Source organism: Quercus suber, unplaced genomic scaffold (genome assembly GCF_002906115.3).
Source record: "Quercus suber isolate HL8 unplaced genomic scaffold, Cork oak 2.0 scaffold_36, whole genome shotgun sequence".
NCBI classification, from domain to species: Eukaryota; Viridiplantae; Streptophyta; class Magnoliopsida; order Fagales; family Fagaceae; genus Quercus; species Quercus suber.
Genome location: NW_027069501.1, coordinates 1,304,009 through 1,440,258, shown reverse-complemented (window position 1 = coordinate 1,440,258; position 136,250 = coordinate 1,304,009). Strand labels below are relative to the sequence as shown.

At 34.3% G+C, this 136,250-nt stretch overlaps 11 protein-coding genes and 1 long non-coding RNA gene across 13 annotated transcripts; 5 read left to right on the top strand and 7 right to left on the bottom strand.

The window, feature by feature from the left end:
- Positions 1 to 13,904: 13,904 nt before the first annotated feature.
- LOC111991856 (uncharacterized protein At2g29880) lies at positions 13,905 to 23,261 on the top strand. 2 transcript variants are annotated; one of them, XM_065770806.1, is made up of 6 exons: positions 13,905 to 14,271; positions 14,389 to 14,490; positions 17,401 to 17,466; positions 20,768 to 21,314; positions 21,485 to 21,716; positions 22,281 to 23,261. In XM_065770806.1, exons 4-6 carry the CDS (start codon positions 20,781 to 20,783, stop codon positions 22,766 to 22,768), a joined length of 1,254 nt encoding a protein of 417 aa, XP_065626878.1. In that variant the 5' UTR covers positions 13,905 to 14,271; positions 14,389 to 14,490; positions 17,401 to 17,466; positions 20,768 to 20,780; the 3' UTR covers positions 22,769 to 23,261. The 2 variants fall into 2 exon arrangements, with proteins under 2 accessions (XP_065626878.1, XP_065626879.1); XM_065770807.1 differs by lacking the exons at positions 17,401 to 17,466; positions 20,768 to 21,314; positions 21,485 to 21,716; positions 22,281 to 23,261 and adding exons at positions 15,098 to 15,424; positions 16,149 to 17,075.
- A 1,719-nt stretch (positions 23,262 to 24,980) lies between these two features.
- LOC112029894 (uncharacterized) lies at positions 24,981 to 27,711 on the bottom strand. Its single transcript, XR_002884796.2, has 2 exons — positions 27,275 to 27,711; positions 24,981 to 25,570 (listed from the first exon to the last, which is right to left on the bottom strand). It is a non-coding gene; the product is annotated as an uncharacterized LOC112029894 (long non-coding RNA).
- Positions 27,712 to 37,016: 9,305 nt separating this feature from the next.
- On the bottom strand, positions 37,017 to 39,883 carry LOC112027442 (receptor-like protein 46). Its single transcript, XM_024060113.2, has one exon. It carries the CDS (start codon positions 39,746 to 39,748, stop codon positions 37,370 to 37,372), a length of 2,379 nt encoding a protein of 792 aa, XP_023915881.2. The 5' UTR covers positions 39,749 to 39,883; the 3' UTR covers positions 37,017 to 37,369.
- Positions 39,884 to 40,930: 1,047 nt separating this feature from the next.
- LOC136066478 (receptor-like protein 46) lies at positions 40,931 to 42,100 on the bottom strand. The gene has a single exon (XM_065770842.1). It carries the CDS (start codon positions 42,098 to 42,100, stop codon positions 40,931 to 40,933), a length of 1,170 nt encoding a protein of 389 aa, XP_065626914.1.
- Positions 42,101 to 43,926: 1,826 nt separating this feature from the next.
- On the bottom strand, positions 43,927 to 45,902 carry LOC136066477 (uncharacterized). The gene is made up of 4 exons (XM_065770841.1): positions 45,864 to 45,902; positions 45,424 to 45,550; positions 45,065 to 45,226; positions 43,927 to 44,150 (listed from the first exon to the last, which is right to left on the bottom strand). The coding sequence occupies exons 1-4, from the start codon at positions 45,900 to 45,902 to the stop codon at positions 43,927 to 43,929; spliced, it is 552 nt and encodes a 183-aa protein (XP_065626913.1).
- Positions 45,903 to 56,935: 11,033 nt separating this feature from the next.
- LOC111989607 (receptor-like protein 46) lies at positions 56,936 to 59,427 on the bottom strand. The gene is given in 3 exon segments (XM_065770840.1): positions 56,936 to 58,441; positions 58,444 to 59,166; positions 59,169 to 59,427. Coding segments are annotated over 3 exon segments (2,358 nt in total). The 3' UTR covers positions 56,936 to 57,065.
- Positions 59,428 to 61,860: 2,433 nt separating this feature from the next.
- Positions 61,861 to 69,707, bottom strand: LOC111989590 (uncharacterized). The gene is made up of 6 exons (XM_024021386.2): positions 69,540 to 69,707; positions 66,703 to 67,062; positions 66,108 to 66,602; positions 63,631 to 64,089; positions 62,947 to 63,444; positions 61,861 to 62,523 (listed from the first exon to the last, which is right to left on the bottom strand). Exons 2-6 carry the CDS (start codon positions 67,051 to 67,053, stop codon positions 61,960 to 61,962), a joined length of 2,367 nt encoding a protein of 788 aa, XP_023877154.1. The 5' UTR covers positions 67,054 to 67,062; positions 69,540 to 69,707; the 3' UTR covers positions 61,861 to 61,959.
- Positions 69,708 to 79,434: 9,727 nt separating this feature from the next.
- LOC111989579 (tubulin beta-4 chain) lies at positions 79,435 to 84,464 on the top strand. Its single transcript, XM_024021374.2, has 4 exons — positions 79,435 to 79,588; positions 80,448 to 80,848; positions 81,602 to 81,871; positions 83,551 to 84,464. Exons 2-4 carry the CDS (start codon positions 80,455 to 80,457, stop codon positions 84,228 to 84,230), a joined length of 1,344 nt encoding a protein of 447 aa, XP_023877142.1. The 5' UTR covers positions 79,435 to 79,588; positions 80,448 to 80,454; the 3' UTR covers positions 84,231 to 84,464.
- A 3,702-nt stretch (positions 84,465 to 88,166) lies between these two features.
- LOC111989569 (putative F-box/LRR-repeat protein 23) lies at positions 88,167 to 89,548 on the bottom strand. The gene has a single exon (XM_065770853.1). The coding sequence runs from the start codon at positions 88,899 to 88,901 to the stop codon at positions 88,392 to 88,394; it is 510 nt and encodes a 169-aa protein (XP_065626925.1). The 5' UTR covers positions 88,902 to 89,548; the 3' UTR covers positions 88,167 to 88,391.
- A 16,033-nt stretch (positions 89,549 to 105,581) lies between these two features.
- Positions 105,582 to 108,673, top strand: LOC136066461 (early nodulin-like protein 18). Its single transcript, XM_065770805.1, has 2 exons — positions 105,582 to 105,901; positions 107,922 to 108,673. Exons 1-2 carry the CDS (start codon positions 105,691 to 105,693, stop codon positions 108,416 to 108,418), a joined length of 708 nt encoding a protein of 235 aa, XP_065626877.1. The 5' UTR covers positions 105,582 to 105,690; the 3' UTR covers positions 108,419 to 108,673.
- Positions 108,674 to 110,728: 2,055 nt separating this feature from the next.
- LOC136066460 (early nodulin-like protein 18) lies at positions 110,729 to 113,821 on the top strand. The gene is made up of 2 exons (XM_065770803.1): positions 110,729 to 111,049; positions 113,070 to 113,821. Exons 1-2 carry the CDS (start codon positions 110,839 to 110,841, stop codon positions 113,564 to 113,566), a joined length of 708 nt encoding a protein of 235 aa, XP_065626875.1. The 5' UTR covers positions 110,729 to 110,838; the 3' UTR covers positions 113,567 to 113,821.
- A 1,080-nt stretch (positions 113,822 to 114,901) lies between these two features.
- On the top strand, positions 114,902 to 118,553 carry LOC111998544 (uncharacterized). The gene has a single exon (XM_024030635.2). It carries the CDS (start codon positions 115,229 to 115,231, stop codon positions 118,367 to 118,369), a length of 3,141 nt encoding a protein of 1,046 aa, XP_023886403.2. The 5' UTR covers positions 114,902 to 115,228; the 3' UTR covers positions 118,370 to 118,553.
- Positions 118,554 to 136,250: the final 17,697 nt, after the last annotated feature.

The following is a 136,250-nucleotide window of genomic DNA, read 5'->3' as shown; positions in this document are numbered from 1 at the left end:
TTTCTTTTTGTGAATAAATACAATATAGAAAAAAGTATCAATTTTACATATTTAACTCTCAAAATCACTCACATTATTCAAGTTAAAAATTATGTAAATCAGCAAAATTGCTACAATAATTATATAAATTTATGCCAACATTATTCACTTTGCATATAGTTTTTTATTTTTTTTACATATTTCAAGATTGAAGAAAGAGAATGAATGGTGGTTATTATATGTGAAGAAAGAAAAATAATTAAAAAGAAAAAGAAAAATTGAATATTTTAATGTAATGTAATGAAAAATAGATAATCTGATGTAGGGTGTTTTGAAAAATAATTATATAAAATAGAAAAAGTATATTTTTATAATAAAAAATAAAGAAACAAAAAACTGAACCTCAATCAAGGAAAATGGGTTTGGGAAGCAAAAATTGGTTGAGAATGTCAATTCTGAAGCTTGGCCAAAAAAAAAAAAAAATAAAAACAACAACGAAGTACACATAATCTTTAATATGACCTGGAAACCCATAACCCCCGTCAAGACCAAATTCTTTTCTTTTTTTTTTTCTTAAAAAACTCATTTTGTTAATGGACTAAAATTTATGCTACAAAAATTCATTTTGTTAATCTGAACACAATAAAAAGCAAACCCAGCAACACAATTTCATTGAATTTTTACTGAAAAATGGTTTTTTTTTTTTTAATTTATTTTCCAAGCCACAAGACTGAGTATGAGATTTGCAAAGCGTGCAATCTAAGCCACAATTAAAGCCAACACAAATACTAAGATGTGTCACTCTTAGTTTATATGAATAATTTGATTGCTCGAGAATTTATATATATTTTTTTAAATTCAATATAAATGTATAAAAGGATAGTTATATACTTGAAAAGTTATATATTGCTTCACTGCCCAACTAAAATAATAATAATTTTTTTTTTTTTGTGAAATCTCATACTCTAAAGTATTTGTGTTGGCTTTCATTGTGGTTCAGATTACACACTTTGCAAATCTCATACTCGGTCTTGTGGCTTGGAAAGTAAATAAATAAATAAAAACCATTTTTCAGTAAAAATTCAATGAAATTGTGTTGCTGGGTTTGCTGTTTATTGTGTTCATTAACAAAATGAATTTTCGTAACATAAATTTTAGTCCATTAACAAAATGAGTTTTTTAAGAAAAAAAGAATTTGGTCTTGATGGTGATTATGGGTTTTCCAAGTCATATTAAAGATTATGTGTACTTGGGTTTATTTTTCCAAGCTTCAGAATTGATATTCTCAACCAATTTTTGCTTCCCAAACCCATTTGCCTTGATTGATGTCCAGATTTTTGTTTCTTTCTTTTTTTAATATAAAAACGTACTTTTTCTATTTTATATACTCATTTTTCAAAACACCTCACATTAGATTATTTATTTTTCATTATATTATATTAAAATATATATATATATATATATTTTTTTTTTTTGTGGTTGAATAATTTCTCTTCTTTTGATTCGTTACATAAACTAGTTGCCAAGGACTTTGCGGAGATGTAAGCCAAATCATTATCCATAATAGTAATAAATTATGGATTTGATTGTCATATCACATGTGCAATCTCGAGAGCATGAAGGTTTTTTTTTTTTCAAGAAATATTTTACATAAAAAAAGTTAATTAAATTTTTGGCCAGTTTTTTTATATTTTTTAATGAAAATGATGTCAATACTTTCTTAAAGTAGTTTGTAGGGACTTCATTTGGATTGACCCTGAATATGAATGAGTTTTTAGCCCAATCCAGCCCAAACAATAAATTTATAGAGAGTAGGTTAAAGGTTTAGACGCTGGCCGTCGATCACCATGCATGAACTTTCTTTTATAAAAAATACTAAGAGTTTCTTTACAAATGGGGGGATGCTCCTCGGCCCGTGGCCGAGGAGACCCTTTTCTTCTCTCTTTTTTCCCCCCTGTTTTACTTTACTTGCTTTTCTTATATAGTTTTCATCTTCCTATCTCCTTCTTCCATCTGTTGATCATCTATTTGCCTTTCTTCTGGCCGTCCGTCCCATCAGAGGCCTTATCAGTACTCAAGTGGTTCACTCTGATCAACGTTATCCTGCCAAGGGGTTACCTCCCCATTAATGCAGCCAGGGGGGTTAGTTGAGTGCATTAAATGCGAGGGTGACAGCTTACTTTGGGGTGTTTATGTAACGAATCAAAAGAAGAGAAATTATTCAACCACAAAAAAAAAAAATATATATATATATATATATTTTAATATAATATAATGAAAAATAAATAATCTAATGTGAGGTGTTTTGAAAAATGAGTATATAAAATAGAAAAAGTACGTTTTTATATTAAAAAAAGAAAGAAACAAAAATCTGGACATCAATCAAGGCAAATGGGTTTGGGAAGCAAAAATTGGTTGAGAATATCAATTCTGAAGCTTGGAAAAATAAACCCAAGTACACATAATCTTTAATATGACTTGGAAAACCCATAATCACCATCAAGACCAAATTCTTTTTTTCTTAAAAAACTCATTTTGTTAATGGACTAAAATTTATGTTACGAAAATTCATTTTGTTAATGAACACAATAAACAGCAAACCCAGCAACACAATTTCATTGAATTTTTACTGAAAAATGGTTTTTATTTATTTATTTACTTTCCAAGCCACAAGACCGAGTATGAGATTTGCAAAGTGTGTAATCTGAACCACAATGAAAGCCAACACAAATACTTTAGAGTATGAGATTTCACAAAAAAAAAAAAATTATTATTATTATTTTAGTTGGGCAGTGAAGCAATATATAACTTTTCAAGTATATAACTATCCTTTTATACATTTATATTGAATTTAAAAATATATATATAAATTCTCGAGCAATCAAATTATTCATATAAACTAAGAGTGACACATCTTAGTATTTGTGTTGGCTTTAATTGTGGCTTAGATTGCACGCTTTGCAAATCTCATACTCAGTCTTGTGGCTTGGAAAATAAATTAAAAAAAAAAAAACCATTTTTCAGTAAAAATTCAATGAAATTGTGTTGCTGGGTTTGCTTTTTATTGTGTTCAGATTAACAAAATGAATTTTTGTAGCATAAATTTTAGTCCATTAACAAAATGAGTTTTTTAAGAAAAAAAAAAAGAAAAGAATTTGGTCTTGACGGGGGTTATGGGTTTCCAGGTCATATTAAAGATTATGTGTACTTCGTTGTTGTTTTTATTTTTTTTTTTTTTTGGCCAAGCTTCAGAATTGACATTCTCAACCAATTTTTGCTTCCCAAACCCATTTTCCTTGATTGAGGTTCAGTTTTTTGTTTCTTTATTTTTTATTATAAAAATATACTTTTTCTATTTTATATAATTATTTTTCAAAACACCCTACATCAGATTATCTATTTTTCATTACATTACATTAAAATATTCAATTTTTCTTTTTCTTTTTAATTATTTTTCTTTCTTCACATATAATAACCACCATTCATTCTCTTTCTTCAATCTTGAAATATGTAAAAAAAATAAAAAACTATATGCAAAGTGAATAATGTTGGCATAAATTTATATAATTATTGTAGCAATTTTGCTGATTTACATAATTTTTAACTTGAATAATGTGAGTGATTTTGAGAGTTAAATATGTAAAATTGATACTTTTTTCTATATTGTATTTATTCACAAAAAGAAATGAAAAGAAAAAAAAAAATCGTCCAACTTATTCTTCATTCAACGCCGGATTGAAGACAATAGATTCACTTTAGCGAGAATTTTTATTTTTTATTTTTCGAGTAATGTCAAAGCGAGAAATTATAGAGTAGGTGCTGGACTACAAGATCAGCAAGTTCAACGTTTGCTGTGGCCAGTAGAAAAAACGAGGCAGATCATAAGAGATTAAACAAACCTGCCATGTCACCAGGCTTACTCTAAGTCTGTTGCAGAGAACAAATTTAAATTCGCTGAACCTGATAGTGTTTTTGCCTCCGAAAACTTGCTCGGACTTGTTTAATGGTATAAATAGAAGTGTGCCCTCGAAATTCTAGACTGTTCCACTCCAAACTCTAAATTCTATACTGTTTAAGTTTCATAATTGGTTTGTTGGGTTTAAAGGGTTGCCTTGATTTGCAATTTGTATTAGCAATTTGTATTGGTTTATTGGGTTTAAAGGGTTGCTTTGATTAGAAAAATTTGTATTGCTCTCTATATGAATAGCTAGTTGGATGAGTTTCCTATAGATGGGCTTTATGCTTTTGGCAATTGTGTATTGGTCTGAATAGTTTTGAATTATCCAGATCAGTTGAACTAATTGGATCGTGCTCACAATCCCCCAACCTCTACAGAGAGTCAGAGACACATTAATTGGCAAGGTTCTCTACTCTCAGATTTATTCTTACTCATATGTTCGTGCATGGCTGAACACATCACATCATTTACATGTTTTGGGAGTACTTGACTAGGGCCAATGGTCTTTTAACCAAATCTTTTCTCACCCCCAAAAAATCAAAGCAAAAGGGTGGAAGGTGAGGTTACACATTTTTAATCTTTTATGTCCTATATTGTTAAGATATGGTTTGTGCTTGTGATAGTGCAGATAGCAGTAACTGTGTATCTTGTAATGTGTAGCTGCTGTAATAAAAAAATGTGCTGTTACTGTAATTGAGCATGTGCTTAATATGCTTAGAGATGAGGTAGTTAAGGGGTAGTTTAGAGACTGTTAGGCTGATATATATTGTAGATTCTGCCAGATGCTAGTGTAAAGCAGCACTGAATTGGAAAGTAATGAATAAGGTGACTTGTGTGTTCTGTTCTGCAACATTAATCACCAAGGGGTCTAATCTTATACATTTGTGTGTTTGTGTGACTTATACATTTGCATGTTGGCACGACTTTAATATAGGCCTTTTTAATGCCTTATCTCCTATGTTTTTGGATTGTAGTATAGGTTGGTCTTTTATGCATTCTATGTAAAGTTATCCACCAATTGCGAAGTATGCAAGAGTAAGTGAAAAAAAGAAAGAGTAGTGTGTAGCGTGTAGCGTGTAGAGCAAAGTGGTGTGAAATAAGAAAACAAGAGTGGTGCGTAGCAAAGTGTGTGTAATAAAATCAGTAAGACTTCTATTTTATTGAGAATTTGTTTGTGTGGGGTGAGACTTTTTACAAAGTATTTAATTAGATAATTTCTTTCTTAGTGTAAAATTTATTGTTTTGACTAAACTTTTGCAGCCAAGAAACTCAACAAAGGAGTAATGTCGTCTACGAGTGAAAATTTCAGCCTTTCAGAACCAATACCCAGAGTTGCTAATGACTGGTAAGTCCATTAACCAATACCGTACTAACAGGGTGTAATCAACTGTTAAGGAATTTCATTCAGCCAATAACAAACTATAAGGGGATTCCAATGCATCCAAAGTATAAGATGTTCACCAAAAGTTTTGGTCCAAAACTCTCTCTTCCATTTATGCAGCGAGGCCATCATGTTAGGTTAAGAATCATCAAAATTCAATGACATACTTTTTTGTTGCTGTCTTGTTCACAGTATTTCATTAACGCATCCAAATTAAACAGCATACATTATTCATATTTCATTTTCCATTTTTTGTGTTTGGTGTGATAAAAGCAAAGTGGGAAATGCAAAAGATACTATAAGTTTTTACATAAGTACTACAAATTGTCGTAGCAATGAATGAGATTGGTAGATTTCAATAACTTAATAAATGAATATCTAAATTACTTTTCTTTCTTATTTTTCTTTTTTGTTGGTGATCGATGACACATAAGTTTGTAAAATTTTATATAGTAAATTTTGTAATATCTCTATTACTCTTGTTAAGTCCACCATTAACACCACTTTTACTGCCAACCAATTAACGATTTATCATCCCAACAAGATATGAAATGAGTTGTGTCACTAGACTTATTCTTTGACCTAATTACTAGCACAGCAGTCTAATCTTTCTGTTCTTTTTTTTTTTTCCTTTGGATTTACCTATATTCTTCCCCACCCCACCCCTCTCCCTTTGTTTGTCCCCTGAAAGTCCATTACTTGAATAAAAAGTTGGGCATTTTTTGCTGGATTGATGTTAAATTTGATAGAGTTAGAGAAATAAACAACAGTGCATTCCTCCGCCAAACAACAGCTCATCTAACCTTGCAATTAAAAAGAAACGGCATCGTTTAAAGGAAAGCAAGGAAAGTTGAAATTAGACGCGTTGTAACAGAAATTACAGAATTGCCAAGAGTTACAAAAGTTTGTTAGAACTTTCTGCTAGGGCTTTTCCCACTTCTCAGGGAATTCAGTTATTTCCCTTTTACTTCTTCTTCACTGTAATGCTTTATGCATAGAGCTCTCACCTAGGAAGCATAAACACAAACACAAGTACGAGTACGGGTATGGGTATGGACACAGGTACAAGGCCGGCCCTAGACATTTTGGAGCCTAAGGTAAGAACTAAAATGAGGCTTTATATATTTTATTTTATTTATGTTTTAAATTCTTTTGAAGTTTATTATCAAGATTTGTTGTATTTGCAAAATTGAACGTCATTGTTATCTTGCAATTGTATCGTTTCATTATCTTCTAACTTTTTTTGGTAAATTTCTTGCTTATTTGTGACATTTACATGCCAAACCTACCTCGAATGAGTAGACTTGGAGCCTGGAACACCAAATTTCATCCGTTGTCCTTAATTGATTAATTAATTTGCAAGAAGAATACTTTCTCTCCCCCCTTCCTTGTGGCCTATTTTATTTTATTTTATTTTTTATTTTATTTTTAATAAAAAAACTATTTAGCAATATATATATATATAATGGAGGCCTGAAAGTATAGTACAAAAGAAAGACAAGAGGAAGAAGATGATGATATGGAAGGTAATCACTAATTACTCATAGGTTTTTTTTTTTTTTTTTTTTAATAAGAAGAGTTAATGTCTAAATCACTAATTACTAGGAGTAATAATGACACTACTATAATTGTTTTTTGACCCTTAGATCTAATAATAATCAGTGGTTCACAAAAGGTGTAACTCTTGTGAAGTTATACCAGGTGTAACTTGAATCCATCTCTCTCTCTCTCTCTCTCTCTCTCTCTCTCTCTCTCTCTATATATATATATATATAATAACCTAGATAATTTTTATGACAATTGCTATAGAGACCAATTAATTTTTCTCGAGATCATGAATATTAGGATGAGCTTATTTGTTTCAACTTATTTAGTTTTTAGCTTTTTTTGGTACTATTAATGAGTTTCATTGTACTTTTTGGTATTATTCATAGGTCTCATTGTATTATTTAGCTAACTGCTAACTTTTTTTTTTTTTTTTTTACACTTTTAGTAAAAAAGCTTTCAGTTTCAGCTAAATAAACTGTTCCCAAATAGACTTCTCTCTCTCTCTCTCTCTCTCTCTCTCTCTCTCTCTCTCTCTCTCTCTCTCTCTCTCTCTCTCTCTCTCTCTCTCTCTAAACCACTCATGCTTTGAAGGAGATTTTGAGATTATTGTTAAGGCTTTAAAGGATGGAAATATGTTGTCGTCTTCTTCTGGCAATTAACTAAGAGACATTTTGTCTTTTGCTAGCTCTCGAGGGGTTATTTTCTCTCTCATTTTATTAGTAAGGTAATGCTGTTGCTCATTCCTTAGCTCATAGAGCAAGACTTTCTTTTCCGCTTTTAGTTTGGATGGAGTCTGTTCCACCTAACTTAAAAAATGTTGTTGTTGCTAATTTACCAGCACCATAATAATACCATGAGGAACTTATTCTCAAAAAAAAAAAAAAAAGTTATATAAAAAGTAGTGCATACTATATATAACAAAAGTCAATATTATAATTTTCAGGATTAATATACTACTTGTAAAAAGAATAGATTACATTTTAAATTATTTTATGGTTGACAAATTAAATCATATAATTTTGCTAAGTTTAAATTAAATCATGAACTTTTAAAACTTATATCTATTTAGACTATACTAGACTTCTTGGACCCCCAGAAAATTAAAAATAATATTTCTGCTTAATTAGGCCGGGATCTACCTTATGCTTTGATTTCTTTAGGCTAGGCATGCAATGCCAAGCTCATTCTACCGTTATAGTAGCAGTGGTATGTACTATGTATAGCCTTTCAACATAAAAAAGGAAGAAAATTGAGGCCAGCACTTTTTGACAAAAGCGCACTGGCGTTAAAAAAAAAAAAAAAAAAAAAAAGTTCACAACTTTTTCCTTCAGATCGTTTGGAAAGTGCATTTATTTATTTATTTATTTTTTCCTTCTGTTTCAGAAAAATATGTGCAAACATTAGCAATACAGTGATGAGTGGGGAAATAGACAATTACAAGAGATGTGAATATGTGATACATTATTATTATTTTTTTAAGAAAAAAATTGGTAAAAAGGAGCTATCAGTGTAACTTTCTTACCTGAGCGTGACTATAATAGTATTCTATCCACTTCAATGCGAGACCTCTTACTCTTAGTCTATGTAAATATGTGATACATTACATGCATACTTGGGCAATCTATTAATGTTACATTACAAGAATAACGAAACCCACATATTCCAAATCTGCATGGAATCTCTGTTCGATGACATAAGGACTATATTTAGAGATGAGCTTTTGGAAATGGTTTTGCTTTGGAGTCTAAGAAAATTTGTTTTGCTTGTAATTGTAAATTAAACTTCGCTTGCTATTGGGATTTGTTTCATTGGAAAAAATAATAATTATTCATTATGGTTTTTTCCTTGGATTGTTTTTGGATTTTCTATTTTGTTACTATATTTCCATCTAAAACCTAATATATATTGTAAAATTGAGTGTAAATTTTGGCTTGTACGTCGACTGTTTGTGTTTTAGATATTTCTTCCTATTTATGAAAAATATGCAAAAATGACGTCAGCACAAACAAATATCATAGACAATTTAAGAGAGATATGATGTATTATGCATATGTGTGCAATCAATCTTACAAAACTAACAAAAGAAAAAAAAATGTATGGACTAATAACAAATCACATACTCTAAGTCTCTAACATTTGCATAAAATCTCTGATTGTGAGGTGTTAGAGATATATTAGCCCAATGTAATAAGTCTATTCCCAATCCTACTTTGTGTGCAAAAATGATGTTAGCACAAACAAATATCGTAGACAATTTAAGAGAGATATGATGTATTATGCATATGTGCGCAATCAATCTTACAAAACTAACAAAAGAAAAAAAAAATGTATGGACTAATAACAAATCACATACTCTAAGTCCTAACGTTTGCATAAAATTTTTATTAAGAGGTGTTAGAGAATATATTAACCTAATGTAATAAGCTCAAGCCCAACCCTATTTTGTGTGCAAGCTAAGTCTTCTACTTATACTAAAAGTCTATTAGTTTAGTCCATTAGTTTAGGGTTTAATCTATTATATATAGAGAAATGATATGTCAACAACATTTTTACAACAAATCTTAAGTGGTACTGTGGTAGGTTGTTACTGATTGTTATTATTAGGACAAAAAAGTAATTTTAGTGTTAGGTTCAAATTTGAACCAATATCAACTCACTACCCATGATTTGTTATGAAAATATTGTAAAATATTATGTACGTAGCACCTCTTATATATATATATATATATATCCTTGTTATTGTTAATTGTAATAAAGAATTTGTACTACACTCTCATATAATAAGATGTAGCCATTAGGAGTTTTCTCCATAAATGAGGTTATCAAAACCTTGTAATCCTTGTGTTTGTGTGTAATATATGTTAGACTGAATTATATAACTCTTGTAACGACCCCGCCCCAACTGTGTAGATATTGTCCGCTTTGGGACTCATGCCCCTCACGGTTTTGTTCTTCCCCAGGTTGCGCTGGGGAAAAGGCCTCTACACATTGAAGAGAGATCATTCCTTATAAACACATTTTCATGTGCTTCCCTAGGCGATGTGGGATTCCATGGATTGCAAGACCCCCTTTCGGGTCACTACAATCCACCCCCCTTACGAGCACACGCGTCCTCACGTGTGGGACCCACACTTCCGGCTAGGGCATGGCTCTGATACCATCTGTAACGACCCCGCCCCAACTGTGTAGATATTGTCCGCTTTGGGACTCATGCCCCTCACGGTTTTGTTCTTCCCCAGGTTGCGCTGGGGAAAAGGCCTCTACACATTGAAGAGAGATCATTCCTTATAAACACATTTTCATGTGCTTCCCAAGGCGATGTGGGATTCCATGGATTGCAAGACCCCCTTTCGGGTCACTACAACTCTCGTGTTGTTGTGTTTGTGTGCAATATATCTCTAACAAGCTAGAGCCTAGAGGTGTCCAGAGACCAGCGTGTTTGATTATATATGTATAAGGATTCTCGATTCCGTAGAGATGTAGCACTAGAGTTTGGGTTGGAAGATCTACAAATGGTGGTCCAGTCCATTAGCTTGGGAAATGGGTTTTATCCTTATGCATCAATAGAATTTTGTTTTTGTTGAGTAATTAAAGCTTTGTTTTTTACTAACAGAAAAAGAAAAGGAAAAACAACAACGAACAGCACAAGGTCGGCCTTTTTCATGAGACCGGTTAGATCTCCAAAAATCCAAGCTTCCCTACAATAAGCAGGTCCATTTACCTGAAGTATATTGCTCTCTTAAAAGTTAAAACCTAATTATCTCCTATTTCTCTATCTCGGCCTGTATCTCCTTCTGTAACGTTTGTAATTTACAATAATCACCAATATGTATGGAACTATATAAGACTAATCATTGTCAAAATAATTTGATTTGAGGGTATACTACAAATTTATATATAAATCATATATTCTACCCTAGGCTTCAAAACTCGAACCATACTAGTTAGTAAGTGTGTTTGAAACGTCAATGGGCCAATTTTTTCTCAAAAACTACCATTTTAGCCATTTTTGACAAAAACCAGCTTGGAATTGGACCATGATTGACAAATGCATAGTTTATTTTCATAAGCATAGCTAATAGAAAAGCCAGTGTGCTTTTTTTTTTTTTTCCCCGGTTATTGATAGACTTTAATAGGTCAAATTTGCATTGTGTTTGTTATCGATAGGAAGGGTTCTCAATTTCTTCTTTAATTATTAAGATGTCTATGTACTTGTTGAGTAAGTTAAGTGATCATAATCTTGCTTATAATACAATTACTCGGCGAGAAGTCAAAATTTTTTATCTAAGGGGCCAAATTTTCGTACTAATATATTAGTCAAAACAAATTATGACATGTGCAAAAACACTTACACATATATAAACTTAATATTTTAATATTAGAGTAGGTTATAATATATAAATATATTGTATACAAAATTATTAACTTTGACATCTATATTAATTTAAGAGAGAAATTTTTAGGAAAATTTATCATATTTTAAACTCCAATGAGTATATAAAAGTTGTCTAATTTGTTATTAGAAATGTATAAAAAATGAAATTGAGAAAACAAAAGCTACCTTGCATCTATAAGACTATAATTGTTTGACCAAGTAACAAATTCTACTTTTTTAAAGTGTATCACTAGACTAACTCAAATATTTTGGGGTCCAACTCCTATTTTAGTAGCTAAATCTTTTTAAGTTTTTAATAATTATACATAAAATAAAAGAAAATTTTAAAATTTTGGTGCCCCAGGCTACAACCCTAGGTTTGGTAAAAGGATTAAGCACTGTATATACCCTACATCGATATTAAATTAATTATTAATTGTAATACACATATTCTAATGGTAGAGATGTTGCGAATTTACGTTGTCCAAAACATGTTAATTTGAATTCTTCCTTCTATTTCTAATAAACAAAGAACAGTGATCTTTGCTACAATTCGAATTTACATTGTCCAAAACAGTGATCTTGTGTTTTTTGCCAAGGCAAATGCGGAGAATTGTAGCGCCATCAGGGAGGTTCTTGATACCTTTTGTAGTTGCTCTGGGCAAACAGTGAGTGATTCTAAGTCGAGGGTCTACTTCTCACCAAATATTGAACAGGATGATAGGGAGGCTTTTAGTGATATTCTCGGTTTCCACCAAACTGAGTGCTTGGGGAAGTACTTAGGTTTCCCGATCAAGCATCAAGGCAACAGTAATCAGGACTTTGGTTTTGTGTTGGATAGAGTGAAGACTAAGCTTGCGGGGTGGAAGGCTAACCTCCTATCTATGGCAGGGAGAGCAGTCTTGATTCAAGCTTCCTCTTCAGCTGTTCCAGCTTATATAATGCAAAGCAATCTGCTGCCTAGTAAGGTGTTGGAGGGTATTGATCGAGTGAATAGAGATTTCTTGTGGGGGTCGATCGAAGACAAGGGGAAAATGCACTGGGTGGGCTGGAAGAAGGTTACAAGACCTAAAGATGAAGGAGGGTTGGGGCTTCAAACGGCTAAAGGAAGAAACACAGCTCTCCTAGCAAAATTGAACTAGAGGTTTCACACTGAAGATAAGGCCCCATGGGCCAAAGTTCTTAGAATGAAGTACTGCAGCCCTCAGAGACTAAGTTCTAGAAATGCAAGCAAGCTCCCTAGCTCTAGAATTTGGAAGGGAATGTTGCGAGGTAAAGAAGTTTTTAAAAAGGGAATCAAGTGGCTTCCGGGTTTTGATAGTAATTTGGAGGTGTGGAATGATGACTGGACTAGTTTCGGCCCACTGAGGAGTATCATTCATGGGCCTTTATCTAAAGAGGCGGCAGTTTTGAAGATCAAGGATGTTGTGGATTTGACGGGCAGGTGGGATTGGCCTCTATTCCAAATGGACTTTCCAGAAGAGGTCCTAAGTGACATACAGGCTACTCCAGTTCCTTTTTCTGATAGATTTAAAGACAGGTTGGCCTGGAAACTCTCGGCCAAAGGGGAATTTGAGCTTAGGAGTGCGTATTTGCTTGCTGTGGACTATAAAGGGGAGGCTCCTTTTAATGGGCAGTGGATTTGGAAGTTAAAAATATTGCCCAAAATTCAACTGTTTGTTTGGAAGTGCATGCATTTAAGCCTTGGGGTGAATCAATGTTTGTGGGAAAGAGGGCTTCCAGTGGATGCCCGCTGTCCTCGGTGTCGTGGCGAGGCTGAATCAATCCTGCATATGCTACGTGACTGCCCTTTCAGCACCTCGGTGTGGACCAACTTAGGAGGCCGGGTAAGTAACTCAAATTTCTTCTCCTTAAGTCTTCGGGATTGGTTGTCCTCTAATGCCACTTCTAAGCTCTTCTATAACTCGGGTCCCCTGCCTTGGAACCTTGTGTTTTTGTTCTGTATCTGGCTGCTTTGGGAAAATAGGAATTCATGTGTGTTCAAACAAAATCAGCCTTGCCTAAACCTGAACAAATGTATTTTGGACCGGGCTACTGAGTTTTTCTGTTGTGCCTATAATGGTGTGGTGACCAAAATGAGGATCATGAAGAGCATTAGATGGGAGAAACCGGGGGCGGGTTGGGTCACTCTGAACACTGATGGTTCGGTGGCTAGCAATTCTGGTTCAGTAGGGGGAGGCGGGCTTGTTAGAGATGAAAATGGCGCTTGGGTTACCGGTTTTGCAAGAAAGATTGGGAACACCTCTTGTTATTTAGCGGAGTTATGGGCGCTTCGTGATGGGTTACAGCTGTGTTTACAAATCCAAGCTCATTCGGTGGTTATTGAGTTAGATGCAAAAACCATTGTGGAGGCTCTAAATTCTCCAATTTTCTCTAATTCCAGTGGAACTCCGTTAATGGATGAATGCTGGCATATGGCTACCCGGATCCCTCAGAGGAGAGTTAGACATACTTATAGGGAGGCTAAGAGCATGTTTGGTCACCCTTTTCAAAACACTGTGTTCAGTGTTTAAACACTGAACACTAGTGTCCAAATTTTAAAACTTGTGTTTGGCACGCACGTTCTGGAACAATTAGTTTGAAACGTATTGTTCAAAACACCCAACTTGAACACTATTTTTGAAATCACGTCCGAGCTGATTTTGAACAACAAAAATACATTTCAATGGCACTTTGGTAAATAAAATTGAACACACCTTGGGCCCCACCTGATCAGCTTTTCTTCACGTTTGTCTCCACCTTTACTCTCATCTCTTCAAAACCCCCTTCTGGTTACTCTACTCTCATCTCATAACTCCCCTCAACCTCCATCATAACTCCCTCACCGACCCAGCAGAGCTCGCCCTAATCTCACCGATCCAGCGCGATTCCTCACTGACCCTCGTCAACGCGTCTTGTACACACACCGCATCACCAACCGAGAGTCAATCACATTAATAACCCACCTCAGAGTACTACGAAGCTGCTGCTGGTTTTGCATTACTCGGACAGTCCGCTTCCTTTGGGCAGGTAAAGATTTTAAAATTTCAATTACTTCTTTCAGCTTTCTTTCACATCCCAACCATATTCAGATCAGTTCTCATTATGAAAGGTTTGGGCTTATTTATAATCCCACATATTCTTCAGATGGAAAGAGAGCTCTCATCCTCATCCAGCTTTGAGAGAGCCTGTGCGTCCTCCTCTGCATCCTCCTCTGCTTCGTCCTCTCCCCGTGTTGTTCCCTTACTGGTAGGTCTGTCTAATATGTGAATCAATTTGGTTGTTCAATATGTGAATCATTTTTGCTTGTTGTGTTATAATTTTGGGGGTTTTCCCGTGCATTTCCTCTTCATTTTGTGGGCTGTGTTGTTGCTGATTTGAACTTCAGATCAGTAGGATTGTGATTGTGTTTCATTTGACGAATCATTTTTGCTTGTTCTGTGATAATGTTGTACCTACCTCATGCATTTTCTCTTCATTTTGTGGCCCCCGTGTTGTTGTTGATGTGAACTTGAGATCAGTAGGTGTAACTAAGTTTCTTTTGACAAAATTATATATAGTGAATGTTTTTTGGTTGTTCTGTTTTAACTGTGTACCTAGGTCATGCATTTTCTCTTCATTTTGTGGCCTCTGTGTTCTTGCTAATGTGAACTTGAGATCAGTAGGTGTAAGTGTATGATAAACTGATGTGTATACAATGCATACCTATGTATTTTTTTTCTTTAGTTTTGTTCAATTTTCTCTTATATGCCTGCTGCTTTGGGTCTTTTAGTGAGTAGGAAGTTAATTTTTGTTCATACATATTATACAATTTCAAATGATAAGGGCCCAGTAAGTATACCAAACATTTATTTAGATGGAAGAGAGAATGACTGATGCTGAGGATACGAGGTTGTGGCCTGAGGCAGTCGAGAAACATTTCATTGATATCCTGTTAGAAGAGGATGCTAAGGGGAACATGCCCCAAGGGCAGTTCAAGACTGGAACTTGGACAATCATAATGACTGAGTTTAACCATCGCACGAACAAAAATTATAACAAGACACAACTGACACAAAAATATCAACGACTGAAAACTCGACACCGCACATTCTCCCAGCTCATTGCACGTACGGGAATGGGATGGGACCCCATTTCAAACACGGTGACAGCCAGTGAGGAAGCTTGGGCTGCTGCATTTGCGGTAAGTCCTTTAACATACTCCAAACAAAATTTCTTGCAATTATATATATGCATATGGTTGTAATTCAAATGATGCTGAAATCTACCTTCTGTGGCTGTGATGGACAATGGTTGATTTTGAGGTTAAAAATATGAATACGAAGAAAATAATATTTAATTGAAATAGTGATGTAGTGTTCAGGTTCATATATATCTTTGAAAACATAAATAGTTAGTGGAGGTTTTTTGGACGTGCTGTCTTTGTATTGCTGTGACTGAGTGTTATTCTGTTTAGATGATTCTTTTTATTATTGATTTGAAATATTCCAGACTTGTCAATGTTAGTTGAATTTTCTTAAAAAAAAAGATTGGTTACAAATATTTGTTGGATTTTCTTACAATTATGATCAAAGCTGTTGTGTTAAGATGATTCTGTTGGTTAGATGATTCTGTTTAGATGATTCTGTTGGTTACAAATATTGGTTACAACCATCTCACTTGTTGGAAGATATGTTGATTGAAAGATGCTGTTGTGTTAAGTAATGAATTCTAAAAATTATTAATACTATAGAAAACAAATTTGTGATTTCCGTATCAACTTAATAGGGTTATTATTACTGTTACTCTTTTTGTTTTTGTTATGTAAGAGTGGATGATTATTATAGGGTTATTATAATTACCTATCTAATTTGTATTGGGTTTTATATGAATACGTCCTCTAACCCAATATATATGGTTGTTAATAGGTCAATCACAAATTCAAAGAGTTCAAGAAAAAGGGGCTGAAACACTATGACCTGTTGGGGAGACTTTTCAATTCTAACACAGCCACTGGTTTCCTCCAAATGTCATCTGCCCAGCCAGCTCCCAATAGTGACGAAGAGAGAGAGCTGGATGCAGCCTTTCTATCATCGGGGGTGCATGTCAATGTGAACACTGAAAGTGTTGATGATGTGGAGGAGCTGCCCACACCAAGTGAAGCTCAAAGCCGGAGGGTTGCTGAAAAGCGGCCAGCTGACCTATCTAGTTCAAGTGGAAAAAGGAGGAAAGGGCACTCCCTTGAAGGCATGACTGAAGCTATTTGGGGGTTTACTGACATGAGGAACCGGGGGGGGAAAAGGTCCATTGACACTGTGGGGGGTGACACTGACTCTGTTACAGAAGCTATATCACTGCTCAACCAGTACACCGATGTGGATCATGTCACATATTGCAAGGTTGTGCAAGAGCTTCATAACTTCAAGAGTAGGGCAGCTTTTTTTGCTATGACAGTCGAAAGGAGAAGGGCTTGGATTGAGTTCATTGGGGGTGGATTGCAGTAGTTGTGGAGGTGGTTGAGACTGTGCATCTGTGAAAGACAAACTAGGAAGTTAATTAGTTTACTTATTTTGGTTTAATGTGAATTGGCCAAGTATGTATTATGTTAATAGTTTGGTCAATGTTTGCATGCATATTTTGGACAATGTTTGCATGTTACCTTCTAGCATTATTACTATATGGAGGCGTTGGACATCTATGCAAGTTATGTAAAAAATATGGGCTATTTGTTTCCTGTGGCCTTTATGCTGTGTAAATTGCAATTGTTTTGTTGTTTAGCAATTGCAATTGCTTTGTTGTAGCTTTGTGATATTTTGTCTGGTGACATATGTATATATATATATATTTTAGATAAATCAGGTGCTCTTTATGGAATTTTGGGCAATGTTTGCATGCTAGCTTCCTTTATTATTGTGTACAAGAGTAATGTAGTTTGTGTATGTGTTTTTTGAGTTCAATGTTGGTGCTAAACTGCTAATGTGATAAGTTTGTCATAGGAGTATACCTGAACTTAGCATAACCCTCTATGGTTTGTTTTAGAAGTTGGATTTCAGCTTATGGACTTGGATATGAGAGTTCTAAATCCAAATTCTTTATTTTCGTTACTTAAAAAGAGATGAATTTCGATGTAGCCCAAATCTAGTCAAAGTTGTTGATTTGAAAAAATTCTCTCTTCCACAGCTTGCTTCTTGTCCACCCTTCATCCAGCTGTAATAACGTTGAAGCTGAAACCACATTGGCATTAAGGTTTGCCTCTCTCAACTCTTCTCATTCTCTTAAACTTTGTATCTCTCCTTTTCTATAGTACTTTTATGTGAGTGTTTTTATTTTTCATGTGATTTTTATTTCCATCGTGATTTTGATAGAGTGGGGAAGAGTTGAGTTTTTTTAGCAAACTTTTAGCAAAAAATATTTCACGAAAAAGCTAAATAAGTTAGTCTTAAATAAATACAGTTGTTCAAATTACCTTAACTGGATTCAATCATTTCATAATTAAAAAATGTTACTAAAATTTATGGCTTCAACTTAGTAAAAACTACAAAGTGTCACCTCATAGTAGATAAGGAGAAAGCATGTTTAATTTTATTTTTTATTTTTCCGTTTTTTGTTTTTTTTTTTTTTTTTTTTTTTTTTTCCGTGGACAGTTGCTAGCTTCCTTGACAAATTTATGTTATCCTAGTTTTTCTTGACAATAAGATGCCACCTGGTGGTATGTATTTGTGTTAAGAGTATATGTTTCGTGAGATGGTAAGGCTAGAGGGATAAGGGATTCATCAAAGGGATGCAATTAGATGGATTTTTTTCAGACGGTTCTTTTGATGAATTTATTGCCATAGTCAATAAATTCTAATTTACAATTTTACATACCTTGAGAGAGAACAAAAATGGGGCTTAATGTCTTTGTCAGTGTGATGTCCCATATTGATTGAATTAGTAGAGAGTAGAGTGTATAGTGTGGATCTATGTTGGGTCTCACGTTGTAGTTTTTCTTCACCAAAAAAAAAAAAATTTATTTATTTTAGCATAGCATTTAACATTACATTTTATATCTGATCTCTTATTTTAACACAACATCCATTAAAATAACCTAAAATAACATCTACCGTCTATTAAAAAATAAAAGTAATAAAGATAGATTAAAGAATTAAATTATTTTTTTTTTCCTTGATTTTAAATCAAAATGGTTTGTTATTGTGGTTTTTTATTTTTTGAGTTTAAAAATGTTAGGATATTGTTGAGAGGATCATAATCAAACTTATTTTAGCTGAGGTTTAAAAAAATTTAGGATTAACATGTTCAAAATTTTATTTTAGGGTGGTCAAAATATATATATATATATATATATGTATATATATATATATATACAGTTTTTTTTTTTTTTTTTGGCCACCAAGTGGAGCTGTCCAAGTGTGTGTGAGTACGCGCAATAGACATTTCCCCAAAAAAAATTTGTAAAGAATCTCCCCTTCTTTACAACAATGTTCTTATTTATAGCCTTTTGCATGCGTTGATTTTATCATATTTACTAAATCAAGTGGAATATCATTGGATCACTTTGGTGGCACTAAGGGTTGAAGTTTTACTGCTAAAATTTACATAATACAAAGCTGAAATTGGTACGTGTTCACAGCAAAGTCCACCTAGCACATGCAATAAAATCCAGCTATCAATTGTCTAAATTTCCAACATCTAGTTACTTTTTCTAGAGAAACATATAACGAACACAAGTTAAATTATTAGACACCTAATTAGAGTATTCAACAAATATATATATATATATAGATATATATTAGACACCCAATTGATAGTCTTGTGGGTCCTGGGATTTCTCTTATGAGATTAAAATTCTAAAAAAATTTTAGAATAATTTTATCATGAAGTTTTTAAAATTTTATTCATTCATATTAAAATAAGGGGATTTGATTTTGACACTTCATCAAAATTTAAACAAATATCAACAATCACCATTTTTGTATTTATTTAATCCAATTCACTTATTTTAGAAATGGATGAATAAGAGTTTAGAGATTTCATAGTGAAGTTACTCCAAAAACTTTAGAAGATCTAGATGTTTATGTCAATGGGGTATTCTATTGCCCTTTTGCCGAAAACAGTGGACTTCTACAGGTTTTCGGGATAGTTTAAGGGTGTTTGTTTTAGTTTATTTTCTCTTTATTTATAGTTTTTGTTTTTTTTTTTTTTTTTTTTGAAGTTGAATTTTTTAACAAGTGTGAATTCACAATAAGTTTAGAGTTCTCACAAATTTTGGACAAAGGTTGACCACAAACTTAATTATATTTTTGTAGACTCAACCTACAACTCCACATAATAATTTTTTTATTAAATATAAATTTTCTTTATATATTTTGTTATACTTGTAAAATATCAAAAAAATAAAAAAAATCAATAAATTTATTATCAATTAAATATTTAAATTTTCAATTTTTATAGTCTAAAATAAACTTATTACTATGAGCGATAAAGTAACTGATTTTATTACTTATAAACTATTAAGCTCAATGTTTAGGCTCAATTCATGCTCAAGTCGTTCTATGAACTCTTTTAACTTTCCCCTAAGTTATTCTATATTAAAGATTTTTGAACCACATGTCTCTCTCACTAGTGGGAAATCCCACACCAATTCTTTCTCTTGTCAAAAAAAAAAAAACATAATCACACATCGTTGTAATCAGAAATACAATAATATACCATGTAGCATCCTACTCATGGTGTATGAGTTTCATAACTCTAGGAAACCCCCATATTATGAAGGAGATTTATATATACTGTACCATTTTTTTTATATCCTCCACGCTTGCAAGGTTTTCAACAAATCAAAAATTAATAGTTAATTCATCAATCAAATATTTAAATTTGAAGCCTTTGTAGTCTAAAGTTATTCATAATAGGTATGTTTGTGAATCAAATAATAAATAATATCTTATTAGCACAGAATTTCACATTCAAGTTAAGAACATAAAATACGTATGGCATAATGTAGTCAAAATATATAACTGTGTTTTTTTTTTTTTTTTTTAGTAAGAGTTATAATCCTTGGCTACAACCAAGTTTCTAGCCAAATTCTGTCATTCTTTTAATTTTTTTTTTCTTCTTCTTGTTTTTGTTTTTGTTTGTATTTGGGTGGTGTGGGTTTTGTTTGGATTTGTCTACGTGGGTTTGTATCTATTGTAAGGCTAGGACTTAGGAATGGCAATGTTGTTGAATTTTTTAATTTTTTAGGAGTTATAAATGAGGTTTAGTAAACTGTGTTGGTTCAGTTTTGTTACGGAATTGTTGAATTTTTTTATAATGTTAAAGCCATGCAGCCGTATATATACATGCAGCCATGCAGAAACCCCCATATACTCGCTTATATATACATGCAACGATATATACTAATTTATATATACGCATGTTTATATATATAGATACAATAATATAGATATATATATATGTATATACATATAGCAACATATATATATGTGTGTGTGTGTGTGTGTGTGTACTTCTTTATAGTGGCTGATGTGAACTCTTTGGCTGCCCACAGGTCTGATTCAGTTATGGCCAATACCGATTCAGATTGTGATTCAGTCAGGACTGATCCCGATTCAGATGAGTACGATAGTGAGGTAGAACTTGAGATTGCCACAGCATACGTTCAGCTATGTATAGAGTACGTACAAAAGTACTACATGAAGCGACCTATGTGCACTAGTATCCTGAGTGGAAGTTCATATGTGATTGAAGTACTAGAAGGAAATCCCCAAGTGTGTTACGACATATTCCGCATGGACAAGACCATTTTTAGGCACTTGTGTAATGAGTTGAAGCGGCTGCACTTATTAGAGGAAGACACTGGTATTGTTTCAGTTGAGGAGGCCGTTGGGACAGTGCTATTTATCGTCGGACACAACGCTGACTATCGCCTAACTGCCAACCGGTTCCAGCATTCTCTCGAGACTATTCAACGGCGGTTCCGGCGTGCCTTGCGTGCTATCCATGCTTTGGGATGTCTCATCATCCGACCTGACGCTGATGCAGCTGAGCTTCCTCATTCACTTCGAGGGAATGGGAAATATTACCCATGGTTTGAGGTATACTTTCATTTTACTTTTTTTGCTTCTTAAATAAATTATCACTTTGATTGATTAAAATCTGAAAAATCTATAATAGAGAATAGAAAGAATCCCCTATGCAGTGTGAAAGATAGTTGATTGCACATAAGTTGAATGTACCTAATTAGAGCTACCTAATTTTTTAACAGAAATGTGTGGGGGCCATCGATGGGACGCACGTAAGTGCTTCTGCCCCATCCAGTAGGACCACCGCATTCATAGATAGACGAAGTGACATCACCCAAAACGTGATGTGTGCATGCAACTTCGACATGCGGTTTACGTATGTGCATTGTGGATGGGAAGGGAGTGCGAATGATTCACGAGTCATGCAGGACGCCCTTGGACATGCCGAGTATGAGTTCCCTTGGCCGCCTAGAGGTAAAAATAAAAAATTTGAATTATCTTATACCATGAGAGCGACAGTCATACCATATATATCTAAAACAGTTTCTTCCATACTGTTTGTTTCCTTACACTAAATCTATTGAATTATCTTATGGGCTATTTGTTTCTTCTATTGAATGTTTCTTCTATTGAATTATCTTATGGGCTATTTGTTTCCTTACACTAAATCTATTGATTACTCATACTGCAAATGCAAACCCTTTTGAAATTTCTGACAGTGTATCTTTGTAATTAGGAATGGCATGACCATGCCAAAAACACTATAAAGTACAAATACATTTTACCATTTCAATTGTCATAGTTAGGCGACAGATTGATTGATCTAGATTCAATAATTCCAATTTTGATATAGTCATTTGTTCTTCTTGATTAAAGGGTCATCACTTTATATATAGCATTTTTCCATCTTAAGATTTGCATAGCCATCTCTTTATTTAGTGTTGGTCCTTTAGAAATCATGAAAACCGCTGTTGGGTTTGGAAGAAATTATGCATGCCTTCATACATACGAAGCTCCTCAGATTTTCTCTTATTGCAGGATCGTACTACCTCGTGGACTCGGGGTACGCAATCGGCAGTGCATTCCTCCCCCCACACAAGTCCACACGCTACCATGCCCAAGAGTTTCGGGGTGCGAACCGGCAACCTACTACCCCACAAGAGTTGTTCAATTATAGGCATTCGTCATTGCGGATGGTGATTGAACGATGCTTTGGAGTGTTGAAGGCGAGGTTCCCGATCCTGAATGAAATGCACTCCTTCTCTCTCTCTAGACAACGACTAATTGTGACCGCTTGCTGTGCACTCCACAACTTTATCCGCATGTATAACCGGGCGGATGAAATGTTCCATGTGTGGGAAGGATCATTTGTGCGTAACAGCGACGCAACCTTAGCGGGAGCTGCACGCGTAGGTAGTGGAGGCACTGAAGAAGCTTTTAATTCTCGGGCACAACGAGAGATGTCAGAGTATCGTGATGCGATAACAGCTGCTATGTGGGCAGATTACATAGGTAACCATGATTGAGCTTTTTGGGAATAGACTCTTAAAAATGTGGATGTTGCACTATTCAAACTCTATTTTAAGTTTGAACCTTGTTTTTGTTGAAGAATATGTTGTGACAAACTTAGATGTTGGTTATGGAGGCATTAGACAATGACATTATGCTATGTTTGCTGTTGTAGTTTATGTTACCAATGTTTGCTGTTGTAGTTCATGTTATTGGTATTTTGTTATTCAAAAAGTTAGGCTCCACTTGGAAGTTGGAGCACCCTCTTTTCTGAATTCACATGCCTCTGGGCTGTGCTTAGGACATTAATAATAGCAAAACAATTTCAAACCCCACAATTATTACCGTCGTTCATCAACACAGCCACACAAAATCCATTCAGAATCTGCCCAGCCATGGCTCATCACTAAGATTACAATAAATCTACAAAAGCTAATGTTCATAAATTTTTTTCCCAACTGCTTTTAAGTGATTGTCAATAAATTGATGTGAGAAGATTGTTAGAGTTATAAATTGATGTCAGAAGATTGTGATATTGTGAATTTATTCAAACTATCTTGTTGCTTGTAATGTCCTTGTTTTGGAGGAGCTATATATAGGCCAGATTCTATTTTTGTTTTGATTCATTCAAATGAATCAAATCAACAGTTTTTTTTTTTGGGTTTATTCTGGAACTACTTTAAGATTGAAGCACTGATATATATTTTGTTTCAAAATTCTAGGGGCCGGTAAGTAAATTATCTTTAAAATTTTAGAAAATTCCTTATTTTACAAAGGGCCACGTCATATTGATTTTCCAGCTACTAGAATTTAAAATTTAGTTGCAATAGTCTTAGTGAATGCAACCTTAATCATACCGAATAGTCTATAGCTTTTTTGGTTTTTTTCTTTTGGGACAAATATAGCTAAGAAGCTTTAAAAAATAAAAATAATGAGCTGAACGTAGAACTCAAGAGTGATCTATGTCTTAAATTAGACATGTAATTTAACATTACATTCGGAAAAAAACATTAATGCTGGCCGAATTTTTTTTTGGGGGTAGGGGAACAGTAACTTGTGAGTCTCAAATCATTATCCAATGCAAAACTAATGCTATAAAATAAGAAAGTTCCATAAGTGTAATATAATACAAGAATAGAATTTATTACATCAAATGAGATCACAGATACAAATGAGAGGAACATTTTTGAAATCACACAATAAAATAAAATCTAGATTACAATACCACCAAATAACGCAGCAACCACAAGTCACAACCAAAGAAATCCCCTCTTAACATATTCAACAATAATTAACTTAGCCTGAACCTCCCAAAAATAATGAAATAAAAAGCCCAACCCAGTTACCTCCTTTCTCACTCTCTCACAAAGTCATGAAAAAACTCTAAACACAAAATGACCCCAAGTCTTTAATTTAATTTTTTTTTTCTTTATAAAATATTAAAAGAGTATTGGAGAATTTGTCATTTGTAGTATGACTAACATAAAAGATTCATTTTAATATAATTTTTTTCGTGATAACAGATTAGAAAACCACCATCAATGCCACAAAGAACTTCTGGTTGTTGTTGTTGGTGTCTTTATTATTAAGTTTTACAGTAACTGTTCGAGACCCAAAAAAAAATATTATTTTCATAAGAGCTAGTGGCTTTGAGAGGTGGTAGTAGAAGTAATGTTAATCCAGTCAACAAATGCCTCAAAAGTAGGACTGTGAAAACAAGTTGGTCTAAGCTTTGCACATAATTTAGCAATGAGATTTCTCTTTTGAACATTCGTGTCTTTTATCAATGGGTTGTTTCATTTGGTGTGACCACTTTGGTCTTCTACTAATAATACCAGTGGAGTTGTCTTTTTCCAACATATTATTATTATCAATAGCGGATTGGGGAGTGGTGCTACTGTGTCAGTTTTCAGGCTTATGAAGCTTCTCGTGCTTCTCCATATAGTACGTAAGTTGCAACTTCTTGGAATTAAACTTTTGTGTCAAAGAAAAAGTTTTGCTCCAATTCGTTACTAAATATCAACTTCATTGCCTCCATTTCTCTAAAATGCTGTGTTAGGAAAAAAGAAAAGAAAAAGAATGCTTTTTTTTAGCTTGTACAGAGAGAGAACCAGTACAATTCCTCCTTGGAAATGGGTTCTCTTTTAGCAAAAGAGGAATGGTAGAAAAGCAGTGTAAAACAAAGGGCAATTGTGCTGGTACAGTTATGAATGTAGGCAAAAGAAAAGCTAGAGGAATGCGACAATAACATACTATTGTCAAACTACTATTAAGCCAATAACATACAGTTGTATTGTTCAAGAGTCCTTCCCATACATATACATAGCACTAGCAAAATGGAGGACTCAAGATCGTCCAAAAGTAGTACACACTACATCAAGTTCATGAGGAGTCAGTAATTTATAATAAGATAATATGGTTACAGGACATTATCGTAACAGTTTGATTTAGACCATTGTCATAGTTAGCAGTAGTACAAGAGTGGTGCATAACAAACACCATCCAATGAACATTATCTGGACCCTTCTTTTTGTCTGCTCTAAGGGGTGGACCTTGTCATGCATGACCCTCAATTCCTCTCGCAATACACATAACTCTTCTTGCAGTAGCTGGAAATCCTCCGCATATGACAATGGGGTCTTCAAGGAAATACACCATTGAAAAAACCCGCATTTTTCCTTTGGGCAGCATTGAAATAACCTGTACCGGTTATCATTTCGTTTATCCGAAATCCTCACGCTTGCTCTCAAGCCACAGAAACAGTTGCAATTTCGGAACCGAAGGCCATCGTCAATATCCTCATGCATTGTGTCCGACATCTGCGAGAAGAAGCCATAAACATACTCACTTACACATTACTGTTTTGATACAGCTATCATTTTGTGCAACAAAAACATAGCAACATATCCAAGTAGACCCTCATATGGCTATGCAATTTCCTATAACTGTTTTCTACTTTCGGTGCAAGAGCAATGCAAACTGTCAAATTTTTTTATTACAGAACCATGATTGACAGAACCAGAACAGACTATTATTACAGATTTATGGAGATATTTGCAGATCAAAATAATGTCACAATAATAACATCTATGAGTAATTAGTAAAGCATGGAAAAGGTTCAAATCATAAGTTTGTAAATTGCAGCTCACAATCCAATTGCATCCCATAAGGGGTTATTTATCAGACATAAGGTTAGGAAATCAGGACAAAACCAGCATACTCTAGATTCCTCCATATATATACACATTACATAGTTCTCTTAGTTATGCAAGTGGCAAAAAATATGCTGGTTCAAGTTAAATGGTTGCAGACTTCACAAAACACTGTATCTAGTGGTGTCCGAAATGGAATGTGTCTGTTGCCTTCCTGAGTCAGTGTGCATCATACAAGATTTAGCAAGAAAAAGTAATTTCTGTCTAGGTGGTAAAAAAGCTGGCAGTCAAAAATTAGTTCCTGTTTCTCAATTTACACAATTGCATCTAAGCTACTTTCATCTAAGCTGGTCAGGTTAGAATCTGAAAAAAAAATCATTACTGCATCGTCTTCAAATTACTGTCCTTAGCAAAATAATGTTCATTTTAATAGAAACTAAAAGGTTCAATAACTATGATGTACGACACATTATTAACTGGTAAGTTAGCATAACAATAGCAGAGTAGGAGCATTAGAAAGTTAAAAACATAATTCAAGGTTAAAATCAAATAATAATGCAGAAAATATAACATTGATCAATAATGTTGTTAGACCAATATTGAATTTTCCTCAATTAGAGAGAGAGAGACAAGAACCTTTCTGTTCATTTCTGTAATTGAGGAATTGGCCTCAACAGCACCACATTGTATCCATCATATCCAAATTGAATTCAACGAAATTCAGTCAAACCGACGACCGAAATCATCAAATTCACCTAGCTAAAATTCATGAATAATTAAACTAAACCCAATCAAGTAAAAGTAATAGTAAAAATTCACTAACGAGGTTCAGTCAAACCAACCACAAAATCATCAACTTCACCAAGCTTAAATTCATGAATATTTAACTAAACCCAATCAACTAAAAATAACAGTAAAAAATCACTAACGAAATTCAGTCAAACCGACCACAAAATCATGATATTCACAGAGCTTAAATTCATGAATAATTAAACTAACCCCAATCAACTAAAAAAAACAGTAAAATGAAGCTAATAATCGGCATTCTCGGCAACCACACAGAGTGTTAGGAAAAAGGACAAATCGAATGGGTAGTAAATCAAACATTGTTTCAACAGAAAAAGCTTTAGAGAATGTACCTAAAAGATTTCGAGAATGGAGGGCGTGTATGTTTGGATTGTAAATCAAATATTGTCTCAACAGATAACAAAGAACAGAGAAATTGGGGGTTTTCCCGATTGGTGAGCAAAAAAAAAAAAAAAAAAAAAACAAAACAACAAACTGAGAAATCTGTGTGGTTGCCGAGAAGGAACGGTTCGGTCTTTAGAGAAAAGCAAAGAATGACATGCAAGGTGAAAGTGAGATTCGTACCTGGATCTTGGAGTGATGGGTCGGCGACTCGGCGTGAACAGATGCTCGATTAGCTGCTGGGTCTTGGAGCGTTGACAGTGGAGACGAGATCTGAGGAATGTCAAGCCCAGCCGTGGATCTTCTTCGGCGTCGATGGAGATCAGGACTGCGTGGGTTTCTGCTCTCAGAGAGAGAACGGCTGAAGAAGGAAAGAGAGCTCTAACTTGTATTTGATGGACGTTCTCTCTCTTGATTAAAAAAATGATATTAAGTACTGTGGTCAGCTTTTTTTATCACTTAAAACACAACTACCAAACACATATTTTATATTTTTTGAGCACTGAAATATATTGTTTAAACTTTGATACCAAACACATTTTTTTTTTTATTTACACTGAAAATACGTTTTTCAACAACACTTTTTAAACTACAATTTTCACATTGTTTTAAACAACAATTTTTAAAAACTAGGACCAAACGGGCCCAAAGTCTCTCAGGTTGAAACCCGCGAGTGGGTGTTTTTTTTTTTTTTGGTTTCTTTTAATAATTCTGAGTGCTTCCAAGTTGCTAGGAAGTACCGGCTTTTACAGTTTACCGGTACTGCTCTCTCTGCTGGTTCTTACTTGTCGTGATGGCAAGTGAAGCTATGAAGGCATGAATATCACTCTTGATATCTCTCCCCATCATCATCATCATCTATATATTATTGGGTTGGATATATTTTTCCTGTCTTACTATCTATCGCACTGATTGTCAAACCTTTTAATTTCCATATTTCTGACTTGGAGGTATCTATGGCACTGATTTTCAAACTTTTTAATTTTCTTTTCTGTCTTTGGAGAACGGCAGCGTATTTTTGTATACTTCTTTCTTGTTTTTTATAGACGGTGCTTTGGTGCACCTATCAAATTGCACATCCATCGAATATAGTGACCTGGCGGTCCTGGCCGATCATATGCATATTGCAAACTCTTTTATAAAAAGGCCACAAGCCCGTTTACCAAAAAAAAAAAGAAAAAAATGGCCACAAGCCCCACTACGTTACAAACAAAAAAAATATAATTCAGATCCTGTCAGGTGCTTAGTGTAACAAGTTTCTGCGCCGAAACACTGCTTTCGTGCAAAAACAAGTTGGGCTTACTTTCGGTTCAAGTTTTCACCTTCAAAATAAGTGGTTGGAGTTTTGGTGCAAGTTTTTAAGCCCAAAACACCTAGGGGATTGCTTTTGTGCAATAACAAGTCGATCTTGTTTATCACCCCAAAAAAAAAAAAGTCAATCTTATTTTGCATAAAAATACCATATCTTTGAGCCAAACTTTTCACAAGAAAAAAGAGTTTGGAGTTTTGGAGCAAGTTCTTGAGCCCAAAACGCCTCTAGGATAGTTTTCTGTGCAAAAACACGCCACACTTATTTCTCACAAAAATACAATAGCTTAAGGTCAAGTTTTTTGTGCAGAATAAGAGGTCGGATTTGTGGTGACCCGAAAGGGGGTCTTGCAATCCATGGAATCCCACATCGCCTAGGGAAGCACATGAAAATGTGTTTATAAGGAATGATCTCCCTTCAATGTGTAAAGGCCTTTTCCCTAGCGCAATCTGGGGAAGAACAAAACCGTGAGGGGTATGGATCCCAAAGCGGACAATATCTACACAGTTGGGGCGGGGTCGTTACTGAAAATTCAAGTTTTGGGTTAGCTTTTGGTAAAACTGAAATTTTTTTTGTTGAAAATACTGTTAAAAAAAGCAAAAAAGTAGCTAAATAGTACAGTAAGACCTATAAATAGTATCAAAAGTGCAATTAAACTTACAAATAGTATGAAAAATAAGCTAAAAACTCTAATAAGTTTTAAGTTTCATTACTTCTCAAACACGTGTGAAAACAAACTAGCTTATTTCGTGGGAAAATTATTGTATTGGGTAATTGGGTATAAACTATTTATTTAAATAGGTAATAAATTGTTAAGTATAGAACTATATACCTGATACATTTTAAGATTTTATTCAAAACCTGCACAACTTAGACAATAATTTGGAAGTCTTCCACAGTACTGCCAAATAGATAAGTTGAGGTTTTTAATACCTCATGAAATCTATGAGTTATTTTGATTAAAACTCTTAACTAGCATTTTGTGGGTCACCCCGAAGGGTTTTCTTATGGAAAATGAAAAATTCGTAGCACCTAAAAAAACAATGTCTCTCCACTTTTTTTTTCTCTCAACTCTTTTCTTCTAACAAAAAAAAAAAAAAAAAAAAATTCATTTCTCTTCCCTTTCTCTCATTATCCTTTATGCGGTCTGCAGATGTATCCTTGCATTTTAATGAGGATCACGATGCGATGCAAAATTCTGGTGTCTAGAGGCTCAGAAAATACCCCTTTTTTTTTTCAATGCTGTATTTTGTATGTTGTGTTAAAGCTTTTTGGTTATATTTCATCTCTGTAGGTGAGGAACAAAGTCTCTGCATCTTTAGATATTTCTACCTTAGTTTTAAAGTATCACTTTGAATCGCATTATGATGATACCAATCCAAGAACAAATGCTTTAGGCCCCTCTCTACATCCAAAAATGACTTGCTCTTTTCCTAGAAAAATAGTGGAAGACCTTGACAAGAAAAATTGTTAGATAGTTTCAGAGTATGGTGATGCGGTGCTCCTCCCTCTTACATTTATAGGAGTACCAATTAATTATTCCCTCAACAGCACTAGGGGTCTCCGCAAAACAGAGCACATATGCCAGTGGTCTCGGCTAACAATCTTAGAGTCTTGACAGAACACACATGCCAGTAGCCCCGTGGCAATTTTTTAAAAGAAAAGAAAATTAAAATATTCAGAATACAGAGTGAATAGAGTTTTTAATGGAATTGTATTTGTGTGTTAATTTGTGTTTTGTTTTGTTTGAAATATATATATATATATATATGTATGTACGTATATGATGCTGTTTCATTGGAGGATCTAGGACTTTTTTAGTAATGTTGTTTGAACAACAGTTTTCGTTGTTTAAATAATACAATACGTATTTTCACAACACTTTTTTACCTACACATATTTTCACACCACTTAAACAATATTACTAGAAATCTTTTATCAAATGAGCTTAACGTTCTAAACAATAGCTTCTACACGGAATCCTAATGAATTTTTTCCGGGGAAGAAAAAAAAAGGATTTTTGACCAAGCCCAGCCCAAATGGGTTGCACATTTTTGGGCACAATACAGGCCACTCTGAATGTTTTGGGTCTCGCCAATTTGTATCTAGTCATTACAAATTTCTTAGTAAGGACTGTCACAGGCAAGCGTGGATGTGTGGGCTAAAGTTGCCGAAGCCCTGCTAAAAAAAAAAATTTAAATACAAATTATATCCTTAAAGTTTGAATTAATATTGATTTTGTCCTCTAAAATTTTAAAATTATGATCCACATCCCTAACGTTAAGCAATATTTAGATTTTCTTTTGTTAATCTCCATTATTAAGGTGGCAGTTAAATGTCACTTAAGTTTGTAATCTCCATAACTGATCAAATTATACATGACATGTTTATAAATTCACGTCACCTTTTTTTTTAGGGGAATGCACTCCACTAAATAGAAAATATCAAAATCTAACCCAAAAAAAAGAGAGAAGTAAAAAAATTAAAATATATATTATCTCTTCTCTTTCCTCTCATCAACATGATCCAGTCCCCTCTCTCTCCCTCTCTTCTCCAATTTGGTATCATATTTTTGAGTAAAAAGATAGAGCATGTGGTATCCTATTTCATTGTAATGACAAATACTAAGTCTAAATGGATAACACTTTATTTATTATTTACTAACGTGACAAACTGTGATTGGTATACAATAAAAATGATATCAGTAGTGGTCTAATGTAAAAGTAAAGTTACGTAAATCATAATCTATCACCTCAACAATTATGAAATTTGTTATGTTTGTAGCATTGTTAAATAAATAAATAAATAAAAAAAAAAACATCAATGTAAAGCAACCAATCAAAGGTTCTGCTAACATGGTTCAAGAGAGCAAAAGATATCATTCAAAAACTGATTTATTTATTTATTTTATATTTTTTAAGTGGGGAGAGAAGATTTGAATCATGAACGTCTTCATCAAACACTAAGAATACACTTAAAGGATCATTGATCACTCTAAAACTTATTTGTGTTTCTACGGTGATGTATGAACAGATATTAACAATAACAAAATCTTTAAATCAATCACCTAAGAAAAAATATACCTTAAAAAGTAAAGTCTACGACTCTTATGAGCCACAAGCAATAATTTTTTCCCTCTTTTTTTTTATTTATTTTAATTTTATAATTTGATAGTTACAACAATGGGAGAGGGGAGGGGGGGGGGGTGTGTTTTGAACCTTCGGCATCTCATTGAAAATATAAGAAAGTGACAATTGAGTTATAAAACTCTTGGGCATTAACAATGTTCCTCTCTTTTCCACAAATTTCAGAAAATTATAGAATGAGATTCTTATTGTCTGAAGACATTATTAAGGCATAGTTCTCATTATTCAAATTACTACATAATTTCTAAGCTTTTTTTTTTTTTGATAACCATAATCTCTAAACTTTGAATATTCATAACTGTAGATTTCAATTAGTTCAATTGATAAATTCTCTTGTGATCAAATAAGAAACTTTAGATTGAATCTTACACCAAAAAAGAATCCATTAATATCTTGGACAAATAATAAAGGCAAATCATCATGGAGCATATATGATATAAGTTTAAAAATTATTAGTTAAGATTAAAAAACTAAAGTTGAGACGACTGATGACAGGTTATGATTTAATCTTGTTCAGTTATGCACAACTAAATAAGATTATATTCCATTAATTTAATCTTGGACTGAAGTTGTGGTGTTTGTATTATATAGAAATGTGCATAACTGAATGAGATTAAATTACGCCCAGTCATTATATGAATAGTCAAGTACAAAAAAAATAATACAAACACCACAGCTTCAGTCCAAATATAAATATCAAATTCCAAGCAAAAAAAAGAAAAAAAAGAAGCAAGTTATGAAACTGGGATTTTTAATCCACAGTCCAAGATCCCGCTCACTAAGCTCCGGTGTCATTTTACTCATTCTAAAATCATGGCTGTACAAACACATGGAGTGCCTAAGAATTTTACCATGGAGTGTATAAATTACATAGAGATGAGTGTGGAAACTAGCAGTAATATTGTGGAGAATAAACCTCCAATTAGACTAGTACCCCAAATATATGTCAAAAGCCAAAACAATCTATAGATGCCTTTAGCTGTATCTCTTTCTCTCCTGCTCGTAGATTAGGCAATTTTGTAGCTCATAACTAGGGCTGTCCAGACCCGACCCAGACCCGCCGGCTCGACGAACCCACCCGATTTTCACCGGATTTCAGCCCGAACCGACCCTTCCGTCGGTCGGTGATGGGTTTTCACGCCTTCCACCCGACGCTGGAGGGTCGAGTGGCGGGTTTTCTTCTCCAAAACCCAAGCCACCCAACCCGACCGATGTAATATACAAAGCCATGAACTCCGGCAAGATCAAGCTCAGATTCGAGGAGATCTCAACCTTATTTGGTGAGATCCGGCGAGATTTGAGGAGATCCAAGTGGATTTCAGCGAGATCTGGACCATACTTGGTGAAATCCAGCGAGATTCAAGGAGATCCAAACTAATTTCCAGCAAGATTCGAGGAGATCCAAGCTAATTTCGGTGAGATCTCGGCCATATTTGGTGAGATCCGGTGAGATTCGAGCTTATTTCGGCGATTTTCAGAGCAAATGTACTGAGTTTTTGAAAATTCCGGCAACTCTTTTGAAGATTTTGGCGACATTTGCAGAATCCGGCAAACCGACCGACCCGACCGAACACTACCCGAATCCGAAACCGACTAGACCGATTGACGCCGGCGGTCGGATTCGGGTCCCTCCGCCTTCCACCCGACAGCGGCGGGTTGGGTCCGGGCTGGGTTGAAAACCAACCCGGCCTGACTCGTAGACAGCCCTACTCATAACTTAGCTAAATATGTGAGACATGTAATATATGTCAAAAGCCAAAACAATCTATAGATGCCTTTAGCTGTATCTCTTTCTCTCCTGCTCGTAGATTAGGCAATTTTGTAGCTCATAACTTAGCTAAATATGTGAGACATGTTATTGGTTTTACAATGTGAATGGAGGATGTTCCTCCACACCTTCATCATGTTCTTATCGCTGATTATGGTTGAGTTTTTTTTTTTTTTTTTTTTTTTTTTAAAAAAAAAAAAAAAAGAAAAAAAAAGAAAAGAAAAAAAACTCATTGATTTAACCTATAGATAACATCACAAATCTTATTTATCGATGATTTAACCTTGAGTCGTGCTGTTGCCTCCCCATTCTTAATGCGCTTTTCAAAACATTTAACTAAGCAATTTGCCAAATGAAGTCTTGAATCTTTGCATTTTTTGAGGCAAGTGTTTAGGCACTCTTTACCAATCTTATATGTTTCAATTTCTTCTTTAGTTCTAAGATGTTAACGATTTTTAGACAAGCAATTGAAAAAACTCTTAGTAATACACTCATGAAATTTGACACTATTAGGTTTAAACCATTTACAACCTTCAAGTTTAACATCAAGGCAATTGAATAATGGGCGACGAGCAGCATCATCAAGTTGAGAGGGATAAGGAAAGTTGATGGGAAGCGAAAGATGGAGAGTGGGAGACATATAAGGTCATTAGTTTTTACTTTGAATAGTATGAGGATAGCCAACTCCATTATTGCTATCATAAGTTTTCTAATATATTCTCTAGTCATCGAAATTCTCTATAGATTTATTTATTTATTTATTATTATTATTGGTCGCCGGTAAATAGTTTGACACCATTGAAATGAATATAATTTAGTTTTTATATTGCTTGCCCTTTTAAAAATTAATTAAAATTAGAGTAGTTTAAGAATCAAGATTTTGGAAATATTAAAATTTCAAGTACCTAACTTTTTGGTTCAAAGCAATGTCTTTTGGCTAAAGATGATGAGACTTTTTATGTCATTAATAAGTAATTTTAGCTCAGATATACTCATATACATGTAAGTATTATGATTTAAGTTAACTTAACAATGATATATGGAATAAATTATTTGAAATATATTACATCAAAGTCACATTATACTAGATTGGAATAGCCATTGTAAGTTTTTCAAAATAAATTATTTTAAAAGGTAATAAACGTGTTGTAGGGGCGAGGTTTACAGCCCAAGCCCAAAATGCATGGGGTTGTGGGTTGGTGGGCCCAATACAATAAATTTATAGAGAGTGAGTTGAAGGATTAGGCCCTAATGAACCTAACAACGGCTAGGATGAGTTTGAAAAAACTACCATGCAAGAGTAAAACGCGTAAGGTGAGGTAGAGGTCTCGTTCGAGGAGGCAAATATTCTTGCAGATCAATGAAGTTAATTGCAAGTGCAACTATGGTTGCTACAGTATTCTTCTCCTCCCTTTTTCATCCCCCACTCATGGAGAGTCTTTCTTGTTATATAGATCCCTCCTGGTGATCTTACCCCTCCACTTGTCAATCATCCAGGTCACCACTTGTCAATCATCCAGGTCACCACTTAAGTGTCCGTCCCATTAGATACTCCTTATGGTTTTTTATGAGTCACAGTGGCCAAGGAAACACTGTTCAGAGGTCTTCTCCACATAAATGCGGTCAGAAAAGTTGCTGCAGTGCATTTAATGCGGGGGCATTAGCCTTTCCCTCGACATTTCCAGGTTCCCTTCCTTCTCATGTGTTTATAAGGCATGCTCTTGATACTGGAGTTTCTATGGAAGTCATTCTTGTAGACGGAACACGTATATGAGCTGTATTTGCTATAGCCGATGAGTAATTTCTCCTTGGACTGCCATTCACTCCCATACTCGTGGGGCCCATGAACTGGAAGCCCTCAAAAACTATTCGTCTCTTCTCGGACATACCGAAGCCCTCGGCTAAGGCCCAATATACGATTTTTGGGCCCTTATCTCTACACGTATCATGATCGAGAGTGCAAGTCATCATACTATTCTTTCTTTCTTTTTCTTTTTCTTTTTCTGTGAATATTTATTTTTCAAGGCATTATTGTAAAAGGGAACTCTTAGACCCAAAAAGTGAAATATATCTCTCTCTCTCTCTCTTAAAAGCCACCCTCTCAAATTTTTTTAATTTCTTAAAAGCTATGAAGAGAAATTTAAACCGAAATTTAGTGATATCAAAAAAAGAAAATGTGAAAAAGAAAGGAGGTGAAGACAATTGTTTGTAGTTACTAGTTACCTCCTCTAACATACTAACCTTATTTATTTATCTGGCTACTGATTACAAAATCAAAACTTTAAAATGGTAAAAGAACATAAAATAAAAGCACGTGACATCAACACCTTCCTGCAGGAACAGACCAAACAGACCAAAGCTGAGGAGGCTAAAATTCTTGAAACAGATAATAATGCTAGTACCACACATTTTACACACTTTGTCACAACTATCATATGTGGTAGACTGTGAATGGTGGAGAAAAAAACGACGAGTCCATGAAATAATGATAGAAAACTAATCGCAATATCTCATATAAGATAGTTGCAACAAAGTGTATATAAAAATATATGGTAGTAGCATTATTAACGTAGCTAAGGCCATTTTAGAGGGTAATTCACTAACAGTTATTAAAAGCCCTTAAGAACCCCTATTGTTTTATTGACTGGGAAATTAAGCTTCACTGTCTCAGACACATGATCCATATTCCATACTATCCTTGGCGGTGAAAAAATCCACCGATCAGCTAATTGTGTATTTGTGCTGCACATAATCTTGCTTATTGGGCTTTTCTAATCTTTTCGGCCCCATTGATGTAAGCTCTCTCAAGGCCCATTTTTCTCTTATTGTGGCTTGCAAGCAATTTATGTTCCTTTGCTCAGGGAAAGAAAATGTGGCCAGTGGATTAATCTCAAATCAACGACATATTTATATCAAACTAATACAAAGAGGGAAAAACATAGGAAATGTTGCATCTCTCTTTTATAATAGTAAAAGGAACAATCATTATGGTGAAAATTAAAATAAAAAAAATTGATATTTTAGATTAGTCATTTATCACATGGTTTTGAGTCTTTTACTGCTAGTATTTAACACAAAATTTATTTGTTAAAAAATTAAAAATCTGTTTACTTGTTCTTGCTTAGTAGCATTGTTACCATCAACAAATCATACAGAGCATACCAAAACCATCATCGTTGCTAAACACATTCTCATTCAGTAAACCTTTGAGGTTTGCAATGGGCTATGCCACCTTAACCAATTGAGGGAAGTCGCATCTGTGATGTGAAACATAAAAACATAACTGCAGAATTACCAACCAACAGTTCCAAACAACTTGGTGGAACATTACAACATCATCTAAAGGTCTTGCAATTTCAACTTAAGCCCATTGTTCAAATGTAATCTTGAAGATGAAATGCCAGTATGTATTCCAATAACAAAAGCTATAAAAGGAACTAGTACCTCATTCTCCAATTTTGTATAAGCTATAATGAAGACAATAGTTTCTTGTAAACATTTGTAAAATGACTACAGTTTTTTATATCTTTTGGCTAAAGAAAAAAGAAAAAAGGAATCGTACAATGAGTGCGAACAATTTGCAAGGATTTTATATCTGATTTCTTTTCAGACTATGACTTGGTTGTAATTTTATATCTTATATATTCCTTTTCATTTGCTCTCTCACCTTACTCTACAAATTTAATGACAAATATTTTTTGGGATGAAAAAGCAAGATTTTATTCAGCACCAATAATCCTACATTAACAAGCAACCACACAACTTGCAACGAGGTGCAAACAAACAAACAAAACCTCTGCTTAACAAAAAATAGAACAACACTAAGACAATAAGAAATATGCCTCACTATCTACTATACTACACCAGAAACAATAATCTGTAATAATTGTAAAGGGATTCCCCACAAACAACATGACACCCTGTTCTAAACGGTGTTCTTAACCTTAGTTTTAGTTGCCAGTCTACCTCTTACATTTGAATTGAAAACCTTTCTAAAGCTAGGATTTTATTATTTGACCATGGACTGCATGCATAACTTGTAAGACACTTGAAATTTATACCTTTTGCCTTCTTTGTTGACTACGGTGATTTGAAGGTTTTATAGGTACACAATACTCAGTTAGATATAGGATTGCCACTGTTACAAAGAAGGCAACCGCATATCCAATCACCATTCCTTCCCATGAGAACCATGTTTCTTTTCTCTCAACCTCTATTGGTTTTGTTGATGATGAGTCTTCTGGACATAACACTTGAATTTGCATTCCACACAATCCACTATTGTTGGCATAAAAGTTAGGATTATTCATTGTATCCATCTGGCTACCAATTGGAATCTTACCCGTGAGCTTGTTGTTACTCACATCCAAAATAGTCAGTTGCAGCAACATTGCTAGTGATTGTGGAATTGAACCTGATAGATTGTTACGTGACAAGTCCAAACCCTCCAGATTTTTTAAATCACCAATACTTGCTGGTATTCTCCCATAAAAATTGTTAAGTGAGACATTGAGAAGTTTCAGAGCCTTCAGCCTTCCTAATGAAGTTGGAATTTTACCAGAAAGTTGGTTCATTGACAAGTCTAACAAAGAGTAGTTCTTGAGGTTGTCAAATGATAGACCTTGTTTTGACTTCTTCCAGGTCACTATCATATCATTAATCTTGGTGCCAATGGTGTAATAATTTGTTCCAAAACCATTAAAATACGAAAATCCATCAGGTGTTTCAATCATACCAGCAAGATTTCCAAACTCTTTTGGGATTTCTCCAACAAGAAGGTTGCTTGAGAGATCAAGAATTTGGAGGCTGGTAAGATTGGAAATACAAATAGGGATTGAACCTTGGAGAGAGTTGTTTCGCAAAATTAGAATATGAAGGGTGGAGATTTGGCAGATAAAGTCAGGCAATTCACCTTTGATTTTGTTGTCATGGATGTCTAGGTATTCAAGCTTGCTCATATTAGTCAAGTTTCTAGACAATCTACCTGAAAACTTATTTTTTCCCAAAGCTAGAATTATAGTTTCTTGGGAAAAATTGGTTGGAATTTCACCTGAGAATTCATTTGAAGAAAAATCAATGATTTGGAGTTGTGCGTTGGAACTAAAATCTGGTAAAGTATTGCCAGAAAATTTGTTGTTTGACAGGTCGAACAAATAGAGGCCATAAATCTTGGAGATGGATTCAGGTACCTTGCCTGAAAAATTATTTCTAGCCAACGTGAGAATCCCAAGTGTAGTGGCATTACCAATGTTGTTTGGAAGTTCTCCATAAAAGTTGTTTCGGGACAAGGAAAGAGCATATAACTTTTGAGAGTTGAAGAGGCGAGGTGGGAGAGGACCTGTAAGATTGTTATCTGACAAAATTATAGTTCCAACCTCCATTTCAGCAAGCCATTGTGGGAACATTCCTTCTAGCTGGTTCTCACTCAAGTCCAGAATTTCAAGTGTCTTTTGTGTAGAAATCCAACCTGGAATTTCTCCTGTAAGACCGCAAGACCTCATAGACAACTCAGATAGCGTAAACTTTGGCACCATCTTTGCATTGTTATTCCAAGTGAGATTGTTTCCTCCAAGAAGAAGGCTCTTCAAGCCCTTGATAATGAACAGCCTGGATGGAATATCTCCAACGAGCAAGTTGCTTTCCAAATGAAGTTTTTCCAATTTCGTCAAATTCTGTATGGTTGTTGGGATTGTACCCGTGAGCTTGTTGCAATTCAAGTCCAAATTGGTCATGTTGGCTAGATTGCCAATATCAACAGGAATTTCCATTGACAATGAATTGTAACTCAAATCCATTGTTTTCAATTCCTTTAAATTCAGAATTGAAGATGGAATTTCCCCAAATAATTTGTTGCTGCGAAGAATCAAATGCTGCAACTTTGTCATATTCCCTATCTCCTTAGGGATATTTCCCTGAAATGAATTTAAACTTATATCAAGATATTGAAGATGCTTCAAGTGAACAAGCTGAGAAGGAATGGAGCCATTGAAGTCATTATTCCACAAATCAAGATGAACCAATTCTGTCAGATTGGCAAAGCCATCACCTGGCAATTCTCCTTGTATTTGATTCCAGGACATGACAAGGTGCGTCAAGCTTCTAATGCGAAAGAGCGGTGTCAAGATGGTGGAAGACAGCACTATGGGCTCCTTCGACCAGATGAGGTCCTCCAGATATAAAGAACCCACATTCCTTGAATCAAAGCGAGAACTACAATTGACCATGTCCCAGTGGCAACAATCTAAGCTGGAATTCCATGATTCTAACAAAGCAAGAGGGCTTTTTGGTGAAAAAGAAGTAGTAGCATTGATGAGAGAGGCTTTAAATTGAAGAAGGGCTTGTTTTTGATGTTCAGGACAAGAGAGAGAAGGGGTAAACAAGATGAGAAGTCCAAGTAGTAGTAGTAGTAGTAGTAGTAGGCTGAGTTTTGCCATTGTTGAGTGTTTCTTTCTTCTTTGTTGGGAGGAGTGGGCTGTTGTGGGATAAATATAATAGAGGTTCAGTTGGTGCACTGCTGAGTACTGATCACGGCCATGGTCTTGAAGTTTCTTAGAACGAGGTGGGAAAGGATACAGACTTGAACGCACTTTAACATGTTAAGGGAGAAACGTGATTCACAGAAGCATATGATCATGCAGCGCCTGCATGAAACAGAAGCCAGCTTATTGAGCTTATTCTTGATGTGACTCATGTCTCCTATTTCAAACAAAATTGAAAGTCTTGGATGAGGCGGCAAGTTTACAGCTAGCATACATAGCAAGCACCTTGTCCTTGTCTTGAAAATTTTGCAAGAGAGACTACCGCTGCCAGCAAGCCAGACAGAAAAAACAGACGGAAACAAGGGTGGAAAACTATGTGGGGTTTTTCTCTGAGTTGGACCATTATTGTTCTTTGTTGGATGGTTATGAAAAGTTGGGGAGGAGAATGATTAAAAGAGGTTTTGTTCACATGCAGTACCACCAATCACAATGTACACAAAGTCTCAAGTCATTGAGTACATAAGAGTAGTTTTTGTAAAGGGCGGTACTGTTTCTTTCACTAAGTGTGTTGATAAAAATTGATTGTTGCTGAAAACACTGTAGTAAAATAATTTTTAAATGTGTGAATAGTATTGTGGGACCCACTTTTAATATTAAATATTACGTGAACAGTGCGTAAACAGTGCACGCACAGTAAATTTTGTCCCCCAAAGTCAACAAGTGCGGCAAAAAAAAAAAAAAAAGAAAAAAAAAAAAAGGAGAAAACGCGAAGCTGAAAACGCGCCGTGACTAACCTCTCTATCCAAACCCATACATAAAGTGTGAAAGAGTTTCTCCCCCTTTTGGAAAATCTATGGGAATGGTAAGACCTCTTTGGCTAGCCGGAGAAATGAAGATTATTGAAACATTATTCTCATTTTATTTATTTATTTATTTTTAATTTGCTGACGTCTCTTTTATTGACCAACTTCTTTTCAAAACGTTAAAACCCAGGTCTGAATCGTCTGATCGGTTCCTTGTTCTTGTTTTATAGTTGAGAAACAGTAACAACTAGCTGCAACTAAATATGATAGATGCAATATTAGATATGACATGTCATATAGCGGCATGAACTCAGATAAGCTTGTATAGCGCATATCATGCATTATCAAGTTTTACTCTGTTGGTCAGTCCTGATCTTAACTTTTGAGAGTTGAAGAGGCGAGGTGGGAGAGGACCTGTAAGATTGTTATCTGACAAAATTATAGTTCCAACCTCCATTTCAGCAAGCCATTGTGGGAACATTCCTTCTAGCTGGTTCTCACTCAAGTCCAGAATTTCAAGTGTCTTTTGTGTAGAAATCCAACCTGGAATTTCTCCTGTAAGACCGCAAGACCTCATAGACAACTCAGATAGCGTAAACTTTGGCACCATCTTTGCATTGTTATTCCAAGTGAGATTATTTCCTCCAAGAAGAAGGCTCTTCAAGCCCTTGATAATGAACAGCCTGGATGGAATATCTCCAACGAGCAAGTTGCTTTCCAAATGAAGTTTTTCCAATTTCGTCAAATTCTGTATGGTTGTTGGGATTGTACCCGTGAGCTTGTTGCAATTCAAGTCCAAATTGGTCATGTTGGCTAGATTGCCAATATCAACAGGAATTTCCATTGACAATGAATTGTAACTCAAATCCATTGTTTTCAATTCCTTTAAATTCAGAATTGAAGATGGAATTTCCCCAAATAATTTGTTGCTGCGAAGAATCAAATGCTGCAACTTTGTCATATTCCCTATCTCCTTAGGGATTTTTCCCTGAAATGAATTAAAACTTATATCAAGATATTGAAGATGCTTCAAGTGAAAAAGCTGAGAAGGAATGGAGCCATTGAAGTCATTATTCCACAAATCAAGATGAACCAATTCTGTCAGATTGGCAAAGCCGTCACCTGGTAATTCTCCTTGTATTTGATTCCAGGACATGACAAGGTGCGTCAAGCTTCTAATGCGAAAGAGCGGTGTCAAGATTGTGGAAGACAGCACTATTGGCTCCTTCGACCAGATGAGGTCCTCCAGATATAAAGAACCCACATTCCTTGAATCAAAGCGAGAACTACAATTGACCATGTCCCAGTGGCAACAATCTAAGCTGGAATTCCATGATTCTAACAAAGCAAGAGGGCTTTTTGGTGAAAAAGAAGTAGTAGCATTGATGAGAGAGGCTTTAAATTGAAGAAGGGCTTGTTTTTGATGTTCAGGACAAGAGAGAGAAGGGGTAAACAAGATGAGAAGTCCAAGTACTAGTAGTAGTAGTAGGCTGAGTTTTGCCATTGTTGAGTGTTTCTTTCTTCTTTGTTGGGAGGAGTGGGCTGTTGTGGGATAAATATAATAGAGGTTCAGTTGGTGCACTGCTGAGTACTGATCACGGCCATGGTCTTGAAGTTTCTTAGAACGAGGTGGGAAAGGATACAGACTTGAACGCACTTTAACATGTTAAGGGAGAAACGTGATTCACAGAAGCATATGATCATGCAGCGCCTGCATGAAACAAAAGCCAGCTTATTGAGCTTATTCTTGATGTGACTCATGTCTCCTATTTCAAACAAAATTGAAAGTCTTGGATGAGGCGGCAAGTTTACAGCTAGCATACATAGCAAGCACCTTGTCCTTGTCTTGAAAATTTTGCAAGAGAGACTACCGCTGCCAGCAAGCCAGACAGAAAAAACAGACAGAAAAAAGGGTGGAAAAATATGTGGGGTTTTTCTCTGAGTTGGACCATTATGTTCTTTGTTGGATGGTTATGAAAAGTTGGGGAGGAGAATGATTAAAAGAGGTTTTGTTCACATGCAGTACCACCAATCACAATGTACACAAAGTCTTAAGTCATTGAGTACGTAAGAGTAGTTTTTGGAAAGGGCGGTACTGTTTCTTTCACTCAGTGTGTTCTACTAATATAAAGTGTGAAAGAGTTTCTACCCCTTTTGGAAAATCTATGGGAATGGTAAGACCTCTTCGGCTAGCCGGAGAAATGAAGATTATTGAAACATTATTCTCATTTTATTTATTTATTTATTTTTAATTTGCTGACGTCTCTTTTATTGACCAACTTCTTTTCAAAACGTTAAAACCCAGGTCTGAATCGTCTGATCGGTTCCTTGTTCTTGTTTTATAGTTGAGAAACAGTAACAACTAGCTGCAACTAAATATGATAGATGCAATATTAGATATGACATGTCATATAGCGGCATGAACTCAGATAAGCTTGTATAGCGCATATCATGCATTATCAAGTTTTACTCTGTTGGTCAGTCCTGATCTGTAGAATATAATGTCAGCATTCTAAGCTTGAACATGCTCTAAGTTTCTTGCAATGCAGGTCACTCTAAGTTGAGAATTGGAATCCGAGAACTATCCTTCTGGTAATCTTACTTTATTAAATATCATTCACATTATTACATATTTTAAAAATTTAACCATTGAATTACATGTTCTTTATGTTCTTAATATACTTATCAAATTTTGTGCAAATTAAATATTATTTACTATATAATCTATAAATTTGCATTTTATACATAATTTTAAATTACAAAAACTTGCAATTTTAACAATTTATTGATAATATAATTATTGATATTTAATTTTATACAAATTCTGCAAGTATGAAGAATATAAAAAGAAAATGTAATTCAACGGTGGATTTATCAAAATTTATCTTCAATAAAAAAAATATTGAGTAAGGTTTGTAGTCTTAGACAACAACTAATTTTGTAACTAAATATTGTCCAAAAGTATATAAGAAATTAACCCTACGCTATGGCTCATTTCAGGCTCATTGAAATGAGTCCAATAGGTGTACATCACAAACTGATATAAACCTGTTTTATAAGCACCAAATTGTCCCTATTTTGTGCTGCACGCACAAACGCTGCATGCTTTGTTAGAAAGACCTGGTTTTGGCTTCAGACTAATCTAGAAAACCCCCAAGATCTGAAAGAATGGGCTATAAATGAATTCATATCCAGTCCCAGCAACCAAAAATCCAATTGGCAAGCCAACAAAGGTAGAGAAAAATCTACGATAGGAAAAATGAATATTTTATTCATGTTTAACCCATTCGCAAAATGAGAACTATATAGCGACAAAATTAACAAGGCATTCTAATTACCCTGACCACGCAAACGTTTTAATAACCACTTTTTTCTTATCCTCTCATTCAACTTCATGAACGTCATTGCCCTCCTCTCATCAAAAGAAAGATATTCATATGCCTCAATAATAAGATCGTCATCAAAGCCAGGTATTGTTTGTACCATTTCAAACAGTTCATCCAAGCACACGGTCTTATTATTTTCCGTCAATGCATCGGCTATTCTACCAATATCTGCAGACATGGCACTCATCATTTTTAACATAACATCACTTGAACGTCTCCTCTTCAACAGCCATTTGGAATGGGATAATGAAGAATAGTGGCGGCTCCAAGAATTTTTTTCAAGCCGGTCATGAAAAAACTTAAATTAAACAAAATCTAATAAAAAGATAAATTCATATATTGACAACAACAAAAAAAAAAAAAAAAAAAAAAAAAAAAAAAAAAAAAAATTTTTTTTTTTTTTTTTTAAATTTTGAAATCATTGCATGATAATCTCATTATCAATGCTGCAAGTTACATCTTTTTCAAAATTTTAGTTAAATAAAATTTTTCTTGGATTTTTCTTTTTATTTGTAAGGGCTCAATACATTGTTAAGAGGAACAAAGTTTGACTACAAACTTAGTTGTAGCTTAAAATTACAACTTTCACTAAATAAATTAACAGGACTACATATTTTGAAAATCTAATAATTGAATTGTATGTTCTTTATGTTCTTAAAACATATGTCAAATTTCATATGAATCGGATGTTATTTACTATTTGATCCATAAACTTATTTTTTACATATAATTTTATACTACAAAGACTCAAAATTTAAATATTTGATTGATGACATAAGTTATTGATCTTCTTGAAGTTTTGCAAGCATGGAGGATATAAGAAAAAAAAATGTAATCTAATTGTGAATTTGTCAAAATTCATATCCATTATAAAAAATATTGAGTGGAGTTGTAGCCTTAGTCTACAATCAAGTTAATTTGTTACTAAACTCTGTCTAAAGTTTAATTATATTGAGTTAAAAAAAATTTAGGGTGGTCACACATTTTTTTAAGGGTAAAAAAATTATAAAATTTTTAAGTTTTATATATAATAATAATTTTTTTTCCAGGTCAGGGTGGTCGTGTGATCACCTAGCTCTAACGTGGAGCCACCAGTGATGAAGAAGGCCTAGCCCTTGTCTGATGAGATGGACCTTGCATGCCATCACTAGTATCTCCATGTGACATTTCTTCGTTAGCAAACATATGTACCGGAGTTTCAACGTGCTCTTTGGGTCTGTTTGGATACCGCTTATTATTGAAAACTAAAACACAGTAGTAAAATAATTTTTAAATGTGTGAATAGTTCTGTGAAAACCTATTTTAAAGTTTTTTTTTGCTGGAAAAAGTATTTACGGGTCCTGTAAATAGTGCACGAGACTCACTGTTTTTTAGCAAAACGCAAGAACACACGTTTTCCGTGCGTTCCAAAAGCACACTTCATCGTTGAAAGTAGAATTGCCTTCAAGTCTAAGTGTGGCAGCAGCTTCAAACCAATTTCCATCTGGGGCCTCATTGCCAACTATTATTCGCAAGTCATCATAATTTTCAATAGACTTGGCTCGCAATTGCCTTGCATCCGGATACCTCTGAAATTTGTACACGTTAATTAAGTAATGCATGACAAAATACGAATCTGAAAAGACCAAGAACGTCTTAACGCAACTGGAGAAAATCATTCTCTAGAGGTGCAAAATCATTCTCTCTAGAGGTGCACTCAGCACTCCATAATCACAAATAGGTTTCAGTTTTTCTTTTACTTAAAAAAAAAAAAAAATCAGAAAAAAGAAAAAGGGAGAAACAGAATTTTTGGAATTTAAAAACAACGGGCAAAATAGGCTCATCCAACAACACTCAAGTCTGATCATTTACAAAGATGAGTTTACATCCAAACGTTTTTACCGGTGGAGTCCAAGAGACTAAAAGTGAATTTATCGTCATATTTAGAAGTTGCACATTGAATTGCAATGGTGGATGTAGGGAATTAACATGAAATTCCCAAACCTGTGAGAAACAAAATAGAGAAAAACACATGCCAAAGAAAAAATAATTACACGCACAAGACATTATTTACGTGGTTCGGCAATTTGCCTACGTCCACGGAGTTGCAGGAATTTCACTATTATCAGGAAAAAATACAAAATGCGGCAGTACAAATTTTTTTTTTTTTTTTGGTCTAAAAAACTACAACAAGAAGCCTTAATCACCCAAACAACGGTTTCTACATCTTATGCACAGGATTCACAATGAGCTACAAAACGGGCCAAATTTCTATATCCTAATTAAAAAATTTCTGCTAAAAGAGCTTTAAGGGGGATCCTTCAAATTGAAAATAACTTTAAGGCAAAAGCTGAAATTTGGAGTTTTTAGAAAAGGTTCTACAATTCACTATTTTTCATTATTTATAAATTCATAATTTTATAATATTATTCACTGTAATTTGCCAAACATTCAAAATGCTAAAGATCTTTTCAGTTAAAACTATATCGCGAAAGCTCTCCTTCCTACAGCAAAGTGAGCTCATTGTAAGCATGTTTCTTCCTTTCACCATAGTGCTTCATATTTTATCAATAAAAAATTAATAAGTAATGAATTTTTTGTTCCTTATAAATAAAAAATTATATATTTTTTATTTTATTTTTATTAAGATTTTCATCTACTCATATTATGAGCCAATTTGCTAGTGATAGGATATAGTGTGGATTAAAATTGTCCAATTATGACATTTAGAAACAATTGAGAAAAATAGATTTTTCCCACCATTAAAAAATTTCAACTTGTAGCATCCTATTTAATGTTATCTTTTTAATCCCAAATCAATCTATCTCATTTGAAGTATGCAAAGTATAATTATGATTTCTCTTTTTGAATATAGTACTTATCTCAATACATTAATAAAAATACATTGAATCAAAACATACCAATATGAAGATGTTTCTCAAAAAAACAATGTAGGGACTCCGTTTTAGAAAAGTTCCCCAACAATACATTTTTAGAGAGTGGATCGAAGGTTTAGGCCTTAACAGACTAGCAACGGAATACAATTCACTTCCTTTTCTTTGAAGGGGAGTGAGCCCAGTTTACAACTAATGTTAGCTCCTCGGACTCGTCCGAGGAGATCCCCCTCCCTGAAACTAACCTCCCCCCCTTTTCTTCTATGGCATCCTCTTTCTTATATCCTTCTGTTGATCATCCATTGGCCTCCGCTCTGACCCTCCGTTCCATCAGAGGTCTTATTCGTACTCAAGTGGCTCACCATGACCAATGTTGCCCTGCCAAGGAGTTACATCCCCATTAATGCGGCTAGGGGGGTTAGGTGAGCGCATTCAATGCAGAGGTGAAAGCTTGCCTGAGGCTTGCTCCTTTGCTGTGCTCTCATCGCCGACGCGTGGCACTGGGGTCTCTCCTCCTCGGATATTCAAGGAGTCCTCTGGCGGGGTGGCGCTCGTGTTCCCCCGAGGTCTCGGATGCCCGAGGACGGGCCTTCCTCGGATATGATCCTCGGGAGTCGGTCTTCACGCTTTCATCCTCGGACCACTCTCGTATCCTCGGCGTGGGCCCCTTGGGCCTGGCTCGGAGTGGGCCGAGGCTACCCAATATTCTGTCCCCACAAACAAAATGTCATATTAATTATCACTTTACAAAATCTCATATCAAGCACCGCTTAACAATGATTAATTTGTTTTGTAAAAAAAAAACAATGATTAATTTGATCAGTTAGGAAAATAATTTTTTGTTTATAATCTATTAAGATTATTTCTCTGCAGAAACTACAAATTTTTCCACCCAAAAAGATTATAAAATGAACAATTATTAGCAAAATATCACAAATAATAATAATAATAATAATAATAATAATTTTGAGGACCTGAGGACCGAGGAAGGTTACAATGAGTTGTGACTATTATTATAAAACTATTTTAAGCCCGAGGAGGGGATTCACCCGAGGATAGGAGGAGAAGGGACAAAATACTTCCTGGAAGGCCGAATGGAGAGGATGGTGTTCAAAGAGAGAGTCAAGGTAGGTGAAAGAAGTTTCCAGCGAAAGCTCACCTACTACCTCCGCATTAAATAACTAGCAACAACTTTATCAGTTGCATTGATAAGGAAGTGACCTGAACAGTAGAATTCACAGCTAAGCAGCTCCTTCTACCACCTTCAACAGAAGTTTAAAGGGACAAGTGTCCTAAGGAGAGTCTGGGGGATTGTAGATGGAGGGCTAGGACGCAATAAGTTTAGGAGTATATATATAAAGAAAGAGGACTTCCAGATGAAGGGATCCCAGAAAAAATCAGAAAGAAAGAGACGATAATAAGAATAGTGATATATATATATATATATATAGAGAGAGAGAGAGAGAGAGAGAGAGAGAGAGAGAGAGAGAGAGAGAGAGAGAGAGAGAGAGAAGTGTACATCCTTGTGCAAGAACAACGTCCTTTGGCGATATTGTAAAGAACCATTTATATACTTAATCTTTGGCTTTTGTTCATTCCTTCTCTGTTTGATTCCTCAGGCTAAGCCCAACTTGTTTTACCCCACTCTCTTTACAAATATCTATTGGTTTGGGCCTAACTAGATAGCACAAATTTCACTATTCTAAGTAAGTTTGGGCCGCCAGATTTTTGTGTCCTTACAATTTGTGCCGTCTGTGGGAAACAAGGTTTTGTTGTGGGTTTTGTTTTTGATTAGCCATGGCCAACCTCGAACAGAATAGGTAAGAATTTGTTGGTTCATAGAGGGAAAATCAGTTTGTTAATCTAAAGCGAAGGTGAGATAGACATCATACGCCAAGTGTTATGGTAGAGTTGTACCATATGGAGCGTACTGAGAGGAGTCACTCAAGGACAAGGAGCCATGTTTCGCACGAGCAGGAAATGTAAAAATTGAAACTTAAGATAGATCACTTGCACATGAAACTGCGGCGAAGGGAGCATGGTAGAAGAAGTCCATTACCCCCATCAAGTGATGGATCAGAGGAAAGTAAGGATCTCTTATATCGCCATAGGTCTAGAATCCCATCCAGTGAGTCCTTCTCAGCATCTTCACACCAGGATAAATTGAAAAATGCCAAGTTCAAGCGTGGGCAAGGATCATCTCACCATAGCATGGGGAATGATGCAATGAGTAAGGCACTTTGTCAAATCTCAAAGTCACCATTCGTTAGGAGAATCAACAAGGCCAGGCTTCCTCGCAGGTTTTCACAACCAACATTCACCATCTACAATGGAAAGTCTGACCTTGTAAAGCATATGAGCCATTTCAATCAGAAGATGGCAATCCATTTTGGCAATGAAGCCCTTATGTGCAAGGTATTCCCCTCCAGCCTCAGGCCTGTGGCTATGCAGTAGTTTGATGCTTTGGAAGAGAGGTCAATAAGGTTCTTTGAGGAGTTGACAAGGGCATTTAGTGCTAGATTTGTGACGTGTAGTAGGGTCCCTAAGCCTTTGGACTCTCAATTGTTTATGGCAATGAGGAGGGGAGACCTTCAAGATCTATTTGGACAGATATTGGGAAACGTACAATGAAATAGATGGGGATTTCGAGGACATGGCAGTGAAAACTTTTAAGGTAGGGCTTCCGACAGAGCATGAGCTGAGAAAGTCACTAATAATGAAGCCTGCCCTTAGTAAGCGCTAGCTTATGGATCGCATTGATAAGTACAAACGAGTAGAGGAAGATCAGACTCAAGGAAAGGGCAAGGCGAAGGCTTTTCTTGAAAAGAGAGATTCTTGGGGAGGAGGATATCATAGTAACCGACCGAGGAGAGATTTCCTCAACCAGACATCGTTTGGGGGTGCTCAGGTGGTTAGTTTGTTATCTAAAGAGCCTATCTATCAAATACTANGTGAGAGAGAGAGAGAGAGAGAGAGAGAGAGAGAGAGAGAGAGAGAGAGAGAGAGAGAGAGAGAGAGAAGAGAGAGAATAGTGTACTATCCTTTGCAAGAACAACGTCCTTTGGCGATATTGTAAAGAACCATTTATATACTTAATCTTTGGCTTTTGTTCATTCCTTCTCTGTTTATCCTCGGCTAAGCCCAACTTGTTTTACCCCACTCTCTTTACAAATATCTATTGTTTGGGCCTAACTGATAGCACAAATTTCACTATTCTAAGTAGTTTGGGCCGCCAGATTTTTGTGTCCTTACAATTTGTGCCGTCTGTGGGAAACAAGGTTTTGTTGTGGGTTTTGTTTTTGATTAGCCATGGCCAACCTCGAACAGAATAGGTAAGAATTTGTTGGTTCATAGAGGGAAAATCAGTTTGTTAATCTAAAGCGAAGGTGAGATAGACATCATACGCCAAGTGTTATGGTAGAGTTGTACCATATGGAGCGTACTGAGAGGAGTCACTCAAGGACAAGGAGCCATGTTTCGCACGAGCAGGAAATGTAAAAATTGAAACTTAAGATAGATCACTTGCACATGAAACTGCGGCGAAGGGAGCATGGTAGAAGAAGTCCATTACCCCCATCAAGTGATGGATCAGAGGAAAGTAAGGATCTCTTATATCGCCATAGGTCTAGAATCCCATCCAGTGAGTCCTTCTCAGCATCTTCACACCAGGATAAATTGAAAAATGCCAAGTTCAAGCGTGGGCAAGGATCATCTCACCATAGCATGGGGAATGATGCAATGAGTAAGGCACTTTGTCAAATCTCAAAGTCACCATTCGTTAGGAGAATCAACAAGGCCAGGCTTCCTCGCAGGTTTTCACAACCAACATTCACCATCTACAATGGAAAGTCTGACCTTGTAAAGCATATGAGCCATTTCAATCAGAAGATGGCAATCCATTTTGGCAATGAAGCCCTTATGTGCAAGGTATTCCCTCCAGCCTCAGGCCTGTGGCTATGCAGTAGTTTGATGCTTTGGAAGAGAGGTCAATAAGGTTCTTTGAGGAGTTGACAAGGGCATTTAGTGCTAGATTTGTGACGTGTAGTAGGGTCCCTAAGCCTTTGGACTCTCAATTGTTTATGGCAATGAGGAGGGGAGACCTTCAAGATCTATTTGGACAGATATTGGGAAACGTACAATGAAATAGATGGGGATTTCGAGGACATGGCAGTGAAAACTTTTAAGGTAGGGCTTCCGACAGAGCATGAGCTGAGAAAGTCACTAATAATGAAGCCTGCCCTTAGTAAGCGCTAGCTTATGGATCGCATTGATAAGTACAAACGAGTAGAGGAAGATCAGAATCAAGGAAAGGGCAAGGCGAAGGCTTTTCTTGAAAAGAGAGATTCTTGGGGAGGAGGATATCATAGTAACCGACCGAGGAGAGATTTCCTCAACCAGACATCGTTTGGGGGTGCTCAGGTGGTTAGTTTGTTATCTAAAGAGCCTATCTATCAAATACTAGAAAAGATAAGAAATGAACCATATTTCAAATGGCATAATAAAATGGGTAGGGACCTATCCAAGAGAAACTAGAGCCTTTACTACCATTATCATTAGGAAAAAGGAGACACAACTGAAGATTGCAGGACTTTATGCAATCATTTGGGTCAATTGGTGAAGGCAGGGAAGTTGAGGCAGTTCTTGCACCAACTTGTTGGTTAGTTTAGGTAGCCCGAAACTGGGTATCAAAGGGATGGAGCTCCTTGGCCAGCCCTAGGCACAATTAATGTCATTTTTGCTAAGCCCAGGGGTGATGCTGGAACCTACTCGGGGGTTATGTTTGTGGTTTCGGGTCCCGACTTAGAAGACAGGAGCCAGGCTTGCAAAAAGGCCAAAATGTTGGCTATGCCCACTTTAGGTTTTTCAGAAGAAGATAAGGAGGGGACATTCTAGCCACATGATGATGCCTTGGTGGTAACCATTTGGATCGAGGGGTATGATGTAAGAAGGGTCTTAGTAGACCAGGAAAGTTGAGCGGAGATTATGTACCTAGATTTGTATAAAGGGTTAAATCTCAAGCCTGAGGACTTGCAGAAGTATGATTCACCACTGGTGGCCTTTGATGGGAGATTGGTAATTCCCTGCGAGATGATAAGGTTACCTGTACAAGCTGGGGACGAGGAGTTGCAAGTTAACTTCATTGTAGTCGAAGCTTATTCCCCTTACACAGCCATCTTGGCCAAACCATGGCTTTATGCTATGGGAGCAGTTTCATCAACCTTACATTTGAAAGTTAAGTACCCCACACAGGGAAAATAGAGGAATTAGTAGGAACTCAAGTAATGGCTAGGCACTGTCTGATAGCAACCATTACACGGTAATCTGCAGATCAATCAGTGGCGAAAGAAAAGCGAATCCCATAGCAATCAAAGGGTCCCGAAGTAAGACTTGGGACCAAGTCACAAAGGGTGCTGTTCAAGAAATTGGAAAAGGTTTTAATTGGTCGAGATGAGGAGAGATACTTTCAAGTGGGGTCTCAGTTGCCACCCTTAGAGAAATCAGCGTTGATGAAGTTTCTGGAAGATAATATGGATGTGTTTACCTGGAGCACTTGTGACATGCCCGGGATTAATCCAGAGTTTATATGTCACCGGCTGAATATGAATTTAGATGCAGTTCCACGAAAGCAACCACCTCGGCGCTCATCAAAAGAACATGTTGAGGCAGTGAGAATTGAGGTTAATAAACTTAAGCAAGCAGGGGCAATCAAGGAAATCTTTTATCCTGAATGGCTGGCTAATATTGTGGTGGTGAAAAAGAAAAACGGGAAATGGCATGTGTGCGTAGATTTCAAGGATCTAAATAAAGTTTGCCCAAAGGATCCCTTCCCCATTCCTCGAATTGTCCAATTGGTGGATGCAACATGTGGACACCCTAGGATGAGCTTCTTAGATGCTTTCCAAGGGTATCATCAAATACCTTTAACATTACCCAATTAAGAAAAGACTGCCTTTAGAGCTCCTACTGGCAATTACCATTATCAGGTGATACCCTTTAGCCTCAAAAATGCAAGATCCACATATCAAAGAATGGTGACACAAATGTTCGAATCACAAATTGGGAGAAATATGGAGGCATATATCAATGACATGGTGATAAAGAGCAAACAAGTTAAAGAGCATTTGGTAGACTTAGGGGAGGTATTTTTAGTATTGCAGGAACAAATACTGCATTTAAATGCATCAAAATGTTCTTTTGAGGTCAGCATAGGAAAGTTCCTAGGCTACATGATCACGCACCAAGGAATTAAAGTCAATTCTGACCAGATTAAAGTCATTAATAATTTACATCCTCCTCGGAATCCCAATGAAGTATAGAAGTTAACAGGGTTGGCAACAGCTCTGAACAGATTTATCTCCCAGTTGACAGATAGGTGTCATCTATTTTTTCAACTTCTTCACAAGTGGAAGGACTTTCAATGGACCGAGGAGCGTGTATTGGCTTTTGAGGAGCTTAAACAGTATTTGTCATGCCCTCCTGTCCTCTCTAGGCCCGAGAAGGAAGAAATATTATATGCATACTTAGCAGTCACGGATTACGCAGTTAGTCTGGTTCTGGTTAGAAATAAGAGTAGAGTACAAAGACTCGTCTACTATGTTAGTAAATCCTTACACGATACTGAGACACATTATTTACCCTTGGAAAAGGTGGTGTTGGCCATTGTTCACACCATGAGGAACTTCCACATTATTTTCAAGCACATACCGTGGTGGTGCTTACCCAGCTCCCCTTACAAGCTTTCCTACAAAAATCAGACCATACGGGCAAGATTACTAAATGGGGGACCATGCTAGATGCCTATGATGTCAAATACATTCCTCTTACTGCTATAAAGGGACAAGTTTTGGTAGATTTTGTGGTGGAGTTTAAAAAAAGCATGGCCAATGATAGGAAAGGAATACTAAAGGCTATGACGGTCTCGGTTTCTGTTGTTGCCACCTGGAGGTTTACACGAACGAAGCAGCTAACCGAAAAGGACCAAGAGTAGGAATCATGTTGTTAACCCCAGAGAAGCTGGTGATGGAGAAATCCCACGAACAATGAAGCTGAGTATGAAGCTTTATTGGCTAGGATGAAATGGTTAAAAAGTTAGAAGGAGAAATTGTGTAAGTGTATTCAGACTTTCAGTTGGTTGTTGGGCAAGTCAGTGGTGAGTTTGAAGCTAGGGATGAATGCATGCAAGGGTATCTTGCTAAGGTTAGACAGGCTCAGTCCTGTTTCAAGAGCTTCACTTTAAGGTAAATCCCGAGGGGACATAATTCTCATGCAGATTCCTTGGCTATGCTAGCAACTTCTTTAGGATCAAATCTGCCATGGGTCGTCATTGTTGAAGGTATGGTCCATCCCAGCTTTATAAAAAGCCATTGGTCGGAGTGCATAGTATCCAGGTTGGACCAAGTTGGATGGACCCCCAGGTAATTTTCTTAAAGCAAAGACCGTTACCTAAGGATAAGGGCAAGGCAGAAAAGATACATAGGAAGCCCCATGTCACTGGTTGTCTGAAGAGCAAAAGTTGTATAAACGCTCTTACTCGGGGTTATATCTATGTGTGTACATCTCAAGGCAGTGGAGCCCATGTTAGAGGAATTGTACAAAGGGATTTGTGGGAGGTCTTTGGCCCACAGAGTCGTTACCAAGGGGTATTGGTGGCCGAGCATGCAGAAAACTTCTCAAGATTATGTTAAGAAGTGCGACTAGTGTCAGAGGACGCCCAAATATTCATCAACCAAGAGGGGTTCTAAACCCACTTTCTAGTCCTTGGCCGTTTTCTCAATGGGGCTTGGACATAGTGGGTCTATTTCCTCGAGCCACAGGAAATTGGAGATGGCTTCTCGTCAAGACAGACTATTTCACTAAGTGAGTAGAGGCTGAACCTCTGTCCAACATCAGGGGCATGGATGCTAAGAGATTTATATAGAGAAATATCATTATCATGTTTGGAGTTCTGAACACATTGATCTTAGACAATGAGCTTCATTTTGATAGTAAGGCCTTTCGAAGATACTATGGAGAGTTGGGGATTAGAATAGATATTCTAATCCTGCCTGTCCACAAGGGAACGGGCAGGCTAAGGTTGCAAATAAAGCCATAGTGCCTGGACTGAAGAAAGGTTAGATAACGCAAAAGGAAGGTGGGTGGATGAGTAAAAAAAAAAAAAAAAAAAAAAAAAAAAAAACTTAGTAAAGTCTCATAGTTTAACACTTAAATGGATCACTATAAAAAATAAAAAATTCAAATTCTAACTTGCAAAACAACTAATTATTGACCTAAATCAAATAAAAAAATGGGATAAAGAAAAAAATTGTGATCGGGAATTGGAATACCAAAATACCTAAATATGCATAAAAGTCGATACAAATTTTCCTAAAAGAGAAACAAATGTGAAGTGGCAATTAAATCAACAATAACAAAAAGAACCATTAGTAGGAGAAAAAAAAAAGTGGCTAAAAAAAAAAATCATCAAAAGAGAAAAAATAGAAGAGAGAGAGGGAGAGAGAGAGAGTATTGAACTTTTTGCTGTGAATAACTTGGAAGGAATATGAGAGAAATGTGGAAATGAAGTAAAAAGAAATGTATAAGAAAATCAAGTTGGAAGAGGAAGAGGAAGGGTGGGAGTGGATTAACAGTTAAAAAAATGGTAGAATTTATGAAGATATAAAGGAGAAAACTAAAAAATCTATAAAGGAAATCAAATGAAAAATTTAAGAAGCCAATGATTGGAGAAAATGAAAAATTGAACAAAAAGACAATGGTTGAAGAAGATGAAAGGTTGAACAAAGTAAAAATTGCAAAAATTAAAAAAGGCTGCTAATGTCGTGGCACAAAAAAAAGCTTTGTAAAATTTATTTTAAAGCTTCCATTATTATATAATAGTATAGATAGATATGTATAGACATTTTTTTTTTTTTTGTTTTAAATTCTTCATTGATTTTATTGCTTAGTTATAAAACATCTAAATTCAAGTAGATAAATGTGTAAAGACAAAATTATATATAAAATTAAAACCGTCCAAGATGAATGTGTGAAGTTAGTCTATTTATATATTTAATATCTTCTCAAAAAAATATTTATATATTTAATATTGTCAACAAAATTTTGGAATAAAATTTAAATAAGAAAAATAATGATTATGTAGGCAATGACGTGGCGGATAAGGTGACGCAATATGAGTATAACAATAATAAATGCTACGATTTAGCTTTTAAATATATATAAATATAGATTAGCAAAATGAACAATAATTATGGTGAAAATTAAAAATAATGATGATATTTTAGATTAGCCATTTATCGCATGGTTTTGAGTCTTTTACTGCTAGCATTTAATACAAAATTTATTTGTTAAAAAATTAAAAATATGTTTACTTGTTCTTGTTTAGTAGCATTGTTACCATCAACAAATCATACGGAACATACCAAAACCTTCATCGTTGTTAAACCTTTGAGGTTTGCAATGGGCTATGCCACCTTAACCAATTGAGGGAAGTCAGCATCTGTGATGTCAAACATAAAAACATAACTGCAGAATTACCAACCAACAGTTCCAAACAACTTGGTGGAAGTGGAACATTACAACATCATCTGAAGGTCTTGCAATTTCAACTTAAGCCCATTGTTCAAATGTAATCTTGAAGATGAATTGCCAGTATGTACTCCAATAACAAAAGCAATAAGGAACTAGTACCTCAATCTCCAATTTTGTATAAGCTATGATGAAGAGAACAGTTTCTTGTAAACATTTGTAAAATGACTACAATTTTTATATCTTTTGGCTAAAGAAAAAAAAAAACAAAAGAGTAAAAAGGAATCGTACAATGAGGGCGAACAATTTGCGAGAATTTTATATCTGATATCTTTTCAGACTAAGACTTGGTTGTTGTTATATCTTATATATTTCTTTTCATTTGCCCTCTCACCTTATTCTACAAATTTAATGACAAATATTTTTTTGGATGAAAAAGCAAGATTTTATTCAGCATCAATAATCCTACATTAACAAGCAACCACACAACTTTCAACGAGGTGCAAACAAACAAACAAAACCTCTGCTTAACAAAAATAGAACAACATGACACCCTGTTCTAAACGATGTTCTTAACCTTAGTTTTAGCTTCTAGTCTGCCTCTTACATTTGAATTGAAAACCTTTATAAAGCTAGGATTTTATTATTTGACCATGGACTGCTGCATAACTTGTAAGACACTTGAAATTTATACATTTTGCCTTCTTTTGTTGACTACATGATTTGAAGGTTTTACAGGTATAGAATACTCAGTTAGATATAGGATTGCCACTATTACAAAGAAGGCAACCGCATATCCAATCACCATTCCTTCCCATGAGAACCATGTTTCTTTTCTCTCAACCTCTGGTGGATTTGTTGATGATGAGTCTTCTGGACATAACACTTGAATTTGCATTCCACACAATCCACTATTGTTGGCATAAAAGTTTGGATCATTCATTGTATCCATCTGGCTACCAATTGGAATCTTACCCATGAGCTTGTTGTTACTCACATCCAAAATAGTCAGTTGTAGCAACATTGCTAGTGATTGTGGAATTGAACCTGATAGATTGTTATGTGATAAGTCCAAACCCTCCAGATTTTTTAAATCACCAAGACTTGCTGGTATTCTCCCATAAAAATTGTTAAGTGAGACATTGAGAATCTTTAGAGCCTTCAGCCTTCCTAATGAAGTTGGAATTTTACCAGAAAGTTGGTTCATTGACAAGTCTAACAAAGAGTAGTTCTTGTGGTTGTGAAATGATAGACCTTGTTTTGACTTCTTCCAATTCACTATCATATCATTAATCTTGGTGTCAAAACCTTTAAAATATGCTCCAAGACCAATAAAATACGAAAATACAAATCCATCAGGTGTTTCAATCATACTGGCAAGATTTCCAAACCGTGTAGGGATTTCTCCAACAAGATGGTTGCTTGAGAGATCACGAATTTGGAGCCTGGTAAGATTGGAAATACAAATAGGGATTGAACCTTGGAGAGAGTTGTTTCTTAAAATTAGACTATGAAGGGTGGAGATTTGGCAGATAAAGTCAGGCAATTCACCTTTGATTTTGTTGTCATGGATGTCTAGGTGTTCAAGCTTGCTCATATTAGTCAAGTTTCTAGACAATCTACCAGAAAACTTATTTTTTCCCAAAGCTAGGATTATAGTTTCTTGGGAAAAATTGGTTGGAATTTCACCTGAGAATTCATTTGAAGAAAAATCAATGATTTGGAGTTGTACGTTGGAACTAAAATCTGGTAAAGTGCTGCCAGAAAATTTGTTGTTTAACAAGTCCAATAAATAGAGGCCATAAATCTTGGAGATGGATTCAGGAACCTTCCCTGAAAAACTATTTCTAGCCAAAGTAAGAATCCCAAGAGTAGTGGCATTAACAATGTTGTTTGGAAGTTCTCCATAGAAGTTGTTTCGGGACAAGGAAAGAGCATATAACTTTGGAGAGTTGAAGAGGTGAGGTGGGAGAGAACCTGTAAGATTGTTATCTGACAAAATTATAGCTCCATCCTCCATTTCAGCAAGCCAGTGTGGGAACAATCCTTCTAGCTGGTTCTCCCTAAGTCCAGAATTTCAAGTGTCTTTTGTGTAGAAATCCAACTTGGAATTTCTCCTGTAAGACCACAAGACCTCATAGACAACTCAGATAGCGTAAACTTTGGCTCTATCTCTGCATTGTTATTCCAAGTGAGATTATTTCCTCCAAGAAGAAGGCTCTTCAAGCCCTTGATATTGAACAGCTTGGATGGAATATCTCCAATGAGTGAGTTGCTTTCCAAATGAAGTATTTCCAATTTCGTCAAATTCTGTATGGTTGATGGGATTGTACCCGTGAGCTCGTTGCAATTCAAGTTCAAATTGGTCATGTTGGCTAGATTGCTAATATCAACAGGAATTTCCATAGACAATGAATTGTAACTCAAATTCATTGTTTTCAATTCCTTTAAATTCAGAATTGAAGATGGAATTTCCCCAAATAATTTGTTCTTGCGAAGAAACAAATGCTGCAACTTTGTCATATTCCCTATCTCCTTAGGGATATTTCCCTGAAATGAATTTAAACTTATATCAAAATATTGAAGATGCTTCAAGTGAAAAAGCTGAGAAGGAATGGAGCCATTGAAGCCATTATTGCACAAATCAAGATGAACCAATTCTGTCAGATTGGCAAAGCCATCACCTGGCAATTCTCCTTGTATTTGATTCCGGGACATGACAAGGTGCATCAAGCTTCTAATGCGAAAGAGCAGTGTTAAGATGGTGGAAGACAACACTATGGGCTCTTCGACAAGATGAGGTCCTCTAGATATAGAGCAACCACATTCCTTGAATGAAAGCGAGAACTACAATTGACCATGTCCCAGTGGCAACAATCTAAGCTGGAATTCCATGAGTCTAACAAAACAGGAGGGCTTTTTGGTGAAAAAGTAGTAGCATTGATGAGAGAGGCTTTAAATTGAAGAAGGGCTTGTTTTTGATGTTCAGGACAAGAGAGAGAAGGGGTGAACAAGATGAGAAGTCCAAGTAGTAGGCTGAGTTTTGCCATTGTTGAGTGTTTCTTTCTTCTTCGTTGGGAGGAGTGGGCGGTTGTGGGATATATATATATATATATTAATGGAGGTTCAGTTGGTGCGCAACTGATTACTGATGACGCCCATGGTCTTGGAAGTTTCTTAGAACGAGGTGGGAAAGAATACATTTGAACGCACTTTAACATGTTGAGGGAGAGACGTGATTCACAGAAGCATATGATCATGCAGCGCCTCCATGAAACAAAAGCTAGCTTATTGAGCTTGTCCTTGATGTGACTCATGCCTCCTATTTCAAAGAGAGACTTGGTAAGCCATTGAGTAGTTTTTGGAAAGGGCGGTACTGTTTCTTTCACACACTGTGTTTTATTAATATAAAGTGTGAAAGAGTTTCTCCCCCTTTTGGAAAATCTATGGGAAAGGTAAGACCTCTTCGGCTAGCAGGAGAAATGAATAATGAAACACTATTCTTTTTTTTTTTTTTTTAAATTTCCTGACGTCTATTTTTTTGACTAACTTTTCTTCAAAACGTTAAAACCCAGGTCTGAATCGTCTGATCGGTTCCTTGTACCACATCTGCCGCCTTTTTTCCTCCTTTCTTCTTCTCCCCCACTCTACAGCTTCAGCAGAAAGGGTATTAAGAGACACGTGTTACAAGTTGAGTGGTGGTACATGATGTGGTACAGGAAATTTGAGACACAGGATGCGCGTTCATGTACAAGCCTTGTTTTATAGTTGAGAAATAGTAACAACTACCTGTAACTAACTCCAGTAAACTAGGAGATAGATACACAAGTGGACGACTTGTAGTTTAACCGAGAAGATAGATGCAATATTAAATACAACATGTCATATAGCAGCAAGAACTCAGATAAGTTGTATACGACATTATCAAGTTTTACTCTGTTGATCAGTCTTGATCTGTAGAATATAGTGTCAGCATTATAAGCTTCAACATGCTCTAAGTTTCATGCCATGCAGGTCACTCTAAGTTGGGCATTGGAATCGAAGAACTATCCTTCTGGTAATCTTCTGATATATGCATTTATAAGTTACTATTTTGGGTAGAAAGGCCCATGTAACGAAAATAAGTGCTACGAGCGATTGCCTACTAAGATATTGTTAAAAAAAAAGAGGGGGGGGGGGGGGGGGGGGGGGGTGGGGGGGGGGGGAGAGGGGAAAGGGAAACAGAACAAAATAGTGCAAACAGAACAAAATAGTGCAGAAGTATAGAACAAAGTTTAAATACAAAATTAGTTGTAGATTAAGACTTCAACCTTACTCAATATCATTCACATTATTATATATTTTGAAAATTTAACTATTGAATTACATATTCTTTATGTTCTTAATACACATATCAAATTTTATGCCAATTGGATATTATCTACTAAATGATCTATAAGTTTACATTTTATGCATAATTTTAAACTACAAAAACTTGCAATTTAAACAATTTATTGATGACATAATTATTGATCTTTAATTTATAGAAATTTTGCAAGCATGAAAGATATAAGAAGAAGATGTAATCTAACAGTGGATTCATCAAAATTTATCTCCAATAAAAAGATATTGAGTAAGGTTTATCAAAATTTAACCATTGAATTACATGTTCTTTATGTTCTTAATACACATATCAAATTTTGTGCCAATTGTATATTATCTACTATATGATCTATAAGTTTACATTTTATGCATAATTTTAAACTACAAAAACTTGCAATTTAAACAATTTATTGATGACATAATTATTGATCTTTAATTTATAAAAATTTTGCAAGCATGAAAGATATAAGAAGAAGATGTAATCTAATAATGGATTTATCAAAATTCATCTCCAATAAAAAGATATTGAGTAAGGTTTATCAAAATTTAACCATTGAATTATATGTTCTTTATGTTCTTAATACACATATCAAATTTTGTGCCAATTGGATATTATCTATTATATGATCTATAAGTTTACATTTTATGCATAATTTTAAACTACAAAAACTTGCAATTTAAACAATTTATTGATGACATAATTATTGATCTTTAATTTATAGAAATTTTGCAAGTATGAAAGATATAAGAAGAAGATGTAATCTAACAGTAGATTCATCAAAATTCATCTCCAATAAAAAGATATTGAGTAAGATTTATAACCTTAGGTTACAACCAATTTTGTAACTAAACTTTGATTAAAAGTATATAAAAAATTAACCCTAGGCTGTGGCTCATCGAAATGAGTCCAATAGGTGCACATCACAAACTGATATAAACCTGTTTTATAAGAACCAAATTGTCCCTAAGCTGTGCTGCACACACAAAAGTTGCATGCTTTGTTAGAAAGACCTGGTTTTAGCTTCAGACTAATCTAGAAAACCCCCAAGATCTGAAAGAATGGGCTATAAATCAATTCATATCCAGTCCCAGCAACCAAAAATCCAATAGGCAAGCCAACAAAAGTGGAGAAAATCTACGATAGGTAAAATGAATATTTTACTCATGTTCAACCCATTCACAAAATGAGAACCATATATCGACAAAATTAACAATGCATTCTAATTACACTGACCACGCAAACGTTTTAATAACCACTTTTTTCTTAACCTCTCATTCAACTTCATGAACATAATTGCCCTCCTCTCATCAAAAGAAAGATATTCACATGCCTCAATAATAAGATCATCATCAAAGCCAGGTATTGTTTGTACCATTTCAAACAGTTCATCCAAGCACACGGTCTTATTATTTTCCGTCAATGCATCGGCTATTCTACCAATATCTGCAGCCATGGCACTCATCATTTTTAACATAACATCACTTGAACGTCTCCTCTTCAACAGCCGTTTGGAATGAGATGATGAAGAAGGCCTAGCCCTTGTCTGCTGAGATGAACCTTGCATGCCATCACTAGTATCTTCATGTGACATTTCTTCATTAGCAAACATCTGTACCGGGGTTTCAACATGCTCTTCGTCGTTGAAAGTAGAATTGCCTTGAAGTCTAAGTGTGGCACCAGCTTCAAACCAATGTCCATCTGGTGCCTCATTGCCAACTATTATTCGCAAGTCATCATAATTTTCAATAGACCTGGCTTGCAATTGCCTTGCATCCGGATACCTCTGAAATTTGTACACATTAATTAAGTATTGCATGACAAAATACGAATCTGAAAAGATTAAAGAATGTCTTAACGCAACTGGAGAAAATCATTCTCTAAAGGTGCACTCAGCACTCCATAATCACAATTAGGTTTCAGTTTTTCTTTTACTTGAAAAAAAATCAGAAAAAAGAAGAAGGGAGAAACATAATTTTTGGAATTTAAAAACAACAGGCAAAATAGGCTTATCCAACAATACTCAAGTCTGATCATTTACAAAGATGAGTTTACATCCAAACATTTTTACCGGTGGAGTCCAAGAGACTGAAAAGTTAACTTATCATCATATTTAGAAGTTGCACATTGAATGCAATGGTGGAACTACATAAATGATTGAAAAAATTGCATCCAAAACACTGAATCTTTGAAGGAACAAAAAATGTACCTTGATGTATTCATTCCAATCAGAGTCAGTTGCAACAACCATCTTATATCTCTCATCCCACTTAAACCCACCTTGGGAGAGGAGTTCCTTAACAAGTCCATACTGTTTCTTCCATGTCTTCAACCGGTTTCTTATGTTTTCTTTTGTCAAGTCCAACCCAAACTTCTCATTGAGAACTGTAACAGCAGCCATATAAGCTACAGGCTTAAAATTTTTATCAAGCTTATTTCCCAACATCACTTGCTGAACTAGCAACTGTGTTAAGCATCGATCCATCTCATCTGTCCAAGATATGTACTTTCCTTTATCTTTTGCATTGTCAACCTCATTATAGTACGTTTCCTCAGCAACTACGGCTTCATTCTCAGCAATTAAATCCAAATTATTCTCAGCTATATTTACTGAGCTTTCAGGTGGATCATTGCAACCAATAATAACACACAACTCCTCATAGTTGTTAATGACTCGTCCTTGAACAGTCCTAGCATCAGGGTTTATCTGTATAAAAACAGTTAAAAATCAAAATCATCCCCCTGTACACATTATGATGAAAAGATCCACATGCAACTTTGTATATGAAATGCTTCTTTTCAATAAGATTCATTAAAAAAGTGCAATAAAGGGTGCAGCCCTAACTTTATATATGAAGTATATTATAACAAATTTGTCAAGCATGTTAGGTACCTTGACATATTCATTCCAAGCTGAGTCGTTTGCAATTACCATCTTCCGTCTCTCATCCCATTCAAAGTCCCTCTGATCCAGGAGTTCTTGCAAAATATCAAACTGTTTCTTCCATGTTTTGAGACGGTTCCTAACATGATCCTTTGTCAAGTCAAGATGAAATCGTTCCTTTATAGCCAATACAGCCGCTTCATATGCGGCAGGTTTGAATTTATTATCTAATCTATTTTTATTTCCAAGTATCACTTGCTCGACAAGAACTTTGCCAAGGCAGCGATCCATTTCAAATGTCCACCTCACGTTCTTCCCTAGATCTTTTGCCTTTCCACCGCATCGAACAGGGGAGACATCAATAACATCAACAGGCTCTGCAGCCTCATGAGAATCACCAAAGATAATGAACAACTGATCATAGTTTTGAATAAATCGATTGCGGAAAATCCTGGCATCAGGGTGAGTCTGTAGAGTACATAGAAGACTTAGCAATATGACATGGTCATAGTTAAGTATTACTACAACAGGAGGAAGGACCGAATTTGAATACCAACATAATACATAATTGACATTCATTTTGAGAAAACAGAGATAATTTTTTATAACTAAATTTACATCTGAAAAAGGGAGTTACCACTTTAGCATAATAGAAATCAACTTCAAACTTGGATTTCAAGAACTTGAGGCTTTTATATGTCCTGTCAATTGAGTATGTTTCTGAATTGACTAAATGGTTTTTGTCATTGTCTGATTGGTTTATCTCCTTCCCATTTTGTAATAGGATATCATAGTGGCACAATGGCAATTTTATTCTACAAGCAATCAAATTATATGACCTCCTAGATAAACTCTGATTAAATCAGCAAATTCTGTAATGGATGTCAACTAGGTTATGACAGATGACTGTTTCAGATATAAGATTTTACCTTTTCTTTTTTGTTCTTTTGGCTGTTCAGATGATAGGATATTTTTAATAGAGTTTTGGATTAATGATGCCCTTTCTTTTGTTGTCGGTAATTGCACACGCACTATTGGGTCTTTGAACCCACGACCTTATCCTACACCTTGCTCTTACAACAGAGATACCATCTGAAACAGTCATCTGTTCAGATAATAGAATATTTTCAGAGACTTTTGGATTGATCATACACTTTTTTTTTTTTTGGTAATTAAACACGCATAGGTACGTCTTTAACCCACAACCTTATCTTGCATCTTGCTCTTACACGGGAAGGACTAAAGGAGGTACTGTATGAGCTAGAGCTCTATGGCATTAATGGCACACAAATTAGAAATTGAGTTGCAAGGAAATAGGATTATACACTTTATTGGTTATTAGAATGATTTGTACGATAAATTTGAAGTGAGAATGTGATGGGATACTTCAAATTTTTTTTTTCCTCATCGTGGCTTCACATCCTTTATATCTCTTGATCTTCAAAAAGAAACTAAATGCAAGCCAAATTTTCTGTCTGTGTGTGTGTTGGGGGGGTTGGGTTGGGGTGGTTTAATATTCAGTTTAGTACCACACCAGTTTCAATTGCTACATTTTGATCCCCCAAAGTTTGAATTAAAATAAAAGGTTAGGGTTCTGTCCAATGACACATTAACGATTTAATTTTAATCCAAAATTTAGGGGGTCAAAATGTGGCAAATCGAAAATGTTGTAGTACTATGTGATATGATCAAACCAAAGGGGGTAATTTGTAAATGGAAATTTGACCACAAAATAAAAAATTATTAATTTGGAAGAAACCCTAACGATTTCATTTAGGGGGTCAAATGTAGTAGTTGAAAGTTTGTGAACTAAATTATTATAGGACCAACAAGGGGTAAATTGTAATTTTCCCTTTTTGTGGGATTAAAAATGAAGTATTTCCCACATGAATGAGTTTCTTGACATTGCGTCTAACACACTACCAGAGAATTGCTTTAAGATCTGTGAGGCTCATGGTGAAATTGCCAAGCATTTGGAAATTTCTGCTGAAAGAGCTTTAAGGGGGTCCTTCAAACTGAAAATAACTTTAAGGCAAAAGCCGAAATTTGGAGATTTTAGAAAAGTTTCTACAATTCACTATTTTTCATTATTTATAAATTCATAATTTTATAACACTATTCACTGTAATTTGCCAAACATTCAAAACGCTAAAGAGCCTTTCAATTAAAACTATATAGCAAAAGCTCTACTTCCTACAGCAAAGTGTGCTCATAGTATGCATGTTTCTCCCTTTCACCATAGTGCTTCATATGTTATTGGCTTTCTTTTAATTCTTTTTGGTTTTTGCCTTTAAGAAGAACAAATAATTTGAAACAGTTCATTTGCTACACACAACTATTTGATACAATATAATTATTATTCAAAAAGATATTACATACGCAAATAAGTGTTACCAAAAAATGAGATTTGAAAATTTCAATGTATGAATTCTTGAAAGGTCCCACAAATATCACACCTAAAAGTGTTTGTTCAAAATGAGACATACCTTGACATAGTCATCCCATACTGAATCACTTGCAATGATCATCTTCTGCATTGCATCCCATTTGAAACCATTATGAGAAAGCAGTTCCTTCAAGATCAAATACTGCTTCCTCCAAGTTCTTAGGCGATTTCTAATGTGTTCTTTTGTCAAATCAGGCCCAAATCTTTCATTTAAAGCCAAAACAGCAGCATCGTATGCTTCCCGCTGTAGAATTTTATCTATTTTATGCCCCTTATTCACCTGTTCCACAAGAATCTTACCAAGGCAACGATCCATTTCTTCTGTCCACCTTAAATTTTTTGTATGCCTGTCATCACTCTGAATCTCAGACACAATGCCTGCATCCGCACCCTCCCTACCGACTGTCAAGTCCACATTAATTTCAGTATCACTATCAGAAACGCTTTCCATTGCTTGATCATTGCCAATAATAATACACAATTCATCATAATTTTCAATGAACTTTGCACGGAACTGCTTGGCATCAGGATGTGCCTGCAGGTAAAATAAGACTATGAAATAAGTACAATCAATTAGAATTTAGTATTACCCTGATCAAGTGCATAATTATAGCATCATAGTGCATGAATCCAACCTTGCTGTAGTCATTCCATACAGAATTATCTGCAATAACCATCTTTCGTGTCTCATTCCACTTAAATCCTTCATGAGCAAGGAGCTCCTTTAAGATCCCAAATTGCTTCCTCCATGTTTTTAGCCGATTTCTAATATGTTCTTTTGTCAAATCAAGGCCAAAATTTTCATTTAAGGTTGTAAGTGCTGCTCTGTATGCTGCAGGCTTCAAAGTGCTGTCTATCTTGTTTCCCTTTTTCACTTCCTCAACAAGAATCTCAGCAAGGCAACGGTCCATCTCACTTGTCCATGCCATGTATTTTACCTTGTCCTTAGCATTGTAACTACGAGTCTCATATACTTTATGATACATTCCTTGTTCCTGAAAATTTTCAACCATAGAGTAAAAACCATGTTGACATGTTCTGTTTATTACATTTAAAAGACAAAAAATCCTAGGCTGCCGATAAATTCATTCTCATTGATTCTGATTGAACATTGCCTAATATCATATGGTAGGAACACCAATTTGTCACACCAGTGGCAGAATGGGCCATTGAAAGGAATTATATGCAATGCATTTTTTTCCCTATTTGCTACATTTTCTGGTTTGGGGGGGATAGTCAAAGGCAAAAGGTGACCTTAAGGCACCAGGCCTTGCAAAAAGGCGCTAGCCCGATTAAAGCAAGAAGCCAAATTCTAAATATAGTTAGTATACATATAGAACTTAATCATACGTATCTAATATAATGAAATGTTATAATCAAGTGTTTCTGACATGTTGGCACAACAAAATTAGGTCTATTAATTGATTTCAAAATAGGCTTAAGCCACTTAACACGGTTCAGGCTCTATAAATTAATTCAAACAATAAGTTTTACAACAAGCTTTATAAATTAATTAAAGGTTTTACAACAACCATCTGTAAATTAATAATCTAACAATATGTTTTACTATAAACTTAAAAATAAATTAAAACACACACACAATCTAAGCTGGCGCTCTTTCCTTGCTTGCCTAGGCTCTAAAGGCAAGTGCCTCGGTAAAGGCACCTTGCCTTGCCCAGGTGCCTAGGAGATCGCTTGGCTCGTCTTTGACTTCCATGAGGGGAATAGACCTACCACGGTACAGACCAAAAGTAATCTTTGGCTGGAAGCATTTCTAGTCAGCACAACACAACTAAAGATATTTCCCAACCTCCTCAACATCCCTTCCCTTTAATTTCTAGTAATTAAAATCTCAGCTAAAAAACAAGACACAACTCTTACCTTGAATCAACGTATATCTCAGCCAAAAATATAGAAATTAATTAAAACTATAAAATAAATAAATAAAACAAAACAAAACCATGAAGTATATGAGACAAGAAATAATAAATTATGCCTCCATAGGAATTAAAAGTAACCATCTTTAATGTTAACTAGTATTATGCATGTGCAAAGCACGCTTAATGAAGAATTATATGTAATTTAAAGAAAATATTTCAATGATATAATTAAGATTGAATAATAAAATAGATAGTAAAAACCAAATATTATAATAGATTAATAAATACTCAAAAAATAAATAATGAAACTCCATTTAAATTGCCATACAACTTGTAGTACTTACATTAAACCACGCAGGACAAGCTTGAAGTATAAGATACAACTCACTTACAGGTGCACAATTGACCCCGTGACACATTAATGCAGTCTTTGTTTATTGGGAAGGATACGCCATTTGGTCAAAAATCTATTGGCATATTATAAGACTAAACATTACACCAAAAGGAGACAATAAGTTCAAAATTAAAGAGATGAAACTCAACTACTCAGATTCATGATGTTAAGCCTATTTAGGCTCAGATAGAGCTAAAACGTTTTGTTCAAGATATATCATTAACACTTACTAAACAGAGCCTCTTTTAATGACCTAGCCATCTCTAAACCCTTGAACATCAAACTCCATTCAAGAATCCTTCAAGAACTTATCGAGAACCCTATGCATCAAATTGGCATCAGAACCCTCTATAATTTCAGTCCTACATCACTATATACAAACGATCATCTACTCAAACACGCTTTAAACCACTAGCTAAGAATTTCCTTTCCTCCTCAAAGTGAACACCTTCCGAGAAGCTCTTTATATTTGTGTAAGAAACCATAGGTAGCCAGGTTCCATATCATCAACACAACATAATAAAATTACAAATGTATGAGCCCCCCAAAAAAGAGAAACCTCAATCCAACTCCAAGACGAAAGTGCTCAACAATCTCAATATAATTCCTATGTTCCGGCTTTGCTGTTGCTATCGCATACAATGTAATTGCTCGCAACAACAGATTAGTTAGGGTCGGTCACATGTATTCTTTTCTGCAACCACACAATATGTACATTGCTCTTTACCTATTAAATTCAAACTATTTGAATTTATAAATTCATTAACATACACTTAAAAATAAATATAAAACATATATATAATTAAAAAAAGAACTTCATTGTCATGGCTAACAAGCAAACATATACAGTTCAAAAAAAAATGTAGTAAATGAGTGATATAATGAAGAATTATAAGCTCATGTTTTTAGTAAACTTTTATAATCACCATTTAGGAAAAGCCACAATGGTAACAAACATAAACGGTCCAAACTCCAAACCCTATATATTGTTAAGCTCATTGTAAATAATTTATATATAGAGAGAGATTCACACAGAGCCTGAAGGCTTAGCACACCAGTTTTTAGGGAATGATCGCTTAACAAACCGAAAAAAGAAAATAATAATAATAATAATATTAATAATAATAACGTATTGAATCAAATAGAAGTGGAAATTGGAAAACGGAGATTGGAGAGGAAAATGGAGGATAGTGATTACCTGAGAATGCGGTGGAGAAAGAGGACGGAACAGTAGTAAGTCTTCTTCTCCGCCTCCGTTCTCTTCTTTGTTTCACAGTTAACCTTCTCATGCCAAAACTCCTATTCCTCTAAATATCCTATGGCTATGTAATTTTTTTTTATGGTTTTTTTTTAAAATTTTATTTTTGGGTGTTCTACGTTTTTTTTTTTTTTTTTGAGAATGATCATTTATTACATTTTGTGCACTTGCGATTCACAGGGCTTGATACATTTAGGGCTTAGGCAAAAATTAACTTAAGACTTTTCATATATTTAAATATGATTTTTTTAATAAAAATTAATATTATTTAAATTCTATTATCTTATTTTAGATGTAAAATTATTAATTAACCTTGTAAAAAAAAATTTTCTTTAGAAAATCTAGACACAAAAATATTGACAAAACTTTGCACAGTTGTTGATGTGGCAAATTGGTAATGGTAAGTAAAAATATGATGTTAATAATATATCTAAATGAAAACTAGTAAAAGTTTGCCAACTCAATTGTTGTGAAATTCTTTGTATATTGCTTTTTTTTTTTCTTTTTTTGTGAAAAGTGTTATATTCACAATATGTTCACAACAAATCCTAAATATTAAGTTGTTATTAATTCTAATTTAAACCCACTACTAGAATTACTTTTTTTTCCTCACAAAAAACAGCCAGTAACAACCTTCCATTTAGAATTTGTTGTAAAAATGTTGTGGACGTAGCATTTTTCTCTCTTTTTTCTTTTTTTATTTGATAAAAAATGTTAATTTATTTATTGGCTAATATTTTTGGGCTTAATAAATAAGTTTATAATATAAAAAATTATTGTATTGGCCAAAAATTGGGGGCCTTAGGTGACCGCCTCACTTGCTTTCATACTAGAGCCGGCCCTGGCGATTCACGTGTGTGTATAATACAAAGTAATGGTTTTATGACAATGATACGATGCAAACACGTGCCTAAGATTATACACATGGCACAATATTATCGAGTGTAACAATGGACTTTGAGTTGGGGATGACGATGGTAGTGGTGCAGCCACACACGGTAACCATAAAGGTTAAGGTTTTTTTTTTTTTTAAATTTAATTCTTCTTTCATTTTTTTTTTTTTATTACTAGGATAGTGACTAAGAATTGATTCAATAAATTATAACACATCATACAATATTATTGGGTAAGAAGACCACTAGGTAGATGTTACTATGTTGACTGAATAATTTCCTTCCCGTGTTAGACACTTAATCTCACGTGATTTAATGGATTAACTTCCATTAGTGTCTTTAGCAACTAGGGCCATTAGGCTATTGTTTACTAAATAACATTGATGTTACCATGTTGACTGAATAATTTCTTTCTCGTGTTAGACACTTAATCCTGCATGATTAAGGCTCCGCTTGGGAGTTCATAAGGGAATGGAATGAGATGATCATAAAGGAATGGAATGGAATGGAATATATTTAAACAAGGGAAAGGAATGGAAAAGAATGGAATGGAATGAAATTAAGTAACCTTGATTGGATGTTTTAAAATAAAGAAATAGAAAGGAATGAAAATGAATGGAATGTAAGTAATCCTGTTTGAGAGCAACATTGAGGCTCCGCTTGGGAGTTCATAAGGGAATGGAATGGAAGAGAATGAGATAATCATAAGGGAATAAAAATGAATGGAATGGAATGTATTTAAGTAAGGGAAAGGAATGGAAAAGAATGGAATGGAATTGAATTAAGTAACCTTATTTGGATGTTTTAAAATAAAGAAATGGAAAGGAATGAAAATGAATGGAATGTAAGTAATCCTGTTTGGGAGCAACATGGAGAGAATGGAATGGAATCATTTTATGACAATATTACTATTAAACCCCCGTTTTAAAATAAAGAGTTGAATATATAGGGGTATTTTAGGAGTTTTAGTAAAAAAATTATTAAATCTAATTTCATTCCCTCCCATTCCTCCCAATTTTTAGAGGAATGAAAATTTGAAGTTTTAAGGGAATAGAAAGGAATAGGTGTTCCCTCCTACTCATTCCATTCCCTCCCACTTAAACTTCCAAACAAGGGAATTGACTTTCCATTCCCTCCATTAAAACTCCCAAACAAGAGAAGAGAAGAATATTCTAAAATTATTCTTTTTATTCCTTTCTATTCCATTCCATTCCCTCCTTCCAAGCAGAGCCTGAGAGAATGGAATGGAATTATTTTATGATAATATTACTATTAGATCCCTATTTTAAAATAAAGAGTTGAATATACAGGGGTATTTTGTGAGTTTTAGTAAAAAAATCATTAAATATAATTCAATTCCCTCTCATTCCTCCCAATTTCGGGAGGAATGAAAATTTGAGGTTTGAAAGGAATAGAGAGGAATGAGTGTTCCCTCCTATCCATTCCATTTCCTCCCACTTAAACTCCCAAACAAGGGAATGAACTTTCCATTCCCTCTATTAAAACTCCCAAAGAAGAGAAGGGAAGAATATTATAAAATTATTCTTCTTATTCCTTTCCATTCCATTCCATTCCATTCCCTCCTTCCAAGCAGAGCCTAAATGGATTAACTTCCATTAGTGTCTTTAGCGATTAGGGCCATTAGGCTATTGTTTAATTAAGGAGTTCTTTAGAGTGGATTCATATCCTATCATATAATTATTGCATCAAATAAAAGAACATTCAAGAAAACTTTATTTCAATGGATTCCAATTATCCCTCCAATATAACTATCAAATTGTCCACCCAAAAAAAAAACACACACACACACAAATAAAGTATCTTTTCTCTCGAAGAAGAGATATAGAAACATAAGAGGAAACTTTTTTTATTATTATATTCAAATATGAAATTAAATAGCAAATTGAATCAAATATGGAAAGTCAATCAGATAGTGAAATCAAATCAAATCATATATGGAAAATATCCAAATAGTGAAAGCAAATCAAATCAAGTAAGGTGTGTTTATTTATCTGAGATAGAAATTATATCCTAACATAATCTAAATGTATATGTATAAAACTTCTTTTTGGAAACTTGAATCTTAACCCTTGTTTCTCCTACCTCGTAAGAACTATACTTGTAAAGTGACCATCACGCCAAGAGTAGCATGATGGTCATTTCACACTAAATTAACAATGAATCCAAGAAATTAATACATCATAGTAGGATAGCAAACAAATCCCCTAAAACCATAAAAAAAGTTGTCCTTTTGTGCATCATGGAAGAAGGGTTTTAGGTGTGTATTCGAATGCTGTGATAACTACAATCTTACACGGTATATCTACAGTCAGAGATTAAACTATGGATGTGTCCCCAAAAAAATTAAAATTAACATCAACTTAAAAATAAATAAAAACAAACAAATAACCCTTCAAATAACACAGATATTAGTTAAAATATCAAAATGCAAATCTTATATGATATGTCTACATGGTGCATGAGATTATTTCATGGGTGACTCCAAATGATAATGATTTTTCATGTTTGATTACTCATTTATTCGCATGCCTGTACTTTAACCTTTTGATAAAATATTCACTATTTCACGTGAGGAATGCACATGAATACTCTCATTAATATTTGACCTAAATGCGCATGGCAGGCATTACTTTCAGAATTATAAGAAAAAAACTGTATCAAGTATCAACTATCAAATATGCCGTTCCCTTCCCAAGTTCTCATTTTATTGGTTGAATTCAAGACATGTCTTTTGATAATTGATAGATCAATAGTTGTTTTTCTTTTGTAGAGAGAGAGAATCTAATATGAATTTTTTTTTTTTAAAAAAAAAGAAAAGAAAAGAAAAAAAACACTAATAGCTTCTTCTTCTTCTTTCTTTCTTTTTTTTAATTTTTTTTTTTTAAGAAAGAAATAAAACATTAATACCACTAAAGTTCATTGGTGGAGTAGTAAGAGCTCGAATTCCTCACCATAAGCATTTGGACTCGAGTCTTACCTATAGGTAGGGCAGGCATGTTTAAATCAAGGGTTTAAAACACTCTTGTGTTTGGCTCACGTGTGGGATGCCCACACAACATTGTAGGAGATGCCATCTCTTTCCTTCAACTTTTTTTTTAATTAAAAAAAGAAAAAGAATAAAGCATTAGTTAATTCAACGTACGAAATGAATATTTGTTACATCTGAATTGTCAAAAGCTAATACAAAAGCAAGTTCCGAAGATGGAATAAAATGGGTTACAAAGGATTCAGCTTGATGTCCTCCTTTCTCCAGATTGTCATTGACAATTGCTACTCTAAACTTGTGCTCTCTACTGTAGTCATGAAAGGCTTTGATCCATCACAATATCCTGAGTCAATTTGTTACAAGTATTAGTAATAGTGTTTACCACTTCTCTAAACTTGTGCTCTACATTCTTTTCTTTTTTTCTTTTCTTTTTTTCTTGAAGTTTGAAGAATTTAGGAGATAAACCGTGGAACTAAATCTATAACAAGGACACAGATACAAGTAATTTTTAAAAAATTATAATATAATATGACAGATAGGATATTGTTATGACGTGTATGACATAGAGACGATATTAGTATGACACTCTAAATGAAGTATTTGTGTATCCTAGATGTTACTACAACAAAAGACCACTTGCAAATTCAAAAAAAAAAAAAAAAATCTGAAAGTGTGCTAAAGTATATACTTGTATACTTTGAAAATGTAAAATTTTAAAAAGCTGTTCATTAAAACTAAAAAGCAAAAAACTAGTCTATAAGCAAGTCCCAAACACACCCGACTAATTACCCGATAATAGATATGTCTGATACAGATATAATATATAATTCATAAAATTGTGTCTCTGGGTTTAGTTTCTAATCCTAGGATCCGAAAGAGGAACCCTGTCTCCAGACCACACAGAAAGTATACTTTTTAAGCAAAATTAAATGGCAGTCACATGTTCAGATCTATAAATACGATATAACTATGAGATTTTTCCATGCTCAGTGTCTCACAGCATGTGAGCAAGACCTATTGCAAGTTTGCAACATGTTTTTGGGACAGAAAGCGTTCATTAGAGTATAATTTGGGACCACATATATGATACATATTAGTATACGAGGATGAGATCTTGATTGATATGATGGACCAAAAAAAAAAAAGACTGTTCTAGCCTACAGGGGCAAGCAGGTTTTAGTGTGAAAGAAAATAAAAATCTAATTTTTTTTTTTGACAATATAGTAGTTGATAGATAGTTATTAAACTCAATTAGCAATGCATGCATGTATTGGATGAAAAAACATTATGATATTGTTTTTGATGGACAAATTGAAAAACATTATGAAATGATTACTAATTGTATTAGTGATGTTACTAGTGAAGCTTTCCTTTTACTAATTATCCACAAGGGGGGGAAATATTTTATTGAAAATCATAGCTCAATCCTCCCTACATTTGCGATAAGTTGTTTCCTCTTGCCAAGTGGTATTTTTTTTTTTAATAACTAATTTGAATACTATGATGTAAAAATTTGGGTGGAAACAATGTGACTTTGAGTGTAAAATGCATTGGTTAAGTTGGAAGAAGCTATGCATGGAAAAGAAAATTGGAGTGATGTGTATATGTGATTTGCATCTCCTTAACCTTGCTCTCTTTGCAAAGTAAGGCTTGAAATCGCTAATTTACTAGGGTCTTTGTTGTTTTGGGTTCTCGAATCAAAGTAATTCCCAATAAATTCCTAAATGCAAAATTGCCGCTAATGCTTCATGTGTGTGGAGCATCGAGGCAATGAACGTCCTATAACGTGGATTTAGATGCAAGGTGAAAAATGGAAGACAAATCTATATTTGGGGGGATAGATCTAGATGGGCTACCTAATCCCAACAATTTTTAAGTAATTTCTCCACGAAACTATCTCTATCAAAATGTTTTGGTCTGTGACATGATAGACACAATGGAATGGAAAGAAGATTTGATTGAAGGATAGAATTTGCCTATGTGCTTCATATCTATGCTAGAGGCATGTTATAGGATTAAGGTTCAATTTTTACCATACTAAAAAAGAGTAAACACCATAGACTATATTAGCACTCTCTCTCTCTCACTCTCTCTCTCATTTTCTTTCTTTCTTTTCACTGCCATTTATATATTTTAATGAACAAAAATGGGTAAGAGGTAGAGGGCGATCTGAGTTGGTGTTTTTCATTTAACACATGACCATAATAACATCTTATACGTTGGGCTCGAGCCTACGAGAGCAGGAGGTCCGAACAAATCATAACTGTGCAACCAACCCCATCAAAGACGTTAATGTGCATAAGTCCAGAGTATGAAATTATTTCGCAGTTGCCTTTTTTTTTTTTGTTTTTTTTTTTCTACCATATGTAGACATAGGACAGATACATATTAATAAGCTGGGGGCACAATTAAGTTGCCCAAAATCTAAGCTAAAGAAAAATGAAAGTCACGGATAGAATAAAGTAGAAGATGGTCTTAATTGGTTAGCAAAAAAAAAAAAAAAAAAGATGGTCTTAATTGAACTTTTAGGTAGTAGATACTAGTGCAGTGTGGTGAGAGAGATGAGATAGACTTATAAGAGTGGTTGGCCGGCCACATGGGCGCATCGATTTCTCATGTGACCATTCCAGCGAACCTCTTTCTACCTTTTCTGTCCTTTTTTTTTATTTATTTATTTCTATTTCTTTGGACACACCAAACACGACAAAATAAAAAAATATCTCTTCTTTGATTTTTTTCTTCTTGAATTACTAATCAATAAATTGTCAAGAAGAAGACACTCTCACTCACATTCATGTCATCCTAATATTTAGTATAACAAAATTACTAGATTGCCCTGATGTCTAATAATAGTTTTTCTTCGTTGAAATTACCAGTATGCCCCTTAAAAGTGACAATGGGGTCCCAAGGAATTTACTCAAGGAATTTGTGAATGACCCTTGGGTTAGTGTACTATTTGGTACGTCCACCTTTGTAATGGGCCTTTGGGGCTGTTATTTGGTGTCAAAAGTGAAAAAAGAGGTTAGTATCATTGGATTATTATGAGAGAAAAATTGAACTGCTTTTTAAGTCGGGGGGACATGAATAACTTTTTTATTATTTGTTGATAATTAGTCTTGTTTTTTTTTTTTTTTTGTTGAAAAACGATTGAGGATGTGAAGTCCATTCAAAGAATATTAAGAGTATGAAGAGCATTAGGCCAAAAAAAAAACAATAAAGATAAGACCTCCACGTTCTTTCATATAAAAATGCAACATGTGATTCAAAAAGAGACTTATAGCACCCTAGAAGTTCAAAATTTCAAATAATATGACAAGTATTTGGGGGCTATCATTATTGATAGAATTATTTTTTTAAAACCAAATATTCTTCAAACTAAAGGAAGGGTATAGAAGAAAATACCAGAATGAAGGGAAAAATTACTGACCATACAAGTGATACTTGATTTATACAATGAATCATTTTAAGCTTTCTAAGTACTTTGTGTGTTAGAGCTCATTTCCCTTTCCCTTGTGTGTGTGTGTTTGTTTCTCAAAAAAAAAAGGTACTTTGTGTGAGAAGCTAAACTCAAAGTCAATGGTAATTAAATTACTGTGTGGGTAGAAAATTAATGAGAACAAGTTAATTATATTAAATGGAAAAATTATGTGAAACTAAATCAAATGGGGCATGGGTTTTCAAAACCAAAAGCCTTCAACTAAGTTTTGTTAGCTAAGCAAGGATGACAACCAATGTTCAATAGAATCAATCAATCAATACCCATTCATTATTCCATAAAATTTTTAAGGTAAAGTATTTCCCGTTTATTAATTTTAGGAAGGCCCCTCTAAGTAAAGTCACAATGCCTCTTCTGTGTGGAAAAGCATTTTGAGAGTTAAAAAAAAAGAAAAAGAAAAAATAAAAAGAATCAACAAAAAACTTGATGAAGAGTGAGAAATGGCAATAATGTATGAATACTAAATTAATTACTATTATTGGTGTAAAAATTCTTTTAGTTCACAAATCCTAATGTTTCCAACATAGATATACAAAGTTCAAATGCCCCTCCCGATTATTATAAGTTATAACTATTGAATCATCCCAAAACTAATATCATTTGTGATTCATTCCATGTAAGTCACAATGCATCTTTTTTCTAATGTTTGAAAGAAAAAAAAAATGAAACTAACTAATGTCAACGCACACGACCTATCTATCTTATGACAAATCAAATATCATTTCAACTTATTTCTGAAGAAAAACATCAAACTTCTAAGAAATTCTTGATCTTTTAAAAAAATTAATATTTTACACAACAAAAACATTAACAATCTTTTTATTTTTATATATTCCCAAATGACAATTTTTTTTTTTTTGATACAAGATAGAAATTAAATAACTAAATTTTGAATAGCATCTGATTATACTAGTAGCACCTACATTGTAATGATTTCATATTTCTCTTTTGTCTAACAAGATTTAGTGCCTTTTACTTATTTTTCAAAATCTAGAAAATGGGCTATTTGAGAGAGCTGCACCTAAAAGAAAGAAAAAAATAAATGCGCAAGACTTATGTTTAATACTCATGTGCAATAAATTTGATAAGATGCTAAGTGCTAATACACAACATGTATTAAACACATATTAGTATCCTATTAAGTCTAGTGCATACTACATATGAATACTCGACCTAAGTTGTGTAAATTTTAAGGGACCGGTTAATATATGCACTTAAGGCATCCGTTAGTAAGCTGTAAAACACAAGTTTTAAATTGCATAATCGCTAACTAGCCTCATCACACGCACTCCACACCTACGACGAGGTTTTTTTTTTTTTTTTTTTAATTTAATGTCATAATTTTTTAATTTGAATTTGTCTATTGTTAGTGAGGTTATACGGGAATGAATTTTTAAGAAGCTAAACTTTAGGATTTTGAAAAAAAGTAAACTGCTAGTTTTAGTATGCCAATTTTTAGGAAAAAAAGGTTTTTGGATAATTTTTTGTTTTAAAATTTTATTGAATTACAATTTTAACCATTTTTTTTAGGAATAAAGATTATCTAATTAGTTTAGGAGTATTTTAGACTTTTTTTTTTTTTTTTAAGAAACAAACACACACACACGCAAGGGAGAGGGAAAGAAATTCTAATACAAAGACACACCACAACTCCACTCACAAGTAATGGTAACTTTTAGAGAAGGGTGTGACAAGTTACTAAACATTTTGAATTTTCTTAATGCCTCCTAATTAATATATAGAGGTAGGAATAATGCTGAGTACACACCCTTATCAATTACAACTTACCACGTGGTGAGTTGTAGTACAAAGCTGTGTCAAATTAGTATCCTAATGTTATTGACAGAAATAGAGATAAACATAGTCTCTCTTAAAATTAAAAAAAAAAAAAAATCTAATTGGGACATATAGTGTGCGTCTGGAACGCACATTTTTCGTGCGTTCCTACGTTTTGTTGAAAAACAATGGATTTCGTGTACTATTCACAGAACTCGCAAGAACTTTTTTCAATTAAAAAGACTTTAAAACTAGATCCCATAATACTATTTACATATTTAAAAATTATTTTGTTACAATATTTTCAATTTTTAAATTTTAACGATAACGATATTCAAACATTCCTATTTATTGCAAGCCACGCTGCACGCGGCACGCCTACAACACAAGCGTTTCAACCTTTCCATCACAGCCAACGCCAAGGACAATCTAGTCAATAATCACAAGGCCATTTTCGTCTACAAAATATTATTTTAAAAAATATGAAAAAGACAAATAGAGACCCCTCTTTTTTTCTGAACGTTAACAACTCAATCCACACCGTCCAATCTAATCCATCAACGGCATCGAACGGTCCAACAAAGCAAAAACGCGAGGGAAATAACGCTGTCCGTCCGATCTTCAAATCCTCACCCTTTCGCTTCCTATATAATTCCACATTTCCAAAGCCCGCTTTCTTACACTCAAATCACACACTCTCTCACTCTCTCTTTCTCACTCTACACCCTCCGATCGAGTCACGCTCCGCCGCTGGTTGCCGGAGCCTCGTCAGAATCCTCACATTTCTCACTTCCGATCTCCGGATCTCCGCTCTTCGGTAAGTTTCTCGGCTATACATTTCTTCTCTGCTTGGTTGCTCAGAAACCTTGGGAGAGTGAAGTAAAAAACTCTAGAAGACTAGCGCATTTTTTTGAATCAATGCTTTGTAATGTGTTTTGTTATTTTTATTTTGCTTTCCTTCATTTTCTGGGCAACCAAACGGTCTCGATCTACTAGTCTTTTTGCTTAATCCTCAAATTTTATGTTTCTATGTTTGTTTTCGGTATTTAATTTCGATTTGAACTTTAAATTTTCTTACTTAAATCTGTTTGGCTCCTGCGAAAATGGTGGAGAATGAGAGCAATTGAGAGATTTTAAGAATTTGACACTATTATTCTATTTACCATTATTTTCTCAGGAGCCAAACAGATTTAAGTAAGAAAATTTACTTAAAAGAAGTTCAAATCGAAATTAAATACCAAAAACAAACATAGAAACATAAAATTCGAGGATTAAGCAAAAAGACCAGTACATCGAGACCGTTTGGTTGCCCAGAAAATGAAGGAAAACAAAATAAAGATAACAAAACACATTACAAAGCATTGATTCAAAAAAAGGCGCTAGTCTTCTAGTGTCTTTTACGCAATTGAGTCTATTGAGAGATTTTAAGAATTTGATACTATTATTCTATTTACCAGCATTTTCTCATCAACCAAACAGAGCATTAGGTTTTTCACTGACATTGCTACTTGATTCTGTGCTTATGTTTTTCAGAATTGAGAATTTTTTTTTTTTTAAAGGTTTTGAGACTATTATTTTATTTACCTTCATTTTCTCATCAACCAAACAGTGCATAAGGTTTTTCACTAAATATTACTGACACTGCTACTTGATGTGTTATTACTCGGTTTTTACAGAGAGAAAATGAGAGAAATCCTTCACGTTCAGGGTGGACAATGTGGAAACCAGATCGGATCAAAGTTCTGGGAAGTGGTTTGCGATGAGCACGGCATCGACCCTACCGGCCGTTACACTGGGAACTCTGAACTGCAATTGGAGCGCGTCAATGTGTATTACAATGAGGCCTCTTGTGGGCGGTACGTCCCTCGTGCCGTGCTCATGGATCTCGAGCCAGGTACCATGGACAGTGTGAGGACTGGTCCCTATGGCCAGATCTTCAGGCCTGATAACTTCGTTTTTGGGCAGTCTGGTGCCGGAAACAACTGGGCCAAAGGGCATTACACTGAGGGAGCGGAGCTCATTGACTCGGTTCTTGATGTTGTGAGAAAGGAAGCTGAGAATTGTGACTGTCTTCAGGGTATAATTTCTTCTTGTTTTTGATTGTTTTTCCTTTGTGTTCTTTTATGTTTTATTCTTTTTGTTGTTAATGGTTTAGGAATTCATGGAGTTGGAATTTGGATATTGATATTATGCTACTTTTGCCTATTGAACTCTTGGAATTATAATTTATTGGATATTGAATCAATTCAATTAACTTAGGGCCTGTTTGGATTGAGGGATGAGGGAGGGGGAGTGGAGGAGAGTAGAGTAGAATTGACTGAAAATAGACTAATTTTGGGCCAATTATGCTCTACTCTACTCTACTCTACTCCCCTTCTCTCCCCCTCAATCCAAACGGTTTTGACATCAAAGATCTCACTCTACTCCCCCCTCAATCAAAACTAATTTTGGGCCATTAGTTTTGGACAGCAAAGGTTTTCTAGATTCTATTTTGTTTCCTATATGTCTCTTAGAGTCTTTGTTCGAGTGAGATCTTTGTTATCAGTCTTATGTCTTTATGTATTTTTATTGTAAGTCATAAGATTTCTTGAATGAACAGTGAATAATAGATCTTTTTACCTGAACAGTTTATTATATTTTTGTTATCTAAACTTATACTGCTTTTCTTTCTTAATGGAATAACATTTAGATACTTAGGAAGAGCACTTTCATCTTATTTTTATAGCTTATATTAAATCTTCTCTGCCAACACAACTAAAAAGAAAGGAAAATGATGTATAGTTTGTCATTGTAATGAAATTGATTCATATATGGGTTTTGCTTGCTTCAGGCTTCCAAGTATGCCACTCTCTTGGTGGAGGTACTGGTTCTGGGATGGGCACTTTGCTTATTTCGAAGATCAGGGAAGAGTACCCTGACCGGATGATGCTTACTTTCTCTGTGTTCCCATCACCAAAGGTCTCAGACACAGTTGTTGAGCCCTACAATGCCACCCTTTCTGTTCATCAGCTTGTTGAGAATGCAGATGAGTGCATGGTATTGGATAATGAGGCCTTGTATGATATTTGTTTCAGGACTCTGAAGTTAACTACCCCAAGCTGTAAGTAGATTATTTTCAACGGCAACAAAGTAGAAGCTAGGATATCAATTCAGTTTTCTAGAAAGGCATTCTACTGGCCTTATTTCAAAGATATTAGTATAATGCTGTTTCTTATGCAAGGTTGTCTTGACTGTCACATGTGAACTAGTTGAATTTTAACAAGTGTCATGCTTGTTTAGGACCGTGTTGAACAAGTTAAATAGTTTGTCTACCATTGTTCATTTATTTTTTTTGGAATTATTTTGTAATCTATATTCAATTGCATATGCTTATAATTACTGCCTCTCTCCATCTGGCTTCCCAAAATATTTGTTCAGTTTTAAAAATTAATGGTCATTATTTATTGACTTCTCAGTATGCCCTTATCCTTTAGTATCTTGATTCTAAAGAAAAAAAGCCCCTATCCTTTATTTTAGTCAATTAAATTTTTTTTTTCAAAGTTTATAAGGGCATTTTTTTAAACCTACACATTTTTCTTAGAGAGACACTTCAAATGATGTTCCCTTAAAATATTTGATTTTCTAAAGGGGACTAACAAGGTATACGATTATGTATTTTAACAAAAGTGGAAACGTTAGAACACTAGTAAGAATCTGAGATGTTAGTTTTTTGTTTGTAAAACATTTTAACCTTATTGGACTGGTTCTCAGTGTGGAGAAACCACATTTTTCTTCAATTTTGGATTTACTTGATTTATGTAATTTTTGTATTTGGTATTTACACCCCTGTATACTCCTTGTGTACTTGGGTGTCTCTTTTTTAATATCAATAAATCTTTATTACTTATCAAAAAAAAAAAAAAAAAAAACATGATCTGATTTCAATGTACTGCTACTGGGTTGCTGTGTCATTTTGTTTGCACTTGAAGGCTTGAATCCAATGTGCCTGGGGGTGGGGGGGCTTACACTATGGTTTGGTTGTGTTCTTAGTGTTGTCTATTATTGTGGCTAGTAGTGGACAGCTGTTGTCCTGATGAATTTCTTTATCATTCATTGATTTCACCTTCTTGGTGGGTCAGTGCATTAAGTATGCTGTGGGGTCAGATGTTCGCCCACCTTATAGTGATTATAATGAAATATGTTTGATAGCAACTGTTAGGTCCAGTTGATGCCTGAAATGAAGCCATCCCAATTAATTTAGTATGATGGCATGTGTTGAGTTTGACTTCTGAGCTGAGTGATTTTGAATGTGGGGTCCTCATTGGATCTTGCATGATATTTGGCCAAGTAGTTATGGGGAAACATACATTTATTTGGCAACTACATGTTTAGAACTTAATTCCTATATGTAATGTGATGAATGTAACATATCAAATATCAATGCAACAACTTGTTTATGATTCTTGATTTGGAAAATCTCAATAATTTTAAGTTAGCCTTTGCCATAACTTTCCCTGATACGGGATCCGCCATATAATGGGCCTTTCTAATTAACTTTTTTTTTTTTTAATGAAATTTTCTTGTGACTTTTTGGTTGGTCATGATTCCTTTGATGGAGGTTTAAATTCCCCCCCATAAGAGTATAATCCTCAAAACTATTTGATAGTATTGATAAAAGATATGTGAAGTGAATGTTTTGAGATATTTTTATATAGTGTGAATAGGGTTGGTATTTTAAAAAGTGCTATCCTTATCTTCCAAGGTATATGCTGATCAACTCTGATTTATTTCCTCTGGCAGTTGGTGATCTGAACCATCTGATCTCTGCAACCATGAGTGGTGTTACTTGCTGCCTCAGGTTCCCGGGCCAGCTTAACTCTGACCTCCGGAAGCTTGCAGTGAATCTTATTCCGTTCCCCCGTCTGCACTTCTTTATGGTTGGATTTGCTCCTCTTACCTCACGTGGTTCTCAACAGTACCGTGCTCTAACTGTCCCAGAGCTTACCCAGCAAATGTGGGATTCAAAGAACATGATGTGCGCTGCAGACCCACGCCACGGTCGCTACCTCACAGCTTCAGCCATGTTCAGGGGCAAGATGAGTACTAAAGAAGTCGATGAACAGATGATCAATGTGCAGAATAAGAATTCTTCTTACTTTGTTGAGTGGATCCCGAACAACGTGAAATCTAGTGTCTGTGATATTCCTCCCAGGGGCCTCTCTATGGCATCGACCTTTATTGGGAACTCAACCTCCATCCAGGAGATGTTTAGGCGGGTGAGCGAGCAGTTCACAGCTATGTTCAGGAGAAAGGCTTTCTTGCACTGGTACACTGGGGAAGGCATGGATGAAATGGAGTTCACTGAGGCAGAAAGCAACATGAATGATCTGGTATCCGAGTACCAGCAGTACCAAGATGCCACTGCAGATGAGGAACTTGATTATGAGGATGAGGAGGAAGCTGAGCAGGAGGAGATGTAAGGTGTGCAAGAGAGCAACGATATGGGCCTAAAAATATCTACAAGCAATTAATCATGAGATAATTTTCTTGTGTTTTTTTCTATGGATGAAGTGGGAACTCTTAGGAGAGTTGGGAAAATGCCTATTTTTCCTTGTTTAAAATCGTGAAATATCTGTAGTTGGGGAGTTAGAAAGTTGTGTATGTTTGAATTCTAACTTTGCTTCTATCCATTTCTATCATGAAGTTTAGTATTATATCCTATATCTGAAGCTTTTCTGTGCCTCACACATGGTAGGTTCTACTCGATCATGAGCTCTTTCTCGTCAATTTTGTTTCTTGTTTTGGAGCAGGCCTTAAACTTTTGAGGTGTGTGCATGGAATGGAGGCCCATACTCAAAGTGGGGGCTATAGGGGATAAAACGAGTTTCTAGGAGAGCTCAACTTTCTTTTGAGTGCTTGTCAAAGCTTAATTTTAATGTAGACATGTTAAATTAAGGGTTGTTTTTTTTTTTTTGGTTGGGAAAATAATATTATTTAATTAATAATTATTAAAAATAGTTTTCTATAAGACTTATTTTGGAGAATAGCCTTTTTCTTTTGTCATGAATGAAAAATCTTTATTAACAAAGAAGAGCGACAAAAAATACAACTAGCTGCCAGCTTCATCCCACACAACAAAGGCAAAATTAGGGGGACAGCAGCCAATGTCAAAACAACCAAAAAAATTACAAGACAATGACCGCTTTGCTAGAGAATGGGCTGCCATATTGGCTAATCTAGGAACCCGAGAGACAAAAACATTAGAAAGAGCATAAAGCAGGACCTGCATCTCCATAACTTTGGACCTAATTCTCCATGGGGAAGTTTGACTTGGATTAATAAGAGCATCACAACAGATCTTGAAGTCAGTCTCATTATAAATACCCTCAACTTCCAACTTGGCTGCCAACAACAAAGCCCATTTCATAGCCTCAGCTTCAGCTTGGAGGGGGAAGGTGGTATTCACCTTTTGAGAGCAAGCAAAGACCAACCTCCCTCTCCAATCTCTTGCCACTACAGCAATAGCAAAAAATTTTAGTCCAATTGCAGCATCCACATTAATTTTAATTGAGAATCGCCTAGGAGGTGACCATGCATGAAGCAACTCCGTTGGTTTCACAAAAACCATCTCAGCAAATCTAGAATTTTTGAATTTAGCAAGGAGTCTCCCAATTCTAGAAGATAAAAGTCATCAATGCTTAGGGGGAGATTTTCAAAATGAACTTGATTCCTCAACTTCCAAATTCCATTATAAAAAATAGCTCCAAACAACAAAAATTCATTTCTCTGTTCAAGATTCAAACTACCCAAGAAAGGGTGGGGAGAAAAGAAATTGAATGAGCTCTAAGGTTGAAGAAAACCCAAGAGTATCAGACCTCACTCCCCACTGACTATTGAACCAAAGAGCCTTTGCCATCGAGCATAGAGCAAAAAGATGGATTAAGGACTCAACTTCTGCCTTACCAAGGGGACATAGCTTATCTCCAATATCAAAAAATCTAGCCAAATTGGTGTTAGTAGGCAGACAATTAGCTACAATTTTCCAAATTAGTATTTTGGAGAATAGCCTTTACGTAAAAGGTCAAGGTTTTCAAATCCGGACCGGACCATACGGTCCAACCCGGTTAACTGTGAATCTCTACCTATTGCGGTTCTTTTAATTTAAAGAACCTCTTAATGCGAAAAAAGCATGAAACCGTTTGAACCGCGATCAGACTATACGGTTCTCTGAATCGTAACTGATTTTTATGGTTTACATGATTCTATTTTTTTCATATCTGGAACCAAATAATTTCTAAAGAAAAAAAAAAAAAAAAAGAAGAAGGAGAAGAGGAACAAAAAGACAATGAAGCAGGGGTGGCGCCATGAAGCAGTAGCTTCTTCTTCTTTCTTCTTTTCTTTCTTTCTGTTCGTCCGTCTCCACTACTCTACAATAACTAGTCTCCTCTCCGAGTCTCTATTTTTGCTAAACGCTGCTATGTAACTTTTGTTATATGTGGTTTCTCTTTCTTTGTTTTGAATTTCTTTTTGAAGTTTCCTAAGCCTCCACGTGACTACTGACTAGCACTTGCATTGGAAATGTTGAAGACTTTGAATTTTTGAATAAAAAATGAGCTGAATGTTTCAGTCATGACTTCTCTTTCAGTTTTGAGTAACCTTGAGCCCAACGTGATGTGTAACTAGTCTTCTTTCTGAGTCTCTATTTTTACTGAACACTGTTACGTAACTTTTGTTATATGTGGTTTCTTTTTCTTTGTTTCTCTTTCTTTTTGAAGTTTCTTAAGCCTCCACGTGACTACTGACTGGCATTTGCATTGGAAATGTTGAAGACTTTGAATTTTTGAATAAAAAATGAGTTGAATGTTTCAGTCATGACTTCTCTTTCAGCTTTGAGTAACCTTGAGCCTAACGTGATGTGACGTGACGTAATATACGTGTATTGCCAATTTGCCACAAGCCACAAGTTCTTATATTATAATAATAATTATATTATTATTATTATTATTATCAAGGTTTTACTAAATAACATATAAATAAATAAATACTATATCTATATTTGCTTAAGATTTGATATTTTATTTATTTATTTGTAAAAATTATGATATGAAAAATATTTTTGAATTTTGAATTTTTATTTTAATTTGACTATTTTAATTAATTTTTCAATTTTTATTAATTTAATATTTTTATATATATTTAAAATAATTATTAATTAATTATGATGTCATTATGGTTCAACTCTGGTTCAACCTCAGTTCGACCTTAAAAATCTTGAACCTCTCTCTTTTACGGTTCAATGAATGGTTTGGGTTTCAAAACCTTGTAAAAGGTTAGAGTAAATTAGATGAAAACTATTGGGAACTATTAGTATGATTAGTATATACTATATACATTTTCATTGACATGGCACTATTAAAACTTAAAAAAAAAAAAAAAAGAGTTTCTTCTCCCATCTTTTCATATTCCCTTTCTCTATTTCATTTCTTCATCCTTTCTTATGTATTTTTTTCCTTCTCCAATCGCCTATCAAAGGGAACCAAACTCACCACACCAACACAAAGCAAAATAGTGTTGACAAATCACAAACCGCCATAAATACTTCAATCAACTCTTTAACCACCAACCTTAAAGTACAAAACACAACACGGCTCTCCCAAGCCAATTTGGTCTCCCTCCTCCATCTTCAGCCAATTCATCACTGTCGTCAGTAAAAAGCACTAGAGTGTGCCAATGCTAGTTTGGGTTGGGCACCGGACTGGCTATTAATGGGTTTGGCAATTGCATCACAGGCTAAAAAACCAATGCAGAGTTTTTAAATTCCTTTGATTAGTGATACTATGCTTCTGATATTTCGGTAAAAATAGATACAATTATATCTATATGTGTGTGTACATCAAGCATCATGAACAACTGATACCATATAGATACAAACAAATTACTGGTTATGTGACTTCCATGGCTTTCATGTAGATCTTATTAGCTATAAAAGGTATTGACAAAATGGAAATCATGCAGTTATTATTTCTTTGGAAGTCCGTTGGTGGTTTAGGAATTGAACACTCCCTTGCCTGTTCCAAGAAAATATGTAGCTCTTAGTAGTTAAATCCAGACTTTTTTCACTTAATAAGTTTGGTCAACTTCATATTCCAGTTCTATAATGGTTCTTTTATTTATTTACTTATTTTTTAATAATACAACAGGCAAGGGAGTATTACATATCATCATTAATAACCAATGCAAAAGCTTTTCTCCAAACAGTATGAATTCAAGAAAGCAATATTTTTCAAATAATAATTCGGACATGGTAAGATGAAAAATAATCCATCAATCACAAGTATGATATAACTAACACAAAAAGATAATATAAAATAAGTAATCTGATGAAATGCTTAACAAAACTGAGCACATCAACCAAGTTGAGCTTCAAATTTATATCTTCATTTATTTCCTTCAGTTCTTAGAGACAAAACAGAGAATTACTCTTGCAAAAAGGTAAAAGAAATTTCTAAGTCAAAGGAAAATGAAAGAAGAGCAGGAAGCATTTACTTTGAGTTTTAGGAATGGCATTACTTCCTTAGAGGGAGTGAAGAAGGTTTATTGGGGGGCCTATTGTTATGTCAAGATTACCACAAAACCATGAGCTAATCCTCATCAGAGGAAGATTCTACATCAGCATTGGCTCCATCACTGTCACTTCCTGAGGAGGCCTCGTTGTCAAACTCATCATGCCAGGGGCTCTTAAACTCTTGAAGCCGGTAGCATCTATCCTCAAGATCACCATCCAACTTCATGCTCCAACACCCTCGAATGTCAAGATGCGTAAGGGCCGTGCACTTAGCAAGAATGGCCTCAAGGCCAACGTCGCCAAAGTGGCCATAACAAAGCTCAAGATGCTGAAGTCCTGGCATTGTGTCAGCTATGATCATTGCCTCGCTATTGTCAGGCTTGATGCCTGTCCCATTCACATTGTAACTAGGCAACACCTCCGGTAGGGGCATATTTCTCCTCAAGTGAACCAAGGTCTTGCAGTTCTTTCCAAAAGATTCAATCCCTCGGCATGTTATCTTCAAACAGTAGCTGATGTCAAGGACTGCCATGTTTTCAAATGAAATTGCATGCCTCTCTACCATTTTGTCAGTGACATCACTCATAGGAATCAGCAATACCCTAAGGAATCTGCCACTACAGAAAAGAAAAACAGTTATACCAATCTTCTTCCTTTTTAATGAATGATATACTTTTATTGCAAAAAATTGATAAACAATCAGTCCAGAAAACAGGCTGCAATAACATTAACAAGCCCAAAAACTTAACTACTACCCAAGAATAGACATAGCCACTCTCCATTAGAACAGATTATTCTCTTTCCTAATAGATTAGAAACATTCTTGAAGCCTCCAATCCGAGCTTAAACATAATATTTGATCTCCTTCAACAGCCTTTCACAGTTTCAACTTGGCTATTATATTTATAAACCCTTGGAACACCTTTGCAGCCAAATGTGGTACACAGCAGAAGCAAAAAGTAAGCTTGCATACAATTAATCACTCTTAAGGCTCTAACCCTTAAGCCCTTGATGAACACTCCAAAGCATAAGATCAGGCAATGAAAAGAACTGCCTATTATAACAAGGACCACAGAGAGGACCCTTCTGCCAAATTCTCCCAGTGAAGAAGCATTCAAAGAATAAATGGTCTATACCCTGCTAATCAACTTTTACAGTACACACATATATCTCCTCCTAGCTAGCCTCTCACGAGTACAGAATCTGTCCTTAATTGCTACCCATAGCTTTTAAAGTACTTTTTATTTTATATATATATATATATATTTTAGAAAACAGTAATAATATATATATATATATATATCATGTTCCAAGTATACTGATAATTTCTGAGACCGTTTGGCTAGAATGCATTGATTTTTTTTTTTTTTTTCATTTTCCATTAAAAGAAATGATACTATGATTTTTACAATTAAAATTTTAGGATAGGTTATATTTTTTCATCCATAAAAAAAGTAAAATATTTTTTATAGTTAATTATTATTATTATTATATTACATTGTATTTTTATTTTTTTGAGAATGTACATTGTATATGTTAAAGCATATAAAAGCAATATTTATTAATTAATGTATTTGAATTAATTTATTTTAGGCGTAAATACACTTTTGGTCCTTACATTTTGGGCTGATTCTCGATTTGGTCCCTAAATTGATTTTGCTCCTAGGTCAGTCCCTGATTTTAGAAAATCGATTCTATTTTGGTTCCTGCCGTCAACCCAGTAACAGAAAAATCTGACGTGGCAGACGGAGTGCACAGTTGGCGTGTTATATGCTGACGTGGCTAATAAATTAATAATAAAAAAGCCACGTCAGCATCTGATTTTTTTTTTTTTAAAATTATCAATTTTAACAAAATTAAAAAAAAAAAAACATAAAAATACATAGATTCATATTTGAAAATGAATACACAAAGATATAAACCCAAGTCACAAGAACTCAAGAAAACAAAAAATATCTGGGCATTTAACATCTTTCCCAGAGAAATTTTTTTCAAACAAAACACTGTTAAATTCACATCTAAAAAGACAATGCCTAAGATTTTCATCACAACATTTTCTTTCCACCCAAAACCAAATTTTTTTATGAAACAAACATACACACACAAACCCAGTCCATTCAGCTCACAATAACAACAAACCCAACCAACCTCATAAATGTTCCTTGAACAATCATCAACATTTTCCCCAGAAAATCAAGATTTTCTTTCAAACCAAACACTAAAATAACTCACATTTAACAAACAAACATAAACACAAACCCAGCCACCACTTCCATCGATCAAACCCATAAATTTTCACCCAAACCCAAAAATTCAAACCCAAACCCAGTAATTTTCTTATGAAACAAACGTAAACTCAAAACCAATGAACGACCAACCCCCACGGAAACACAGAAAAATCCAACCACCACCTCCACTGATCAAACAATCAAACCCACCACCACACCACTTATCAAACAATCAAGAGAGAGAGTCGGGTTTAGAGAGAGAGAAAGTTAGAGATTAAGAGAAAAACTACCCATCACTAGCGATTGAAGTCGAACCCATTAAACTCGCTGGAAGACTTGTCCGATCCCAAATGAGTTGCCTCACTTCGACTCGGTCTCCAAGCCCGTTGGCTTCAACGTTGTTTATGAGCCCAGGAAGGAGAGTGTCAATGCTGGTCCACTGCTACTCCTTCATCTCCTCATCGTGGGATGACTCCACCACCACCAGTAAGAGAGGAAAAGAGAGTGGGTGAGTTAGAGAGAGAGAGATCTGAACTTGAGAGAGAGAGAGAGCTTGAGAGAGTTATGAATCATTTGAGTCTAGATTTTGTTTTGGGTTTGTGAAGGGTTTTCAATTTTTTTTTTTTAACTTTAATTTTGTCTAAAAATTGATATATTTAAAATTTTGTGATGTGTTTGTTTGCCAAGAGAGTTCAAGAATATTTGAGAAAGTTGCTATAAATTTTTTTCTCAATCTTTAAAACGGAAAAATAAATTTTTTTTTTGTTTTTTTTTTTTTGAATTAAATTAACATTGAAAAATAAAAATTATTTTTATTTTTTTTAATTTTGTTAAAATTGATAATTTTTTTTAAAAAAATCAGATGCTGACGTGGCATGCTGATGTGGCTTTTTTTTAATTATTTTATTAGCCACGTCAGCATATAACACGCCAGCCGTGCACTCCGTCTGCCACGCCAGATTTTTCTGTTACTAGGTTGACGGCAGGAACCAAAATAGAATCAATTTTCTAAAATCAGGGACTGACCTAGGAGCAAAATCAATTTAGGGACCAAATCGAGAATCAGTCCAAAATGTAAGAACCAAAAGTGTATTTACGCCTTTATTTTATACATTTCATGTTTTCTAAAACTATTATTATACGTTAATATGTAATCTTTAATTTATTCAACACAAAATTATTTAAAATATTCAAAGTATTAATTATAATTAATTTAAAGGATAACTACATAACTTAGTGAAAAACAAAAATTCTCTTAAATTGTATAAAATTAACTTGATCAAATTTTTAAATGTACATAAAAATTATATATATATATATATATATATGTATATGTATATATATATATATATAAGTATATGTATATATGTATATACACACACTCAATCATGTAATAGACACGTTTTAAGTATAATTGATATGTGTGGGTATAAATTATAGATATATTTTGCTTGACCCTACTATTGTTGGCTTCGCCACTAATCTAGTATATGTGGGACAGGGAATTAAACTCATTTGAGAGAATAGTGAGGTGCTCAAATCTCAAAGGGCTCTATGTACTCTAGTTAGAAAAAAAAAAAAAAAAAAATGAAGGCGGGAGAGGGTCAATCATCCATAAAAAACACCTACCTCTTAATATACTTCGGGTCCTTTTATGTTGGGTTGGGTGTCTTTACAATCCTCAGATTTATTGTCCCTCTTCCTTTTTCTTTTCTTTTTGACTCTTATCTCCTCTTGTGTAAAGCTTTCTAGGTTTTGCTTATTTGATCAAATTTCCTTATTCCCTCTTTAAACTCTTTTTCCCCCTTTTTCAAACACCTTTTTGGATTGTTGAGAACCATTTGAGTTAAAAAGATGATTAAGATTTATTTTGTCTAATGGTATTCAAGTTAATTATTCACAAAACCTACCTTTATTACATCTTTATGAAGTCTTTTAGGTCATTGCTCAGAAAGCCAAGGGTTTCTTTGTTCTTTTACCTTTCTTAGTTTCTTCCTTTTTCTCTCGCATCAAAAGCTTTCAGTGTTATGTCCTATTTTGTTTAAGAAATCCTTTCTCACACAGAAAAGGTTAAGTTACAAACCCGATTGGAGGAGAGGTGACATCCACCCTTTTTTTCTTTTTCTTTTTCTTTTATTTTTATTTTTTTATACAAGATAGAAATTTTACTTTAGCCAATTTAAATATATATGTGTGTGAAGCTCCCTCTTAGAGACTTGAACCTTGGCCCTTACCCTCCACACCCTATAAGCACTTATACTTATAGAGTGACCATCGCACTAAGAGTGTGCAGTGGTGACATCCACATAAATCAAACAAGTGTCTTGTCATATGAATCTCACATGATGACCTTAAGTCATTTAATGGACCCATTATGGTATGTTATGAGAGGCTTGGTTGAGTGGGTTTTAGCTAGATATGTGTGGTGGTTGATTATTTGACTGGCAATTGGTGGCTAATTAGGTAAGGGAGTAATCGGATTTTGTGTGGGTCATTCTAGTCATGGGTCAAATTGGATGTAGTAGATGTCTTTGAAAAATGATATTCATTCAGTAATGTGGTGACACTATGGAGGTGAAGGGAGTGGGGATAGGGAATGGCAAAGAAAGACAAGGGATCAGGAGTGCCAATGGAGTGAGAGAAAGCAGTCGAGGGTTGAGAGAGAGAGAGAGAGAGAGAGGGAAGGGAGAGTAACGAATTAAGTTTTGAATGGGTTCGTTAAATGACTTAAGAAGGTTGGGTGAGATGGCATGTACTCCAACTTGGTTAATTTGTAATTAAACTTTGTTCTTGTTACCATTTCAATTTTTTTTTTTTTTCTGTGCATATTAATGTATGAATGTATGTGCAACAAGTTTTTGCCTATTGAGAGGTGAGACTTGCCCCTACTAGTTAATGTTGTTTTTGCGGCTAGAAAGAAAAGAGCCGGATAGGCGGAAAACCAAAGAAATCATAATGTGTTTTTTGAGAAAAAACACATTATGATTTCTTTGGTTGAATTTGTTCGTTTCGGCGATAATATTTTCTAAAAAAATGAGTTATTTTCTAAAAAGTATTTTCAATAAAACTATCTCATTTTCCAATATTTGGTAGCAACCTTAAATGAGTTGGAAAAACAATCTCGTAACTTCCTTTATTTAAGTTGTTGTGAGATAGAGTCATTTTCCAAAAAAATTAGTGGAAAACAATCTTTAAAAATAAGCCACTCTTTTCTTATTTACCAAAGATAATTTTTCTTTTACTCATTTTTTTTACACTATCAAATACTGGAAAATATGGAAAACTGTCTTTACACAAGATTTTCTATTGAAACAAAGTTAATTGATTTTGAAAGATTTTAGGACTCAGTTACATTAGTGGGCTCAAGACAATTCACATATCATAATGTTGTAATTATTACTAAATTGGACAAAATTGGGATACAAACCAATTTGTAGCAAAATACTACAACTCCATTAAATATATTTTTATTATATGTAAATTTTGACAAATTCAAATTTGAATTACATTTTCTTTTTATATTCTCTATCATTACAAAATTTTATCAATAGTTATGTCATCAATCAAATGTTGAAAGTTTAACTTTTTATAGTTTTATTATGTATAAAAAAAGTTTATAGATCAAGTAATAAATAAAATTTGATTTGCGCTAATTTGGACTTGCATGCTAAGAATATAAAGAACATGCATACAATCTAACAATTTGATTTTCAAATTATGTAGCCTATGTTAATCTTTTTAGTGGGAGTTGTAATCATTGATTATAACCAAGTTTCTAATGAAACTTTCTCATGAAATACTTTATTCACAATTGTGATGCCTAAGTGTTAGTGTTTAATGAATATCACATTCAACACATGTTGATTTCTTTGGTTGACTAAAATCAATGAATATTAATCGTCCTTGAATTTATTCTTATCATAGGATTCTCCTAATAAGTTAACCTTAGTTCCAATATACATTATATTTTAGGTTCATTGTAAAATAACAATTCAAAAAAAAAAATAGATATATATATATATATAGCTACTAAGAGTTTTTTTTTTTTTTTTTTTTTTTTAAGACATAAATCACAAGGCCGAATTATGTAAATCCTTGCCCTTCTCTCTCAAAATCCTTTTATCTTTATATATATATATATATATAAATACACACACACACACATACGCACACAATAAGCACAATTAATAAAATCAACTAAAAATTTTACACTTTTTTTGAGGATTCATTATCCACTTAATCTTGATTGTTAAAATAAATTGTTGTTGTTGTTGTTATATATATATATATATGCACAATTAAGGTTAGGTTTAAGACATTAAATTTTTGTTTATTGTTTTCTTAAAAAATATTTAATTGTCTAATTATTTATCTTTCAATCTTGGCCTCAGTGTTCGGATGATTATGCGATAATTTCAAAAGAAAAAAACCTAATAAAAGTCCTGATGAAGATATGTATATAGGGTTGGGTTGGGGCCTGGAGCCTAGAGCAAGTAATACCTCGTGGATTAAATTCTGGAATGATTGTATTCTAGTGCTAATGATTGTTGTTTATCTATCACAGGAAAAAGGAAGCTAACGATTGAAAAACATGGCCAAAGACTTTGTTTGGGGAAAAAAAGATACTATCATTGAAGTTACACAAGCCAGGGAGCCTAACTGGGACCCCCCAAGTGTTGCATCTACAGGGTCCCCCAAAGACTTCGTAATGTAAATAAAAATGCCTACACTCCAAAGTTAATTTCAATAGGCCCTGTTCATTCCAACAATGGCGAACTAAAGGACATGCAAATGTGGAAAGAAAGTTATATAAAGGCGTTCTTTTCTCGGATTAGCAAACCCCAGAAGGAGTTTGCATGCATCATTGAAAAAAAATGAAGATGAGATCCGCCGTTGTTATGCAGTAGAGATTTCTCTACCCGAAAAGAAAGATTTCGTGAGAATGATTCTATTGGATTCCATCTTTATCATTGAGTTCTTCTTGAGGAATGACGATAAAAAAGATAGAAAGGATTATATTTTAAGTAAACAATTCCTAAAGGATTTGTTGGGTTACACGTGTGCGTGAAGTCCCACATTGAATAAAGATAAAAAAGAATGAGTGGTTAATATAACATAATTGAGCACATACCCATTGGGCTTAGGCCTTTTAGGTTAAAGTGTATTTCTATATGTTATATTAATTACTCAAGGAAGCTCCCCAAGATGTTTATCTCCCCAACAAGTGGTATCAGAGCCAGTGAGAAAAGCAAGAGAGAGAGAGTCCCCAAATAGTATTGATGGCTTCAGATTCAAATTTTGTGCAGGCGGCAATCCCACGTTTTGATGGTCACTATGACCATTGGAGTATGCTAATGGAGAATTTCCTACGGTCCAAAGAGTATTGGCCGATTGTTGAATCTGGAATTCAAGCACCAGCACCAAATACAGTCTTGACAGATGCTCAGAAAACAGAGTTGGAAGGGAGAAAGCTCAAAGATTTGAAGGCAAAAAATTATCTTTTCCAAGCAATTGATCGTCACATCTTGGAAACAATTCTTAGCAAAGAAACTTCCAAAGATATTTGGGATTCCATGCAGAAGAAATATGAAGGCTCTGCTAGAGTGAAGCGTGCACAGCTTCAAGCTTTGAGAAGAGATTTTGAGACTCTACAAATGAAGGATGGAGAATCCATCACCAGCTATTGTGCTAGGACTATGGAGATTAGCAACAAAATGCGCTTTCATGGTGAGAAGATGGAAGATGTCACCGTTGTTGAGAAGATATTGCGTTCTCTGACACCAAAGTTTGATTATGTTGTGTGTTCCATTGAAGAATCGAAAGACATAGATGCATTTTCTCTTGATGAACTGCAGAGTTCCTTGCTGGTCCATGAACAGAAGATGAACCGAAGTTCAACTTCAGAGGAGCAAGCTCTAAAGGCTTCTATCTCTACTCATTTCTCAAACTCTAGAGGAAGGGGTAGAGGTAGAGGAAGGGGAGATCGAGGCAATAGAGATGGTAGCAGGCATTTCAAAGCCGATGATGGACAATTTCAGGGCAAAGGCAGAGGACGAGATCAACATTATGACAAATCCAAGGTAGAGTGCTTTAGATGTCATAAATTTGGTCATTATCGTTCTGAATGTTATACTAGGCTGCCTAAAGACAAAGAAAAGGAACCACAATCGAATTTTGCTGAAAAGAAGGAAGTGGAAACTTTGTTAGTGGCTGTTCAAGCTAATCAAGAACCTGAATCTGATGTTTGGTATGTGGACACGGGCTGCAGTAACCACATGTGTGGAAGTAAGTCTTCTTTTTCTTATTTAAATGAATGCTTTCATTCTATAGTACGTTTTGGTGATTGTTCTACTGTGAAGGTGATGGGAAAGGGTGATATAGAGATAAGAACCAAGAATGGTTTTGTAGAAACAATTTCTAATGTCTTTTACATTCCTGACTTGAAAAGCAATTTGTTAAGTGCTGGTCAATTGCAAGAAAAGGGTTATATAATCACTATTCAAAAGGGTGTTTGTGAGATTTATGATCCTACTAGAGAAGCCATTGCTGTTGTGCAAATGAGTACAAACAGGTTGTTTCCATTGAAGATTACAAGTGTGCAATCTTGTTTGGTAGCTGAAGTAAAAGATTCTTCTTGGTTGTGGCATTTTCGTTATGGCCACTTGATCTTTGGTGGATTAAAGACCCTCCAACAGAAAAATATGGTGGCAGGTCTTCCTCAGATTAGTATTCCTTCCCAAGTTTGTGAGGAATGTGTTGTTGGCAAACAACATCGTTCTCAATTTCCCAAAAGGAAGTCATGGCGAGCAAAAGTAGCTTTGGAGCTAATTCATTCCAATATATGCGGCCCAATAACACCATGTTCTAATGGAGGTAAAAGATACTTAATTACCTTCATTGATGATTATACTCGAAAAACTTGGGTTTATTTTTTACAGGCAAAATCAGAAGCTTTTTGTGCGTTTAAAAGCTTCAAGGCTTGTGTGGAAAATGAAACTGGAAACACCATTAAGACCCTCCGAACAGATCGTGGTGGAGGATATTGCTCAACCGAATTTGAAGTTTTTTGTGAAGATCATGGCATTCGAAGAGAGCTGACAGCTGCTTATACACCACAACAAAATGGTGTATCAGAGAGGAAAAACAGAACCATCCTTAATATGGTGAGAAGCTTGTTGACAAGAGGGAGAATTCCAAAATCCTTTTGGCCTGAAGCTGTAAATTGGAGTATTCACATTTTGAATAGAAGTCCAACATTTGCTGTTCAAAATATGACACTAGAGGAAGCATGGAGCGGAAGGAAACCTGCTGTAGATCATTTTCGGATTTTTGGGTGTATTGCCTATGCCCATATTCCAGATGAGAAGAGGAGGAAGCTAGATAACAAGGGAGAAAAATGCATTTTTCTTGGTGTTAGTGATAAGTCAAAAGCTTATAAACTATACAATCCTAGCACCATGAAAATTGTCATCAGCCGTGATGTCGTGTTTGATGAAGAAGGCACTTGGTTATGGAATCAAACTGGTGTTAAAGAAAGTATTCCAGCAGATTTTGATGATGAAGAGAAAGGGCAGCAGCCTATGGAGAATGAGCAAAAAGAGGAAGCCACTCAAAATGTTCCAATAGCTGATTAAAGCCCACTTGCAGCTGAATCACAAAGGCCTCAACGTGTTCGAAAAAGACCAGCATGGATGTATGATTATGATGTAACTGGAATTGATCAATCTGAAGATCCACTCATTCACTTTGCTCTGTTTTCAGATTGTGATCCTACCAATTTTGAAGCGGCTGTCACAGAACCAAAATGGAGAAAGGCTATGGATGTTGAAATTACAGCCATTGAAAGAAATGATACTTGGGAGTTGACTGATCTTCCAAAAGGGCAGAAAACAATTGGTGTAAAGTGGGTTTACAAGACAAAACTAAAGGAGAATGGTGAGGTTGACAAGCACAAGGCACGTTTGGTAGCTAAGGGCTACAAGCAGGAGTTTGGTGTTGATTATAAAGAAGTTTTTGCTCCGGTTGCAAGGCATGATACAATCAGATTGGTGATTGCTATGGCAGCTCAAAACTCATGGCCTATCTTCCAGTTGGATGTGAAATCAGCATTCCTCCATGGAGATTTGAAAGAAGAGGTATTTATCGATCAACCTCCTGGTTATGTAAAACTTGACAATGAGCATAAAGTGTATAAGTTAAAGAAAGCTCTATATGGATTTAAACAAGCTCCACGGGCTTGGTATAATCGTATAGAGACTTATTTTTTGAAGGAAGGATTTCAAAAATGTCCTTATGAATATGCACTTTTATAAAAATTGAAGATGGAGGAAAGATGCTCATTGTTTGCTTATATGTAGATGATCTAATCTATACTGGAAATAATACAGCCATGTTTGAAAGCTTTAAGAAATCTATGATGGTTGAATTTGAAATGTCTGATCTTGGTATGTTGCATTACTTCCTTGGCATTGAAGTAGTACAATCAGCTAATGGGATCTTTATTTCACAAAAGAAGTATGTGCAAGATGTTTTGGACAGGTTTCAGATGAAGGATTGCAATCCTGTAAGCACTCTAACTGAGTTTGGCTTGAAGCTAAACAAAGATCATGAAGGGAAGAAGGTGGACAGTACACTTTACAAGCAAATTGTTGGCAGTTTAATGTATTTAACTGCAACAAGGCCAGACATAATGTATTCTGTGAGTTTAATAAGTAGATATATGGAGAATCCAACAGAAATGCACTTGTTAGCTGCCAAGAGAATCCTTCGTTACTTGCAAGGAACTAGAGATTTTGGGCTGTTCTACAAGAAGGCTGAAAAGTTAGAATTGTTTAGGTTTACTGACAGTGATTATGCAGGAGATCAAGATGATAGAAGGAGTACTTCGGGCTATGTTTTTATGTTGGGCACAGGGGCTGTATCGTGGTCCTCTAAGAAGCAACCAATTGTCTCCTTGTCAACTACAGAAGCTGAATTTATTGCTGCAACAGCTTGTGCTTGTCAAGCTATCTGGTTGAGAAGAATTCTTGAAGAGCTACAGTTCAAGCAAGTTGAAGCTACTACAATTTTTTTGTGACAACAACTCAGCAATCAAACTCTCTAAGAATCCTGTACTACACGGAAGAAGCAAACACATTGATGTGAAATATTATTTCTTAAGAGACCTCAGCAATGATGGAACAATCAAAGTGGTTTATTGTCGAAGTGAAGAGCAGATTGCAGATATACAGACCAAGCCTCTCAAGTTGGCTGCATTTGTGAAGTTACGTGGTCTACTTGGAGTGTGTTCACATGCTGCTGCAAAGGAAGACTTTGTAGAGGGTTGATTTTTATTTTAAACTGATTTCTGCAGATTTCAGTTGAAGGGAGAGTGTTAAGATTTAAATGTTTTATTTTATAATATTTACTGGAAATATCTTTAGATATTTGGTAGTTTGACCAAGTCTTAATTTAGATATTTTGTTATTTGATCTCAGCCAGATTTCATGCTGAGAAAGTGCCTCACGTTGCTATCCTAGTTTGTAGGAGTTGTGGATAGTGCTTTCCTATTTTATAGAAGTTATGGTTAATGCTAGATAAAGCATTCTGATGTATTGCCTATTTATAGGCCCTTTTCCTTATCAATAAAATTCATTGAGCTTTACCATTCAACACGTCTCTTTTGTTTTTTTTGTTAACTTTGTATCAGTTTGTTTTTTGTTAACTCTGTATCAGTGGTATCAGAGCCCATGGTGGTGTGCGGCGAAGGTGGTGAGGTGTTCATGGTCCCTACCTAGCAGGGACAGAGAAAGCCTTAATGGCCCACACACAAAAATCCTGGAGAAAAGAAAAGCCCAACAAAGGAATATTGCAAATGGTGCTAAACAATGATGAGGTGCGAGGTTCCCATGGACATGAACGTACGGGGTTCCCATGGATGTGCGTGCGGGGTTGACACGTGGTTCCCATGGATGGCGTACGAGAGACCCATGGATGACGCCCTGATGAAGTGAAAAGCCCATTAGGCAAGGGGGAGCAAGTAGGACTTATTCATGACCCACAGAGAAGTCTTGAAGCCCACGGAGTGGCAGAGACTCACACGTGAGGGGGAGATTGTGGGTTACATGTGTGAGTGAAGTCCCACATTGAATAAAGATAAAAAAGAATGAGTGGTTAATATAACATAATTGAGCACATACCCATTGGGCTTAGGCCTTTTGGGTTAAAATGTGTTTCTATATGTTATATTAATTACTCAAGGAAGCTCCCCAAGGTGTTTATCTCCCCAACAAGGATGGCATAATGCAAGACTTGATATTACTTGAGAATCAGCTTCCATTTTTTATTCTCAACCGCTTATATGATCAAAGTGGGATTACAGGCTTTCATAAATGCTTTCTTACGCATGCCTGTAATTACTTTTTTGATAGCAAGAAATTGCCAGATGACAAGGAATTATCCACTGATGAGATGAAAGGCATAAAACATTTCACTGATTTGTACAGACATTTCTACCATCCAACCAAACATGGAATTAGAGATCAAAATACTGATCAGCAACCACATAGTGCAACAAAGCTGGACAACGCAGGACTGATATTCCAGAAGTGGGAACCTAATGATCAGAAGCAGAAGAAATATTCATTAGATAATGAGAGTAAATATTGCTTGTTGTTTAAAAAAAGGGTATAAAAGATTGAGCTGATGCGTTTTGTTCGATTTTCTGGCAATGGGATTGGGGACAAGTTGTGGGGTTCCCCATTTTCTTAGAAACTTTGGTGTCGTTTGCGTTTCCTTCGCTTCAAAATTGGAATGGCTAGAATGTCAAATCGGGTTTGGGTTATAAAACAAGTAGACTGTAAATTTTTCATTTTGGGCCTGGCATGTTTGATTTAGTTTTTTGTTTGGCCCTTTACGGTCATTTTGAAACAAATATCTTTTTTTTTAGATATTTTGAAACAAATATCTAAATAACAAGAAGTACTTTTTGATTTTCGGCCCATGTCACAAAAATTTCCCCCACATAGCCGAAATGAAAATTTTGAAATGTAGAAGACTAATATGAAAATGAATCAAATATAGAGCATAAAATAAAATTTTAAAAATTTAGGGTGTCAAAATGAAAACGATCCTAAATTTCAAGGGCAAAAAATGTACTTTAGTTTACAAATTAAATAGTAAATTACAAAAATAAGCTAAAAAGTAAAATAAATTGACAAAAATAATCCATACCACGCACGCTATATGTTTGAAGGATAAGTGATATATATCTATCGATACTATGCCATCAATTTGACCCACTCACATATGAGGATTATTTGGTGTAAGAGTATTTACCCATGTTCACTTACACTATTTGTGTTTGCAGGGTTATGACTATACGTGGGAGTGAATAAATTGTATGAGATCGCCACTATTATTAAACAGTTGTTTAGTCTTTAGACATGATTATTAAATAAGTTGTGTTCATCTTGATCCTTGTAGTTAAATTACACCCAACACATCCACATCAGTATGTGCAAAAAAAATTTCATTTTGCACATCTAAAACTTACTTTTTCTATTTTACACACTTATTTTTACAAAACACCCACATCAGTTTGTCTATTATACATTTATTCAAATAAAATATTCATTTTTTAACACTATGAACAGTAACCGTGAGAGGAGAGAGAAAGGAAAAGAGAGTGAGGTGAAGAGAGGAGAGAAAAAAAAATAATTAAAAAAATTATTTACACAATGAACAGTAACCATGTATATATACACGGTTACTGTTCATTTGCAAGACCATTGTGCATATTTAGACATTTTTATAAAGACTGATGTGGGGGGTTTTGGGGTTAAAATGTGCAAAATTGAGCACTTTTTGTATTTTAGAAGACTATCCATGAGCTGGTGTGGTTGCTCTAATATTATTTGAACACTGTGCTACCAATATATACCAACATTTGTATCCATGTGTGCTTTTTTCTCCCCAAAAAAAAAAAAAAAAAAAAATCCATGTACTAGCTCAAGATCGATGCCTTTATCTCTACATGTAACACGGTAACAGTAACCCTCTCCCTTCTTCAACTAAATTACCAATGAATATAAAGGGCGCATTGACTCTTAACACTTCCTCTTCAAATTCTCACTAGAAGTACACAAAATGAGACTTTTTTTTTTTCATGGTCTGTCCTTAGAGTATATGACAAAAGCCAAACGAAATAATTGACAAAATGCATGTTGGTAAGAAAAGAAAAATGACAAATTTTAGCTATAAAATGTTATAATCTTATTTAATATTTTTTTTTATTGGAGATGAAATTTGATAAATCTACTATTAAATTACATCTTCTCTTCTTATATCCTCCATACTTGCAAAATGCCTAGAAAATTAAAGATTAATAGCTATGTCATCAATAAATTATTTAAATTGCAAGTTTTTGTTACATAAAATATAAGTTTATAGATCATATATATGGTATATAATATCCGATTGATAAAAAATTTGACATATGTATTAAGAACGTAACAAACATGCAATTTAACGGTTAAATTTTCAAAATATGTAGTAATATTTATTTTATTGAGTAAAATTGTAGCCTTAATCTATAACTAATTTTATAACTAAACTTTGTTCACAAAAAATGATAAGCTATGCACATTTTTCTTTTAATTAATTATTATTACTTAATTAAATATGAATTTCTATCACGTGGTTTTACTAATTTGTCTTAATTATTGTGATTATAATAAATGTTAATAGTCAATAAAGATTTGGCAAATGTTTGTGTGCTGGTCTTCGTTCCAACTTGACATGGAAGTCTTCGTTCCAACTTGGGAATTGTGGTGGTCTAAAATTGACAATCAATTATAGAAAAACATATCATACTTTTTTTTTTCTTCTCTCTCATGAAGTCACATGGTTTAGTTTCGTATGGTTGGATAAGTGATAATAAGATGCAATGCCATCTTTTTCTCAAAAAAAAAGAAAAAAAAAAAAAAAGATGCAATGCCATCAATAAAGGGAATTTACATATTCAAAACAAAACAAATAGTTATTCCCCATGTTAAATTTTCATACACTATGTCATGCATTTATTTATATTTGGTTATGATCCTCTTTTATTTCAATATACTTTTAATTGAGGGAAATTTCCTTATACATTATGTCATGTATTTTTATTGTTACAATAAGTTTATAACATGTCTTGCCAGTCATAAAAATAAGAGATCCTGGTTTGAACAAGAAAGAAGGGATCTTATTTTTGTTTGACAAAAAGAAATGTTGAAAGATTGGACACCTTCCAATATCCGTTGTAGTTGCTTTAGCTATTACTATTTTTAATTGATTATAAATAAAAATGGAGAATCTCTCTCTCTCTTTTTAATTTGTTTTTAGGGGAGAGAGAATCTCTATTAAGATATGAACTAAACTCAACCAAAAGAAAGTAATTTCTAATGGAACACTTTGTAAGCTTATGAGGTCTATATTGTGTAATTTGTTTGTCATATTTACGAGATCTAAGAAGGAACAAAAAAACAAAAAGAAAAATAAGGGCTCCTCTGCCACGAGTCACATGCATTCTTAGGGTTTTTTTGTTTTTTGTTTAGAATAACATGCATTATTAGGTTGTAAAAGCAATCATCCAGCTATCATGAACCGACATAAAACCTTGCGTGTCACTTTTTTCTACGTTAATGTACTATATGGTCTAATATGAAAAGGAGAGGTAAGGATAAGATATATATATATTGGCTACGTTTATTTCTGTTCGGGGATAGTATTAATTATGAAGTTCAGATTGTTTGGCTCTGAAGAAATTGAATTCCGTGATGGTGGAAACTGGAAATCACATGCGAGAAATCTTATTTGGGTTATGATAAGAATTTAAGTGAATGGTCAAGAGTGTCAAATCCTTTATTTATTTATAGAGATCACTGATCAACAATCAACATGACTCCTCGTGAGTCATGACTCATGAAGAGTTATAACTTATAAGTAGCTCTTTTGAAGAGGGCTAAAATGGGCATTTGCCCATTTCGTCCAAAAGATGTAGTAAAATGTCTCTATTCTGAAACTATCTAGTAAAATGTTCTTATTTTGAAACTTGATTTTTAGAAGATCAAGTTATTTGGAAAAATTCACATGAATGTACTCGAGTTCCATAATTTTTTTTTTTTTTTTTAAGTATGATTGTCTATAACTCGATTTTCTATAAGTCAAGTTTCAATGTAAAACTCGATTTTTAGAAAATTGAGTTACAAAACAATGATATTTTGCTAGATAATTTCAGAACAAGGGTTTTTTGTTACATCTTTTGGGCAAAATTAACAAAAGCTCATTTTTGCCTTTGAAGAGTTGTTCTTCTTCTAATCAATGCAACAATTCTTGTTGGGTTGCATATTGTTTCGCAATTTTGACTTTCTACATGGAAATTGTTGCAAACTATTCTAATTGTCACAAACTCTTTTTTAAGAAATAAACACACACAAAAGAGAGGAAAATATGTTCTAACGTAAAGACATACTACAAACTCTTCTAAAAAATCATGGTAATTGTCACAAACTTGATTAAACTATAACAGGTGATAAACTAAAATCAACATGAAAACATTGATACCAATTAGGCCATAAGCTAACTCTTAGCTACGATTCCTCATAGACTGACAATAGGCATTAACATAGGCCATTCATCATCACTTCAAACCACATCCTTCCTAATATACTATACATTACCAATAGTGTAATATGGATGTTTTAACAGTCCACTATCATTCAAGTAATCAACATCAATTACCATTCTTATAATATTTTTTAAACTATTTTTATAACGGTTGACATAATTTGTTATAATTAGAATAACATCATTTTCACATAAACTCACAATCGACATTACTTTTATCATACACCAACTAAACAATCCTACAAGTAGCCATTGAAAACAATTGCAAGAAATATTGTATCCCTAACCTATAGTATAACCAGTAAACATTCCTTCTCTTTAACCACTTTAAATTATTGGTACTAACCCAAAAGAGAGACTAATTTGGTAATTTCATAGAAAAGCAGGAATAAATATCATGTACGTTATAAGAGCTTTACACTCTGTCGGCAATACACTCCCAAACCTCTTTACTCTTCACCACAAGCTCTTGCAACCACCAGTTCACAAAACCCAAGAAGAATGGAACAGACAAGGTACTGTTTAGGCCTTCTATTCTTCATTCTCTCTTGTTTTGTTCTCCTTTCTTTTTCAGGCTCTGTTGTTGTTGTTGAAGCTTACAAGAACTACACAGTGGGTGATTCATTGGGTTGGTATGACACCCTTGAGAAGCCCAATGTCAATTACCAGAAATGGGTTGCTGGCAAGAACTTCAGCTTGGGAGATTTCCTCAGTAAGCACCCAAAACCATTGCTTTTACAAATGCTAGCTACATGTTAAACTCTGCTTCTAGTTCTTATCCTTTTTTATCTTTGGAGCCTAAAAAGGCTTGTGGTTGGTTACTCTTAGTCATATGTCATATACTTACTGCCTTTTCATTGAGTTTGATCTTCCAATCATGCCTGAAACTTGGGGAGTTTTAAGTGAATTTACATTAAGTATTAGTATTATTAGTAATCCATTGGATCTATAACTTTGTAGGCTTAATAATTATCTAAATTGATGATGGACAATTTATTTTCTGGTCCAAAAATACAATCTTTGTCTAAAATTTTAATAACTAAATAATACTGAACTTTAAAATATTCAATTGTTTGATCTGATTTTCCAAGTTATTATACTGCTTTTGAATATTAGTAACTATTTTAATCAAATTCCCATATTTTTATTATTTTTAATTTTTTGTCCTTCCGCTCCTAGGCCCTGTAAGCATGTCATAGGTTCTATTTTCCTTGAATTCTTTCATTCAACTGACTTTTCCCTTCTTTTCTTCTTGAGTTGGGAAAAGAAATCTTGATTATCACTTTTTTCTCTTTTCTAGGACGATAAACTTAACAAGACACAAAATTTTTTACAACAGCGAATATAACATATTATTATTATTATTTTGAGGAATATAACATATCATTATTAGTACATAATAAAAATAGCACAGTGATAAATCTATACTTTAATCATAGGTTACTTTAGTAAGTTCTTATTCTATCGGAAAGAGATTATATGCAATCCTAGATCCGATTGAACATCTATGTACACCCAATCAATGTTTAGTGGGCACATGGTGTTGCTTTTCCCACTTGTGTCATAGAAGTTAGTGGAAAAGCTAAAAGCCAAAGAAAAGAAGCATTAAAGAAAGAAAGAATAAGAAACAGGTGCATGGAATTTCACACGAAACTCAGCTGCACTACACGTGTTACGCATAAAACTCAGCTGTAGTAGTACCTCTCTTTCTTTGAAATAAATTTAAAAAAAAAAAATCAATAATTCAAGAGATATATATTTACTACGTTACTTTTTCTTGTTACTAAAATATTGTTAATTGAGTTTCAAAAAAAAAAATATTGTTAATTGAAACTTTCTTTTCTTGTTTATAATAGTAAGTGCATGTAGCTTTATTGCAGTTTTTGGTGCTATTTATAGAATTATAGTGTACTATTTCAATTCATTTTTACTTTTATCTATAATATTTTCAGTAAAAAGTTTTTAATTTCAACAAAATAAATGAATTCAAAGGGATTCTAAATTTATTTCTTAAACTTACAAATTCATGTATATTTATGCACACTGCATTCAAATAACTGAAATCATAATTTCAGCTCACATTTTCAAATTAAAAATGGTAATTTCAAATCATAATTTTAGTTGTTACAATGCAGTGTGCAACAAGAATTAGCCATAATTAAATCCTATAAAATTCCACTTTTAGATGATTATGATTATCAAAGTTGTTACAAATGCATAAGGAATTGTCTTAACATAAAGTCATGTTTCCAGCTTGGTAGATAACGATTGGTTTGTCAGATATATATTCTTGTCCTCTGCAGCAAGCAATTATAAAAACATTGCAGTATGACACATGTTCACGTTACTTTTTTTTTGGGATGAACTGCATGTTCACGTTACGAAATAATAGCCTGAATTGCATTTTTATCAACTCTTACCTAATTCTATACTTTGTCACACCAACTATGATGAGAATATTTGCAAATGTCAAGCTATTTTTTTTAAGGTATCCATTTGAATGATACAAAGTTTTTTTGGGAGGTAATTGATTAAAAGATTAGGTGTAAAAAAGAGTAAAGTCTAAAGCTCATCATTCTATATTGTATATTCATTATGATTCAATTTATATTTATTTATTCACTCCAAAAACTGAATTAAACTTTAAACCTCTAAATGTATGTTTCCTTGCACCTTGGAATTTCACATTTCATATGTGCTTAACTCATGTATGTTCATTTATCTTAATGCAGTTTTCAACACTGATACCAATCATTCAGTAATCCAAACATATAATCTCACCACCTACAAACTTTGTGACTACGAAGATGCTCAAGAAAATGATACCATCCAATGGTCAACCTCAGATCCATCTGCCACAACCCTAAATTCAGTGACAGTGCCAGTTCCATTGGTCAAAGAAGGGATGACATATTTCTTTTCAAGTGATTATGATGGTGAACAATGTAAGAATGGCCAGCACTTCAAAGTTAATGTAACACATGGCCAAGGGTTGCCAAAGGGTTTGTCAAACAAGCCTTCAGAAGAATCCCCAGGACCAATCAGTCCTAATTCTGGTGATGAACAGTCTGCACCAGATACCATTGTTCCTTCCAATTTCAACAACCCCCATGAGGAAAGTGCAGATAAAGAGGCATCTGGGTCAGCTTCATTATCAATGTATTGGAAGCTAAAAGACAGGACAATGATTGTGATTTTGGTTTTCTTAGGGCTTGTTTGTTTGTTATGATAAGTTTATTTTTTATTTTTTATTTTTAATGGTCATTCTTTATTTATTTATTTTTCAAAGCTATTGTAAACCTCTTTGTGTGTTTCGCCTTTAGGGATTACATTTGCTACTGAGGTGTGTTTTTCTGTTTGGTTTGCTAATAGAATATTATATTTAATGTTGTATTGTAGAGAAAATAACTTGATAAAATTTGATACCTATATTATACAGAAATGAGTATAAAAGAAATTTCAACCAGTTGGTTGAAGGTTCCCATTATTGAGACATTTACAAATTTCAACCAGTTGGTTGGAGGTTCCCATCATTGAAGTTATTGTTTTATTGAATCAATTATGTTGGTCTAATGAAGTTCATTATTTTGGTAGATGGAAAATACAAATGACAGGTTGGATCCCAGATATATTTATTGGAGATTTGTGACCAACTCTACCAAAATTAACTAGTAATCTTGTTTGGATTGGGTTAAATTAACACTAAATCCATACTACATTCATCACTCAATAATTTTTCTTAGATGTGTTCTTTAACAAATGTATATTTGGTTTACATTATTTTCTTGTACGATACCTTATGTGCATGCAAAATATCAAGATGATCGGGCATTAATAACTATCATATGTATGAGATGTCTAAATATTAAGTTTTTCTAACTTTAAAATCATATTAAAAGACAAAACACTCACATGCTTGTAATAATCTTGTGCTAACCGCTAATTATTATGGAACTGACATAAGAGATACTTCTTTCACTTAAAAGTATAATTTATCATTTTGTTTTAATAGTCTGTTTAAGATTTGCTTATTTTGCTAAAACTGAAAACTTTTTATTAAAAATATTGTAGATAAATATAAAAGTTAATTAAAATAGTACAGTAAAACTCATGAATAATACCAAAAAGTATAATGAGACTATGAATAATAACAAAAATAAACTAAATAATAAAATAAATTAGTAAAAAATAAACTATCTAAACGCAACCTAGATCTGCACAAAAAGAGAGTTACGCTTAGGTCCAATAATGCACTAAACCTAATATAATTTTAACACATATCCAAAATTGGACACGTTCGAATTGTGTCAGTAGGACATGTTTTCCAAAAATAAAAAATCTTTAATAACCCAATCCACAACACTCTTGGACTAAAAATCTAAACTTAAAGCCCCAAATTCGGTCCATTTACTTGATCCAATCCACGCATCGATGCCACAAAAACAATCTGGGCTTCTCTAAATGGTAAATAGTAGGGTTTTAACCTTTTGCTCTGTATTTGGTAATTGGCAGTGAGTTTAGAGCGGGGGGCAAAAAGGACTTTTCAGGCGCAAAAAGCCCTTTTCGTGCATTTTGTGTGTTTAGGTACAGTTCTGGCAAACCGCAAACTTCAAAAGAAAGTTCGAGTTCCATAATTTTTTTTTTTTTTTTTAAGTATGATTGTCTATAACTCGATTTTCTATAAGTCAAGTTTCAATGTAAAACTCGATTTTTAGAAAATTGAGTTACAAAACAATGATATTTTGCTAGATAATTTCAGAACAAGGGTTTTTTGTTACATCTTTTGGGCAAAATTAACAAAAGCTCATTTTTGCCTTTGAAGAGTTGTTCTTCTTCTAATCAATGCAACAATTCTTGTTGGGTTGCATATTGTTTCGCAATTTTGACTTTCTACATGGAAATTGTTGCAAACTATTCTAATTGTCACAAACTCTTTTTTAAGAAATAAACACACACAAAAGAGAGGAAAATATGTTCTAACGTAAAGACATACTACAAACTCTTCTAAAAAATCATGGTAATTGTCACAAACTTGATTAAACTATAACAGGTGATAAACTAAAATCAACATGAAAACATTGATACCAATTAGGCCATAAGCTAACTCTTAGCTACGATTCCTCATAGACTGACAATAGGCATTAACATAGGCCATTCATCATCACTTCAAACCACATCCTTCCTAATATACTATACATTACCAATAGTGTAATATGGATGTTTTAACAGTCCACTATCATTCAAGTAATCAACATCAATTACCATTCTTATAATATTTTTTAAACTATTTTTATAACTGTTGACATAATTTGTTATAATTAGAATAACATCATTTTCACATAAACTCACAATCGACATTACTTTTATCATACACCAACTAAACAATCCTACAAGTAGCCATTGAAAACAATTGCAAGAAATATTGTATCCCTAACCTATAGTATAACCAGTAAACATTCCTTCTCTTTAACCACTTTAAATTATTGGTACTAACCCAAAAGAGAGACTAATTTGGTAATTTCATAGAAAAGCAGGAATAAATATCATGTACGTTATAAGAGCTTTACACTCTGTCGGCAATACACTCCCAAACCTCTTTACTCTTCACCACAAGCTCTTGCAACCACCAGTTCACAAAACCCAAGAAGAATGGAACAGACAAGGTACTGTTTAGGCCTTCTATTCTTCATTCTCTCTTGTTTTGTTCTCCTTTCTTTTTCAGGCTCTGTTGTTGTTGTTGAAGCTTACAAGAACTACACAGTGGGTGATTCATTGGGTTGGTATGACACCCTTGAGAAGCCCAATGTCAATTACCAGAAATGGGTTGCTGGCAAGAACTTCAGCTTGGGAGATTTCCTCAGTAAGCACCCAAAACCATTGCTTTTACAAATGCTAGCTACATGTTAAACTCTGCTTCTAGTTCTTATCCTTTTTTATCTTTGGAGCCTAAAAAGGCTTGTGGTTGGTTACTCTTAGTCATATGTCATATACTTACTGCCTTTTCATTGAGTTTGATCTTCCAATCATGCCTGAAACTTGGGGAGTTTTAAGTGAATTTACATTAAGTATTAGTATTATTAGTAATCCATTGGATCTATAACTTTGTAGGCTTAATAATTATCTAAATTGATGATGGACAATTTATTTTCTGGTCCAAAAATACAATCTTTGTCTAAAATTTTAATAACTAAATAATACTGAACTTTAAAATATTCAATTGTTTGATCTGATTTTCCAAGTTATTATACTGCTTTTGAATATTAGTAACTATTTTAATCAAATTCCCATATTTTTATTATTTTTAATTTTTTGTCCTTCCGCTCCTAGGCCCTGTAAGCATGTCATAGGTTCTATTTTCCTTGAATTCTTTCATTCAACTGACTTTTCCCTTCTTTTCTTCTTGAGTTGGGAAAAGAAATCTTGATTATCACTTTTTTCTCTTTTCTAGGACGATAAACTTAACAAGACACAAAATTTTTTACAACAGCGAATATAACATATTATTATTATTATTTTGAGGAATATAACATATCATTATTAGTACATAATAAAAATAGCACAGTGATAAATCTATACTTTAATCATAGGTTACTTTAGTAAGTTCTTATTCTATCGGAAAGAGATTATATGCAATCCTAGATCCGATTGAACATCTATGTACACCCAATCAATGTTTAGTGGGCACATGGTGTTGCTTTTCCCACTTGTGTCATAGAAGTTAGTGGAAAAGCTAAAAGCCAAAGAAAAGAAGCATTAAAGAAAGAAAGAATAAGAAACAGGTGCATGGAATTTCACACGAAACTCAGCTGCACTACACGTGTTACGCATAAAACTCAGCTGTAGTAGTACCTCTCTTTCTTTGAAATAAATTTAAAAAAAAAAAATCAATAATTCAAGAGATATATATTTACTACGTTACTTTTTCTTGTTACTAAAATATTGTTAATTGAGTTTCAAAAAAAAAAATATTGTTAATTGAAACTTTCTTTTCTTGTTTATAATAGTAAGTGCATGTAGCTTTATTGCAGTTTTTGGTGCTATTTATAGAATTATAGTGTACTATTTCAATTCATTTTTACTTTTATCTATAATATTTTCAGTAAAAAGTTTTTAATTTCAACAAAATAAATGAATTCAAAGGGATTCTAAATTTATTTCTTAAACTTACAAATTCATGTATATTTATGCACACTGCATTCAAATAACTGAAATCATAATTTCAGCTCACATTTTCAAATTAAAAATGGTAATTTCAAATCATAATTTTAGTTGTTACAATGCAGTGTGCAACAAGAATTAGCCATAATTAAATCCTATAAAATTCCACTTTTAGATGATTATGATTATCAAAGTTGTTACAAATGCATAAGGAATTGTCTTAACATAAAGTCATGTTTCCAGCTTGGTAGATAACGATTGGTTTGTCAGATATATATTCTTGTCCTCTGCAGCAAGCAATTATAAAAACATTGCAGTATGACACATGTTCACGTTACTTTTTTTTTGGGATGAACTGCATGTTCACGTTACGAAATAATAGCCTGAATTGCATTTTTATCAACTCTTACCTAATTCTATACTTTGTCACACCAACTATGATGAGAATATTTGCAAATGTCAAGCTATTTTTTTTAAGGTATCCATTTGAATGATACAAAGTTTTTTTGGGAGGTAATTGATTAAAAGATTAGGTGTAAAAAAGAGTAAAGTCTAAAGCTCATCATTCTATATTGTATATTCATTATGATTCAATTTATATTTATTTATTCACTCCAAAAACTGAATTAAACTTTAAACCTCTAAATGTATGTTTCCTTGCACCTTGGAATTTCACATTTCATATGTGCTTAACTCATGTATGTTCATTTATCTTAATGCAGTTTTCAACACTGATACCAATCATTCAGTAATCCAAACATATAATCTCACCACCTACAAACTTTGTGACTACGAAGATGCTCAAGAAAATGATACCATCCAATGGTCAACCTCAGATCCATCTGCCACAACCCTAAATTCAGTGACAGTGCCAGTTCCATTGGTCAAAGAAGGGATGACATATTTCTTTTCAAGTGATTATGATGGTGAACAATGTAAGAATGGCCAGCACTTCAAAGTTAATGTAACACATGGCCAAGGGTTGCCAAAGGGTTTGTCAAACAAGCCTTCAGAAGAATCCCCAGGACCAATCAGTCCTAATTCTGGTGATGAACAGTCTGCACCAGATACCATTGTTCCTTCCAATTTCAACAACCCCCATGAGGAAAGTGCAGATAAAGAGGCATCTGGGTCAGCTTCATTATCAATGTATTGGAAGCTAAAAGACAGGACAATGATTGTGATTTTGGTTTTCTTAGGGCTTGTTTGTTTGTTATGATAAGTTTATTTTTTATTTTTTATTTTTAATGGTCATTCTTTATTTATTTATTTTTCAAAGCTATTGTAAACCTCTTTGTGTGTTTCGCCTTTAGGGATTACATTTGCTACTGAGGTGTGTTTTTCTGTTTGGTTTGCTAATAGAATATTATATTTAATGTTGTATTGTAGAGAAAATAACTTGATAAAATTTGATACCTATATTATACAGAAATGAGTATAAAAGAAATTTCAACCAGTTGGTTGAAGGTTCCCATTATTGAGACATTTACAAATTTCAACCAGTTGGTTGGAGGTTCCCATCATTGAAATTATTGTTTTATTGAATCAATTATGTTGGTCTAATGAAGTTCATTATTTTGGTAGATGGAAAATACAAATGACAGGTTGGATCCCAGATATATTTATTGGAGATTTGTGACCAACTCTACCAAAATTAACTAGTAATCTTGCTTGGATTGGGTTAAATTAACACTAAATCCATACTACATTCATCACTCAATAATTTTTCTTAGATGTGTTCTTTAACAAATCTATATTTGGTTTACATTATTTTCTTGTACAATACCTTATGTGCATGCAAAATATCAAGATGATCGGGCATTAATAACTATCATATGTATGAGATGTCTAAATATTAAGTTTTTCTAACTTTAAAATCATATTAAAAGACAAAACACTCACACGCTTGTAATAATCTTGTGCTAACCGCTAATTATTATGGAACTGACATAAGAGATACTTCTTTCACTTAAAAGTATAATTCATCATTTTGTTTCAATAGTCTGTTTAGGATCCGCTTATTTTGCTAAAATTGAAAACTTTTTATTGAAAATACTGTAGATAAATATAAAAGTTAATTGAAATAGTACAGTAGAACTCATGAATAATACCAAAAAGTACAATGAGACTATGAATAGTAATAAAAATAAACTAAATAATAAAATAAATTAACAAAAAGTAAACTATCTAAACGCAACCTAAATCTGCACAAAAAAAAAGTTACGCTTAGGTCCAGTAATGTACTAAACCTAATATAATTTTAACACATATCCAAAATTGGACATCGTCAGAATTGTGACAGGGGGACATATTTTTCAAAAATAAAAAATCTTTAATAACCCAATCCACAACGCTCTTGGACTAAAAATCTAAACTTAAAGCCCCAAATTCGGTCCATTTACTTGATCCAATCCACGCATCGATGCCACAAAAACAATCTGGGCTTCTCTAAATGGTAAATAGTAGGGTTTTAACCTTTTGCTCTGTATTTGGTAATTGGCAGTGAGTTTAGAGCGGGGGGCAAAAAGGACTTTTCAGGCGCAAAAAGCCCTTTTCGTGCATTTTGTGTGTTTAGGTACAGTTCTGGCAAACCGCAAACTTCAAAAGAAAGAAAGCTTCTTCTTTCTGAAACGATAATCAGGTTTTACTTGAGCCGACGAAAATGCCCCTAACGTCCTGAGACAATTACACACATGCCCCTTTATAAACCCTTAGTATCTATACCGACCCAACTCAACCCAAACCCGTTTTACCATCTCTGCAACGCTTCGCCGGAGCAACCCAGTTCCTCTCTTCCCTTCACTTCACTTCGCCGCCGGTGAGTCTTTCTCTCTCTTTCTCATTACTTCAATTTTTTCAAGATAATAGCAAAAAGAGAAAAATGAGTGATTCCGATTCTAATTCTAATTCCAATTCCAATTCCGATACCGAAACTCGAAAAATCCGAAACATATGCATACTAGCACACGTGGACCACGGCAAGACGACGCTCGCCGACCACCTGATCGCCGCCTCGGGCGGCGGAGTGCTCAACCCGAAACTCGCCGGCCGCCTTCGTTTCATGGACTATTTGGACGAGGAACAGAGGCGTGCCATCACGATGAAGAGCTCTTCCATAGCTCTACGATACAAGCACCACTCGATTAACCTCATAGACTCGCCAGGGCACATGGACTTCTGCAGCGAAGTCTCCACCGCCGCTCGATTGAGCGACGGCGCCTTGATATTGGTCGACGCCGTGGAGGGCGTGCACATTCAAACCCACGCTGTTTTGAGACAGTGCTGGATTGAGAAGCTTTCGCCGTGTCTGGTTCTCAATAAGATCGATAGGCTGATTTGTGAGTTGAGGTTGAGTCCGTTAGAGGCGTATACTCGGTTGTTGAGGATTGTTCATGAGGTTAATGGGATTGTTAGTGGGTATAAGTCTGAGAAGTATCTGAGTGATGTCGATTCAGTGCTTGCAGGGTCGTTGGGAGAGGCGGGTGGTAGTGGTGGGGACGAGGGTTTTGAGTTTGTAGAGGATGATGAGGAGGACACATTTCAACCCCAGAAAGGGAATGTGGCTTTTGTGTGTGCATTAGACGGGTGGGGTTTTGGGATTCATGAGTTTGCTGAGTTTTATGCTTCGAAGCTTGGGGCGAGTGCTGCTACGTTGGAGAAGGCATTGTGGGGTCCTAGGTATTTTAATCCTAAGACGAAGATGATTTCGGGGAAGAAAGGGGTTGGTGGAGGAAGTAAGGCTCGGCCTATGTTTGTTCAATTTGTGCTTGAGCCACTTTGGCAGGTTTACCAAGTGGCTTTGGATGGGGATGGGGAGGGGGATAAAGGGGTACTTGAGAAAGTGATCAAGTCGTTTAATCTGTCTGTGCCCGCTCGCGAGCTACAGAACAAGGACCCGAAAATTGTGCTTCAATCTGTTATGAGCCGTTGGCTTCCTTTATCGGAGGCAATACTGTCGATGGTGGTTAAGTGTATGCCAGACCCTATTGCAGCACAATCGTTTCGTGTCTCACGTTTGCTTCCGAAGAGAGAGATTCTGAACAATGGGGTTGATTCCAATGTTGTTGCAGAGGCAGAACTTGTTAGGAAATCCGTTGAGGCTTGTGATACAAGGCCTGAAGCACCGTGTCTTGCTTTTGTTTCCAAGATGTTTGCTGTGCCAATGAAAATGCTTCCACAGAGGGGTTTACATGGAGAGTTTATAAACAATTCAGCTGAAAGTGGAGAGGGTGAGTCAGATGAGTGTTTCCTTGCATTTGCTAGGATTTTTAGTGGGGTTCTTTATTCAGGACAGAGGGTTTTTGTGCTTTCAGCTTTATATGATCCGCTGAAAGGGGAATCGATGCAGAAACATGTGCAGGTGGCTGAGTTGCAATCCTTGTATCTAATGATGGGTCAAGGCTTAAACTTGGTGGCTTCTGCAAAGGCAGGAAATGTTGTGGCAATTCGAGGCCTTGGTCAGCACATATTGAAAAGTGCAACTCTTTCATCCACAAGGAATTGCTGGCCTTTCTCGAGTATGGTATTTCAGGTTGCCCCAACTCTTAGAGTAGCAATTGAGCCATCTGATCCAGCAGATATGGGTGCACTGTTGAAAGGCTTAAAGCTTCTAAATCGGGCAGACCCATTTGTGGAGGTCAGTGTTTCTGCAAGGGGTGAAAATGTCCTCGCAGCTGCAGGAGAAGTCCATCTAGAAAGATGCAAGAAGGATTTGACAGAGAGATTTGCCAAGGTAAAGTTGGAATTCTCTCCGCCCCTTGTGTCCTTTAGAGAGACCATTGAGGGAGAGGTATCCTATATGCTAGAGAACTTAAAGTCATTAACTGGGGGTTTGGATTATATTGAAAAGACAACACCTAATGGGAGATGTGTAGTTCGGGTACAAGTCATGAAGCTTCCGCCTACTCTAACCAAGGTGCTTGATGATAGTTCTGATTTACTAGGAGATATTATTGGAGTTAAGTCTGGGCAAACCAATAAAGGTTTGGACACCCAAAGATCAAGCATTTTAGAAGATGAGAATCCTATTGAAGCACTTAAGAAACGGATAATGGATGCTGTGGAGAAAGATATTTTGTTAATGACTGAGACTGACAAAGACCGGGCTGAGAAATGTAGAGCGAAGTGGCTAAAGCTTCTTAAAAAGATCTGGGCACTTGGGCCTAGGCAGATTGGTCCAAATATCCTTTTCACCCCGGATTTCAAAAGAAAGGGTGTTGACTCCTTTGTTCTTATTCATGGTTCCTCTCATGTATCTCAGAGATTAGGTTTTGTGGATGATTCTATTGATGGTGACAAAGCTGCTGAGACATCTTCAGAAGCAACTCAAGCATTATCCATGGAAGCCGAGCATCTTGAAAGTAGTGTTGTAACTGGGTTTCAACTTGCTACCGCAGCTGGACCCTTATGTGATGAACCTATGTGGGGTTTGGCATTTGTTGTTGAGGCTTATATTTCTCCATTTATTGGGCAGGCTAATGAGTCTGAAACTTCCCACCAACAACAAGCTGAGCAGTATGGCATCTTCACAGGACAGGTTATCACAGCTGTCAAAGATGCTTGTAAGGCGATTGTGCTTCAGAAGAAGTCAAGACTTGTGGAAGCCATGTACTTCTGTGAGCTGAACACCCCTCCTGAATATTTGGGTCCCATGTATGCTGTCCTTGGTAGAAGGCGCGCCCGAGTGAGCAAGGAAATAATGCAGGAAGGTTCACCATTGTTCACCGTGCATGCATATGTGCCGGTTTCTGAAAGTATTGGTTTTGCAGATGAGCTTAGAAGGTGGACTTCTGGAGCTGCTAGTGTTCTTCTTGTACTAAGCCACTGGGAAGAACTTCCTCAAGATCCTTTCTTTGTACCCAAAACAGAGGAGGAAATTGAAGAGTTTGGAGACGGTTCTAGTGTGCCTCCAAATACAGCTAGGAAACTCATCGATAGTGTAAGACGACGGAAAGGCCTTCCTGTGGAGGAAAAGGTAGTCCAGCATGCAACAAAGCAGAGGACCTTGGCTCGTAAAGTATAGAGGTTTTTGATTTTGTTGTGCTATTAGCTATTACGAAAGGCAATATATTTCATCATTGATTATGAAAAGAAAGTTTAAACTCTTTTTTTTGTAACTAGCAATGAAGAGATATTTATGGTAATATCTTACTATTGATTATGGGAAAAAAGTTCATTCTGTATAATCAAGATCAACTTTCACTTCAGCATGATTCTTTTTAAAGTTATTTTCAGCATGAATTTAACCTATTTATTTTCTGTTTTTGTGTGAAATGCAACTCATTTCATGATATTACTTGTTTCAAGAATAATTTTCTGGCTTTAGGGCTTACTTTGGAGAGTATTGCTGCTATTGTTTTGAGTAGAATCCTTGCATCTCTGTACAATCGTACAATTGTCTTTGTTGGTCCTTGCATATAGTTTTTTCTAATGATGCATGGAATATGCTTTAGAAAGTGGTGTTCCCTTGTATCGTTTAGCATATTTGAGAGGATACAATTTGACAACTGTCTCATGTAAAATGTGATACCTAATTGCTATATGCTGTAAGTCCAATCGACATTAAATTGTTTGAGTTCACTCATTTGGTTCACAAAGCTGGCATCCAGAAACGGCTCAAATTTGTGTGTTCTTCTATAAATAATCAGTCTTTGTTGGAAGTTGTAGGAGAAATGTGGATTACTAAGATAATCTGGTAAGATCACATGTGTGTTTGCACACCTCCATCATGGTAACATAGCTTGTAAGCTGGTAAGCATTAGGTTTGTAAAGCTAAAGTTTCTGGGAAACATTAGAGTACTTTGTTTTGGTAGTGAGAGAAGGAAAATCCCTTGTAATTAAGTTTTGTTTTTTCGTTGCTATTCTGTTGTATTCTTCCTGTGTACGAGAATTTTATTTTTAATGAAATTTGGCATTACTTATAAAAGAAATGGAGTGACAGAAGGAAACTGATAGCATTGATTTTACTAAAGAATCACTTTTCATTTGGGTTTTGATCTCCAGTTTACAACTTTGATCAAGGATCTTGGAGTTTGCTTTTCTGGCTGTTTGATAATTCTTCAAAGATAGTGACTGATTTTACATTTGACATTCTTTCTTGGAAGTCATTAGTAGAATAAACAGTTAAAAAATAAAAATAGCCAAAAAGATAAATGATCAGTTAAATCAGTTGCTAGCCATTTACAATTTTACAGAAGTTTACATAAATTGCACACTTGAATGGATGAGGATGGTCTAGAATGTGGATTTACTGAATTGGTTCTTCATTCATGTGTTCAAATATAGTTTATAAAATCTGATTAAGGGTGATTAAAGTCTCAGGCATGTGTAAGGTTCAAGTTTTAAGAGCAGCCACTTAGTGGAACATTAAGAGCTATTATTTGGTGCAATGGTAATTGTTTAAGGATTTAATGTTGTTATTTATTTGTTCTGACTGTCTGATCATATTAGGTGTTAGGATCTTACTGTACGTAGTTTGTTTTAGTAGGTTTTACAATACTAGTTAAACATGCTTGCCACAGATTTCTTTGATTATCAATTAGGGATGTAATATACAATTATAACCTTAGGGGTATTTGCAGGAATAAATTCAGTATTAATTGAAAGACATCATTCACTTAGATTGTTGCAAAAGGGTCACTGAATTTACTATGATAGGTTAACTGTTTAAGGTTTTTGTTTTGGACTCACACATGTAATATATTATTATAGCTTATATCTGCGATGTCCCCAGCCTAGCCAATTAAAGTCAGAAACGCAATGGTGATATTCAGTGCAGTTTATGCTCCAATCAACATTCAATTGTTTGAGGTCACTTGTCTGGTTGTCAAGACTCAAGCTGGTGTCCAGAAACAACTTAAATTTGTGAGTTCTTCTAAAAAGAATCACGTCTTTATTGGAAGTTATCGTAGGAGACGTGCAGATTACTAAAATAATCTGGTAAGATTACACGTGTTTGCACACCTCCATGCACTGGTAAGCATTAAGTTCGTAAAGCTAATGTTTCTGGGAAACAGTAGAATGCTTGGAGTTGCTTCTTTGGCTGTTTGATAATTCTTAACAGATAGTGACTGATTTTGACATTTTATTATTCTTTGATGGAGTCATTAGTAGGATAAACAGTTAAAATAAAAATAGCCAAAAAGATAAATCAGTTACATCGGTTGCTACTTGCTAGCCATTTACATAACTTTATCTCCTTGTATAGTGCGTTCTAAAAGCACTTGAGTTCCTCACAAATATTTGAGGTTCAACAATCAGATCCTTGATCAACATATGGGACATGAGAGTAATTTACAGGCTGACCTAGTGACTCCCTTTTTCATTTGAAGTAATCTCTAGTGACTTGGTTTATTTTTGAATCCCAAATAATGGAACTAAATTAGTTAGTATATCAAGGGTACTCTTGAAAATTGAATTAATATATTTGCTATTCTAGTCCTATGGTGAAGGCAGTGGCATAAATTGTACAATTGAATGGATGAGGATGATCTAGAATGTTGATTTACTGAATTGTTTCTTCATTCATGTGTTCAATATAGTTTTATAAAATCTGATTAAGGACTATTAATCTATATTTACCCCCTATTGTATTTTTATGCTGAACTATTGTGCCTATGGCCCTTGTTTCATGTTTCCTTAGCCCAACTTGTGGTTGATAATTTTCATCCCTTAATTATTTCCTCAGATTTAATTGATTGTTGACTACAGGTGACAAAGCACAGTTTTATTGTACCATGGTTAGCAGTTGGGTTCAGCTTCTCTTTCCAAAACCTTGGAAAGAACTCAGGTTGTGGTATGGCAAGCACAAGGAAAAGGGCATTAAGCCATATCTTGAGTTGATGGAAATCGGATTTATCACTCATATTTTCTTGATTTTTATCTTTCTTGGTAATATTATTGGTATGTCAATACCGATTAAAAAAAAAAAGGTATTGGCATGATCTGGATTAAATTTTAAAATTCTTCTGCAGGTGACAACAGGATGGTACTAGATGGGGGAGAGGTTATGGACTCTTTGGTTCATTAAATTTATTCATTCTTCTTGTTATTTTAATATCTAAACCAATTTTTGATGTGATAGAGCACTCGGGGTCTCTTACCAGGATGCTGGTGTTAACTATGGAAAAAAAAAAAAAAAAAAAAAAGACTGAGCTGGAAATGCAACCATACCTCCTGTAAGAGTTGTAATGAGCAATGCTGAGCATGGGCCTACTGATACTGTTTTTTATGGTGTGCAGAATCAGAAGACTATTATTTTGGTATTTTCAAGTTACAAGTTGATGACTTATTACGATTTTAATGCAGAGCTGATCAATGAGATTTAGTGAAGGCCTATGTAATCAACAAGTGTTTGGAGTATAGGTATAATTCTTAGATGTTGTCATGGTGACATACTTCTTAAGTCCATATATCCCACCTTTGAATTCTATATTGGGAAGAGCTTGGAGCTTATCCATGTCAGAAGCTCATCTTCTGCCCAGAATTTCGGGGTTGATGATTTTATGTCATTGGAATAAAAGGATGTGAGGATTGAGAGGGTTGGCAAGACAAGCCCTGCCATGAAGATTGATACCATTAATGTTAATCAATGTTCTTTGGGGAATGGAAAGCAGATGGTTTTTTGGGTTAGTAAAATGGGTCTGGATTTTGATTCAGAAGCAGCTTCGAGAGTTGGGTATGTGGACCATGGACAGGGACTCTGTGCATGGTTGTCACAATGGCTATTCAATTTGTAATCTTTGTACGTCTCCAAACCAAAAAAAGAAGAAGTAATTTTTGTATATAATTATATATATTTTTTGAGAAACAGAAAGACATGATATTAATCAGGTGCAGATAAATAAGCCAAAACAAGAGGAACAATATCTGGTAAAATAGCCTCCATCTAGACTAAAAGTTGAGTAATATTTATATCTAAATGTAAAATTTTGCTCATATATCTAAACCGTCAACACATTTAAAAAAAAAATTGTCAAATGTGAACAAAATCAAGTTTGTCAATTTATTTTCTACAAGAGCTCTCTACAATTGTCTCGTGACTTTTGCTTTAATTTGTCAAATTAGTTTTAAAGGTAAACATTTTTGTCTATATTAGTTCCTTAATTTGTCAAAGAGAGTCGATCTTATTTCCCATCCAAGAGGGACAGAACCAAAACTTATGGCATATTTGGATGGAGGGGGAAAGAGGGAGAGTGAATGGGAGTAGAGTAAAGTTGGCTAAAAATAAGCTAATTTTATGCTAAATCTACTCTATTCTACTATACTCTCCCTCACTCCCTCTCCCTCAATCCAAACGTACCATTAGTGCTTGTATGGTCCTACGCCCTACATGATAAGGTTTAACTGAATCACGATCATCTGCGGTGTTAAGCAATAAAAATAAAATATGACTATAAATAGTAGAATTTTTTTCTTATTACCTTGACCACATAACTTCTATCCAAACGGTTGAGCTAGAATCATCTACAATGCTAAGCACATCAGCCCATGATTGATTTGCACCATCAAAGTCAAAATTGATCAAACATTGATGGCAAGATGAACACGTAGTGGAGGGAAGTCTCACAGGGGCGACTTGAGAACACATCTAACACACAAGAATACAAACACAATGAGTGTCCACATGAATGTCCACACGTGATCTCAGTTTACCCCTGTAGGACTCCTTCACCTTTGTTGGAATTTCTTACATTTTTTTTTTCCTTTGATTTTGGTGATGTCAATGGATATAATCCCCTTGTTATATATATAGCCTAGCAAACTTTAAAATTCCAGTACTTTGCTACAATGTACTACACCTCAGTACTTGCAAATAGATTTTGATAGTATTTAACAGCTCATACAACTTTGTACTCCCTTTTATGCAGACTCCATTGTACTATTAAAAATGTTGAAGTTGTATTACACAAAATGCAAGCAGTACATTTAGATCCAATGATTATAACTCCAATTTCATTTTAGTATCATATGGAAGTACATTTGCAAGCAGTACATTTGGAAGTACAATTGTTGTGTACTATATTGGTAACGTTCACAATTTCTGAATATGTTTAAGAAAATGTGTCCAGATTGCTGGGATGATGACCAATCGTTGAATATTTTGATTTCTCTCATTCTATACTCCATAGTTAGAAAGGTTGAATCTTCTTCTCTTTTTTTTCTTTTTTTTTTTCTTTTTTTGGAGAACCAAAGGTTGAATCGATTACTCTTTCTTTTCTTTTCTTTTTTGAGAAAAAAAACTACTATTCAATTTCTTCCAAAACATTTCAACAACTACTTTTAAATTTCTCCAAAAAAAAAAACCCTTTAAATTTCTTCTAGGACATTTATCATAAAATGTGGTAAACGGTCAACCATTCTTGCTTGACTTGGAAATATAAGGGCACTAATATACTGAATGAAAATTAGTAGATTACTGTAGGAATAGTAATAAAATTTATTACTGATAATAAAAAAAAATTGTATATATGTAATACCTATTATTATTCATATGTTTGGTAAAATTAGAATAATTAATTGTTATATGTATATAAAAAGTTTGCATTTATTAGAAATATATTAATTATAAAAATTATTACAACTATTAAGGAATAATTATTGTGGGGCCAGAAAATCAGGCAGCCTCGGCCCACCTTAAACTAGGCCCAGAGGCTCATGCCGAGGATGCATGTAGGGTCCGAGGATAAAAGTACGGCGTCCGGTCCCCAAGGAACATATCCAAGGTTGACCCCGTCCTCGGACATCCGAGACCTTAGAAGTACACGAGCACCACTCCACCAAAGAGGGGTCTTCTTGAATATTCGAGGCGGAAAGGGCAAGCGCCACGCGTCAGCGATGGGAGCACGGTGAAGAAGCAAGTCTAAGGCGAGCTGTCACCTCCACATTAAATTCCCTCAACTAACGTCCTGGCCGCATTAATGAGGATAGAACTCCTGAACAGTGCTATCTTGGGTGCTGCAACCCACAGGATGAATGAGAATGCGGCTGATGGGACAGGCTCTCAAGCGGTGGCCTGGCTAATCAACGAATGTAGGGTTAGGATCAGTTGAGAGAGGTGTATATAATGTAAGAAGTCTCTCTTGAAAGGGAGACGGAAAATCTGAATTAAGAAGTACTGTAGCAACTTGTATTTTCTCAATCCTGGTAATTAATCTTCAAAGAAATAATAAGAACTCCAAGCTCCGGAAGGCAAGTCCGAGGAGCATTATTGTGCATCCCAATTCATGTTTAGGTTGTTAAACCCACATGCAACCATGCATGGCAGTTGCATTATTTACTAGGGCCTAGTTCTTGACCCCGCTCTCTATAAATTAATTGGAAGGGCTAGCTGGGCTTGGGTCCATCCCCGTAATACACAGGGAGGTTTGAACCTGGTCCCTACAATTATTATAGTCATTTTTAAGAGAAATAACTATTTCTGAATTTTAAGAATAGCAATCACTAAGGAATAACTCTTTTCTATAATAAAAATGTAACGAAATGTCTGTTTGGATATTAATTATTTTGCTAAAATTGAAAATTTATTACTGAAAGTACTGTAGATAAATGTAAAAGTTAGTTGAAATAGTACAATAAGGCCCATAAATAATAACAAAAATAAGCTGAAAAGTAAAATAATTTTAATTTTTCATTTCAATCTAAACACGTGTCAAATAACCAAATAGTTATTCTTTGCCTGCGTTTGGATTGCACGGTAAGTTGCGGCACGTTTTCCATTTCACGTTTTCTCCCTTCTTTTCTTTTTTTTTTTTGCCGGCTTTTTTGACTTTGGGGGACAAAATTTACTGTGCATATACTGTGCGTGCACTGTTTACGCACTGTTCTTATACTGTTCACGCAATATTTAATATTAAAAGTGGGTCTCACAACACTATTCACACATTTAAAAATTATTTTGCTACAGTGTTTTCAGCAACAATCAGTTTTTAGCAACTTTCAGCAACTTTCAGCAACAATAAGTGCTATCCAAACGGACCCTTTATGAATAACCATTCTATTACAAAATCCATTACATTATGTCAAATATATCCTAAATGCATCAATTCTTAAATTTTTATGTGCAAATTATAATGTATTTCTAAAAGCTTATCTCAAATGAAATATATGTGCATTTTACCTGAACATTTTGATATACAGTGTATTTTTTATTTATTTTTTATTTTTAGAATCGATGTACAGTGTACTTACAAAAGTGTTCATGACAAATTTTGTTTTGTCATATTTTCAATGGACCTCCAAACCCAAAAAGTTTAAAAGGGCGAGATTACACTACACGGCTCACTAAGGCCACAAATGTTTAAGTACTCATTGGGCCCTTACAGAATTTGATTATTCAAGCAAACAAAAGGTTGTATTCATTTGGTCAAAAGCCCACACTGTCCTTAAACTCTAGTAACGGGCCGGGTATTGGTCCAGCAGGTTGGTAGGGAGGATAAATTACTGCTTCACTGACCAAATGTAATGTATTCTTCACAATTCACACAGTGTCAACACTTTTCAAACCCAGGTACCCGCAATTGTCAAAAATGCCCACACTTAACACATGATGTAAAGAAATGTGGATATTGTTGAATGTAAAACACTCAAAAGCCCTTTTTAAGAAGGGACATAAATGATTAATGTGATGCTCATAAATCTTGATACTTGTATGATTTCTCTCTCTTTAGCATGATTTGTTATTGTTTTATCATGCTCTGATACCAACATGTAATTTTTTTTTTTAAGTGTCAAACAATAAATTAACCATCACCATAAAATATAATATTTAATGTAGTTCAGCAAACTTTGGTTAAAAAAAAAAAAAAGTTCAGCAAACTTGATACCTATCAATGACCAAAAAAAAAATGCTTTTAATATATATTAATTCGGGTTGAACTGTTGATTTATGTAATTGGTGAATTACAACCACAATTCACAAATTTTTCAAAACTCACAAATATAAAATTAATCCAAATCTTCAATACATCCAAAGGAGGCTTAGCCATTTCCCTTTCCAAAAAAATTTTGAAGAAGCCTACATGAAAGGCACAAGAAACAGCAATGAGAGCAGCTATATGTGCATGATTAATTTCCACAAGATTACATGATTCTGACCTATACTTTTCAATGTACAGCTGCTATATGATTAATTAGATTAATAAAAAAAAATTACTTAATGAAATTTGGATAATAATTCAGATTTCAGAGTATATATTATAACAATTACCAATTGAATCCTTATGAAAAATTTACGAATTGAATCCAAATAATAATAATAATTTTATATTATTATATAGTAATTATACTATATATTAATTATGTAGGGCCAGTTTTTGCGGCCCATGCCCAAGGAAGTATGGATTAGGAGCCCACCGAGCCCAAAACAATAAATTTTGTAGAGAGTGGGTGAAAGGGCTAGGCTAATAATGAAAATAACAGTATTAAATGGCAACACCAATGGGAGGATTTGAATTAATGTGTTCTTGGACTAATATGAGTGTTCTGTCCGAAGAGGTGCTTTTCATTGATAATCTAGGATTACAATTCCTGGAGCTACCATAATCCCCCCAAAAAATATCTCCCTTCTCTCCCCCCCCTCTCTTCCTTTATATAGCGCTGTCTTCTTACATCTCCTCCGTCCACTTGTTCATCATCCAGGCACCCATTTGAGTGCAAGTCCCATCACCCCACTTTTAGCCGTATGTGAGTGGCGGTAGCTGAGAAAGCACTGTTCAGGGGTCTTATCCACATTAAGGCACAAGAAACAGCAATGAGAGCAGCTATATGTGCATGATTAATTTCCACAAGATTACATGATTCTGACCTATACTTTTCAATGTACAGCTGCTATATGATTAATTAGATTAATAAAAAAAAATTACTTAATGAAATTTGGATAATAATTCAGATTTCAGAGTATATATTATAACAATTACCAATTGAATCCTTATGAAAAATTTACCAATTGAATCCAAATAATAATAATTACATATTATTATATAGTAATTATACTATAGATTAATTACATACTATATTTTTTTATAATTACATATTATTATATAATAATTATACTAGGAATATATACTAACCTAATTAACCTAATATTAACAAAATATTAGACTAATCACCAATTCAATAAAAAAAAAACAATAATAATAATTATTACAAAAAAAGAAAAAAAATTATACTAGGGTTATTCATGTCTCAATCTCTCTTCAGTCTTTGCTCGCTCTATGCTCTCTTTCTCTATGCTCTCTTTCTCTCTCTCTCTCTCGCTCTTTCTCACTCTTTGCTCTTTGAAAGTGTATGAGAAGCGGGAATATTTGAATATATTTGTAGCCAATAATAGACAACTGGCGGGGCAATAACATGGAGTTGTGAACTTTGCCCCAGTTTAATGACTAGGAAATTTTTTAGTTTTTGATATTGTTTATGTTTTTTTTTTTTTCAATTGACAGTAGGGGGAAATATTAGGAGTTTGTTATGCGATGTTTTAGGGGGAAATGTTAGGAGTTTGTTATATGATATTTTAGGGGGCAATGTTAAGCTTTAATAAATTAGGAAAATTTGTTGCAATAATTTAAAATGAAGGAATCGTAGCAATAAATTGATATCAATTATTTTTGTAATATATTGGAACGAAAATTTCAAACTAATAGCTTATTGCAACGAAGTTATCATTGCAATAATTTGATATTAATTCATTTATAATCTATTACGATGACAAACATGAAACTGCAATGAATATATTGTTGCAATAACTTGGTATTAGTTATTTTATAATCTATTGCAATGACAAAATAAAGTAATTATCTATTACAACAAAGATCTCATTGCAATAATTTAGTCTGACTTATTTTAGTCAATTATTTGCAATTTATTGCAATAAGTTTTGTAAAGTAATAGCCTATACCTACAAGATATTTGAAATAGTAAATTGTTTATTGCAACAATACATACATATACATACATACATACATATATATATATATATCATTGCATTAAAGTTATCATTAAAATATTTGGAGTTTATTGCAACAAAAGTTTTTGTTGAACAAACCTACAACCTCAAATTTTATTGCAATATCTTGCATCAACTATTACAATAACTTTAATATTATTGCAACGATTTTTTCCGGTTACCAAACAAGCCCATATTGCATGCAATATGTAAAATAGCACATCAAAGTTTTACCTAACTAGAAAAGCGAACTTTGCAAACAATATATCATATAACAAACACTCCAAAAATTTCCCCCCTAAATAATCATAAAATGAACTATGTATTGTCAATTGAAAACTAAATAATCCTAGTCATCAAGCCTTCACAACTCCACGCTATCCTATTGCCCGGCCATTCTATAAATACAAAATGTTCCCGCTTCTTAGAAATAAAATTTAAGAGAGAGAGCGCGATTGCGAGAGCAAGAGTGAGAGCGAGAGAGAAGGAGAAAGAGAGTGAAAGAGCAAGCAAAGACTGAAGAGAGACTAAGAAATGAATGACTTGGTACAATTGCTACAATAAATTAAAATGAAATAATTGTTGCAATAAATTGTTACCAATTATTTTTGTAATCTATTGCAACAAAAATTTCAAACTAATAACTTATTGCAACGAAGTTATTATTGCAATAATTTGATATTAATTCTTTTATAATCTATTGCGATGACAAACACGAAACTGCAATGAATATATTGTTGCAATGACTTGGTATCAATTATTTCATAATCTATTGCAATGACAAAATGAAGTAATTATCTATTACAATAAAAATATCATTGCAATAATTTAATCCGACTTATTTTGGTCAATTATTTCCAATCTGTTGCAATAAGTTTCGTGAAATAATAGCCTATATCTATAAGATATTCGAAATAGTAAATTATTTATTATAACAATATATTCATATGTATGTATGTATGCATGCATGTTTGGTCGAGCAAGCCAAGCTTTATTCGCGCCCTCCAAACCTTTCCTGAGAAGACGATAGCCAACAACAGGCACGGTAATGCTCCCAACTAGGGCTGTCCAAATTGATCTGGTAACCCGATCTACCCGAAAAACCGACCTGAACCAACCCGAATCCGGCCGACCTGACTGCTCCGGCGGGTCGGTGGCGGATCTTCACCACCAGAAACCGATTCCGGCGGGTCGGTTTCAGTTTTCCTCCCCTAAAACCTGAAAAACCCGAACCGACCGAATGTTTCCAGATCCTGGCGAAAAATTTCCAGAATCCGGCGATAATTTTCCAGAATCTAGCGAAAACTCTTAGATTCTGGCGATATTTCCCTTAGATTCGGTGAGATTTCACCAAATCCGGCTAAAATCTCATCGTTGATGAGATTTTAGCCGGATTTGGTGTATATATATATATATATATATATATATATATATATATCATTACATTAAAGTTATCATTAAAATATTTGGAGTTTATTGCAACAAAAGTTTTTGTTGAACAAACCTACTACCTCAAATTTTATTGCAATATCTTGCATCAACTATTACAATGACTTTAATATTATTGCAACGATTTTTTCCAGTTACCCAAACAAGCCCATATTGCATGCAATATGGAAAATAGCACATCAAAGTTTTACCTAACTAAAAAAGCGAACTTTGCAAACAATATATCATATAACAAACACTCCAAAAACTTCCCCCTTAAATAATCATAAAATGAACTATGTATTGTCAATTGAAAACTAAATAATCCTAGTCATCAAGCCTTCACAACTCCACGCTATCCTATTGCCCGACCAGTCTATAAATACAAAATGTTCCCGCTTCTCATACATTTTAGAAATAAAATTTAAGAGAGAGAGCGTGATTGCGAGAGCAAGAGTGAGAGCGAGAGAGAAGGAGAAAGAGAGTGAAAGAGCAAGCAAAGACTGAAGAGAGACTAAGAAATGAATGACTTGGTACAATTGCTGCAATAAATTAAAATGAAATAATCGTTGCAATAAATTGTTACCAATTATTTTTGTAATCTATTGCAACAAAAATTTCAAACTAATAACTTATTGCAACGAAGTTATTATTGCAATAATTTGATATTAATTCTTTTATAATCTATTGCGATGACAAACATGAAACTGCAATGAATATATTGTTGCAATGACTTGGTATCAATTATTTCATAATCTATTGCAATGACAAAATGAAGTAATTATCTATTACAATAAAAATATCATTGCAATAATTTAATCCGACTTATTTTGGTCAATTATTTCCAATCTGTTGCAATAAGTTTCGTGAAATAATAGCCTATATCTATAAGATATTCGAAATAGTAAATTGTTTATTATAACAATATATTCATATATATGTATGTATGTATGTATGTATGCATGTTTGGTCGAGCAAGCCAAGCTTTATTCGCGCCCTCCAAACCTTTCCTGAGAAGACGATAGCCAACAGTAGGCACGGTAATGCTTCCAACACATCTTTCAACTCTAGCTATTATTTTGCTCTTTTTTTATCTCAAAGCTATTACCCCCAGAGACTGAAAATGTGTACTTCTACACACAAAAAATAAAATAAAAAACCTAATATTTAAAACTCATTCACACAATTCAATATAATATCAACTTTTAAGAACTAATGAACTTACTATTCCATTGCCCATATCAATGGCAAGAGTGGCATCAGTAGTGCTCCCTAGTACAAAGATGTGCTTCATCATGAATTCATCCATTCCAATGATCAACTGGCAAAGCATCCCTGGATAAATGAACATCAAAGATCTGCTACCATTCTCAGGATGAAGTTCCTTGATTCGAGCAGTCAAGTTCCTGTACACCAAATGGTACTGCAAATCTGTAAACAATACGCTCTACCTCGAATCTGTGGGTGAATACATTGCTGTGCAACTAAACAAACAAAAGAATTTCATTAATTTTTTTTTTTTTTTATGAATCTAGTTATTAGTCTAATAATCTTATTCTAAAATTAGGTTAATGTTGATATAAATTAGGTTAATTAGGTTAGTATATATTCCTAGTATAATTACTATATAATAATATGTAATTATAAAAAAATATCGTATGTAATTAATATATAGTATAATTACTATATAATAATATGTAATTATTATTATTATTATTATTAAAAAAATATAGTATGTAATTAATATATAGTATAATTACTATATAATAATATGTAATTATTATTATTATTATTATTGTCATTATTTATAAGGATTCAATTGGTAATTTTTATGATATATGCTCTAAAATTTGAATTTCATTGAGTAATTTAGTTTATGTTTATTTAGTTTTCAATTGACAGTACGTAGTTCATTTTATGATTAATTATGGGGGAAATGTTTGGAGAGTTTGTTATATAATGTAAAGGAATTGCAAGAAAATTTTCAAAAACCAATAGACAAGCAAAATGTGAAAAATCTCATTAAAACCATCAAGTATAATTGGTCAGACTGCTATAATGTGTTTAAGAATGAATTGAGTGGTTTTGCTTGGAGTCCAATCACCAAAATGTGGAGTGCTGAACCGGAAGTTTGGGAAAGTCTAATCTAGGTTTGTTACTTATACTCTAGGATTTCTTATTGTTTCATTGAATTCTATGGTTTTCTTTTTCATTTTATATCATTTTACAATGGTATGACACCTTGAACTTATATTTAGACAGAGATAATTAATTGGATTGTTTCGATGATTCAAAGGACTCCGATGTATGCTTTGATGAGATTTTGCATCTAGTCATGTCTTACACATTTCAATGATATGTTGTTTATAACTGGGTTTTACCATAAATGCAAGCTTGTTCAGTAGAATACTATGGTGCATAAATTTGAGTGTTTTCTTGTTTGTGGGGTTATAATTTTTTTAATGGTGATGTAGGGATGAAACCAGATGAGCTTGAATACTTCTAGGATTAAACCTTATCGTAAATGCAAGCTTGTTCAGTAGAATAATATGGTGCATAAATTTGAGTGTTTTCTTGTCTGACCTTATTTTGTTGTCATTTTCTAACAGGCTAAACCTAAAGCAAAAGAGCTTAAGAACAAACCAATTCCAAACTACAACAAATTGGTTGAGCTTTGTGGAAAAGATAGAGCAACTGGGGAACAATGTGAAACCGCATTAGAGATGAGGTAACGGTGGGCTACTTCAACCAAAGAGGGCTCTATGGAGAACATTGAAGATATTGATCATTTAGTTGCTCAATATGAAGTTAATTTGGAGAGCTGTGATAGTGTGGGTGATAATATGTGGGTGAAGCCTCCTCAGAAGCAAAAAGAGAAAAAATCAAAAAATGAGGACATGGAACAAATTATGGGAGCAATTTAGGATGTTGCTTTAGCATTAGAGAATGAAATTCAGCACTTAGAAAGGAAATTTAATTTTTGAGAGGAGCTGGCACGTCTTCCCATTCATAAGCAAGACGTGTTCCATCTCTTGATGAGATATGATTGATTCTAGATTGCAAATGAGGGCTTATCTCTATCTTATTAAGATTCCAGATATGTTGAGAGCTTTTATTGGCTATCCAGGGAGGAGCGTAATGAGCTATTGTTCACAATGATGTCTGATCCTTAAATTTCTCTAATAGTTAGACAAGTAAATGTTCCAAGACAATTTCAGCTTCTAAAAACCTTTTCAATTGATCATTGAATTGTAAACTTTTGGGATTAATTTTTCTTTGGCACCAACTTGTGTTATTTTTTAGTTTTGCTTTTTGAAAACAAGTCTCTTTTGCAATTACAGATTTGGTCATAGCTGATTGTAACACTATACTTTTTTCAGTGGCTTGAAGACTTTGTTGCTTACATTCATTTTTATGCTTTCACATCTTAGTGTCTGCTGGATGATACAATGTCATTGACTCCACGAGACTGACTTCTTAGTCTTGTATTATGTCCTGGTTGTTCAATACTGTTTGCTCGTAAAAGTGCTAGTTTAAATTGTCTTGTTATTGTACAAGAATTTCAGCCCTTAGTTTAATCTTGTTTGTAAATGATTAGGCTCTCTTTTTTGGCTGGTCTGGACTTGCCTTAGTTGCTATACCACTTGAATCTTGATATTTTTTATTGAAAGTTTAAATCTTGTTCTATTAAAAAAAAAAAAAAAAGATTTTGCTTTATTAATTAGATGGACAAGCATTCTCAATGGGCTCTATGTTGGCAAATTCCAGTGTCTCATGTCATGATTCAAAGTGCATTGGTTCCTAAACGGATAAGTATGGTCATGAAAAATAATGTTTCAATGTGTGAATTTTGCATTTTTGTTGAGAAATTATTGTCATTTGTTTTAGTTGAAATTTGTGTGCTATTGCTCAGTATTTAGCAGGGATATTCTCTTGAGAATTTTTGAGTTGCTTTTTTTTTCTGAATAGTAAGTGGCAAACACTTGAATTTAAATTACATAATAGGATTATTTTTGAGTTAATTCATAGAGTCACTCTCCCTAACTTTTTTTTTTTTTTTTTTTTTTGGGGTCTCAATTTCTTCTCCGAATCCTCAAAAAAATTAAATTCACTTACTAAACAAAAAAAAAAAAAAAAAAAAAACAAAAGAAAACACTCAAAAATTCAATATTTTGTTGATTTTTCAGTAAACAAACAACCAAACATTTTTTTTCTATTTTTAATATTATCAATTAAGGATGGTTTTTTNTTTTCAGTAAACAAACAAACCAAACATTTTTTTTTCTTATTTTAATTATTATCAATTAAGGATGGTTTTTTTTAGTATAATAAAAGAGCAAAAAAATATATTTAATCATAGACCAATGTTGATTATTTAATTCACATAAAAAAATCTGTCAAAAAAAAAATATTGCATGTTATAGTCATAATTATTTAATCTAACAAATTAATCATAGACCAATGTTGTAAGTCAATTTTCAAACAGGAGTAAATTTGTCTATTTAAATCATTTCCTCTCATTTTCATCATAATTTTTAAAACATCCAAACAAAAGGAAGGGCTAATTACTCCATTCCCCCTTACTAATTTTAAAAACATCCAAATAAGGTGGAGGATAACCATTCGCCTCTACTCTCCTCCCATCTATTCCCCTCTACTCTCCCCCCCTCTCTAAACTTCCAAACAGGCCATTATACTATACACTCCCTCTAAATATCTCCAATTTGAGAGAATTAAAAATGAGGGGTTAGAAGTAGTTAAAACCCCTTAAAACCCCTCCAAATCCCTTCCCCTCATTTTTTAAAAAACTTCCAAATAAAGTAATTTAATTACTCTCCCTCACTTTACTCTACTCCCCTTCATTTCTCTAACATCCAAATAGAGCATTAGGCTCCATTTGAAAGTTTATAAGAGAATGGAATGGAATGGAATGAAATTGAATGATCATAAGGGAATGGAAAAAAATGGAATGTATTAAAGTAGGGGAAATGAATGGAAAAGAATAGAATGAAATGAAATTAAGTAACCTTAATTGGATGTTTTGAAATAAATGAATGAAAAATAATGAAAATGAATGGAATGTAAGTAATCTTATTTGGGAGCAACATGAAGGGAATGGAATGAAATTATTTTGTGATAATATTACTAGTAGGCCCCTATTTTAAAATAAATGGTTGAATATATAGGGGTATTTTAGAAGTTTTAGTAAAAAAATTATTAAATCTAATTCCATTCCCTTCCATTTCTCCCAATTTCGGGGGGAATGAAAATTTGAGGTTTTAAGGGAATAGAGATAAATGAGTGTTCCCTTCTACCCATTTCATCCCCTCCCACTTAAACTCCCAAATAAGGGAATTAACTTTTCATTCTTTCTATTAAAACTCCCAAACAAAAGAAGGGAAGAATATTCTAAATTTATTCTTTTCATTCATTTTCATTCTCTCCTCCCAAACGAGGCCTTAAAGTTAAGGGGGCGGCTTTGCTGCTGGTTGTGTACAGTGACTTCGGCTTCTGACTCCGCTATTGCTTAGTTACTGACTATTTAAAGGGTTAGATTGTTTGTTTTGGGTAAGATTGGATGACTAGGCTTAATTTTGTTTAGTTTTACTATTAGTAATTTTGTTGTTGGATTAATTTTTTTAGGCTTGTATATTTTTTTTTTAAAAAAAAAAAAAAAAAAAAAACAAAAGAAACACTCAAAATTCAATATTTTGTTGATTTTTCAGTAAACAAACAAACCAAACATTTTTTTTCTTATTTTAATTATTATCAATTAAGGATGGTTTTTTTTAGTATAATAAAAGAGCAAAAAAATATATTTAATCATAGACCAATGTTGATTATTTAATTCACATAAAAAAATCTGTCAAAAAAAAATATTGCATGTTATAGTCATAATTATTTAATCTAACAAATTAATCATAGACCAATGTTGCAAGTCAATTTTCAAACAGGAGTAAATTTGTCTATTTAAATCATTTCCTCTCATTTTCATCATAATTTTTAAAACATCCAAATAAAAGGAAGGGCTAATTACTCCATTCCTCCTTACTAATTTTAAAAACATCAAAATAAGGTGGAGGATAACCATTCGCCTCTACTCTCCTCCCATCTATTCCCCTCTACTCTCCCCCCTCTCTAAACTTCCAAACAGGCCATTATACTATACACTCTCTCTAAATATCTCAAATTTGAGAGAATTAAAAATGAGGGGTTAGAAGTAGTTAAAACCCCTTCAAACCCCTCCAAATCCCTCCCCCTTATTTTTTTAAAAACTTCCAAATAAAGTAATTTAATTACTTTCCCTCACTTTACTCTACTCCCCCTCATTTCTCTAACATCCAAATAGAGCATTAAACTCCATTTGAAAGTTTATAAGGGAATGGAATGGAATGGAATGGAATGAAATTGAATGATCATAAGGGAATGGAAAAAAATGGAATGGAATGGAATGTATTAAAGTAAGGGAAATGAATGGAAAAGAATAGAATGAAATGGAATTAAGTAACCTTGATTGGATGTTTTGAAATAAATG

What these genes read in the sequence shown, in the direction of transcription:
- LOC136066461 (XM_065770805.1), top strand. Translation starts at nt 105,691, where the DNA reads ATGGAACAGACAAGGTACTGTTTAGGCCTTCTATTCTTCATTCTCTCT. An exon ending in CAGCTTGGGAGATTTCCTCA is followed by an intron (nt 105,902 to 107,921) that starts GTAAGCACCCAA and finishes ATCTTAATGCAG; the next exon opens with TTTTCAACACTGATACCAAT.
- LOC136066478 (XM_065770842.1), bottom strand. Translation starts at nt 42,100, where the DNA reads ATGGCAAAACTCAGCCTACTACTACTACTAGTACTTGGACTTCTCATC.
- LOC112027442 (XM_024060113.2), bottom strand. Translation starts at nt 39,748, where the DNA reads ATGGCAAAACTCAGCCTACTACTACTACTACTACTACTACTTGGACTT.
- LOC111998544 (XM_024030635.2), top strand. Translation starts at nt 115,229, where the DNA reads ATGAGTGATTCCGATTCTAATTCTAATTCCAATTCCAATTCCGATACC.
- LOC111989569 (XM_065770853.1), bottom strand. Translation starts at nt 88,901, where the DNA reads ATGAGTGATGTCACTGACAAAATGGTAGAGAGGCATGCAATTTCATTT.
- LOC111991856 (XM_065770806.1), top strand. Translation starts at nt 20,781, where the DNA reads ATGGCCAATACCGATTCAGATTGTGATTCAGTCAGGACTGATCCCGAT. An exon ending in AATATTACCCATGGTTTGAG is followed by an intron (nt 21,315 to 21,484) that starts GTATACTTTCAT and finishes ATTTTTTAACAG; the next exon opens with AAATGTGTGGGGGCCATCGA. An exon ending in GTTCCCTTGGCCGCCTAGAG is followed by an intron (nt 21,717 to 22,280) that starts GTAAAAATAAAA and finishes CTCTTATTGCAG; the next exon opens with GATCGTACTACCTCGTGGAC.
- LOC136066477 (XM_065770841.1), bottom strand. Translation starts at nt 45,902, where the DNA reads ATGACGATAAATTCACTTTTAGTCTCTTGGACTCCACCG. An exon ending in TAGTCTCTTGGACTCCACCG is followed by an intron (nt 45,551 to 45,863) that starts GTAAAAACGTTT and finishes TACAAATTTCAG; the next exon opens with AGGTATCCGGATGCAAGGCA. An exon ending in TGCCACACTTAGACTTGAAG is followed by an intron (nt 45,227 to 45,423) that starts GCAATTCTACTT and finishes ACTGTGTTTTAG; the next exon opens with TTTTCAATAATAAGCGGTAT.
- LOC111989590 (XM_024021386.2), bottom strand. Translation starts at nt 67,053, where the DNA reads ATGTATCATAAAGTATATGAGACTCGTAGTTACAATGCTAAGGACAAG. An exon ending in TATGGAATGACTACAGCAAG is followed by an intron (nt 66,603 to 66,702) that starts GTTGGATTCATG and finishes TTTTACCTGCAG; the next exon opens with GCACATCCTGATGCCAAGCA. An exon ending in ATTGGAATGAATACATCAAG is followed by an intron (nt 62,524 to 62,946) that starts GTACATTTTTTG and finishes TACAAATTTCAG; the next exon opens with AGGTATCCGGATGCAAGGCA.
- LOC136066460 (XM_065770803.1), top strand. Translation starts at nt 110,839, where the DNA reads ATGGAACAGACAAGGTACTGTTTAGGCCTTCTATTCTTCATTCTCTCT. An exon ending in CAGCTTGGGAGATTTCCTCA is followed by an intron (nt 111,050 to 113,069) that starts GTAAGCACCCAA and finishes ATCTTAATGCAG; the next exon opens with TTTTCAACACTGATACCAAT.
- LOC111989579 (XM_024021374.2), top strand. Translation starts at nt 80,455, where the DNA reads ATGAGAGAAATCCTTCACGTTCAGGGTGGACAATGTGGAAACCAGATC. An exon ending in GAATTGTGACTGTCTTCAGG is followed by an intron (nt 80,849 to 81,601) that starts GTATAATTTCTT and finishes TGCTTGCTTCAG; the next exon opens with GCTTCCAAGTATGCCACTCT. An exon ending in GAAGTTAACTACCCCAAGCT is followed by an intron (nt 81,872 to 83,550) that starts GTAAGTAGATTA and finishes TTCCTCTGGCAG; the next exon opens with TTGGTGATCTGAACCATCTG.